This window comes from Carassius gibelio, chromosome B18, assembly GCF_023724105.1.
Source record: "Carassius gibelio isolate Cgi1373 ecotype wild population from Czech Republic chromosome B18, carGib1.2-hapl.c, whole genome shotgun sequence".
NCBI lineage: Eukaryota > Metazoa > Chordata > Actinopteri > Cypriniformes > Cyprinidae > Carassius > Carassius gibelio.
Window position 1 is genome coordinate 20,891,188 of NC_068413.1, and position 144,179 is coordinate 21,035,366.

Here is a 144,179-nt window from a genome sequence, read left to right on the forward strand (position 1 = left end):
TTCTCATGTAAACAACATACCTGCAATAAACCATCAATATCCTCCAAATTAACTGTTGGCTTGAAAGCCATATTTATTACAGAAATAAAAACACAGGCATGTAAGTACCATTTGAATTTCAAAACAATCAATGCCAATAAAAAACAAAAATGATTTCCATGTTGAATTCTAAGTGGACTGCAAAAAATTCCAAAGTATAGTCATTGCCAGTGCTTTAAGTGGGCCGGTATGCACCAGTACTCAGTACCGCCACTTCCAAATATAGCTCTTGAGCGTACCGCCACCTCTCAGTGCGCCCAGAACGTGCTTGTAGCGTACCGGTACGCTCATTTGGACATCTGTTTTAATAGAGGTTTTAATCTTTTACCTGCACTGCCGATTTTCAGAGCGCCCTTCACAATGCAAGCTTCCTAATTAATCCCACCCAGAGCAGAAACTACATTACCCATTCACCCTTAAGTTATACAAGTGAATAGCGCATGTGTCGCTTTTCCCACTGCTAAGTGTCAACAACTCAACGTGGCCGGAGAAGGTGTGTGAAACTCGTTGTGAGTTATACTAAAGCAAAATCTTGAGTATTTATTGTCTGATAAACATTAAAAACTGTCTGCGGAGGTTGAGTCGATCCCCCGCTGGCTGTTCATTGGCTGCAGCATCTTTTTTCTAAGTTCTAAAAAAATACCGTAGACGGCAAGGCACAAATTTAGATATTCATTTATCTAATTAATCTATAGCCTATGCACAAAGACAATATGATCTTTTTGTCCCCTTTTTGTTTTAAAGCTTGATGAAGAGAGAGAGCGCAAGTTGCTGCAGCTGAGGAGGACAGTGATGCACGCGTACAGGAGTGATTGACAGTTCGCGGCACTGTGTACAAAAAATACTCCGCTACACAATTATTTCATTATTTTCGTTTAAGCTTATTAACGTTAGCGTTACAGAAAGGTCTGATTTACGCACTGTTACAGTCATTGTTTTTTTTTTTTTTTTTTTTTTTTTTAAACAATGACATTTGAGTTCATGATTTTAATGTTGCTGTTTCTTGTGGCAGACTAAATGAAGAGTAATGTTTCTTGTGGCAGACTGAAGAGTAATCCGGCAGAGTTTTATACTGAAACTTTCCGTCTAAAAGTCCTTCCTTGGTCTTATCCATATTTCTTTGCACGTTGAACACACATAGGCCACAACTGGAAATAAAAAAAACTGCAACCGCGTTAATTGCGTTATTTTTTTTTAACGCGTTAAATATTTCAAATTAATCGAATGCGTTAACGCGCTAATTTTGACAGCACTAATATATATATATACACACACACACACACACACACACACACACACATACATACATATATATATATATATATATATATATATATATATATATACATACATACACAGGTGCAGTTCAATAGATTAGAATGCCGGAGAAAGGTTAATTTATTACAGTAATTCAACTCAAATTGTGAAACTCATATATTAAATAAATTCAATGCGCACAGACTGCAGTAGTTTAAATCTTTGGTTCTTTTAATTGTGATGATTTTGGCTCACATTTAACAAAAACCCACCATTCACGATCTCAACAAATTAGAATACTTCATAAAACCAATACTTCTGGCAAGTATATTCATTTACTGTACATGTACTCAATACTGGGTAGGGGCTCATTTTGCTTTAATTACTGCCTCAATTTGGCGTGGCATGGAGGTGATCAGTTTGTGGCACTGCTGAGGTGGTGTGGAAGCCCAGGTTTCTTTGGCAGTGGCCTTCAGCTCATCTGCATTGTTTGGTCTCTTATTTCTCATTGTCTTCTTGACAATAGCCCATAGATTCTCTCTGGGGTTCAGGTCTGGTGAGTTTGCTGGTCAATCAAGCATACCAACAACGTGGTAATTTAAAAAACTTTCGGTGCTTTTGGCAATGTGGGCAGGTGCCAAAGCCTGCTGGAAAATGAAATCAGCATCTTCAAAAAGCTGGTCAGCAGAAGGAAGCATAAAGTGCTCCAACATTTCTTGGTAAACGAGTGCTGTGACTCTAGTTTTCAAAAAACACAATGGACCAACACCAGCAGATGACATTGCACCCCAAGTCACCACAGACTGTGGAAATGTAAAACTGGAATTCAAGCAACTTGGGCTATGAGCTTCTCCACCTTTCCTCCAGACTCTACGACCTTGGTTTCCAAATGAAATACAAAACTTGCTCTCATCTGAAAAGAGGAATTCGGACCACTGGACAACAGTCCAGTTCTTCTTCTCCTTAGCCCAGGTAAGACGCCTCGGAGGTTGTCTGTGGTTCAGCAAATTCCTTGACACGTCTGTGTTTGATGGGTCTTGATGCCTTGACCCCAGCCTCAGTCCATTCCTTGTGAAGTTCATCCAATTCTTGAATAATTTTGCTTGACAATCCTCATAAGGCTGCAGTTCTTTCGGTTGATTGTGCATCATTTTCTTCCAATTTTTGTTTCTTCCACTCAACTTTCTGTTAACATGCTTGGATACAGCACTCTGTGAACAGCCAGCTTATTTGGCAACGAATGTTTGTGGCTTACCCTCCTTGTGAAAGTTGTCTTTCTGTACAACTGTCAGGTCAGCAGTCTTCCCCATGATTGTGTAGCCATGTGAACCAAACTGATAGATCATTTTGAAAGTTCAGGAAACCTTTGCAGGTGTTTTAAGTTAATTAGCTGATTGGCATGTCACCATATTCCAATTTGTTGAGTTGGCGGGTTTTTGTTAAATGTGAGCCAAAATCATCATAATTAAAAGAACCAAAGACGGAAACTACTACAGTCTGTGTGCAATGAATTTATTTAATACACAAGTTTCACAGTTTGAGTTGAATTACTGAAATAAATAACCTTTTCCATGACATTCTAATTTATTGAGATACACCTGTGTGTACGTATGTATGTATGTGTGTGTGTGTGTGTGTGTGTGTATATATATATATATATATATATATATATATATATATATATATAATGTTGTTCTGTATTCATTTTTGATTTTGTTTGCATGTGCAATCATATATATATATATATATATATATATATATATATATATATATCTCAGTAAAACCCTTTGTAAACTATCATTTTTATAATAATTTATAAAAATCTATGATATTGTGGATACTATTTTTTATTTTAATATGAAAATGTGTGCTTATTAGACGATGGTGTATGATTATGATCTAATATGAGAGGAGCTCACTGAAACAGCAGGAAACAGTCCTGATATAGCTCTGGGTGAGAGAGCGTGCGTGCGTGCGTGTCACTCATATGTGTGTACAGTGAGTTGAGTAATGAGCGCGAGAGCTGCTGTCTGTCTGAGCGCCTTCTGCTACCTCTACACTACGGGCTGGAATATGCAGACAGCGTCTCCAACAGCGGAGTCATGATCTGCCGTCTTCCCCGGAACTCGTCTTCCGCTCGGAGCCGAAGCCAAGCAACATTTTGAAGCATCTGATATTTAACCAGCGGCTTTCCTTCGGGACATCGCGTTGGTCGCTCAACACAGCCGAGGAGGATCTTGCGCAGTGGCGGCGGACACTTCGGGTGATGTCGGCTGGCCGTCACTCTTGACATCGGCCTCCGCTCGCAGACGCACGCTGGAATGGGGTAGGCAAGCTCCGCGCTCACGCATCCACACAAGCTCGGCGCGTACTAAACGCCGAAGCATCAGACCATCAGTTGGCTGCGTGTATCGCGGCGCGTCTGTAGCGTGGCGCTCCGGCGCTGAACTCGCAGTCACAGCAGCAGCTGTAGGGGATCCTGGAGTTAGCCTCGCCTGCTAACTGCCTCTCTTCAATGCAATGGATGCTAATGAGCTGACGATAGGCTCGGAGTAACGTCGGGCCCGTCTCCATGTGACCGTAAAAAGACACGAAAAGCCAGTAAAGACTTGTAGCTGCTGTTTAAGAGTGAGTTAGGGCGTTTAGATGGTCGTTTAAAGCTCTAGATTGAGGAAAACGAGCTAGGCAGTAACAATGTCGCGACTGATTGGCAGAAAGAGGCAGGCACTTGAAGAATGTGACGGTGAATGTGGTCACTGCTCACCCTCACGTTCATGAAGTCAGTGGAAAGAAGCGGTTGTCTCTAGTAATCCCGTCAGCATTAAAGATGGGCTTTTTACAAAAGTGTGCTGCAGCTGACAGGGCATGCGTAGGCCTACAGGACATTAGTTTCTCTTTGAAATTTGAATATTGTGCACACATTCAACAGACTTGAATGTTTGAATGTCCTTGCATCACACACTAAAAAAACCCCATCTCAATCCAAGAGGCATTTACTGTAAACAAAGATGGCACACAAGCAGAGTTTGTAAGCAAAACATTACAGGAAGTGTGTTTGGCATGTTTTAAATGATAAAATGCACTTCAGAATGAATACTTAAGATTATTTACACATGTTCTCTTGTCAAACTTGAATAGAACATGTTCTTAGTTAAATTGGAAGTTCTTTACTTAACATCATGCCGTTAGAAACCTGTGTGCTTGCTTTCTTTCGTGGAACACGGAAGGAGAATTTTTGAGGAATTTACAGGTTGCTCCTTTTTCGTGACGTGACTATGAATGGGGATTAGCTTTCAAGCTTAAAAAATGAGGCCAAAGTATCATAGAAGTGTTTGATATGATATTCCAAAGGCATATTACAGCTCTTTCTGAGGAGCAGACTGAAATTGAACTCCAATGAGCTGTTAACTGCTGTGATTGAATCATTAAGTCAGTGAACTGAAATCAAGAACCGCGTTAGTCAAATTATTGAATGAATCATTCAAACTGGTTTTCTGAAATGGATCAACAGATTGATTGAAAAGATAATTTCATTCATAAACCAGACATTTTCTCTAGTGAACTTTTGTGAACATGCAAAGAAGAGTCAAGACAGAAGTCAATGACTATATATTTGTTCTGTTAGCTGTCATGTATGGTTTCAGAAGGCCTAGTTGTACAGGACACTTTCATAGATGTTATAAAAAAAAAAAAAAAAAGTAATTTATGCTCTTGACCGCCCCAGTTCTATTAATCCTACTGAAAAAAGTGGCCAGGACATGTTTCATGGAAAAAATTCAGTCATTTGGGTTTCTTAACATTATTCTGCTAGGACACCTGTGTGATCTTGAGGGGAACTGACTTTAATTTTCAGTACTTGCAAACTGATTTAGTGAATTTTAGTTCTAGTTTAAGAGAAAACAATGTATTTTGTGTCTAATGGAGTAAATGTAAAATGTTTTTAAAGGGGCCAAGTGTTTTTTGGCATCACTGTAGCTAGCATAATTCACCTCAGTATATTATCGGATATTGTTGTGGAAAATCACATGATTGATTTATTGGCGAATCTAAAACAATCTGATGACCTTTTAAAGATTATATATTCAGATTTACCCTGAACGCAAGCTTTTTTGATGCTGGCATGACAACTAATGGTTTTGGAGGAATAATTCAACCATGGTCAACTTCGGAGCACAGTTATTCTGCAGAATTGGACGGGCCTGTTGAGCTCCAAATATAACACTAAAACTAAGACCGGTGCACTACATTCCCATTTGCTTTCCAACTACATCCATTTACTTTCATTGTGTGGAAATGAGTGCTTGGGACGTCTGTAAAATACCTTCTGTTATATGTAGGGAACATTCCTGAAAAATAAAGCTTTTGAAAGCCCTCCCCCCCCATGTTAAAAGAACATTTTTATAATTTGAAAGAACCTTGTTCCACTGTAAAGAACCTTTTCTCCAATGAAAAGATGCCATGGGTGTTAAAAGTATGAGATGTGAAGATGGTCATGCAGGATTGGATGAGCAAGCGATCACAAAATATTCATTTTTGGGTTGAAATGTTCCTGAGTAAAATGGGTTATTTGGTGAGAAAAGTGCACTTTGGGTATTGATTTAATCAAAGATTGTAAATTGATTGGATTGTGAAAGTTGGGGCTTGATGACGTCACACAAAAAGGTTAGTAGCTTCAGAGGCCGAGCACAATCATTTCTTTGATTATTTTTCAATTTGAAATAATGTGCTCCTCTGAATCAGGAGTGTGTATTAAGAAATAAAATCGCCTTCATTCTTTATATTTGAGTAACCGTTTGCGTCCCATTCAAACCCCTCACTAAAGGGTGCTACCCATGTTCCCTAATTCTCTTTTTCCTGTCAGATCTCCAGGGCCTCAGTGACGCAAGCTGATTAAGTTAGTGGTGTGTGTGATAGAGGCAGAGATAGTGATACTATGAGCTGACCCCAGATCAGACAGAGCTGATAATCTTGCGGTTTCTCCTGATAGTTTTGGCACAGAGGTCCGTTTCAATGAAACATATCTTTTCCCCATTTTTTCTCCATCATAAGAACCCGACAGACCGTCAGAAGTAGTCAGCAGTGTGAGCGGAGAGAGAGAGAATGTGTGAAGTGTATTTCTGGCAGTGTTTGGCTGCTCTTTAGCCCACTGGCCACACAGGCCATTAGCTAGTGCTGTGAGCGTGATATCCTACCACGCTATTTTTAGGAGCTCACAGAGTTTGCAACTTGATCCGAATTGTCTTTGAGGCTCAAGGCTCACAGCGTGCTCTGGCCCACATTGGCTCAACACCTCGCAGACATCAGCGAGTGTTTCAGAGCGAACCGCTCGAGGGATCTGAATCTATAGTGTTAAAGCTCCAGTTGTAATGTCACAGAGATGAGGGAGATGTGACGTCAGTCTCAAATTGAGGTGTTGGCGCATCCTCTGTGAATGGCGAGTGTGCTGGTTTTGTTTAAAAAATTCACCTGCACATGTCTGACCCTTTACCCTTTAGCCTTGGCATAGTCGCACTGGAGGGACAGTACCACACAGACATTATAGTGCATTGGTAGATGTTTACCCAACATCTTTTTGCTTTGAGACAAGACTTCAGTCCTCATTTACAGATAATTGTACTATTACATCATCACACGACAGCAATTCCATCTAGTTTACTCTGAAAAAAATATAGTTCATACATACCGTGACTTGAATACTCTTCTTCTCTGATGCACATTCTTAATTTCTAAATTTAAATACATTTTTGAGAGCATTAAGTCAAAACTGTCAGGGTGGTACAACGCTCCTGATATCATAATGAGAAATGTATTTTTATATATATATATATATATATATATATTTTTTTTTTTTTTTACAAATTTTCCTTATATAATTAAATTATATTTACAGACTTGAGGATTAAGATGTGCACATGCATACATTTATGGTATATGGAAAAATGTATTTCTTTATTACTTTGTGTTAACTGCACATAACATTTTTTAGGATTAAAATATTATTATTATTTTGAAATGGTAAACAAATAAAAGTATAGTAAAAAACATGTGATACGAATGCAACAGTGTTTTTAGAGCTTGGCACATGATTTTTTTTTAAAGTTATTTTTATTTTTTTTATTTTGGACTTTATCTTATACAGTTATACAGTGTGTCACTGAATTTATGTGAGATGTCAAGTTTTTCATGCAAACTTTGTTGAATTCTACGGTGGCCGAGAGAGCTCAGCGCACTGCAAATTTGTTGGTGAACTGAAAGGTGATGTTTTTTTTTTTTTTCAACACCCTGATTGCAGGATTCCTTTATCTTTTGGATATTATTAGCCTAAATAAGCTGAATAATTACATGATTAAATGTAAAACGTTACTTAAGATGGTTAACTTTAATATCCTAAGCTAAATATAATTTCAAGGTTAATGAAAATAAATTTGTAATGCTTCATTAATTGTTTCTTAATTTGCATGTGCTGTGAGGATTTTCAGCGCGTTTCGTTATATGCATGTGTTGTGAGGATTTTCAGCGCGTTTCGTTATATGCATGTGTTGTGAGGATTTTCAGCGCGTTTCGTTATATGCATGTGTTGTGATGATTTGCAGCGCGTTTTGTTATATGCATGTGTTGTGAGGATTTGCAACACTTGTGTTGTCAAACTGATGAAGATGTTTTCTTCATTTGCTGGTGTTTTTTCAATTTGCATGTATTTTTTTTAAGTTGAGCTCTCTCGCCCACCGTAGAATTCACCACAAGTGTGTATGCAAGCAAATGTGTTCCTACTCTCATTATAAACTGTCAAATCTAGATTGTACTTAATGAGGTGTTGTGTGTATACAGTTATTTAATTGGCATAATACACACCCAAACCGTTTCCATATAAGGGCTTTCTGCGTGACCTCTCCCGTACAGCCATTGAAAAAACCCTGCAAACTGGTTTCGGAACACTCCCTCTATCTGTCATTGGTTAAACAAGCAGATAGTCTCAACCCCACACCATTGATGCAGTCAGTATTAATGTGCCAGGCTAGTTGGTGTTCTTAAACATACATAGTCACATTGTTTACACATTTTTTCCAAAGGGAATCGACCTAGAAATTCAGTATTTATCGTTGTTTAAGTATTTAACTGGATAAGAGTAATTATTTCAGTATTTAAAAAATAAGCTCCATATAAATTGTGTTTGAATTTAGAAGCCTTTATGCACTGGTTTATGTGTTACAGAAAAATGTTCTTCCTGGACACTTTTGCTGAGGAACTGAGTGTGGTTAGAGTGCACTGAGTTGACCTCAAGTTCAAACCTACAATTCACTTCTGCTTCTGTGAAAACAGTAGAGGATACTGCTCTAAGGAACTAGACTAGACTGCATTGTGATGTCACATTTTAGCCAGAAGGAACATTTATCAGATAATGCGCTTGAATTCTTGAGATTCTTTTTGACTATGTTGTGTATAAGATACAGTGGGGAAATGATGGGGGGGAGCAGGAAGTGAGATCACTGACTGACACAAGCTAGATACTAACGGAGTACCACAAACGCTAGACAGGGGCATCAGAACAACCCGAAAAGTAGGTGGGGAAACGTTATAAATCTGACTTCACTTGTATGACACAGAAATGGAAATGTCTGCTTGTTTTGGACACATATGGGATACCATTTCAGAAAGTTCAGTCACTCAACATTTTTGTAAAACATTGAATAATTTAATTGTATTTCTAATTATAGTTAATTCTATACATTTAATTCCATTATAATTTACATTTAATGCAATTGTATATATAATGTATAATTTAAATATAAATAACTTTTTTACTTTTTTTAATATGTAGAGCTTTGGAAATATAAATTAATTGTGACATTCGTTTGTTTGAGGAGTGTTACAAGCTTTTCTTGACTGGATAAGATTCCTAAAGTTGCAAAGACTAAAGTCTCAAACCCAAAGAAATATTCTTTATGAAAGTTAAGACTCGTTCACGCCCTCCTAAAATGTCTTTTTTTTTTAAACACGCCCCCACATGTCTACATCACTGTGTGGGGAGATTTGCATAACACCGCACAAATGTTTACACAAAGAAATAGTTGTTTTTTTTTTGTCGCTGCCGTGACGTGGAGATGCTGTGTTTCGTTGTGAAAGCGAAACTACTTTGGTTGATCTTCCAAAAGAGGACACAACTAGAAATCAGTGGTTAAGTTGTATTTATAACACTGTTCGAGAATAGTTCAACCTAAATATTCAGATGTGTGCTCTGCGCATTTTAAGGAGGACTGTTTCCTACTTGAGAGTAGCCTACAATAAAGCCTGTGCACAAAGGCTGTTTCTATAAAGTGGGGCAGTTCCAACTTTGCAAGGACAGTCTGGTGCCTCTGACTCACAGCCAGTAAGTATGTTTTCATATTTAAAGAATTTGCCACATGACGATTCAAACGTGAGTTTTGAGCAGTGTAGAGTAGCGCTTGTTGTTTATCGTTTCTCTGATCACAAATGCAGACATGGTTTTATGATTACGCGGTGCGATACACAAGGCAATGTGTAAAAAGACAGTACAAATCATTATAATCAGTAATTATGTCTCCACTGGATGCAACAAATGCCTCATTTTTTAATGGGTTTATTGTTTTTGTCTTCGTTTTGAATAACGTTTCCGTCTCACGCTTGAGGTATTCGGCCAATCACAACGTGCTGGATAGCAGGCCAATCAGTGCACAACTCGCTTTTCAGAACATCGAGCTTTGTAAAACCGCATAAACGCATTACATTACACCAAATACACAAAATAATGCTCTTTTTAGCATCCGACCCAATCACTGCAGAGGCTTCATTTGTGAACAAGTGATGTAATGCTACATTTCTCAAAATCTTTTATGCTGAACAAACAAAGTCATCTACATCTTGGATGGAGAATAAAAATTCTGGTGAACTATCTGTTAAAGCATTGAAGGTATGCTTAATAAACCATTTTGACCTTATATAAATAATACATTTTAGTAAAAATGTCTCGTAATGCTAGTATCCATGAATGGGCTAAAGTCCAGCTCCGTTGATTATAATGGGGACAGTCATGTCTGCATGTGTCAGATTTAGACGCGGTGTAAGGTTGCTGACCCATGCCCTATTCTAAAGCCACTTAGTTTCCTCTGCCGCAGAACCAGAACGGACCTCTTCATGCTGGCCTGTGCAAACCTTTTACAGCCTAACATATGGCCTTTCACCTGAGACTGCATGATGCCACACTTCAGATCACCTCTGTGTTTGTCCCTGTGCCACCATCTGCTTTCATGTTCTTGGAAGAGGAGGCACAGGCATCCAGAGAAGGCATATTTACATCAGGAATATTAAAAACAAGAACCACTGCCGCTCTGTGTAATGTCATATAAGCATTAACACACCTCCACAGTATCACCTGGTCATAAAAACTACGATGGTTTTACGAGGCGACGGCGTAATCCGTCTTATCACAGGTCAAGCAGGAGGAAAGTGAAATGTTTGGTCAATTGTAGATCTGTGTTTTGGGTCTATTAAAGGCCGTTTGTAGTGCGTTGGAAGGACAGTAAGATCCGATGTTTGGAACAAAGTGTTTCTTATCTGCTCAGGTGATCTGAGCTTCCAGATGAGTTACAAGTCGCAGCACTAAGGTGAGCTATGAAAGAATAATGTGATATCGAGAAGCTGAAAACAACAGCACCCAGCTGTGAGGCTCAGAACACTCCACAGTCAACACAGCAAGCCTTTTTTTCCTTTAGTACAAACTCTTTGGCTGGATTGAGCTAGAACTTTGCCCTACATTTAAGGTGGGATGGAAATGACTCTGAGTGTGTACAAGATTCCTGTTGAGTTTGTTCCGCCAGCGCTGCGGAGACTGAGAGTGTGTATACTGGCTTAATTAAAAACTTAAATATTTAGCTTTATGCGCCAGTGATGAAGTGCAGTTCCTCTCATAAGTGAAGGTTTACTGTATTCTTTCCCCTGTAATGATGATTGTTGGCGTTAATTTTGATTTTCAAAACAACTGGAATTAAAAGGTGCAATGGTTAAAAGTCTTGTGCACCACAAAAATGAGGTAGTACTTGAATGAAAACATGGTAAAACATTCATTTCCAATCGACCATTCAGTCCTTCCAAATACCAAATTGTTCGAATCATGTAAAAACAGCTTGAGATCTGCAAAATATCAATAATAATAATAAAGTGGATGGATGATGTCCAATGGAAGAGATTTGTTGATATTGGCTCAATGACGATTTTTTTCCCTTTTGGATCTATTCATTTGTATTTAGCTACACTCAGTGACTTAAATAAACCTCTTTAATGATGAACATAATTTTAATGGCTAAAAAAAAAATATATATATATATATATATATATATATATATATATATATATATATATATATATATATATATATTAAACAGAAAGTCATGTCAAAGAGAGTATCACTGCTGTCTCCTAAAATATCAGATAATTATCAGATAATTTGGCTTTTTTTGTTGTTGTTGTGAAATGTTATGTAGTCTGACCACAAATTTGTAAAAATGTAAATTTTAGCTTCCCCATTAGCTAGAAATCTTTTAAAAGTATTTTCTTTCTTTCTTTCTTTCTTTCTTTCTTTGACACTCTTATGTGTTAATGACCCAAGTACCATTTTTTGTGTGATTGAAACAAACTTCCAAACTTCAAAGTATATTCAGCATATCTAGATTCGAGAATATCATATACACTTTGCAGTTGGTTATTTTGACCGTCTGAAACATCCTGGCACTCTGGCAGCGACTCTTACACAGGCAAACATTTTCTTCAGAAGATGTACAAATCTAGTTTTCACTTGCATGTCTCATTTTCCTACATCTCTCTCTCTTTTTTTCCTGATGAACACTTGATCTACAGAACAGAGGCTGTACCTCCATGTCTCTCTCACCATCTCCTGTCTGTTTGTGCTGCCACTGCAATTTGCTCTTTTTTTTTTCCCCCTTGCTCTAGTTGGCTGATGGCCCAGAGTGTGTTGGAAAAGATACAACTCTTGACCCCCGTGCAAAGTGAGCCGAGCTCTTCCCTGTCTTTACAGACAGAGAATGAAATGGAGAAAGAGACTGCAGAGCTCACCGAGGGCCTTGGCCTGTCGCTGCACACACTGCTGTTCTGTGGCCATGACAGTCTGTTTATGCTTCATGTACTGCCCGCCCTCTCTCTCCTCTCTGTCTCTCTCTCTCTCTCTGTCTCTGTTTTTCAGTTCTCTTGGGGGTCACATGGTATGTGTTCCAAGAAACTCTGTTCTACGATGTGATCATTCTGTATACACCCAAACCAATGCGTACATGTTTACCTAACAGACTTTGTAGTCATTTTCGCATATGGGTAAGAAAAAGAATATCCTTACCAGGCCAATGCAGCAACACTGGCTCAACCAGTGGATCTGTTCGTCTGTCTGAGTGTTTGGTACACTTAAAAACATTTTATGGCCAATTTTGGCAATTCCATTTGGTGGCATTATGGAAAAGGAATCCCTTTGATTACTTTTAAACAGCTATAAAAATAATCAATGGATATTTTCCACACTGTTTTTCACAGAATGAACAAAATAACTAGTTATAGAAATTTTTAATTTACATGCACTAATATACATAAAATTTGATTATTACTTATGCACATTTTTTAAAAAAAAAATATGATGCAAATTATGTGCAAAGTGTAATGCGCATTGATGATGCAAAGAAATAGTTGAATCAGATCTTAAAGCAGACTTAAAAATACGCACATTATGTAATTACACAGTATTTATGAAATTTAGTTACCAAATAAAAAGTATATTAAATTCATTGTGATATTAACATTCTTGCATAATTTTATATTTTTGGTAAATTTTATCTTGCTGATTGTAATTACTTTGGAAATATCATGTAAATACTTATCTTGCCATATTTGCAAAAAAAAAAAAAAAAAAGTCATTTAGACCTCCTTTTTCTTTTTTGATTTGTAAATGCCTATCATGTTTATTATAACATGATTATGATTAGTTTTCATTTGCAAATATCCTGGCTTGAGGGCACGTATCCAACTGATTCTCGGATACTGGAAGAGAAGCTTTCGGTAATTATACATAATTACCAAATTGGCTTTTGAGAAAAGTAATCACCTGACGCTGAATAAGAAGTTTGAAAGTAATTATAATTTGTCGTGAGTTGTCGTTGATCATGTTATTTATCAAAGCTGTTCAGCAGGGTGTCTCGGATGTTCAGTACACACTTTGAGTCTCCTCGAAGGCCAGAAGCTTTCTTTATACAAGTACACGAATGCGGATGTGACTCAAGTGTTTGGTCTATGTATTGCAAGTACTGTTTTCTCATACCTCATAATAGTTTAAATGGATAGCTCATCTGAAAATTTATATTTGCAAAAAGTTTACCCACTCTCAGGTCATCCGAGATTTTAGGAGTTTGTTTCTTGATTTGGAGAAAGTCCATCACTTGCTCACAAACAGATCCTCTGCAGTGAATGGGTGCCGTCAGAATGGGAGTTAATCACATGACTCCATCAATTCACTTTTTAACTACATGTTTGTAATAAACAAATCCATCAAGAAATTAATTTAACTTCAGACTTTTCCTTCTAGCTTATGAGTTATAAGTCCTCTATACATAATATGGCTTTCACCAGTGACAACGGTGGAGAATCAGGAGAGAACTATGTACATATCAGGCAAAAACAGGTCTAAACAAATATTTTGGTGGATTTTGATGTGAGAGGACCACAGAGGATGGACTTTTTCACTGAATGAAGCATTATTATGGATTATGGACTGGTATTTTTGCCAGAAGCGACATTCATGATGGATTTGTTTCTTACAAGCACACAGCTTTTCACTTCACAAGACATTTGTTGATGGATTGTAGTGGTGTGGATTATTTTGATGTGTTTTTTATTAGATGTTTGGTCTCTCACTCTGACGGCACCCATTCACTGCAGAGAATCCAATGGTGAGCAAGTGATGTAGTGCTTAATTTATCAAAATCTGTCCCAATGAAGAAACAAACTCATCTTGGATGACCTGAGGATGAGCCAATTTTTAGCAGATTTTCACTTTTAGATTAACTATTTCATTAATGTGACTGAGTGAGCCATGTTGTATACATATTTCAATGTGAGACATCATATTTGTTCATGAGGTGATGATCATATTATGGCAAAACAAATCTTCTTGTCACCCTTTTTATTTATTCATGTGCCAAGCACATTACAAATGTTTAATGTAACAAATAAATCTTATTACCCAACAGTTTTTTCTCTTCTTCTTTTTCTTTATTTTACTTTGACATGAAAATTTAGCTTGTGGCCAAAGAGCATGTGTGGAGCTGGCCTGTAGGGCTGGGCGATATATCGCATGCGATTGTCACGCGCATTTCATCAGTAAAGCCGCTTCCCTGATTAGCGGTAAATCACCATCACCTGCTTTCAAATGGAGCAGCATTTAATAGACAGAGCTGTAGATCACTGACAAGCTACACAATATCGCGTTCATTATCGAAGTCGTTTCATCTGCGATAATGAACGCGATATTTCGTAGCTTTTTATAAATAATATTTTATTTTATTTTATTTTAAAGGGATGGTTTACCACCCAAAGTGGTGTCATTAATTACCCTCATGTCATTCCAAACCCAAAAGACCTTTGTTAATCTTCGGAACACAAATGAAAATATTTTGATGAAATCCAAGAGCTCTCTGAACCTGCATAGACAGCAATAGAACTGTACCACGTTCAAGGCCCAAAAACATAGTAAAGGACATCAATATTTAATCCATGTGACATCAGTGGTTTAACCATGATTTGTTAAAGCTATGAGAAAACTTTTTTTTTTTTTGTGTGCAAAGAAAACGAACACAATGACTTTATTTAACAATTTCTTCTCTTCCGTGTCAGTCTTTGACACGCATTCACGAGAGTACCATGATGCATGCATGTGTTTATTCCTCTACTTGAAACAAGGCATGTTGTGTGGTACTGTCATGAACGAAGATGAAAAAAAGTCTTACAGGTTTGGAACGACATGAAGGATGAGTAATTAATGACAGAATTAACATTATTGGGTGTACTATCCCTTTAAATCCTTGACCAAATGATTGGAAAAGTCATTGGAATTCATCGGTCGAAAAACTGTATCTGTATCATCAAGACCATTTTAACAAGAAATCATGCAGATTAGATTTTTGGATGGCTTTCTGTGACGCATCAGCTTCGGACAGTGAATTATTCCGGAGAAAATTAGATCCGTGTGAATGAGCGGCCTGTTGACTCATACAGCCTGCAGTTGGCGTCCTAAAGTCTCAGCGCTCCCAAAATGCACCAAGCCAGTCTGAGTAATTTCTGATTTCTGATAAAGTCACACACACTCTAACCTGCAGTCCCTGGCGAGTCCCTGTAGCTGCTGTCTTGCACTTATGACAGTTGTACTCGGAACCTTTTGTTCTACACAAAACTGCACTGCACTCACTCCCACGACAACAGGCGACGGGAAAACAAATGGAGGAACAATGGACTGACTGAAGACGGCAGGCACACAGCTGGACAGAGAGAGAGAAAGTTACTAGACAGACACTCTGACAGTGGGAAGTTTCTAGGTAAACCGTCTATTGTGATGAAAACAGCATTTTACAATCTTACCCATTTTTTACTAAGTGCCAGACTGGGAGAGTTCAGTGCCATTATTATCCATATTTACTCATCTGAATTTTTAAGGCCTACATGCACAAAAGCATTTATTAAATACGTTATGTTCAAACATGATTCAGCAGGAAAGAGATTTCTGTGACCTACTGACCTCTAAGCAGCCAAATTTCCCATCACCCCTTGCTAAAAGTACTAGACTTCTCATGGAAAACTCTCCACCTCTGTGCTAAGGTTTTGCTGTGGGATTGCTATGGTGTTTCAGGTGGTTTCTAAGATTTTCCGCTAGGTGGTTGCTTATAAAGTGGCAATGGTTCATGTGCAAATGTTGTCATAAACTGCAACAAAACCGCCAATGGAAAGTAAAGTAACTAAGTATGTGACTCTGAAAACTGAAACGAATTAAACTCCAAATTTTCTATTTATTTTGAGAATTTTCTTGTCTGATCGGTGTCAGAATGGCATAACACATCCCACCTGCAGATGACGATAGACCGTTTAATCCAGTGATTCTGTTGAAAAGCACTCTATCCAGTAAGCTGCCCCCGTTTTGTGGCTGACAGGCTGCAAATCAAGCATCCAAGCAAGGCTTTGTCCCGCCTCCAATAACAATCTTTCCTAGAATGGGCGAATAACGTCATGCAAAATTCGACCCCGCTGTCAAATCACAGAAATGTGTCAAATCTTATCCCCGTTGGGCCCTAAAACATTTCCATTGGCTGTTTTGTTGGAGAATATGGTTTTACAGTACAATGAATGGAAGCAGAGTGGATTTAAAACTTCCTTTGGCATGTTTAGCCAATCCTAAATGCAAATATCACTTTATTTTAGATAATTATATTCTGTTGTTGATTTTTCATCTAATTTCTAATATAATATCTTAACTGCAAACACTAAAACAAAATTTTGGGATTGGTCACAATGGTAATTTAGACAACTACATGTCTACCCATCCAATATTTGATTAATAAAGTCGACTAGTTTAGCTGTTCGCACAATATTAATTAGACAAAATTGCACAATTTAAGAAAAAAACATTGTGTGATATTTATTTATTTATTTATTTGCCTTTTTAGAGGAAAATTATAGTGTGTTTTTTTGCATATACCTACTAAATGGTCATCATTTACTCTACCACATGTTTTTCCAATAGTTTCCATTTATTTCTTCTAGTAGAATGCAAAGGAGAAATAAAAAAGGGCTTGTTGCTTCTTTTTCATTCAATTATGATCAATATGAAATGGTTTACAGAGCTTGTTTAAATAATTCATTTTATTTTATGAAATTGTTCACAGATCTTCATGTTTCATTCACGTTTTTATTTTATTTTGTCTTAGTGGGAACAGAGAAAAAAATCTTAAAATGAAAATATAAGGAAACATTAGAGGAAAAATATGTAGTCGATTTTAAAAACGTTTTTTGCTGATACCTATGCAAAATATAAAACATTTTTAAATCATTGCGTCCATGAAATGAAAAATATATCTCAAACTGACATTGCATTGTTGAATCTAACAGAAACTAGACTGGTTTTACAGTAAAATTACTATTCAAATACAAAACAAATTTGAAAAAGCAAAATTAACCTTAGGCCTATCCTCAAGTCTCTATGGTATTTTGGTTCCTAGGTATGCTACTCCAGTTTCTTTGTCCCTTAAAAAAAGTGCAAGTCGTCGTACTCTTCTCAAAAGGCCATATGATTGGGAAGTTTAATACTTAGAGTTCAGCATTTGATGAACCCCAAACCCTAAGCATGAGCAATAGTAATTGTAACGCTCGCCTCAGCAAGCCCCGCCAACAAGTCCTTTGTGTATCATTTATAGAGCTGTCAAACATAATTGATGCTCAGTCAAATGTCAAATGCGATCCTACAGGCAGAATGAATAATGAGTTTGAACATGGTTTAAAACGCATTTAATGGCTCCCTCTTCATACACTTTATAGGGAATGAGCGGAACACATACCGAGACAGAAATAGAGAGCGACGGGGAGGGGGAAGTGTTTAGACGGTGTGAAGTAGTCCCTGCTGCAGAGGAAGAGAAGAAATTAAGGAAAGCGAGAAAGTGTGTTAGTCACCGTTTGTGTGTGTGAGAGAGTGGCCATATTAGTCAGACATGGAATGAAAGCATGTTTGACTCGGGTGGTTTCAGCTGACGTGTGGGAAATTGGGTTTCGGCTCGGCAGGTTTCATGTTCAAACAAGACACAATCCCAACTTCTAACAATTATACCTCCCAGTCTTTCCCTCGTTGTGATGAGTAGCTGTTATGGCGAATGCTGAGTCATCATTTGTAATCTGGGTGTGGGGCCATATTTTATACGGTAGTGCCATTAGCATGTTCAATCCTGAGAAATTCCGTTCAGGTAGTTTTTTTTATTTTTTTAAGGGTCAAAAGTGAAAATCATTTACTCTCACTCATTTTGTTCTAATTCAGTTGTTTAAATTTTCAACAAGTTTCCACTTATATTAAAATTATATTATATTAATATTATATTAATTTTATCTGTAGAATACAAAAGGGGCCATTTTGAAAAATGTGCTGGTCACGTTTTAATTTAATTATAACTGCTTTTTTTTTTTCAATGTCTTCAGGATGCACCATAAATATCACACAAGTCTCTTTGCGTGTGATATTTATATATCTTTCATTCATATATTATTTCACAGTTTCATCAGTAGAGGAAAAAAAAAGAGCTATTTTGAAAAATGTGCCGATCGCTTTTTAATTTAGTTATTTTATTTTATTTTATTTTTTTAATGGCTTCAGGATACGAAAGCACCATGAATATTCCTCAAGTTTTTTCGCGTATAATATTTATATTATATATTTCTTCTGAAGCCGTAAGATAACTTTTTTATAAAAAGTTTTATATCCTATTTTTGAATTATTCTTTTGAGTCAAATCAGTATTCTCACTGATAGTTTTATTATTTTATTTTAAATTTGACCTTGCTTTTGATTAGAGGTTACAATTGCAGGAAAAATATATAGAGGAATTTAAATATATGTTTCTTTGCACATCCCTAGCTAAAATATCTAAAAAAGATTAATGAGTTCATGAAATAAATACTAATCTCTAAAATTCTTGTTCTCGACATGAACCAGCAAACTCAGCGATGAGTGGCTATCAGTAAACATTCATTTTGGTGTTTAAGTGAAGAAAGATTTTTGGGGTGCTTTAAACAACAAATTTCCAAATCCAAATTTTTGACTCCGAATCATAGATTGAAATAATTTGATGTGACCTGTGAGGAAAAAAAAAAACCTTTAATAATAATCCTATTTGTTGTTCTAATTGAAGATCAGATCAGCATTTCTGGGCTTGGTCGAGTGTAAAAGTCCTGAAGTGGAAAGACCTGATTGGCAGCAGTGAATGCTCACTAGTGACCTGGACACAGTTATGGGCTTTTAAATGCCGGTAGCAGGTGAATGATTATGGCTTTCAGCGTGGCTGTCGGCTTGAGTGTGTTTAACTTTCCTTTAGTAGCATGAGCAAAGGTCTTGCCATCAAGTGATGGAGTGAGATTAAAAGTACAGTGTCGCTGACCCTTTGAACTCTGTGCCAAATAGGAGACCGTTGACAACGTATGCGTACATACTTTCGTCACACTGACTAGCCTTTGTCTGTGATTTGCATTGATTATATGAAGTGTGTAAGTCCTGACACACAACTTACGGTTTATTTGTGGGAAACAAAACGGTTTACTCAAAAAGGAAAAGGAAATTTACCAGGAAATCATTTTGTTTGTTTTTCAACAGCCTTGTTAATGCCTGAAATCATTTTATGTTTACATTTTTATTGTATGTACAGTATGCATAATTTTCAATTATTTGCAGTGTTGTTTTTTCATTGTTGTTGTTTTTTCTACATTTTTATTTTGTGCATCTCATTTTCTATTATTAAAGTTGAGATGAAATCAGCTATGACCATAAACTCTAAGAATTTGTAAAGTAGTAAACAGAACAAAGATATTTGGAGTACGTTTTATAAGAAAATACCGTTTCATTGTTTCAACAAAAAATTTACATTTCTATTTCTTTCTTTCTGTTTCTTTGTAATTAGTTGTGAAACGTATTAGCAATTTCTGAAAATAGTTTTTATACAGCACCTGAAAATAGTAGCTATTGCTGCAACTACACAAACTAGCTGGGAACTATTTTCAGGCGATGGGAGGATAGTTCCTAGTCATATCAGCCTAGAAATCCCAACTTTTAATTTTTTCGCAATGTCACTACAGAAGAGTTTAAAAATAGGTTTAAATAGGAAAAATATTGAAACGCTTGCTAATGGATGCTAATGGTCTAATCAGATTTGATGATCTATGCTAAGCTAAGCTAAAAGTACTACAGGCAGATTCAACTATTTAACTATTTAAGGGGAGTTGGAAAATTAGTCTATTTTCAAAAAGTATGGCGTGTTCCATTTTCCAAAAGTAACAGTATTACTCGTGGATCTGCTCTCTAGATGTTGGTATAAGCCTCAGCAAAAACACATATCAGTGCACAACATGCTTCTGAAAAGAAATAAAAGTTTGCAATTTGACTGGAGAACAACTCTCATCTTACGCCATTTTCTCAACTGAATTAAATCCGGCAGCAGTGTTGACAAGGTTAAGCTGCAAAAGTCAAAAAGCTTGTTGTTTTGGAAACAAACAAGTCTTAAGTGGACAGCCTGGGACAGAGATGGCCGTCAGACCCTTTCATTCTTCTCTCTCTCTCTCTTCTTTCACCCCCCCAACATTTCCACTGGCGCCGCGCTCAAATGTAGTTTGTTAAGGCAGGGCCAATGTCATAAAGCCTTCACTGTGTGTGTGTTGTTAACGTTTAACTCCTCTGTCAGACACACTTTGGTCACAGTATTGACCCTGTATTGCCTACAGTACAGCTCTGTGTGCATGTGTGTGAGAGATTTATGTGTTTACGCAAGTATAAGAGGGCGAGAGGTGTGTGTTTCTTAGGATAGGGCCTAGAATTTTCCTATTACTTTTCTCCTGCTCTCCTTTGGGCATTTGGAGCTATAAATATAACTCAGCATGCTAAAAATGTGCAACAGTGTACGTTGTGTGTGTGTGTGTGTGTGTGTGTCTTCTAGATTTCAAAACTACATGTGTAAGAGTGTGGGCATTAGCATTAGGGGTTTATTCAGAATCCAGTGAGTATGTTTCTGTTTATATTCTGTCTATATTCTTTCACTTATGTGGAGGTAACAGTGTATTAAAAGGCTGTACATTTTGTTTTATTTTGTTAAGGGGATTTTTTTTTTTTTTTTACAAATGTGGACATCACCAAAATAACTTGGAGTATTTGTCAAATTTTTCTCAAATTCTGTGTACAAGTTTGACTACAAAAATGATTCGTTAATTTATTCACCCTCAGGCCATTTCTTGACTTAAGCAGAAAGGTAAAGATTTTTAACTGAAATGGTGGTTCTTTTTGAGAGTAATCAAAATAAACATGTTAAGTTTTTACCAAGTTAACACTTGTGTCTCCTGATGATATATTGAGGTCTTATGAAGTAAAACGATTGGTCTGTGCTAGAAACTGAATATAATTTACAACATTTTTACTTGTAATCCCTAGACTTAGGCAATGGGAAAGACTGATCAATGGGAACGACTTTTTACCCACCTGGTATTTTGGCTCATTTTGAGTCTAAGTGACTGTCGGACGTCCAAAATTGAGGTTTATTTGAGTAACTTGTAGATCTGTGCTGCTCCAGCCGCGAACTGTTTTAGATGGTTCAGTCCAGTTTGGTGAACTGCTTCAACTCGTTCACCAAAAATAACCAGTTGATAAGAATTAAATTATGTTGAAAATAATGTTACGTTTCTTGCGTACACGTTATTGCATTGCAAATTATGAATCACCAAGGACCAGAGAGCTGCACGGGTCCGATTTTGTAAATCCGCACCCGCCCGTACCCGCAGTGTTTAAAACCGCATCCGACCCGTTTTCCGACAGCAACACTAATTAAAATCCGCACCCAACCCGACCCGCTTAAAATAGAACCGACACCCGACCCGCACCCGAAATCAAATCAGTTAAGCAAATCACATTAGACACACTTTTTTCGAATTTTATTGCCAGGTCATACAGAAGTTATTTATGGAAAACTCTTTTTAAAAGATATTCGTTTTTTATATATTGTATCTTAATTTTGATCAATGTTTTATCTATCAATTGCCCATATTTTAATAAATAAGAAGCAAATATATAGCAGACAATGAAATAACCTTAGTGTAATAGACAGAATTACTAAAAAATATTTTGCCTCCTAAAATTTAAATTTTTTTGTATCACGCATGCATGCATGTCTATTTCCCTCATATTAAATATAAAACACATGTGGACTAATATTTTTCCAAAGTCTGGACTCCTTTATTAATGGAGTAGGCTATATAAACAGACGTTTCAATATACTGGTATTAAATGCATTTTCTGAGAATTTATATTTCGCTTTTTTTACTGCAAATGTCGAAATACGTGCTCTTTGGTCCATCAGTCACTGATCACATTAGAATAAAATATCTCATAATAAAATACAAAATTGACTAATTTATGAATGTATATGCATAGTTCTCATCAGTCGGAAATACAGATAAACGCTTTCATTTGTTGTATTTTTGATCCTGAAAGAAAACAGAACAACAAAAGAGCAAATCGTACCATTTATTAATCCTTCACAGCTGAGCATCGTCCGGGGGCGGATCTGCACCAGAGCGCGCATGTAAATGAGCTGCACAAAGTCAAAAAAACAACAACCCTGGATAGCCTAGATTAGGCCAATATTCACAAATGTGTTAGCTATGGAATTAAATATCTGATATTCCGATTGTCAAATACATGCAAGTGGAAGTGTATTGTTGTTTAAACACCTTTATAACGATCGCGTTATGCGCAATATAATTTTATGACACAAATTTTTAAATAGGCTTAAATCAAACACATTTTAATTCAGATTCTGTATATATATACAGCTGGCTGATCTTAACTGATCTTAACGTCTGCTAACTATGACTCATGCAGCTGTTCGCGCCGTGGTGATTTTGTTTTTTGTTTTTAAGTTGAATGTAGGCCTATTTTTACGTTTGCACGTGACTGTTTTGAACCCGTGTTTAGACCCGTGTTTCCCTGTGTCCGATCCGACCCACACCCGTATCCGATAGGGATGCACGATATTGGATTTTGGCCGATATTCGATATGCCGATATTTTCTAGATAATTTTGGCCGATGCCGATACCGATATCGATATATATACAAATATATATACTGATATATTTACAAATATATACTGATATATTTAAACTTTAATTTTACTGAAGAGAAATCCATGTATCTCTTCTGTACTGATTCTACCATAAATTTATTATTTTACAAATGTAGACAGACATTCACATCTGAAAAACAGGTCAATTATTTCACTTGGAGAATATCGGTTTGGCTCATCGGCAGAAATATTCATATCGGCCGATACCGATAATGGTCATTTTAAGCTTTTATCGGCCGATACCGATGTTGTGCCGATATTATCGTGCATCCCTAGTATCCGACACAGTTGGATATTTTTCACCAGTTTCAGCCAAATTTGGGGGTCAGCCATCGGGTACCCCCGTGGAGGACTCTACCATGATTTCAGCTAAAATTCTTCTGTAATGGTCCATTGAAGAATAAAGTCACCTACTGTACATCGTGGATGGCCTGAGGGTGAGTAAATTAACAGCAAATTTTCATTTTTACGTGAACTATCCCATTAAGTAGGTACATGTTTGTTGTCATTGAACATTCAGTTTCACTCTAAAATAGGTCATATTGTGTTAATATTTCATTAAAAAAAATATTTAAATTCATATTATGTATGGCTTTGCTTTTTAGATATTGATGTCAGCCTCAGCCATCTTTATAAACAAGGACATCCCCCAAATGATTTTTTGAGCAGTCAAACATAGCTCACTTTTGTCCTTATGAAAACTAACCATGGTATTTGTAGCAAAACTGTGGTTATACCGATGATAATAATTAGCCAAAGGAAAAAAAAAAAAAAAAAACCTGGTCACTACATTATTACTAAAATAAAACCATGGTTAATTTTCATAAGGGTGGGTACAGATTTGTCCCATGTCCATTCTGGCTTTATATGTTGGTGGTCTTCTAATGACATCAGCATCCTTCTCTTTTGTGAGCATCAAACATGTGCTTCAAATTCCCCCGAAAAAATCAATCATCTCAGACATTCATTTTGCTTCTTTCAAACATAAACTTGAGTCTCTGGAAAGTTTCTCTAGCTGACGTCATTTTCATGTTCTCATTTGAGCTCCCATTTTGAGCTCTTGTTTTCTCAGATTAGACTCTTTCCGATTTGTTCTGGACTGTGTAAATGGGATCAAAGTGCCAAGCGGTAATAGCTGAGTTTTGAGAAGAAAGGTTGAAAAAAAGATGTTATCTGTTTCTCTCTGTCTGATTTCTCCCACATCTCCTTCTCTCTCTCATCTCTTTCTCTTTCACAAGCACAGTTCATTGGTCTAAAAGGTGTGTGATTGTGTTCTCTAAGTTATTCAGAAGCTCTGATGTGATTGCTGCTTTAGAGACTCCATGGTTTAATACACACCAAATTTGACAAATGTAACAAACATTTTTAACAAGAACTTTAGGCTGTTCATATCAAATGGCCCATTTATTTTCATTTTAAACACTCTTGGACAGTTGAGTACTAGATGTTTTACAAATAAAACCTTGGTTACGAGGGTTTGAAATTAACACCTGCCAAATTTGGGTAAAAGTCAGCTGTGGTGGGTTATGCTGTCAAATCACTAGACAATTTGGTGGGTTAATTTTCGTAAGTTATGTTCACTTATTAATTTCTTAGGGATGTTGCAAGCCAAATCTGTGCAGATTTAACGCAAATACGAGATATCATTATATATGAAATACAGCCTAGTTTCGCAGCATTTGTGCATATCTAGCTTACTTTAACATACCCGTGACCTGTCACCAATGGTGCGTTGGTTTCCTTTGCATTGAAGTAACAGCGAAGAGTCGAAAAACGCCTTAAGACTGTGATGTGACACATTATAGTCGGTGATGCAGTCTCCACTGGATGCGGCATGACAAATAGCTGGTGTTTTTCGTTTTTTTTTTTTGGCTAGTAGAAGTCATGGTAACTTAAAACTTAAAACTTAAAAATTTAGTAGCCAAATTGGCTGTGAGTGGACGTTGATTTCAACACAGATTTTTACTATGGTAACCAATGATTAACTATGGTTTTTCTACACTAATTGTAGTTTAACCATGGTATTTGTAGACAACTCTGGTTATACAAATGGTAATCAAAGATAAAAATAATGGTTACCTCACTTTTACTAGTAAAACAATGAAAATTAATTAATAAACATTCTCTTTTGATGGGATCTTTAATGTTAAGAAGAAGAAACAAAAACCCCACAATTGACGTTTTTCAGCCTTTAGTCTGTACGGTGACTAAATTGTTTTTTAAATATTGTATATTTTTTTAAGTAAATCATTTCTATAATAGCTTCTCATTTAATTGTATGCTAAATTCTACTTGTTTTTAACAAGGGACAAGATGTATAATCATCACCTTCGCTGGCACCAGCCATTAAAAAAATCATATTGGTCAACCTCTGATGCTAACGATTGTAGTTAGCTCAGTCGACTTGACCTGTCCACGCTAGATGATGTGCACAAAGGCTGCTGCGATACATTATCATGAGAGAATTTCCTCCGGGGGTTAATGAGTGATGAGCACTGTGTGTCTTTTAGTTAATGACTAATTGGTGTCCAGCAGGTTTTGTGTGAGATAACTCCTCTGAAATGTCAATTCAAAGATAAATTGTATACCCCCCCCCCCCCCCCCCCATTTTAGGATGCTCATGATCTATTTTACAGTTTTTAGGTGCAAAGGTGACTATCAGTACGCCATTTACAGGTCTATTCTTCTAATAAATATAAACACTGACTGAATTTGGGGCAGGGCATAAATGTAGTTCTTTAAAGAAAAGAACAACAAACGAACACATTTCATTTATTTATTTTAGGACAGTGCACATTAATCAACATTACTGTAAATGTGCCAGTGTTAGCCAGCAGGCTAATTTTCAACTGTAGTCCATTGGCAAGATGTTATACTAGGCACAAGATAACTGAAAAATAACATATTAAGGCACACAACAATTGATATACAACAATAAAACATAATGCCATAGCACTGGCTACATTAAAACATAAAATCATAAAACATAAAACATATAACCATACAGCCATACAGCTGTTTGGAATTTATAACTTATTTTATAAGTTATATAACATAATTTATGCTACAAACATATATACAGGGATTTACAACTGTACAGAACACCTTAGCAACCACGCAACAATGCATCAATAAACACTCAAAATACCTTAGCAACAATACAATGAGTAATAAACAAACACTTAAAACACCTTAGCAACATCACAACAACATAAATATCTCAGAACACTTTGGCAACCACGTAGCATTGCATAAATTGTCCCATATAAGTTTATTAATTATTTTCGTTCTATGAAAATAGGGAAATCAATGCCACAGCTAGACGACAACCATAACACAGCAGAGGAACAAAGTAATTGGAATCACTTTCAGAAGGGTTTTTTTTTTTTTTGCCATCTGATGAATGATAAAAACATTGACAGCCAATCAGAATCAACAGCTTTAAAGAACTTGAGCATTTAAAGGGACAGAAGACAGAGCTGCAGTATGTGTTTGTAATGAACAGAATGTTGTGTGAACACTAAATTGTAGGACTGAAGTAGCTTTAAAGGGATATTTTGACCAAAAATCACCCTCAGGCTATCCAAGATGTAGTGGACTCTTTTCTTTTTTCCACTTGAGTAGAAGAGTAAAGAAGACTTTTAGCTGAAGCTATGGTCCTGGTGATTCAAGTCAATGGCTACCACCAGTGTGACAGTCAAAGTAGCATATACAGGCAACACAAAATGAATACACATAGCTTCTGATGATATATTGACGTCTTCGGTCTTTACTTGGATGGCCTGAGGATGAGTAAATCAATAGCAAAATGTATTTTTGGGTGAACTATCACTTTAACAGCCACAACACCATGGCGCTGCTGAGTTTTGCACAGGTAAACACCACCCACAAGGTTTTCAGAAAATGTAGAAATCAAACTATTTTTGCATATCCGTTTGGTGCCGCTGTGGCACAGAAATGACACACCTCGAGAAAAAGAGAAGGGGAAAGAGTCTGTTATTTGAGACTGAGAGAAAGAAAGGGCGCAAATAACTTTATAGAGGAAGCAGAGGGTGTTTGTGAACGGCAGCAAGTGGAAACCAAAGTTTCCTGTTGAAGAGACGGAGAGTGTGATGGAGGGACAGAGGTGTGCTGCTGAGGGGGTGGGAGAGGGACTGATAATGTCTCTTTTGTTTTTGAGGTCAATAGCTTGAATGTCTCTGGCATGGAAATATGTGTGGGACCCTGGAACCCGTTACCGACACGCTTTATGACTGACTGGAAGTGTTTTTGTGCACGTGAATGTGTACCCACTGTTTATGACTGAAAAATTTGGATTTATACAAATTTATACTACAAGCTCTGAGGCCTGCAAGATTAATCAAAATCGAACCGAAATTGCTGTATGAGTTGAAGTCGCAAGAGCTGGGATTTAATTCAATAAATATATGCACTGTGTGTGAGTGAAGCGTAACACTGTGTTCTGATTGTAATGCAAAATAAAATAATTAGGTTGTTATTTTACTAATAGGACAACTTTTTTGTAATTTTATTGTATTTTATTTAATGTGATTTTTGGCCAAATTGTCCAGCACTTAACACAACAAACCTACTTTTATATACAGTATGTATTATACAGAATATACTGTAAAAAATTAAGTTACCATGTATAGATTATTATTATTACTATGTACTGTTGTCACAGTATTTTGGCAAAATTCTTCAGCCCTAAACAAAATAAATCTAGATTGGTTTTCATTCACAATTTTTATCAGAAAAATCACAATTTGATTTATTTTCCCAATTTGTGCAGCCCTGCTAGCTTATAGAAAATGGAAAGTACTGCCTTTTTTATAATTTTCATGAACGCCACTGTCATTGGGTGTGTGTGTGTGTGTGTGTGTGTGTGTGTGTGTTAATGTCTTTTGTGCAACAGGTGTCCTGTTCGGACCTGTATGCATGACATGTACCACACAGTCTACATGACAAACCTGCAATGACAGCATGGGAACTCACTCAACATGCACGCACACACACACACACACACACACACACACACACACATGCAGGAGAGCTCTGCAGGTTATGGACAGAGGCATGTGGCTTCTGGGATAGTGTGTAGTTCCTCTTTCATTCACATGAGAGAAATCCAATCCATTGCACATTTCAGTCTTGGCAGCTGTGCTGAGGTTTGTGTGTGTGTGTGTGTGTGTGTTAATTCTGGATCTACGGTAACACTTGGAATGTGATCAGTTGCTGTCCATTGTCTTCAAGAGCCCCTGAAGTGGTTTGATGAATGCATTTTTTCTGCCTTGTCTTGATTTTTGGGCTGCATGATTCATCAAAATCCCGAAAAAATCGCATAATGGCTTAGTGTGCTTATCAGATTGCAAAGGCTGCAATTCAATTAAATATGTGCTGCATGTTTCACAGTGAAGCGTAGTACAATGTTTATTTACACGTGAGCAAGTTATGCTCCACTGTAGCGTCTCAGAGTGTTTCAGTACTCCTCTGCATCTGCTCAAAGTTTGGGTTACTAACATGCATTTAGGAATGCAACATGCACCCATATTTGTAGTGAGAAACTCTTGTCAACAAAAGGGAAGCTGGAAGGGCTTCCTGCAGTTATCTGTCAAAATAAAGTTTGAAGTAAATGTAAAATATATTATTATTATTATTAATATTATTAATGTTATTATTATTATATTTAATAATAAAAAATAATATTACTAAATGAAAACTAACAAATTGTTAGTAATAGTAGTAGTAATTATAATATTAAATGCTTAAAATTAATAATATTAATAATTATTATAATTATAAAGTAATATTAAAATAAAATACTAATTTATTTATTTATATATATATATATATATATATATATATATATATATATATATAATATATATTATTATTGTTATTATTATTATTATTATTATTTATTTTTTTATTATTTTTTTTTTTTAAGTCATATTGATGGATAATCACAAATTTAATTGTGTATCCCTACAAAAAAGCACATCAAACCTTCTATTCTTTTAATAAAAATCATAATTTTATATCAAAAAATAAATAAATAAATATCACAATCAAAAGTTGGTGGCATATCAAAGGTCTTGTCTCTCTTTTTTATAGGGTGGGATTTTCTCTTTGTAGACTAGAAAGCATTTGTTTGGACAAAAATGGACACGCCTCTGAGTGCAAGATGAGTCATCAGTCCACTGTCAGAAGTGAAAGACTAAATGTTAAATGGGTCAGTGCTAAAGGTTAATTTAGTCAGATGAGACCAGAGCCCTTTAGGATCTTTAGGAAATATTTAAATGTGTATATATTAATAGTAGATTTAAAAAATATGTAAATAGCTCTTATTCATTTCCAAACATTGATTTGTTTATTGCTATATGAACAAGACGAGGAATTAAAAATAAGAACAGTTTGATGACAAATAAGAGCGTTTGGATATTATTACTTAAGGTGGGGAGTTTTTGTGGTTTCTGATCGCTGTGGGTGGAGCAAATTAAACAGGAAACTCACTTCTGGGCATCAGAGTGTCCAAACATTATTTGCAGCCTCCTTCTTAAAGGGACAGTTACACTTATCCAAAAGTCTCTCTCTCTCTCTTTCAAAGGCTGTCATTTCTCTCTTGTAATTATGCTAAAATGTCTCATTATTTGAATGTTTTTGTGTGATAATGGGTCGTAATGGAATTAAATGAAAGCATAATTAAATCTCTGTGGTGTGTGTTACAGATCAGTGCGCATGCAGTGAGGAGACGTCGGAATGCACTTGCTTGTTGGACCTTCATCCCAGTGAGGTGCGTAAAAATCCACAGCAAACCAGCAGCATCCCCTGCGAACCAGCCTTCAGTGTCCTGAGACGGTGTTTGTTCTAAACACGTACAAGACCATTAACATTTATAACAAGAATTTTGATGCAGTCTCTCTACTATAGTAAGACTTTAGTGCTGGAAGTTCCTCAGAGTCCGTGACAGTGTTAATATCTAGCTCTTCTACACAATTCAACAGGGCTAGTGAAATTATCAACAGTGATTTAATTGAGAGTATTAATATGAAAAATAATTATAATAATTAATATAGTAGAATATTTGCATTGATGCAAAAAAAATCTGCAAGAAAATCTGTCTATTAACACGTTTTAAAATAAAGACCATTTATATTCATATTTGCAGTTCTATATTCAGGGTTTATGATATTTATATAAATTATATAATTTATACATTTACAGAATATATTGAGAATTATAACTTTATTTCCATTCTTGCATTAAGATTTAGCGATATAGTCAGACTTAATATTATATATTCATGTATAACTTGAAAACCAGTTTGTGATTTTATGGCTATAATAAATGATCATTTTGAGTTGTATCATCTCTCTTATGAGGTAAGAGAGGTATTGTTGGCAATGACCTTTGAATCCTGTTTAAGCATTAAGTGTGAACAGACCTGTTGAGATGATCTTTAGTGAAACATACACTTTCCTTGGATGTGATTGGTGGAGGGTCAGAACAAAATCATATACATTACTGTAAGTAATTTTATATGATGGTATTTGTGTATATCACAATATAGTGATATGGGATGACATTCAACAACAATTTTTATTTTATTTTAATATATATTTATTATTAGTAGTATTTTTAAATATTAAACAGCCATGTGGGAATACATATTTTTGTATAACACAGCAAACTTTAAGTTTTGAAAGTTAATCATTTTCACCAAGAAATGAGATTGGAAATTTTTTGAGTTAAAACCAAAATACTAGTATGACTAATATTATAAAATACTTGATAAGTTTAACGGTACAATCATAATACATCCATTGTAAAATAGCCAGTACATACACAACTGCACATTAGTTTAACAGTGTTTTTTAATATTAACTGTTATACCTCCCAGTCCTACTGTGTGCGTCTGATATGAAGTGAGTAAAACTGAATCTATATCATTACTAGAAATGTGCAAGACCAACTCTCACAGTCTTTCGTGTCTCTTTCTTTCTCTTTTCAGCTGTCTACTGACAGACAGACACAACATATTGCTGCAACCCAACCCCCTCAGTTTCCTCTCCATCACCAGCCAATCAAATGCACTCTGAAAATAAACTATCCAATCATGGCAAGCAAGTGACAAGCGGGGCCCAATCACAGCTCTCCAATGTAAACCAAGCGCAGCAGCAAGGACCTGCTGGCAACCAAGGGTCAAAGGGCAGTGGGTCTGGGAACCATGGAGTCAAATCCAACCAGATTTCTCCTGGCAACCCTGGACTGAAGAGCCACAACCAATCAGGTGGTGGAGTTGGCGGGATAATGAAGACCAAGGCAAAGAGGGAAAGGAGCGTCTCCACGGACACGGGAGACCAAAGGGAGTCACTCACCCCTGTTTTGGAGCCAGATGCCAAAGGTAGGCGTAATGACCATGGTCCGTAAAGTCCGTAGACGGACTGTCTGATGATTTAAACACAAAATAGCATGTGCTTTCTCAAAACATCAGATCCAATCTGCCTGACTAGCTTTACAGATGTCTCATATTAGCAATGCATTCGGACTTCTTGATTACGCACTACTTTTAGATTACTTTCGACCTAACTTGTGAGAAAATATTTCCATTCATTGTTCTCAACATTTCCCAAACTGGGAAAGACCTGCGGGGGTTCGTGAGGTGATGAAAACTAATAATTAATTCAATCATAAAAATATCTGATTAAACTAATTGTGTGGCCTCACCATTTTCTGAGTAATTACAGGTGACTAGTGGCTGGTGTGTGCAGTTCCATAAAACTACAAGACTTTCTGAATGTAAATAAGCAGTAGTAGTTTTTTAGGAAGGAAGATTTAAGAGAAAAAATAGAAGTATTAGAGCAAATCAATAATTTATCGATAATTTACTGCCATTGTGTAAATAATATGAGAGCATGTAGTGTATAAAAAGTAAGTTTGGTCCAAAGCTGCATTTACTTGATAAAAAAATCAAAATTAGTGAAAAATTTGATATTGTGAAATATTATCAGAGTGTAAAATAACTTTTCTATTTTAATACATTTTAAAATGTAAAGTAATCCTGTGATGACACAGCTGAATTTTCATCATCATTTCTCCAATCTTCAGTGTCACATGATCTGAAATTGTTGTAATATACTATTTGCTGCTCAATTACTCATGCACAATGATTTATAATGGTTCTTTTTATTATCGATGGTGAAAACCTTTGTAACTATACATTTTTATTTTTTTTAAAATATATTTTATATTATTGTGACCCATTTAATGTGTCCTAAAATAAATAAAATAATTTATTGAATAAAAGAAGAAGAAGAAAAATCTGACCTCACATTTTTAATCCTAGTGTGTCATGATTTCCACAGACATATTAGGCAGCACAACACAGATAATAATACTAAGGGCCAGTTTTACGCGAAAATGCAATTCCAGAACAGCACCAGAGGGTGTGGAAATTTCTGCGGCTGATTTACTGACAATGCACAAATTAAAGAACACAGACACAACATCTCATTTCCAGAATGACCAAAGAAAGACCAAGATTAAAAAAATGTGTTATTTTGGCATTCCAAATAAATTAATATGCATGGAAAAAAAAATCCTCTTCCTTCTAGCACGCTCTCTGTTCTTTGTGAGGCCTCCTCCTAGCAACAATAAAAATCCAGCCATTTCAATCTCAAAACAGTTTTTGGAAAATTGGCAAATTGGAAAGATTTCTGAAGGATCATGTGACAATGAAGAGTAAAAAAATTCAGCTTTGAATCACAGGATGAAATAGATTTTTAAAATCTATTCAAATCGAAAACAGCTAATTAAATTGTACTAGTATTTCACATTATTACTGTTTTTACGGTACCTTTTAATAAATAAATGCAGCCTTGGTGAGCAGAAGAGACTTGTTTTAAAAACACAAAAAAATTGTTTAGGTAGTGTATATTGAAGGTAGTGTAGGCAATTACGGAGAGGCTAGCAATAGCATGCTAGCTTTGAAAGCAAGATCCTGCCCTCCTTGCAAATCACTTTGCGAGGCCACGCCTCCTCCAAAACACACAAACACACCTAGGCAGACCAGAGACTTACCTGTGACATCTTGAGAGATGGCGTTGGGTTGAATGCAGCACTGTCAGATTACCTCATGTAAAACATTACAGTACACAGCACATAATATAGCAATAATAACGCTTTTCGTTTTCCCTCGGTCTGCAGTGGAACGCACTGATGACAAATAATGTCTGCGCAAGCAGGGTGCGCGGAGGTATGCAAATACATATGTTGACTGGCAGGTAGAAAAGCCAATCATAGTCCTTGGACCAAAGAATTTGATTGGACAACCGTTTTCTGGTCCTATGCCATCCAAGGAATATATAAATACATGTTATAGGGCTGCACGATAAATTGCATGCAATATTCAATGTGCATCTTGTCAGTAAAAAGCCGGTTCTGTAATCAGCGTGTAGTAAATGCTTTTCCATGTGAATTCTGTGCAGGTGATGGAGATTTAGCAGTGATTACGGAACCGGCTTTACTGACAAGATGCACATTAAATATCGAATGAGGTTTATTGTGAATCTATAACATATAAGCACATTTAGACCACTGAATTGATTCCTGTTAGGATGCAAAGAGACTATCATCCAGCATAAGAAAAAATGTCACCCAAATGAATGGCATTTTTAGTTACTTTTCCCACTTTAGCTTGCTCGCAAATTTCAATTTCTTGATATTGATATTGACATCAGATATTAGTTTGTGACTCTCTGATTTTGATTCTGATATCATCCGTTTTATGCTTATTATTTTAACCGACTTCCTTTTTTTATTTTTTATTTTTTGCTCATGCTTGGGATGAAAAATAGCTTGCCTTTTCCTGTCTGAGTGGACAGAATATGCAGTAATGTGGACCAGACTTTATGGCAATAATTAAAACTCAGCCTATGAGAGACTTGCATAACGCACACACACACACATGATACTCAATATGTAGTGCACAACCAAACTCGCTTCACTCATCTATCACTGTATCTCTCGATCAACAATCTAAAAAAGGCAAAAAATCTGGAATTCCCCTTTCAACTGGAAACAGAGTAAAGATGAAACTGGCTGTTTTCAGCAAACCCAAAATGCCCTGACCTTTCTGAGCATTTTCTGTGTGTGTGTATGCATGCTAATATGTGTGTATCAGATGTTATGCTCCTAGAACAGCACCAAATGCGCAAAATGCTTGTGTTTTCCTGTTGGTTGTCCTGTTGTGTGTGTCACTCACTAATTGAGCGGGGGTTGAGAGAGACTCTGCGCTCAGACAGGAAGTAGAATAGAGCGGGGTGGAGAGACTGAGGGGGAGGGAGACTCTATTAGCAACAAGTTCCTGAATGTCAACAGGTCCCTTACTGTGCACACACACACACACACACACACACACACACACACACACACAAGTTCCCTTATGTGGTTTTGTGATTCTGACAAAAACATGTCCGTGTAATGTTTCACACCAACGCCAAAGGAAAAAACAACTATAAAATTATTATATTTTGCAGGAAGAGATTTTTTTTTCCCCTAAGACAGTTAAGTAGAGTTTTCACTCAAATTACCTTATTGTAATTTTTTTTCCCCCCATCATTAATATTGATCATTGCGTTTTCATTAATTAATAATAATTATTAATCATTTAATTAATTTCTTATTTTTCCATGTGTCCTATTAAAAGTAAAAACAAATCTTTTTAATTTATCTAATTTATTAAATTTCATTATTTTGGAATGTCGTATTGCACATTTTTATTAAATAATATATATTTTTTTAATTTTTACTTTTCTTTTAAAATTTGTATTATTAACAAAAAAAAAGTGAATAATACAAATTTGAAAAGAATGTAAGTGAACAAACTTTTTATCAGTAGGTCTATGCTATTATATTTAATTGTTGCAAAAATTTAATTATTTAATGGTTAAAAAATTAAAATGTATAATACGACGGTCCGAAATAATGAAATGAAATGTAATAAATTAGATAAATGAAAAAGATTTGCCAGGATCATCATGGAAGGAGGCCTTCACCAAAATGAAAATGCGGTCATCATTGAAGAGCTGTTCACACCTTAACTTTTTTTATTTTTTTTTTGGTGCATGTCAGCGGTTGCTATACAGATCGGATGCTAGTCTGCGTTTCTAGTCCTGGTTGCCTTAGTAACAGTTATGAATGCCACTACAGATAAGATGCTGTTCAGTGTCAGTCCATGTTAACCAGGTTTTATGCCACTGAAAATGAACATTCTGTAAGGAGAGTTAGATATAAAATGCAGCAATGCAAAATGTATCATATCAAAGATGTAAGAATGAACTTGTGATGTCACTGACAGCGCGGTAGTATTTGAATGTGTGCAAGTGAATTACTAAATTACAATAATGGCAACTGTACATGGTGAGAACATGCTTAATTGTCATAATAATGCATATTATCTATGCAAAATATACCACCTTATACTTTCTTTTGATTTGGGTTGAAATCTGAACAAAGCATGTTGCTGACAAGACTCGAGATTCAGCCAAACTGCTGCTGTCCAATATAAAAAGCAATAACAGGTCTTCTCTTCCTGGATTGCGGAGGCGTGTTTTTCTTTTCACAGTGTGTGTGCCATTTCTTTTTGTTTGGTTCATTGTGCAGTTCTTATTTTATTTCCATTTGCCCGGTGCTTTGTGCATGTGATGTGTGTATTAGAGCGAGAGATCAGGGGAAATAACGGGGCAATAGAGTGATTTAGAGAAACTGAGTCATCTGGGCTTCCTGTAATAGCACTGAAACTCTTTTGTGTGTGCATACACACTCTCACTCTTTCACACCTGGCTGAAAGTTAGAAGGTGGGATAATTATAGTTCAAAATAGAATAGAATCTTTTTTTTAGGAACTATTTGAAAAAAATATATTAAAAATCTTTTTATATGCATGCATGTGCTTGCATTTATATATATGTAATAAATATACATCATATACACATATATAATGTAAACAAAAACTTTTATTTTGGATGCGATTAATCGCGATTAATCGTTTGACAGCACTAGTTGAAATTTTAAGTATTACAATTCATTGTAGTACACACAAATATTTTATCATGTTAATTCAAAGGAAAATACTTCTAAAAATAAATATTTTTTTCACAATTGTAATGATCAACTTTGTTAGTTACATTTTTTTTTTTACACATATTTTTTAACTGTAAAAGTTATTAAATATAAAATTATCAGAACAAATTTTCCTAATAATATGGAGGAACGATTAATTCTACTTTTAGTTTTGGTTAAAAATAATGGTGGAGAGGATCAGAAACAGGGAAGTGAGAACTTTATTTACTTAAGCTCTTCTTCAGGGAACAGTTTCTTTTGTTTTGTCTTTCTCTCTCTCTCTCTTTCTCTGCATATATTGTTCCCTCGATAGAAAAGCAAACAGAAAGGCATTCAAATGAAATGCAAGTCACCCATCCACTTCAGACCACTCGACTGCCACACCTGGAAAGAGCCAATGATTAAAGAGAAAGTAGACCAGAGAGAGAGCTGACTCACTCATTTACGTAAACTGATGTCTGCTGGGAACAAAAGAGGATGCAGAAAAGGTCAGCTCTTTATCTCTGCCCGCCGCCAACACGGCGTGCGCAGGCCGAGGACACAACAACCGAACGCTGTGCTCTCTCTCCCTCTCTTGTTTTCTACCTCACTGTGTCTGGTATTCAAGGTTAGGGGATGTTTCAAGGCTTTGGAGGCCTTGTGTGTCCTCTCATTCCGTTTAAATGCCAAAACATTTCTGGAGTTTGTGAGATTGCAATGCGTTTTAAATTAGCTTTTTGAGACCAGTTGTGTGCGTTGGCTTATATCAGTGTGGATAGAAACCATACTGTCTTATATAAATGTGTGTAATTGATTCTAAATATGTTTACATTGCTGCATCTTTGTGTTTTTTATAATGGTGTCCAGTAGAGGGAGTGATGCGCAGCAAGCGCCGGTGTGTGCTGGAGAGAAAGCAGCCGTACAGTGGTGATGAATGGTGCTCAGGGGCCGAAACTGAGGAAGAGGATGAGAAACCCCTTTCTGCCTCTCACCGTGAGTTCACATACAAACACACACACACACACACACACACACACACACACACACACACACACACACACACACACACATAAGGTACAACTTGCCAGTATGAACCTTTACATAAATACTGTCTTGTAAACCTTAATGAATGTTTCTTCCTGTAGACTGTTTACACAAACGTCTGGTAGACGCCGCTGTTGTAAAAACACACACGGCTGTTGATTCGGTGTAAAAATGAAAAAAATATATACATGCATGCATGCATACATACATAATTTTACCCACCTGATTTAAAAAATATAATATTAACACTATACTTTGTGTTATATTATACTGGCATTACATTAAAAAATTTTTTATAATAAAATAAAATAAAAAAACTGGCTCATGGCTGTTTTTTATACAGCAGCTGATGGAGTGATGACAAATTGGACATCTTTTTCTCTTTTGACCGACATAATCTATTTTTTTTGGTAACACTTTATTTTAAGGACCAATTCTCACTATTAACATGTATGCATATTATTAGGGTATTGGCGTTTTATAAAGTAAGCAAATATTAATATATTGCCATACACTGCCTTATTCTGCATGACCATTTTTTAGATCCCTTAATCCAACCTTAACACATACCTAAATAACTATTAATTAGCAGCAAATTAATAAAGAGGAATCAAATGGAAAAAAAAATTAATTTAGTTGTAATGGCACAAAAAAAAAAATATTATGAAAGGGGACCATCTTGCACACCCATTGGGGCAAAATCACCCCCTAAACCAGAGACATCTTACCCCAATTTATAAAAACACACAAACAAATAATTAAATACATGACTAGACAAAAAGTTCATCAAGGAAAACTTTGTCGTCAAAGGAAAGCGTGAACAGAAAATGAGTTTTATTAGCTTAAAGTTTGAATGTTGACGGATAGACAAGCCAACACAACTACTTTTCTAAATGCACACCATTTAGACCTTGGCCAACCATCAGATATTAAAGCAGTCATTCGTCTTCCGCTGCAACACTTCACACCTATACACTCCTAGATTGCTTTAGTGTCACCTTCAAAGCTTCACATTCTCTGTGTTTTTGTGTCTGAGTCTGGTTGTGCATCTGTCGGTTGCTGACCACAATCCCGGAGTGTATGCATGCACACGCTGCACTACCTGCTATTCTGTGCTCGACAGAATCTGTGAAAGAAACATGTGAAAACTAGGTTGCATAGCAAACAAAAAACAGATATAAACACAAACAGCCCTACTAATGGTTATGAACTGAAATGCTGCTTCCATGTCAATCCATATAAAAGAAATAAAGGTATACGTATAAAATGTAGCAGTGCATAATGCATCTGGGATTCAACGCTTGCTGAGTTTATCTATGCTGACAGCACTTCAATTTCATTGAATATCGTATGTATCAAGTGTATGAAACTACCACCGCATTACAATAAAGAGAATTAAGGTGGTGTGAACATGATCAGTTGTCATAAAAATGTATATCATTTGAAACTAGTTATAATTCTGGGTTTCTTTCTTTTGATTTTGGGGTGAAATATGACTAGGACACGTTCCTGACAGGTCACAGGTCACATTCCCCCAAACATACTGAGGCATACTGTATGAAGACTTGTTTGCATAGGCCAAAAAGAGAAAGAAAAATAGAAATGTGTCTTAAAGGGATAGTCCAACCAAAAAGAAGGTTTTGTCTTCATTTAAAGACACTCATGTCTACCCAAACCCTGTATTGACTTTATTTTGTGGAACACGAGAAGTTTCTCTGATTGTCAGCCTTTGGCACAATTAACCTTCGCTGTTTAATATAAAAAGGGATGCAATGGAAATGAATGGTAACTAGCTGGAAATAATGCCTAAACCTCCTTGTGCGGGGTGGTTTGGAGAACTATCAGGAGAAAATGATGAAACTTCAGCTCATGTCTGACAATTGACATACAGTTATTGATAAAACAGTAGAAAACTTGGGGCAACAGTCAGCTGTATTGCACTTCTGTTTATGATATTTTTCTATCCCAGCGAGTTCACTATTACTCAACTAGTATGGGTTTAGTATGGTTCCTAAGGCATTAACTACAACTTAGTGACATTTGTATATGAAAAAGCAGTTGAAATATTATACTTTTAAAACTGTATTGTAGGCAATTGAATGTGAACTTGCCACTTAATAGTAATAGAGGTATGACATTGAGCTTTTAAAGCTATTGTCCTCTTGTGAAGTAAGTTCAGCCTTCCTTATCTGTGTATAGACACGTGACTGAAGGTGTGTCATGAAACATTACCTGCATAAGCACAACACAACACCCCTTAAAAACTCTGTATTGTCCTTTAAGGAAAATGTCCCGTTCTGTAACCTTGACTTTGCCTGAGTCATATCAAAATTTTAAAGACATTAAGATTAATCAAAGTTTTAAAAAAAAATCATTTTGTGTGACATTCATGAGACCGAAACATGGCCTGTTTGTTTCTCATTTTGTACAGATCTTCAGTGTGTCATATCTGCCCACATAAATTTATGACGTAAATGCTCAGCCATCAGACATTCATAATAGAACCAAAGGTCTGGGAAGTTTTCTGTGGGATTTAGCTCCTCCTTGTGGTTTTCTGGAAATGTTTATTGTGGTAAACAAACATTTAGGTCATTGGATTGATATTTCATTATAATTATAATATTCTGACAGTTTTTAATATTTATGATTAATAGTAAATAATTATAATAAATAATATTTCAGATGTATTTGATAAATGAAAAGAAAAATAGTACTTTACCTTCTCTTAAAATAATGGTTGGGCATTCATGTTCACAAGTGAATCACTGTTTCCAGTGTTTGTAATGTAAAATGTTATTTTGTCCCCCCCCCCCAAAAAATTGACATATGATAACAAGTGACCCATCTAAAATGTATAAAAACTGTGATAACTTTTCCGCCATTACAAATATTTTTTTAGCACTCGTTCACATTTTTATTTCTTCTCACAGGTGAGCATGTGATCTGTCCTAGTCAGGGCCACTCTGGTTCATCTGCCACAGGCCATGTTAGTGATCCAGGAGGTCCAGCACTAAGTGGACCTGGTATTCGCACAGATCTACATCCTCGTCCCCCTCAGCAAGTAGTGTATGTCTTCACCACCAGCCTAGCCAACAGGTCAGTATGATTGCTTTGCTCCGTGTTAATAGTCTCTGCAGCTTGACAATCTGTTTTGAACAAATGGGATATTTACCATACGTTGCCATGTCTAAGCCGGAAATTTCTGTGAAAGCCACAACAAAGGAGATCATTTATATGCACGTATCATCTAAGCAGCCAGTTTTCCACCACAATCTTTTAACCGGTGTAGGAGTGTGCTTTTACAAGCCATTGTCATGTGACTGAATAGAAAACTATTAAAATCATAGGAAACTGTTTTTCCCCCTAATTTCTTTGTTGTTAAGTAGATTTAACAACCCTTTTTTTTTTGTTCTGCAGTGCTGCAGAAGCAGTGATGCATGGCCACACAGACTCCATCCTCTTGTATCACCAGCAGAATGTCCCTCGTACCAAGCTGGATCAGGTCTGTCTATATGTATAGAGACACGGTGTGCCTACATGTCTTCATATATAGTTGCTAAATTACATGGGTTTGTTTATGTTTGTAAGTAGAGTGGAAAAATGGTCTCACAGCATCCACATTTGCAGGTGCATGGTGGCAAGGCACTGTATTTGTTTAAATGGCTATTTAAATCACAATGCTTATCTTTGTTCCTGTTTCTGTTTTGATGAGGAACAGTACAGTTTTACAGTCTTTTGTGATGTATTGACCTGAGAATAATAATGCCATTAACAGCACCCATTTCTTTCTCTCTTTCCTTTTTTTTTTTTTTTGTATTTGTCTAAGCAGTCTTCTGGCATTGGAAAACTCTCCAACCTGACAGAGCAGATCAGCTCTAGTCACAGTCCTCCCATTGGCACACCCAAATCCCAAAGTGGTACACCTCGGCCAGGTTCTGTTGGTGGAGTTGTTGGTGGACACCTCCAAGGCACCAGCACTCCTTCTTCTACAGGGCATCCAGATGGTGAGCCAGCCCAAACCCTCCGAGGAGGAGGAACATCAAACAGCATCAACCGCTCTGCAGTTCATTCACTGGGCCAAGGAAGTTCCGGCCCACAGTCTGTGGGAGTTTCAGGACCAGACAGAGTGGACAGGCCAGGTACTATTGCCCACCATGGTGCAGGTGTGTCTCCTTCGTCAAGTCCCTCTCTATTATCTGTATGCCATCAGAGCGAACTGGGCCAACGTGGAGGGCCAGGAAACACAGATGGCCTCTCTAAGGAGCAGTTGGAACATCGTGAACGCTCTTTACAGACTCTTCGAGACATTGAGAGGTTACTTCTCCGTAGTGGAGCCAGTGCAGGCCATGAGGAACCTAATGGTAATCCTAATGGCACTAATGTTAATAACAATAATAGTAATGATGGAGGTAGAGGTTTGCAAGATGGTGAGAATGGTGTGGGGGATAGCAACAATGCTGGTATAACTGGTATGCCCCCTGTTGGTGGAATAAAAAAGTATGAGGAGCCGTTACAGTCCATCATCTCACAGACACAGAATCTTGGTGGGCCTGGATTGGATGACTCACTGATGGGCTCACACCATGTTATGCCACCTCATTCCCACCACCTATCCTCACCCTCAGGGTTAGACATGGGGCCCCTTATGGGACCTGAAGGTGTAACACCAGAGCAGCTAGCTTGGAGGAAGCTTCAAGAAGAATACTACCAGGAGAAAAGGCGGCAACACGACATGAACCCCCACCAACATCCCCAGCATTTCCGCATGATGCCAGAGATGGGCATGCCTGGGGGGCCTCAAATGCTGATGAGGGGACCCCCACCACCATATCATAGTAAACCCGGTGACCAACAGTGGGGGCCAGGGCCAATGGTAGGGGGAGGAATGGGAGGGAATTCACGACTAAAAGACATGCATCAGGAAGGTCCTCGAGGGCCAAGGTTTCTTGGACAGATGCGAGGTCCTTCAGGGGGTGGGGGTTACCCAGAAGGTCCTGGAGGAATTATAGGTATGGAGGGGTTGGGTCCTCAAAGACCTCCAAGGCCAGGCATGGGTTGGCTAGAAGAGATGCCTCCAAACATGAGTGGTGGAGGCCCATTTCATGGGTGCTATCCACCAGGGGGGCCTGGGGGACCTCCCCAGCCCTTTCAGGGTGATTTGGATCGCCCCATAACACGGGAAGAGATGTTCCGCAGACTCCATAGATTGGACTTGCAGCAGTTATCCAGACAGCAACAGCAGGCAGGGCTTGGAGGTCCTAGGATGATGGATAATACTGGGGGACCAGGCTTCCCCAATCCTGGAATGGGAGGAGGCCCGCCCTCCCGTAGTGATCCAATGGACTTTCCTGGTTCTCGGACTATAATGGGCTCTCCTATTGGTGGAGTAGGCAGTGATGGTGGCCCCACAATGAGAGACATAGTTGACTCTCCTTTAGGGGGTAGCCTAAATATGAATATGGGCATGAATATGAATCCACAGGGGCAGCAGTTCTTGGTTCAGAAGCTGAGGGGGGGTCCTGGAATTGGCGGACCACTTGGGGAGATGTTGAACCCTGATGACATCTCCCGCATTAGGGCTTCACAGAATGGCCGGGGTGGTGCTAACAAAGGAATGATCCCTGGCCCAGATGGACCTCTTCAGTTTTCTAACCAGAGCTCATTTCCTGGTAGCCAGGGTGATGGCTCATATATGCAGCAGCCAGGGCCTGATATGTTTGGACCAGACCAGCCAGGTCCTCCCCACATGAGCAACACCTCAAGACTTAGTCACATTCCCATGAACCCTGGCTCAAGAGGTACAGACCTTGGTGCCCGACACCCTCCTGATCTGCCCATTAGTGTTAACCAGATGGGATCCCCAGCTATACCTCAATCTCACCAGCTCAAATCACCCTCTCTTAGTCAGGAGCCGTCACCCCTCATGCCTTCACCCTCTGCAGCAGGCCTGAAATCACCCAGCCAACTACCACAGGGTGGTCCGACTCACCCTCCTGCACCTGCAGCCTCTGGGGCTGGAACACCCTCTTCGACCTCTATCAAGTCCCCCCAGGTAATGGTCCCTTCTCTTGGTCTTCGCTCACCGTCTGGCTCCCCTGGACACCTTAAATCTCCAACCATGCCTGTTGCTTCACCTGGCTGGATTGCCTCACCCAAGAATACTATGCCTAGCCCTGGGGGGCCTTCTAGTGTCAAGGTCGCAGGCAATGGAGGTAGCACCTCCACTGATACAGGTAAAGTTAGAGGTACTGATACTACTAGAATTGTTTATTGAAATATGAAAAACTTTTTGGATTTTTAGGGTTTTGTGTATATTTATGCTTTAGCTTTAATTACATGTTTTTTGTTTGTCATTTTTTGTTGTTGTTTATATTAGGTATGTCCCTGCCACCTAGGAGTTCTAACTCAACACCCATCAGTCAGCCTTCCAACTCTATCAATCCTAGTATGCCTTTCACATCCTCACAAGATGCCCCTCCCTCCCAGAATCCTTTATCCCTAATAATGTCTCAGATGTCAAAGTATGCCATGCCTAGCTCCACTCCGCTGTACCATGATGCCATCAAGACAATCGCCACATCAGATGATGAGATGCTAACTGATAGACCCCTCCTACCTGGAATCAACATGTCAGGTACAGATTTTTACAGTGAATCCAGAACTAAAACTGCATTCTTTTTTTCCTTCAGATCATTGTTTGATTCCCTGTTATATTACTTTATCTTATTTTCTTTGTCTAAAAGAGAAGTTTAATTAAAATTATTACATGTAACCTTTTTTCCAGTAGGCAACATGGGAAATCACCAGTCTACGCAAATGCTCCTCAACTCGCAGGGTTCAATGGGACCTCACAGCGGTCCGCAAAGTCCAATGGGAATGGTTCTCCAAGGAGTCCCACAGCTATCCCACGATCCTTCTGGACCTATGCTCCCATCCCCTAACCCTATGGGAATGCCAGGAATGACCTCAGCAATAATAGGAGGTGGAGGGGGACCTCCAGATGGGATAGGGCCTTGTAATCTTTCCCCAATGCATCCCCAAAACCAGATGGGAGGATTCCCTCGCATGCAGGGACCACTTCACTCCCCTATTAGTGGAATGGGGCAGCAGTACCCCCAGCGCCCCGAAGAGGTCTTACAACCCCAACACATGCACCTTCTAAGCAAAGGCATGTCTCACCAGCGGCCTCCTCTCCAACCAGACTCTTTTCCATCCATGCCCATGGGTGATGGTCCAGACCTGAGCGAGGTCATTAGGCCTACACATACAGGCATTCCTGAGTTCGATCTTTCACGTATCATTCCTGCAGACAAGCCCAGCAGCACCCTGCAGTACTTCCCCAAAAGTGAAGCCATGTCCCAGCCACAGCAAAATCCACACCAGGGCCAGCTGCCTCCACAGGCTTCATCTGCTCAACTTCTTAAACAACTATCCTCATCTGGACCTCCCCATAGCAACGTCCCCTCCTCCAACCCCCATATTGCTAACTTGCAGAACATGATGGCTGAGCAACAGCTGCCTCTACACCCCTCACATTCACATTGTGGAATGCGTCCAGGTATGGGCATGCCTCAGATTGGCTCCAGGGGCATGGGATCAGGAGGTGGTATGGGACCCATATGCCACCCAGGGCACATGATGGGCAGGACAGTCATGTCTCCACAACAACAACAACAGCTCCAACAACAACATCACCATCAGCAGCAGCAGGCCATGATGGCCAACAACCTTTTACAACACCCATCCCACCCTCCCCGTGGTATGCTGTCTCCCCATCAGCACCCTCATAATCTTATGGCCCAGCAGAATCTAATGATGATGCAGGCTAAGCAGCGGGGCATGACTCTCCCTGGGGAACACTTTGGCCAGCAGGGTGCCCTCATGTCCCCTCAGGGGCCTATGATGGGACCTCCACATTCACAGTCAGTCATGATGGGCCCCCAGAGTCTTAGACAACGGAGCATGTCCCTGGACAGCCCACTGGGCTATGGGCCTGGAAGTATGGCCAACATGCCCTTTTAATCTGGCTTCTCTGTAAAACTGTAGAAACCTTGTTTCTAAACGGCTATTTCTAACTTGTACATGTTTTTATTGCCACTGACTTAACTGTGCAATCAGATGCTAAAAATGTTGGTTTAAGTTGATTCTGAAGTTATTTTTTGGTGGAAAGAAAACTGTTGAGGGATATCATTACAGTTAAGTAATACAATCTGAAGCCATTTTTTAATATAATTGTAAAATATGTATATTTCAGATCAATGTGTTTGATTGCAAAGGCAAAAGGCAAAAGCCTCTGGGTCTCTATGTTCTAATTACATTCTGGCTACCAAACTGTTGTGGAAGGTTATATATATATATATATATATATATGTAGTTGCTGTAAATAGGATGCAATTTGTGCTTGTTTGCAACTGTTCTGTATACTGTGTTTTATTAGAAATCTAATAACAAATATGAAAAAACATCAGTTCACTTTCTGTTGACCTTGTTTGATGTGTGTGAGGGTACATTTTTGACTGATGAAAAAATCAGGAAATAGGATTATCACTTTTTATTTCCGATTATTTATTACAAAACCATTTTTTATCTTGTATTGAATATAATACATTCAAAACACAATGCAAAGCACAATAACATTTCATTTACTATGCTTCGCTTATTAATGAAATTCAACCTCTGACTAACGGATTTTCCAAATTGATATGATTTCAAGCGCTCACATTATATGCATTTCGTCTTGTGCAGTGATAGACTCATGATGCAGGACAAGCTGTAAATCACAGATAGCTGCCAATTAAAGATAAAACAAAATCAGGAAATAGGATTATCACTTTTTATTTCCAATTATTTGTTGCAAAACGATTTGTTATCTTGTATTTAATTTCATATAATACATTCAAAACAATGCAAATCACTAAAACATTTCATTTACTATGCTTAGCTTTGCTTATTAACAAAATTCAACCTCTGACTAACAGATTTTCCAAATTTATATGATTTCAAGCACTCTATGTGCATTTCATCATGTGCAGTAATAGGCTCAGAATGCAGGACAAGCTGTAAGTCACAGATAGCTGGCAATTTAAAGATATATATGCATATATATATATATATATATATATATATATATATATATATTTTTTTTTTTTTTTTTTTTTTCCAGCTGCTATTAGATGTATTGGCTACTTGTAGTAGCCTCTGAGACAGATAATCTGTTCAAATTTTTTGTGCGCTGACCTGACAAACATACACGCAGACACTTTATCTTTGCAAGCAACTGCAGGAGGTCTCTTCGGAAACGGACCCCAATGAAGGCATACAGGATTGGATTCAGACAACAGTGGGAGAAGCCAATGCTCTCAGTGACTGTTATCGCCTGTTGCAATGTGTTGCGAGTATGACAGGTCTCCGGCATGGCACCCAACACCACCAAGGTATTCATGAAAATGGTGATGTTATATGGTAACCAGCACAAGCAGAAAACCAGTGTAACCAGTAGGGCCAGTCGAATAGCTCCTCGTTTCTCCAGACTTCTCTGGCTTTGGCAAAGAGTGATGATTACAGTTGTGTAGCAGTACCCCATGATCACCAGAGGCAGAAAGAAGCACAGCAGGTGTGTGATGAAGCGGCTGGTCAGCATCCAGTTGCTTGCATGGATGGCATGGCTGTTGTAAGAACAAAATAATCTGGAAGGGTTGTTCTTATCTTTCTCCACAGACAGGAACACCATATTGGGAAAGGTCACAAATAGACACAGGAGCCAGAGCAGTGCACAGGTGAGGTGAACGGTCTTAGGTCGACGGGTCTGGAGACTGGGGATGGCGTGCACAATGGCGAGGTAGCGATCGAAGCCAATGCATGCCAAAAGCAGACTCCCACACACCAGATTTAGGCGATTAACCAGGCCCAATAGCTTGCATAGGAAATTTCCGAAAAGCCATCCGGCCACCCCTTCAGTGACCGCAAACGGTAGAGTGAAGAGGAGGAGCAGGTCAGCCAGTGCCAGATGTAGCAGATAGATCTCTGTGATGCGCAGGTTCCTCCGCCGTTTAAGCAGAACGGTCAAGAGGAGGCCATTTCCTGTGAGGCCCAGGAGAAAAACCACACCATATACAAGAGGTTGAAACACGGTGTGAAAAAGATGCAGTGGGTTACTTTCATTGTCGCAGGTGTACATTACTGGATCAGGAGGTCCATCTGTCACACTGTCATTGTAATCTATTTCAAAACCCTGAAATAAACATTTCAGTTAGATCAACAGTATTTGATTTCTCTTCTAGACACCACAAAATTTACAATGGAGAACCTCCACGATCAATCCAACGTGGGGTCTTAAAAAGTATTAAAAGTTGATAAATCAATTTAGAGAAAATGAAGGCCCTTAAAAAGTATTAAAAAACAAAGAGGATGGGCGCTTGTTAATACAAATTATCCAGTTGTTACAAATATACAATTAAAAGAGAAAACTCTGTAATAATTGACTTTACTGTAGATGTTTTGATAAGAGCGGGCTCTCCTTCACTCTCTGAGCTTGCTTCTGCCTCATCTTCAATTGAAGTTGAGGGAGAGTGGGGTAAGTTGAGACAGTGGGTAAGTTGACCCAGCCCCTACATCTTGGCAACTGTACACTTTTACTGTCATGCGACAAAGTATTTTGGAACCACTAATCATTTCTGCCAGACTGTAAAAATCAGTTGTTTATCAGTTGTGTTATTAATTCAGCAACACATAGGCCTATTACTGTTATACTTTTCATTAATAACCATTGCTATATCGATGATAACTTTGTCTAGTGCCTTTATGAATGTTTTTGGCAAGACTTTGTGAAAATATAACTACAATATGAAATAGCATAGACATAATATACTTGTTCTACAGATCTCTGCACTAGTTATGCTACTCTTTTGATAGCGTTGACAACATTTTGACAGATAATATCCTGATGTGTGTGGGTTTTTTCTTCTTTTTTTTCCCCATCTGGAATCACTAATGGCCAACAAACACTCTGCTTAGTCTGTTTAGTTATTTCACATGGGTTTGAATAAGTTTCAGTCAGATGGTCTTTTTACACACAGGTCTTTTCTTACTGATTTGACTTGTGTCAACTTATCCCAAACCATATTTTGTGCATAATTTGCATCCTTAAATCTTACTGCTTAATCTTTGTCATTTATTTAACTAGAAACTGTTGCATTTGCAGGAAGTTATTTAAAGGAAATCTCACTTCCTGATTTTTTTTCAGTATTTAAAATTAATTATATTATTAATTAATTATAATTTATTAATAATACAATTAATAATTATTATTAATAACAACAACAATAATAACAATATAGACAACTGTGATTTAGATAAAATTATTCACACGAAGCAATCTATAGATATTTAATGTGGACTGTATTTTTTGCCGTTGTTCTTAACATTTACAATTAATTAAATATAGTAAATTTCTCTTAATTTATTTATTCATTACAGAATGAAAATTAAATCAATGATGACTAGCGGTCCACAGGAAAACATCTAACCATAAATTACCATGAATAAACAATGCAGCAAAAAAAAAAAAAAGAAAAAAAAGTTGAGAGTTCAAAAATACTCACTTCAAGAATGATTTTCTCTGTTATTTGATCCATGTATGTGTTGGTGACTGTGACCATGCTATTGTCTCAGAAGTGTGCGTCCTTCACTCCGGGCTTAAAGAATGCAGTGTATTGTGATAAAAACCCCTCTGAACAACCAACCCATGATTTACGCTCAAGACTCAAGTCTCAAGACACGCCTATTTTAAATATTCCTCCGAAAAGGACACGCATTCACCTTATTTGAATTTTTTTCAAAAACAATATGAGAAACCCACACATTTCCTTTACAGAACAAAAGCACCCCCACTATCCTGCACTAATGGACATAGTTTGAACATTTGCACTAAACTCTCACACTCTGATCTTTATTGAGCTGCTCATTATTGCTGGAAGCTGCAGTGGTTTAGCACTGACAAATCTTAGCATGTAACACAACTAAAATTACAATGGCTTTATATTTTGAATTAAAAATCAAAAGCGGATAATGAAGCGAAAATTATTGAACTTTGGCCACTACATAATTCCCATATTTATTTAATTATTTTAGCATTATCCAAATCTTTTAATAATAAATCAATAATAATAATACATTTTTGAGTGGTATAGTGCTATATATATGGTATAGTGATATATATATATATATATATATATATATATATATATATATATATATAGATAGATAGATAGATAGATAGATAGATAGATAGATAGATAGATATAGATATAGATATATAGATATGTTAAACATAGCAATAACATCTGAAAGTTAAAGTTTTTGGAATGTGTGCGTTTTATGGATTCTAGGTCAAATTATGATTAATTATAATATTATAAATCTGGACACTACATAACATCTAATAAGTAGGCTATAAGTATAATGTCTTGCTAAGGCACGCATCACTTTCACTATTACTCTTTTTTGGTGTTAGATGTACTTCAGATGTTGCACTTTAACATATAAACCTCAGTAACCACCTACAACACCCTTGCTTCTTAGCAGCAAGTTTCGCATGGACAAGCACTGAAAGAAAAAAAAATAATTATATATATATATATATATACTCTCTCTTAGTAAATGTAAAACCTGGCTGTTAAAATGATTGCTACAACCATGAACACATTATGAGTGTGTGAAGCTTTCTGGAGTGGCTCCAGTTTACTATCTAGAAAAAAAAAAAAAAAAAAAAATCACTCAGAAATGCTTGATTTTACTCTCTTGTTGCCACTTTAATGTAGCGTTTAGCTATGGAACTATAAAATCCATCGACCCATTTTCCAAAAGCTTGTCCTATGAAGCTGAAGCCCAAATTCAGTTCATTTTGTGGATATACATCAGTCTAATTGTCAAAGGAAGAGTCATTCGGCTACTTAAGGCAATTAATTAACAATCTCTCAACCCCACAGGTGTCTCTATCAACAAATTCATACTTTTTGCACCCCAAACCTCTTCACCTCAAGAAAAAAGAAATAATAATAAAGTATGTTTTTAGGCATCCAAATTAATGTCAGCGCTTTAAATCACATAAATAGCCTACATACATTACCACCAATTAGTCAAGCACAAACATGTTAACTAATTAGGCTAAATGACTCACATGTCAGGTTTCTGCCAAGAGCAAAAATAAAAACAAGCTCAGGTAAGAATTGAACTCTGTTGCCATATAATTATGATCCTTTTAAAGAAGTAGAATTGTGATCATCTCATACGCCTACAAAGGACGCAAAAATACAATTCAGTGCATATAGGATATGCAATATGTATTGTTTTAAAAACCAGACATCAAAAATATTTAACATGTATTATACATGAAAGAAAAATATATATATTTTCCTAAATAATTTTAATTCGCGTGGTGTTTTTGTGGATTAAATGGGGCTCTCATGTGACTGATTATGGGAGGGTTTAAAGATGACTGGAAGCCATCTTACACACTCGCTTTACACCCCGAAATATATGTCACAACTCTACACCTATAATTCACAAACACCGACACACAGAAAGATTTTCTCAGCCACATCTGGTAAGTTTACAGAAAGTTAAATGTATGTTGTACGTAACGTTGGTAACATTTTAAATCGATTTCGTGGCTAATTTTTTGTTCGTTAGCCGAGTGTTTACATGTACGTTAGCTGGTGTCTTATATTTTCGGGTCAGTTATTCAGCATTCTGGTAATCGTTTTATTAAGAAGTACATTGTTTCTATCAAATATGTTGTCGTTTATAATAGTCAGTGTTTAGTCGCTCAGACCGTTAATGGTGAATGTCTGAGGGTTAATTCGCGTGAGGCCTGTGTGTGGACGCAAACGCCAACAATCTCGCGCACACAGCTAACGCTAATATGGATTTTTTTCTTATACAGTTCAGATATTACATTTTACCGACAACAAAAGCAACATCAATATGGTATTATTATTATTATTATTATATCTGTATTTCATCATTTGTTAAACATCCTACTTTTAAAATGCCCTGATAAGAAGCTGTCAGTGGTAGCTGCGTAGCTTAGCATTAACATTAGCTGCGTGACGGCGAGTTTCACGTTGTGTGGAGTCAAGACGGTTGAAATTTAAGTGTTAACCAAATAAATACGGAGTTGTATTGATTCCATTGAGATACGTTGGTTTACCGTGTTCGGTAAGTGAGTTTCGTGAACGGTGGCGTGCATCTAACGTTAACTAAAGCGGGTTTAAATTGTCTGTAATTTTAACCGGATTTCACACAGCTGTTTAGCCGAAGTGTTACAAACACAACGTTAGCGAAGTCAAACTATGAATGTATATGAAATCTGTGAATGGTTTCGTTTAAGCGAGGCTGTTTTAAACTGAGGCCTATCGTGTTGACTTCGTGCCAGGTGCTGCTGCCATCATTATTGAGGGTAACTTGGATTTGACATTTATAAGGTTGGTGGTTTAGTTTTTATGTAACGTACGGACCTGGACTTTTTCCTCAAGACCGTTCACAATTTGATTACAAAAGATATTTGATTTGACAGACTTTTACGATTTAATTTCTGCCAAAGCTTTTCTTTTAGTATAACGTTAATTCTTTCTATAGTGTTGATTCTTTTACAATTTAGTGAAAATGTGCCGTTTTAATGCCACGGATGATAAATAACTACACACATTGGTCTGTATTAGTGATGGTTGATAATCAGGACACATTTGGCCACTTTGAGATTGTGCAATAGTTAAACCAAATTTAAAACAAAACCTTGCAAATACTGGCCCACAGGCTTTGTCTATGAAATCACAAAAAATATTGTAGGCTATATAACGAGTATCTTTATAATCTGCAATTCTGTGTTTCTTGTTTGCTACACACTATTTATAGGCATTATATTGGCCAGCTATGTGGGAAACATTTTCTCTATTAAGATCTAGAAAATTTGTAATTTTAAGTGTGCTACAAGAATGATCTGTTAAGTTAACATTTTTGAAAAGTTGGGAAATTGTACAAATTTGTAAAGTGCTTACTGCTTTTTTTTATTATTAGTTACTTCATTAACAATCATCAATACACTTGACTTGTAACAGTTTTTTTTTTTGCCCTTTTATTACCTAAAAAAATTAAGATTGTTAGCTCGGTTACATTAAAGGTCCAGTTTTTTGCACTTTTTTTGAAGCTTTGTGTTTACAGTGTGCAATATAACATGTGTTCATGTTTCGTGTGTAAAAAAAACAACGTATTTTTCACACAGTTCACCTATCTGTATACCGCTGTTTTCACTGTCATAAAAATGGGCTGATGACTTCCTTGTTCTATGAAGTCCCTCCTTCAAAAATACGTAACAAGTTCTGATTGTGCCAGCGGTTCCTGTGTTGTGATTCGCCAGCAGCTGCGCGCACGCGGCCCTCCTGGAAACACGATTGGGCTAGTTTTGAGAAGCAAGTGTGCAGGAGCATGTGCTGGAGATGTACTTATAATCACAGGAGCATTTTTACTAACGTGATGCGCATTAAATCGCATTTATTTTTATTTTTTTTAGCCTCTAGTTAAAAAAGCTAAACAGCGTTGCCCCTTTGTGTAATAAGTTACAGAAACTGTTAAACGCACCAACTTAAATAATAAAATACACTTACCGGTTGTGGTCCATAAACAACGCCTTCTCCAGACAAAGAGGGAACTGCTCCATCTTTCAAGAATAATCTTTGTGCTAATCCTGCATTAAACTGATTGAGGAAGCTGTCCTCAGCAAAATGTGCTGCACATAGTTTTACATGTGGATTATAATTTTCAGGAACTGAGTTAAACATAAATTGTAACCATTAATCTCCAAGTACAGCGTCCCTGGGAAGGCCAAACAAAGATGATTGGACTCCGAGATGAAAATAACAGCGTTTCGACGACATGGCGACAAACACAGCTCTTCTCCGTCAGATGAAACAAGACCACGCCCCCTTCTTGTGTATTCATGTGGGCGAAGCTTAGTCAAACTGTTTTAGTGATGTCATTACTGCAGGAACTAGAGGGATGTAGTCCAAACAGGTCATTTTTTAAATTTTTATTTTTTTTGTAGGCGAATTGTGTTAAATAATATCTTGCTTGGCATTGAACTTTGAGCTTTAGAATTTTATGGATAATATTTATACTCTAACAGCAACATTACACACTAACTAAAGTTTAAAACATGGGATCACGAAGAACGGGACCTTTAATAATAACAGATACAGCTTTTTATTTTTATGTAAATGCTGGAATTCACAAATGTTTTAAAAGGTTTTTTCCCCCCCGTTGTTATTTGACTCATATTATGAAATGGAACCCATTAACGACTTTTTCGTATTCTGTATCCTTGGGGTTGTCTGAGAGTTTGGATGCGGGGTCTCTTGGTTTGTAAAGGTTGGGAAACCCCCGTCACATTTAATGGGTATATCAACGTTGACTAAAATTGACTCATGGTTGTGTTTGACATTTCATGTTATGTGCTTTATGATGTTCTTTCTCACGCAGGTTGAAAACCTTTGAAATCATTGATGTTGAATAATTGGAGAGAAAGGAATGAACAAAATTGAAAAGCCTAACGCTGGCTCCCTGGCCCCTGGTCTGTGAAACTTTCCTTTTCCAGAGGAAGGATTTACTCATTCACGAAAAGGATAATTGAAGCTAATCTCCCTGCTTCGATATCTGTGACCTGTTGCTTGAGAGACACTGACATTGAGATGTTTCCCAAGAGACTTGCAATTTGAGGAACAAGGAACTGGTGAAAAATACCGCTTTAAATTTGTGCGCTCTGGACACTGAGAAAGCTGTGGGAAGGACAACTTGCAATTTTTTTTATTTTTATTTTTTTGCTGGCCCATTAATATAAAGTATTATCTCCACTGTTGTTTGTCTCTCACTGTTTGAAAGAAAAAAAAAAAAACTATTTAAGTCATGAGTACAGCCAGAATGGAGAATCCAGTGATTCTAGGACTATCGAATCAAAATGGCCAAATGCGAGGCCCTGTGAAGCCAGCAGGTGGTCCAGGAGGAGGTGGAGGGGTGTCCCAAACAACACAGCCAGCCCAGGTCAAACCCTCCAGCACAGTCAACAACGGCAACTCCCAGCCTGCACCTACAGCCAACACTATCATCAAGTAAGTCCTTGAAGGAAGTGCAAATAATGCTGCGAGTGCTAATTTAGAATGGTGATGACTGGGATTTGATGCCCCCCTCCTTCTCTTATCAGGCCTGGGGATGACTGGAAGAAGAATCTAAAACTTCCTCCGAAGGATTTGCGCATGAGGACTTCAGTAAGTCCATCTCTAAAACATTATTTGTATCTATAATAAAGTATCGTCTGATACAGAATTTTTCTCTAACGTGCTGCTTGTGGTCGTGAAATTTACAGGATGTGACGGCGACCAAGGGAAATGAGTTTGAGGATTACTGCCTGAAACGGGAACTGCTTATGGGCATCTTTGAAATGGGCTGGGAGAAACCGTCACCTATACAGGTAAAAGGCAGGGGGAAAAAAATGGAAGTTTGATGGAAGATATTTTAAATTTGATTCACTCCTAGCTGAAGAGATATGATATCTGGAGAATTAGTATTTTAATTAAACCAATCGCAAGCACAAATACCATGTGTTAGGGCCGTATGAAGTTACTTGCTGTTTTCCTAAGTTCTAGGGGTGTAAAGATTCAAGCTGCAGTCACACTACACTTTGAGCATGCAAAATTCATTCGGACTGCTTCAGTGATTGTGAAATGACATCATGCTCTACAGCGTCTTTTTTTAAAAACGCAAAAACTCAACAAAAACAATAATAATAATGCACCTTCAATGTAAAAATATACAATCTACTCCACTTTCATGCAGCCCTTTTCACACGGGCTTGCATTTCCAGTCTTACACATTTGCATGTGTATGAATGGAAGTCACAGTAACTGCAGTTTCGGACACGCGCATAACAGCAAATAATACTTCTGCACAATGTTTCTCTTTTTACAACAGAAATGTGAATTTGCCAGTATTCAGACAGTCTCATGCATACAGATACAGAGTCGGGCTAGAATCGCTTAGGGCTGTCAAAATAGCTGAAAAACTAAATTCAAATTTTTTTTTATACTTTATGATTGTATTCAAATTTAAAATGCATAATTTCAGTTAGGGTGAGGAAAAGCTTTTTGCTTCTATTCTGAGGCCTCAAGATAGCACATGGAGCAAAATATTACTGCACGTCTATTCAAAGCATTAGAATACATGACTGTGAAAAAAAACAACATTTAAAATAATTTTTATGAACCAATTATTAAGTTGCTTAAAGAACTAAAAACAAAGCAGCGTCATGTATGTGTGCATTGTTAAATAAATAAAAAGGGTGGAAAACCAGACACACAGGATAATTTTTTTTTTTTTTTTCATTTAAAAACATGAGATGCAGTGGGATGGGGAACAAAAACCCAACAAAGTCTCGAGATATTTTTAGAAAATTAAATTAAATGCATTCATTTTACATGTCTTTCTAAACGTGCGGCTCTCTTGTGCGAGACGCAAGTCCAACGGTGTCCCTCTAGAAAATGCAAGAAATATGCGTTCTGTGTTAACGGTTTGATTTTCAATTTTGATGTAAACCAGATATTATCCACATTGATGTTCTCTCTCTCTTTTTTTATTTTTTTTATTTTTTATTTATTTTTGAATTGGCTTCAACTGGATAGGCTAACATAACCTTTTAATGCAATGCCATATACTTCGTCATCGCATCTCGTGCACCACTGATAAAGATCAAATATACTTCGGCCGTCTGCACACTCTCCATTATGTCCTTTTCTTCATCCGCGTGCGGGCATTTTTTGAGACCGTGCGGACTGTGAGCGTACACGAGGTGAAAGATGAGACGGCAGATACTGCGTGTCGAGCTCGTCCGCCTTTGAAAGTTGTGTAGACACGGCTGTGCGTGCGGCGAGATGGAATGGAACATACACAGTGAAGAACCGGGGCTCATAAGGCAGCTTCCTCAATGCACACCTAGGATTCGAATGCAACGTTTTTGCATTCGAATGTGGAATTATTATTATTATTATTTTTTTTTTTTTTTTTGACATTTCTAATCCTAAACACAGCCATGTTGAAGCCTGCGGTAGACTGTCTCATGAAAGAGCCTTATTTTTCATGATATCTTATTCAGATTTGAAATAGAAACTCATGAGACATGTTGACTTTCAACCCATTACTTTTCTAGATTGCTCCAGGACTCATTTAATGTAATTTTTATATCAAATAAAAAAAAAATTAAGTGTGGCAAAAAAAAAATTAAAGGCACTTCAGTGTCTATAACTTTTAATATTTGAGCATTATCAAATCTGGTTAATAAAAAGTAAAGCCCAAAGGATCTTCTTTCCAAAGACACCAAAATTATGTTTGTAACACACTGAAGTAGGAAACTGTTACAATAAGTTAGGTAGAGCACTTTCAGCTGTGAGTCCCATAATGGGGGGTGCTGGCTAACAGGTTAAAGGGATACTCCACCGTGTTTCATATTAAACTGTTTTTCCCTTAACTAAGACGAGTTGATACATACCTCTCTCGTCTCAGTGCGTGCACTCAATCGCTTTGGCGCGCGGTGACACTTTGAAAGCACTTAGCTTAGCCCATTCATTCAATACGGGCCAAGCAGAGAAGCTACCAAACACCTCCACGGTTTCCCTAATTAAATACAGTTACTCACGTAGTGTAACTCGACCTAGGACGGTAACACAAAACAAAACGTTGCGCTTTTCTAAGCATGTAAAATGGATAACTATATTGTGTGGCGGAATACCACGGCAAGTGCTTGTAAGCACTTCGTCTTGGCGCAGTAATATCTTCACTAGAGGGAGCTGGGGCCGGTGAGAGGAAATTAAATTTGTTAATTGATTATTATTAGGGATGCAGAGGTTGATCGGCCATAAATCGGAACCGGCCGCGGGAGTGCGGCCGCGTGCACAGACTACATTGTAATCGTTCGCTATGTCATTTGTGTGGAAGTATTTCGAAATCTGTGCGGAGGACACGGGCAGCCGATCAGTACTGGAAGTGCAGAGCTTCATGTCTGAGGCACAGATAGCGATCAGCCGTTGGCTTACTGGTGCACAAATAAGAGTCCCTTTTCTGTGCGCACTAAAGCTGCGCGAGCTTACTGTTACCGGTCCGACCGAGCCCTGGCCTGAACACGAGTAGACCATGAAGAGATGTTCAGATCAACTTCTCACGTGTTGGATGAGAAATGAAACGGACTAAACTGTGACGGAATTTTTTTTTTTTGTAAAATGGAACTTGCATACACGTTTGAAAAGCCAGAAGTAAACGACAGTTCTGTATAAGATTATTATTTTTTATTTTACCTTAAAATTACATCGACTTCATTTTATTTAAAAATCACCTGCTGTAGCACACTGAGAAAGTTTCATTCGTCAAAATTTTAGGGTAATGATTCACATCTATATTTTTTCACTTGAGAGAATAGTTATTTTTCATTGGCTCAAGTTAAAAAAATATAGATATAAATCATTAACCAATTTTTTTGTATTATTGGATGAATGAAAACACTTTGCATCTGTTTTATTTGCACCAACATTATTTGATGTTTACATTTTGGAATCTATTTATATAGCATACTTTTTAGTCTGTAAATAAAGACACTGGTAAATAACTTTTTTTTTTAAATTTAAAACCAAATTTAAAAACTAAAATACTGAATGCTGATCAAGAATATGTGTTGATTGTGTTGTTTGGACTCTAGAACTATGCAATTGTTGCCTCTAATTTCACATGGTTACGGTTAATCTTTAAATTTAAGGCCAGTTCTCTGTAGTTTCAACCCAATTCAAAAACAAAAGCTAAATGCTGACGTCTGTAACCACTACGTTTGTATTGAAAGTAGGCTACTTATTGTGCATATAATGCCGTTCATTTCAGATGGTTGCAGTTATTGTTGTCAATAGCCAAAAGCCAGTTTGGCCTATTAAATACCAAATAAACATCTTGTTTATGCATACTTTCCTTCCTTCTTGTTTGTTGCTTAAATATGGATATATAATTATTATTTTTTTTTTTATTTATATTTTTTTTTTTATTGGTATCGGAATCGGCCAGTTGGTTTTTAAAAAATCGGTATCGGAATCGGCCATGAAAAATCATGATCGGTGCATCCCTAATTATTATAAATGACAACTTAGGAAAATCCCAAATTCAGTATCTCAGAAAATTTGTATATAACTTAAGACCAATACAAAGAAAGGATTTTTAGAAATCTTGGCTAACTGAAAAGTATGAACATGAAAAGTATGGGCATGTACAGTACTCAATACTTCGCATTACTTTGCATTAATTCGACTTGACTTGGACTCGATCCAGGTCTTAAAGCTAATTTCTGAGGGAAAAATTAATGTGGTTGTGTGGTAATATGCTTGTACTGCGGCTTGACACCTCTGGCAAGCACTGCTGTTAACCTCTCACACTCACACATGCGTTTCTCTAGGTTAACGTTTGAGTGGCCATGTAAACTTTTTGCTACTTCCAATCAAGCTCCCTGCGACTGGTCAATTCTATTGAATTTTAAGTCAAATGAAAGTGTCACTACTTTTTTTTTTTTTTTGTGCAAGGTGGTGCAGTTTGGAAGAAACCTGATTTCTTTTTTCTTTTTTTTTTGGACTGGTTGTGTAGTTTCTGTGTGTCTTACCGTAGTTCTTGTCAAGTGAAATGGTTGTAAAGTGAATTCTCAGAGGCTCTGGAGAGGAAGTTCATAAATATCCTCATAGTGAGACAAAAGGTGCTGAAAAAAACCGTAATCGTCACACATGCTTGAGCATGTGTATTAGACAAAACCATGACACTCATTCACACAGATGCACTTCATATTTAAAGGGCAGTCTCCTAAATCAGTTAAAGTCTATGAATTCTGATTATTATTTAAACTGTCACTTTAACTGAATTGCAATGTACAGATTGCATTTAATCGGACCCATCTGCTCATTACTGTGTTCTCACTCATTCCTGCAGGAGGAGAGCATTCCCATTGCGTTGTCTGGGAGGGACATTCTGGCCAGAGCCAAGAATGGCACAGGAAAAAGTGGCGCCTACCTCATTCCCTTACTTGAACGCATTGACCTGAAGAAAGACAGCATACAAGGTCTGTAACTGTCTTAGTTTTGGCATTTTTACAAGATGTTAGGTTTCATGATTATAGGCTTTATACGGGGCACCAGACTGTGACCAAATGGTCGCATTTTGCAACCATTTTTTTAGTTCGCAACTAAATTTTGTGAGCATAATGAAAATGTGCTACTCATTTCAACTACGTAGTGCTTTGAGCATAGAGCATTGTTTATATACTAGGTACGTGCAACAAAAATTAGGTTCTCTTGGACTGTGCTGGATCTCCGGGGGGCTGCGTTTGCCTGTGGAAAAATTAATCTAATAATCCATACAAAAAAAGTTCAGGCTCAGGATTTTTTGTGAGGGATTTAACCTGAAAATGAGGAAACGATGGATGGTTTTCATGCTAAAGTAAGACCGCTTCTTAAACCAAAGGTGAATATGTTGGTGTTCTTGTGGGGGGAAAAAACTTTCAAGTACTGTCCCTGACAGCAAGTTTAGTTTTACTTTTTCATTTGCGTTATCTCTTTTATAAAAAAAAGTATTTGATTTTCCCCTTGTTTGCTTAACATTCTGTAATGTATTTTTAGTCCATATATAATACAGCATGTGGTGTATGCCATGCCTCATCTTTAAAATATTTGTTAAAGGCACAATATGTAAGATTTTATTAAAATATCCAAAACCACTAGAACAGTGTTTTACATTTTGCTGACTTGTACTTGCGATGTCATAAACCCCTTGATTTCTGGTTTGGTTTTGTAGAAGACACATGGAGACACCAAAGACGCCTTATGCATTTTAATAGACTGGTGACGACCGCACGCAGAGTAGCATTATAACAGAACTCTCAGAAGTATCTAGTATAATAAAACGGCTCTGCTTGTTTGTCATTTTATCATTTTTATTGTTGTGCTTTTTAATTAATAACAATCTATTTTTTGTTTTCGTCTTAAAGTGAAAGTTATAGATGTAAGCAAAGCAGACAGTTATCTTTTCTTGTAAAACTTGACCAGATCGGAAATTCAAAAGTGAAGGCATCCGAAGCCTGTTGCTTACAAACATGGCAAAGGAGGAACTCCCATTTGTGAAAGTGACATGACATTCAGCCATGTATGGTGAACCATACTCAGAATTCGTGCTCTGCATTTAACCCATCCGAAGTGCACACACACAGAGCAGTGAACACACACACACACTGTGAACTCACACCCAGAGCAGTGGGCAGCCATTTATGCTGCGGCGCCCGGGGAGCAGTTGGGGGTTCGATGCCTTGCTCAAGGGCACCTAAGTCGTGGTATTGAAGGTGGAGAGGAACTGTACATGCACTCCCCCATCCACAATTCCTGCCGGCCCGAGACTCGAACTCACAACCCTTCGATTGGGAGTCCGACTCTCTAACCATTACGCCACGACTTCCTTTGCAAAATTCAAATCACAGCATTCATTGGCCAATCCCATGTTGTTGCAAAAAAAAAAAATTTCAAAAAGCGAGTCTGGAGCCCTGTTTATACATGATTTATCGAATTGCTTGGAAGTAACACCATGCTTCAAATGTTTTCTGCAGCGTTGGTTATTGTGCCCACTAGAGAACTGGCTCTACAAGTGAGCCAAATATGCATTCAGGTCAGCAAACACATGGGTGGGGTCAAGGTCATGGCAACTACAGGTGGAACCAACCTCCGTGATGACATCATGAGACTTGACGAAACAGGCAAGAGTTCCTAATCTGGTGGATTTTTTTTTTATGGATTTGAACTGCTTTGCATATACACTTTTGTAAACATTGGATTGAACTTTGCCCTTTGTAGTGCATGTTGTCATTGCCACTCCAGGAAGAATTTTAGACCTCATCAAAAAGGGAGTGGCCAAAGTCAATCAAGTACAGATGATCGTGTTGGATGAGGTATGTGAATAAGAGCTTTTAACTAACTGACCTAATTGTCGTACCGTAATTCTCATGTCTTTTGTGTTTTGTCCATGTTACCGAGTAGGCAGATAAGCTCCTGTCACAGGACTTTGTACAGATGATGGAGGAGATTCTGAGCTATATGGCCAAACAAAGGCAAATTTTGCTGTACTCTGCCACCTTCCCACTGAGTGTGCAGAAGTTTATGGTAAGACCACTGATTTCTAAATAAAAGATTGTAGACACAGTATGCTGCTTAAATGATACATGTGTCTTTGTGTGTGTGTTTTTTTTTTTTTGGGGGGGGGGGGGGGTATGCATTGTTTTTATTTTAATTTAACTGGGCATGGAATTGTTATTTGTTAATTGTTATTTCATAACAAAAAGAAACCAAAGCATCATTGCAATTTTTTTTTCTTTATAGTAGTTACAAAGCCAAAATAAATTATTTCCATTGTTCTTGTATCTGAAAGAGTTAATTTACACAATTTTTGTGAACAGAACTCCCATCTGCAGAAGCCCTATGAGATAAACCTGATGGAGGAGCTGACCCTGAAGGGGGTTACCCAGTATTACGCCTATGTAACTGAAAGGCAGAAAGTTCATTGCCTTAATACTCTGTTCTCCAGGGTAAAAAGCCTTATGATCCTTGTGCATCCCACACTCTAAGATCTTAAAATTAGCATCACTGTCCTCCTGACTGTTGGAGAACATGCAGACATCCCTTTTAATGTTTGTTTTTGTTTTTCAGCTCCAGATCAATCAGTCTATAATCTTCTGCAATTCATCACAGCGAGTGGAACTCCTGGCAAAGAAGATCTCACAGCTTGGATACTCCTGTTTCTACATTCACGCCAAGATGAGACAGGTGGGAATATAGAGGGTGTGTGGTGTTTCCGCACTGCTGTTGGCAGACTTTTGAAATTGTGCAAGTGTTTATGTAATGAATTCTGAAGGATGTGCAAGATTTATATTTGGATTACTGTATTTTTCGGACTATAAGTCGCACCTGAGTACAAGTTGCATCAGTTCAAAAATACGTCATGATGAGGAAAAAAACATAAGTCGCACTGGACAATAAGTCACATTTATTTAGAACCAAGCACCAAGAGAAACCATTACCGTCTACAGCCGCGAGAGGGCGCTCTATGCTGCTCAGTGTAGACTACAGGAGCACCGAGCAGGCGTCAAGGAAGTCGACCGGAAGTTGAAGTCGGCTGGGTGCTGCCATCTTGTAGCAGAACTTCACTTGCGTTAGCATCCCATTGACCTCCCATTCATTTTGGCATCATTTTGACAGTGAATAACTTTACATCTGAGACGTTTAAAGACTCCATTTGTCCATTATTTATTTCTAAAGATACACGACAATGTATAAAGGGCTCCACTACCTTCTATGTTACATTATGGCCCCCGTATAAACATGTTTTTGTAAAAAGAATAGGCTAACGATTGTGTCATAACCTCTCGACTCTGTCGCACAGTAGAGAAATTACCGTACAGACAGGAGGAGAAGCTCGCAGGCAATTAACTTAATATGGCGTACTGGCGTTACATTTTAAAATACTATACAAAATAATTAATCAGAATACTTACTCCTGCTCACTCACGCCAAAGAACTCCCCTCTCAAACTTGCCGTCTCTGCAAGTTCAACAATGGCAGTTTGCACGCACCGCTACTAGAAGATTTACATCTGTCAGATAGATTGCTGATGTCATCAAGCTTAGTAAACGGAAGTGCTAAAAAAACACTAAAAATGGGCTTCACTTGTCTCAATTGAGTTCCAATGGGGTCGCTGTGTCCATTTCTTTTACGGTCTATGGCACTGAGCAGCATAGGGCGCCCTCTCGCGGCTGGAGAAGGTACGGTTTTCTCTCTGTTCATGTCAAATTAATTTTTATAAATAAGTCGCACCTAAGTCGCAGGACCAGCCAAACTATGAAAAAAAAGTGTGATTTTATAGTCCGGAAAATACGGTAGTTTTGCTTGATAAACCATCCATACTGTTGACGTTGTGAATTGTCTTTGTTAATGTCATGCTAATACAAGTTTTAATTTTCCTTAAGGAACACCGAAACCGTGTGTTCCATGATTTCAGAAATGGCTTATGTCGAAATCTCGTCTGCACTGGTAAGTACAGTTGAAAATCTGGATGTTTAATGTATGATAAACGCATTAAAGTTATTAAACCCAGAAGTTGCTTTGGCTTTAACAACTGTTTTGACCCCCTTTTAGATCTCTTCACAAGAGGAATTGATATACAAGCTGTGAATGTGGTGATCAACTTTGATTTCCCCAAACTGGGGGAGACATACCTCCATCGCATTGGCAGATCTGGTGAGTAGGGTTTCGTTCGGTTTCCACTCCAAGATCATGAAATGTATTCATTATGTCACTGTTTGGCAAGTGAAATAGTAGTTGTGTTCAGTGACATTGGTCTTTCCCCACAGGCCGGTTTGGACACTTGGGTCTCGCCATTAACTTGATCACTTATGATGACCGCTTTAACCTGAAAGGTATTGAAGAACAGCTGGGTACTGAAATAAAGCCCATTCCCAGCAGTATTGATAAGAGTCTATATGTGGCGGAGTACCACAGTGAGAGTGGAGAGGAGGTTAAACTGTGAGCAGGAGAGGTGAGTTCAATGTTCAGTCATTCTAGAGTCTAGAGCTTACAATGTACACGTATGTTTGATTTTTAACATGGACTTTCTTTTCTACTTCCTCCAGATCTCCAATCCTTCATCCCCTTTCCCCACCTTTTTTCCTTCCTTATTGTGTCTAGGGAATAGGAGGATTTTTTTTTGTTTAAACTATATCTTCCGTCTGTCTTCCTCTTCCCCCCACTTTATTTTCTTGCTTGTTTGGTGCCACCACAAGGAATGTGATGTTGTGACGACCCAATAATCGGGACGGACTTATGGCCTAATAAAGGACTGCTGCACCGATATTTTCATCCTGAAGACTTCAAATCATTTGAGGAGGGAAAGAGGGGACATGAGGATTTATCACCCAAGAAAAAGACTACTCATCGCCTGGAAGCACATTCTCACCCCACTCTCTCTCTCTGTTCCTCTGCTCATCTTCATGTTTCTAGTCATTTGAAACAAGTGCCTTAACAAGCAGTCTAACTTGTTCAAAAAGTAATAACCTGATTTTTTTTTTTTTTTTTTTTCGCTCCTAACTCATTTGAAGATGTGGTCTTGATCTTTCTCTGGCCCTCCCGTTTGACAGAAGAATTATTTTGCATTTGCCACCTGTAGATTTGAGGCGATGAAGAACAGGATTTCACAGCGGGAGAGTGGATAGGCTGGCATGTGCGATTTGTGCAGTCTCTGGCATACTTGACTGTCGTGTGAAGAGAGAGCCCCCTGGAGAACTGAGATGATATCAGTGGGCGTAAAGACAATGATGGGGCTAATGTTCCTATGGCAAGCTTTCAAAAGTCAAACAAGGCTCCCAGTGGTGCTTTCCTTCATCTGCTCATGGAACATACCATTCCTCTAGAGACCCATAACTCTTTCCCTCTCTGTCTTCAGTGGGCCAACACTAAGAGACTAGACTCAGACCAGCCTTTTCCTTGGCCATGAGGACTCCTGCTTTGAGACGAATGTGGACTTGTTTGTCGTTTTTTTTTTTTTTTTTTTTTTTTCTTCCCTTCCCCATTCCACCTGATTTATGTGCAGTTTTACATTGTTATTGGGTAGGCACTCTGTCCTAAATGTGCCATTTATACAGATCTGGCACGTTGTAAACATTTTTGTAAATACTTTTTTTTTCTTTCTTATGGATTGTTTTAAAACAAGCATAAAAGGCTGGATGACCATTTGAAGAGAATGTCAAAAAATATTTTGAAAATCAGGATTTTGTCAGCACTGGGCAGCACTTATCTAGTTTATGCCCTTTTTTGCCCAATGGCAAGTAAGTTTAGCAGTGTTTAAATCTTTTCAGGCAGTGCAGCACCCTTGTTTTGTTATATAAAAATTTGACTCTTTTTTTTTTTTTTTTTAATCCAAAAAAATACTTTCAAAGTTTTGAGTAAGTTTCTAAGCGTTTCAGCAGGTGGTAGTTATTTAGGCTTGCACTTCACTCTAAATGATTAACTCCCATCCGTTACCCGGTGTTGACAAGTTCCTGACATGGGTTGCTCAAATAAATGGCCTCACTTAAAGGTTGTGAAAACATGAGGCTTATTTCCTTTCCAGCCTTTTGCTTGTTAGACTGACTTATGAAGCACTCAGCAGAGTCCCTTAGCCTGGGTGACTCTAAACATAGAGATAATTTAATATTATCATCATGTAATAGTGCAACTCGCTGCAGTGCAGCTCAAATTTGCAATGTGCAAAATGTTGAATTGATGAGCGAGATGTGTAGCTGTTACATGGGTCTGTGTGTTTTTGCCACTGGCACAAGGACATGACTTTAAACAGACCGGTGGGGTGGGGGGTGGGGGGGGTCAAAAAGGCTTGGATGTTCACATTGGAAAAAGGAAAAATGGACAAAAAAACAACTGGATGCCAAGACTTCTAAATGATGGACTGACATAATGTAGCAGCAGAGACATGCAGTGCATTGTGCGTCAGCGGGCTTTTTTTTTTTTTTTTGTAACAAGACCATGTTCTTGAGATGCTGCACAGATTTAACAGAAGAATCTAAACCTTTGCATTGTGGGCTGCACTTAAGTTTGAACTTTTTAGTTCAAGGGTTGGGCAATAAAACGGGCTGCACATGATTTGGGAGCACTTCCTCGGTTAGGGAAGAGGTATACAGACTGAAAGGGAGATTTTAGTTTCTTATTTTGAGGAAGCATTGTGGTAGGGACAGGGGTATTTAACATGGGGTCTGGGGATTTAATGGGTGCTGATAACCAAATTATAATTTTTTTCTTTTGCAGCAGAACATTTAACCCCCTCCCCCCAAACACTAATAGGCTTTTTTTTTTTTGGTGGGGATTAATAGGGGCTTGCTTGAGACACTTTAGCCCTTCTGCTGCTTTTTGAAAAAGTTACGCATTTTATGCAACGTTATGGGGTGGGCGGATGGGAGGGATACTTTTTTTTTTTTTTTTTTTGATTTATATAATTTACTTAATTTTACGTTGGAAATTTAACATCACCAACGTCCCCATTTAAACAAATAATAATAATAAAATACAGGTGAGGGTTTTTTTTTTTGTTTTTTTTTATGGATTGGCTTTGTCTACTGCGGCGTGTTGCTGTTAGATTTCCCCTAATACAATTAAGGTTTATTGTTACCAAATTCTGAGCAAAAGTTATTTATCCCATATTCTAGAAAATGCAACCGTTTCCCAGTGACACTGCTTGAATCCAAGCTTGTATTCTCTTCTCTATAGCACATACCCCTTGGTGTGTACATCAGCAGTCTAATCCCATTTGGTTTCTTTTGGGCGAATTTAAACATCTGCCTATAGAGAGGAGTATATGAGTTACTGGGCTCTTTGGCAGCAGCCCAATGTTTTTCAGTGACCACTTGCAGTGAAAATCACCATTCGTTCCTGAGATGCTGTGAAGCGGCATGTAATTGGATGTGTGGTGGTCCTTGACGTGGGTGGTTGGGGTTTTGATTTAATTTTAGGTTTTATTTTCATTTTATTTGTAAGAATGAGGTGGAGAAGATCTCGCCTGTTTAAGAATAGTTTTCATACTAAATTGTCACCTATTAAGTCCACTCATTCTTCAAGGTTTTTTTTTTTTTTTTTTTTTTTTTTTTTTTTTTTTATCTGGGTGGGTGGGAAGTTTTTTTATTTTTGGCTGCCCTGATGTATCTTTATGACTCTTAACACTATCCACCTGTTCAGTGTTGGGAGCACATGAGTACATCAGTCTGGGTTGGTGGGAGGGAGGGAGGGAAATGGAAAGAATTGGTTTCAAAGATTCTAATAAACAATTTGGGAGTTCAGGGTAAGGAAAATATGATCTGTAAACTTTGCCCTTAAATTTGTGACTTTTTATTTTCCAACTTTTGGCTACTGCAGATTAAAATGACCAACCAAATTTAAGAAATCCAAAAAATGTTTTTGTTCTTTTTCAATTGGCATTTGTCTCAGTGATGCTACAATTTTAAATATTTGAGATGTGTGAAAAATGCAATGGTTAACATCTGATGGTTTTTGTTTGAAAATAAAGCTCACTGAAGTTCCATATGTGTGTAAGGAGTCTTTTTACTGCGGTGCTCATGTAAACAAAACCCACATCGTGTTGCACTGTGTGTACGGTCTACTGTCCATGTCCAGAGAGGTAAGAAAAACATCAAAGTAGTTAACAGCTTAAGTCATTTGTGTATTAATGCGTATTGGAGATGCAAACAGTTTTAAACTATTCAGTTCGATTTGGTGAACTGGTTCAAAAAGATCCGGTTACATCAAATGATTAGTTCACGAACCGGATATCACAAACTGCTTTGTTTTGAACTCTCTCATAGCAGACACTATTCAGCATTGTCTTCTCTTCAAAGTTGTAGTTTCTGCTATTTTTGGACCAAAATGTATTTTCGATGCTTCAAAAAATTCTAACTGACCCTCTGATGTCATATGGACTACTCTGATGTTATTTTTCTTACCTTTCTGGACATGGACAGTATACCGTACACACAGCTTCAATGGAGGGACTGAGAGCTCTCGGACTAAATCTAAAATATCTTAAACTGTGTTCCAAAGATAAACCCGAGGTCTCACTGGTTTGGAACGACATGAGGGTAAGTTATTAATGACATATTAAATGTTACACTGTCAGACATGCAAAAGAAATCTAATGTATCTCTTGCTAATGTATCAGGGCCGTATAAAGAATTTGCAGATTTCCTCTCAGACCTTCTGGTTACAGTTAAGGCGCTAATCATGGGAGATTTTAATATTCACGTTGATAATGCAAATGATGCATTAGGACTTGTGTTTACTGACCTAATAAACTTCTGGAGTCAAGCGAAATGTCACCGGGCCCGCTCATCGTTTGAATCATACACTAAATTTATTCATATCGCATTGAATCGATCTTACTGCTATATATAAATCTATATCGTACCTCATTGTGATGATGTTACAGACCATTTCCTTGTATCGTGCATGCTGCGTATCACTTATATTAACTATGTCTCAGCGTTACCGTCTGGGCAGAACTATTGTTCCAGTCACCAAAGACCGAATGCAAATAACCTGCCTGTTCTATCTCAACTGCTATTTGTACCCAAAAATACACAGGAATTAGACGAAATGACTGACAATATGGGCACTATTTTCTCTAATACATTAGAAGCTGTTGCCCCCATCAAATTGAAAATTTTCCATGGTATAACAGTAATACTCACTCCCTCAAGAAAGTAACTCGTAGTCTTGAACACAAATGGAGAAAAACTACTTGGATGTTTTTAGAATTGCATGGAAAAACAGTATGTCCAGCTGTAGACAGGCTCTAAAAACTGCCAGGGCAGAGCATATACACAAACTTGTAGAAAATAACCAAAACAATCCAAGGTTTTTATTTAGCAGTGGCTAAATTAACAAATTACCAGACGCCACCTGATTCAAATATTCCACCAACGTTTAATAGTAATGACTTTATTTATTTCTTCACTTTGTAAAATAAATAACCTTAGAAATATAATAGTGAATGTAGATTCTACAGCGTCTAACACTTCAGTTTTTCATCCATCACACCCAAAGATAAACTGCAGTGCTTTACAAATACAGGACAGGAAGAGCTAAGTAAACGTATGGCTGTATCTAAACCAACAACATGTTTATTAGATCCGGTACCCACTAAATTACTGAAAGAGAGGTTACCTGTAGCCGAAGAACTGCTTCTCAATATTATTAACTCGTCGTTATCTTTGTCACGTCCCAAAACCATTCAAGCTGGTGGTTATTAAGCCTCTTATTAAGAAACCAAAACTAGGTCCTAGTGAACTGGCAAATTATAGGCCTTTTTTCAAATATTCCATTTAGGTCTAAAAATTTAAGAAAAAGTTGTTTGCTCAATTGAGCACCTTCCTGCACAAAAATGATCTGTATGAAGAATTTCAGTCAGGTTCAGGCCCCACCATAGCACAGAAACTGCACTTGTTAAAATGACAAACGACCTGCTTCTTGCGTCAGATCAAGGCTGCATCTAATTTCTAGATTTACTTTATCTTAGTGCTGCGTTCGACACCATAGATCATGACATACTCATAGATCGATTACAAAACTATTCAGGTATTCAAGGGCAGGCTCTAAGATGGTTTAGATCCTACCTGTCCGATCGCTACCATTTTGTTTACTTAAATGGGGAGTCATCTCATTTATCATTAGTAAAATATGGAGTGCCACAAGGATCCGTCCTAGGTCACCTTCTATTTTCAATATACATGTTGCCCCTTGGTAATATTAGGAAATATGGAATTAGCTTCCACTGTTATGCTGATGATACTCAACTATATATCTCAACGAGACCAAATGAAACTTCTAAATTATCTAAGCTAACAGAGTGTGTTAAAAATTTTAAAGATTGGATGACCAGTAATTTTCTCCAATTAAATTCGGATAAGACAGAGATATTAATTATTGGACCAAAAAACACTACACGGAATCTTGTGATTACAATCTGCAACTAGACGGATGTACTGTTACTTCCTCTACAGTCAAAAATCTGAGTGTTATATTAGACAACAACTTGTCTTTTGAAAATTACAAGTTACAAAAACTGCATTCTTCCATCTTAGAAACATTGCCAAGCTACGAAACATGTTTGTTCATGCATTCATGACCTCTAGACTGGACTATTGTAATGCACTTCTAGGTGGTTGTCCTGCTTCTTCAATAAACAAGCTACAGGAAGTCCAAAATGAAGCAGCTAGAGTCCTTACCAGGTCAAGAAAATATGATCATATTACAATTTTACAGTCTCTGCACTGGGTACCTATTAAGTTCCTTATCAGTTACAAATGATCATTACTTGCCTATAAGGCCCTAAATGGTTTAGCTTCTGCGTACCTAACTAGCCTTCTACCATGTTACAATCCATCACACTCCCTAAGGTCACAAAACGCTGGACTTTTGGTCGTTCCTAGGATGGCAAAGTCCACTAAAGGAGGTAGAGCTTTTTCACATTTGGCTCCCAAACTCTTGAATAGCCTTCCTGATAATGCTCGGGGTTCAGACACACTCTCTCTGTTTAAATCTAGATTAAAAACGCATCTCTTTCGCCTTTGAATAATGTATATTAAACTGTGAGTGTAGTTGCATCTGATCCAATGCGCATTTTACTTCTTAATTAATTTAACTTTGTTGGATCAGCAACTATGCTAATGATGTCTCTAATTGTTTCTACGTTTTGCCACGGGATTTACATCCCACAAGCTCCAGTCTGGATCCAGAACACCTGAGAAGAGATGATGATGACCCTCAGAGGACCTCAGATGATGCTAACCCTGAATCAACAAACAGAACTAATAAATATTGCTACAAGTGTGACTGCATCATTTAATTATTATAAATTATTAATGATATTAATAATGTTCATTGTCTGGCTGACTACGTCTTGTATTAATTTTTCTAAAAATCCTGTCATATGTGCACAAATTGACAGTAATCACTTATAAGCTATTACTAAATATTGTAGAAACATAATTTTCTGTAAAGTTGCTTTGTAACGATTCGTATTGTAAAAAGCACTATACAAATAAACTTGAATTAAATTCAATAATATTTATTTTTGGGTGAACTATCCCTTTAACAACTCTGCGCGTGCGTGCAGCATTCAGCACTCCACCAGTTGTTGCTTTATTTATTTATTTTATTATTTTAATTCAAATATAGTCTAAATGTGTCGTAAACTTTTTCCAAATAAACTTTCTTGTACTGCCATCTTGTATCATAATTCTATCGCAGACGAAAAATATTGTCTTACAAAGTAATGGAATAGTTTTGTTAAATTTGTCTATTTTAAATGTGAACTCGAAATCAACCTCAACTTTGCTTTAAATCATTGCAAGATTTCCTAACTGCAGATCACATGATCACAAACGGATTTCACTTCCGTGAAGTGACCATCGCTCGTTCCCTTCGCTAAAGGACTTCTGGAAGGGCCATTCGTGAAGGGATTCAGTTGTTCACTTTCGTTTGGAACGTCCCTATAAATGGAGTCTCCTTCCCGAAGTGCCCTTCAAGGGCGCAAAAAAGCATTTTGGAAACCGCGTCATAGCTCATTACCATAAAGTTGCCGTGATTTCAACTCTCCTCGACGCTCTCAACGTTCAAGTCGCGCCGCGCCGCTGCTCGCCGCTGGTTCACTTTGAAAATGAATGCCTTCCGGCAACTTTGACGCTTGTCTCTACGCAGCGGTGTGAACACGCGGTTAGTCTCTAAGGCTGTGTTCGAAATGGCACACTTGCTTACTGCCCAATACACAGTTTATACAGCCTGCTATTGGTTGTTACCTCACAAATAAATGTACTAACCATTCTTTTTACAAAGGCTTGCTAATTAAGGATTCTTACTAGTTAAGGATGCTATATTGCCCAGTTGAACTCATTTAATGGACTTTACATATACTGAGCAGAACTAATAATTGTGTAAATAGTAGTTAGGTGGTAGATATTTATATTTCAGTACCGTAGTACATTATAAAACAGTATGCAATAACATAGTGTGTTTTATGTATGTATGTTTTATCTTACTTAAAATTATTATAAAATTCAACTTTATTGGGACAAAAACCTCCCTACACCTGCTAAACACCTAATAAAACTGTATTATTGAGATGTATTATTGAATGTATTTATTATTATCGGTTATTTAATGCATACAGAAAATTTGCACACTACGCACAAATACTGGATAATGGAGAAATGGTAAGAGTAGTAGTATTTTAGTGCAGTTGTCTCACAGCTACTGCAGACAAGTATCATCTGTTTATATTAAATATATAAACATATCAAATTGGTATCTTCTCCGATACCCATTTTGTGACCATTATTCAGCCTGATTATTTTGAATCAGCTGGAATGATTCGGGACATTCTACGCTTTAACGTGGCGTAATACATTAAAACGGTGTTTTTAAAAGACCAAACTCAGTAACACATCAATAATGAAGCATTCCATTCACAGATAAGCAGATGAGTCCAGAATAAGAACGCATTGCGTTTAATTACGTGTAATTAAACGCGTTGTGTTCTGGGCTCATATCCACCATTATTATTATTATTATTATTATTATTATTTATTTTTAATTTTTTTTACTGAGTTTAGTCGTCATAAACCACCGTTTTAATGCACAAGACACGTACTTTCACGTTAAGCGCTTTAGAATGTCCCAGTGATTCATTGTGAATTTGATTGGTCCAGAAGCTTAAACTTGTCGCAGCTAACATCTCGTGGTACAATAAATCAGACATAGTGAGTCAAGTTAACAATAAACAACTGTGCATTATAATGAAAGCTTTGCAAAACTGTACAGCGTTTTTTAGCTTTTTAAACAACATATTCCACCAATTACGCACACATGTCCTATCATGACATGCGTCTATGAAAGATGATGGAACCAATCAGAGCAGGTGTGCAGCCCCGCTCGATCTACAGGCTCTAGCCGGGTGTCCTTGCCAAATCTCAGTATCCAATCCCACATTGCTTCGCTAGATGTCAGTATTTTTAATTGGCATTTTCCAGTAACTGCTACTTATGTAACAACTTCATGCCGTGACTAATAATAGTCCATGTGCTGATATCTGACAGCTAAGCCAGCCTAGTCTTATCCTATGTTGAAACCGATTAAGTTAATGGCAATAGTATGATTTTTAAACTCACCCTTTGCCTTATCGTTGATAAACAGGGTTCAGAGTTTCAAAACCCAGGAAGCAGTGCACTGTCTGGTCATTTCTACTGACTACCAATAATTTAGCTCACCAAGATGTGTTGGCGAATTTTGGTGATCTTTTCGTTCATTCATTTCTTCTCATCTGGGGACACGCTCCTGGCACCTTGTGACAGGTTAGTTCCCACAGGCACGAGGCTTCTTTACTGAAATCTGAGCAGCTTTTCTGAATTATCCTTTGAGGTGGCCATATTTGATATTGAGATTATTACTTTGAGATAAGCATGTGCATGTGCAAATCTGCCTTTTTGTCACTTGGGTTATGTAAAATGATTTGTGAATTTCTTTATAAATAATCAGCTTTGAACATGGTCCTCACTGGTTTACTTCAACAGCCACCATATAGTATTCTTAATATGACTGAACTCCGAGTCAGTGACAAAGCAGGTGGAGGTGTGAATGCAGGGAAGCTGAACTTTGAACCTTAATCAAAGAAGAGCAGTAGAAAGAAAGTTATTGATCTTGGTTTTACGAGCTGTACCTGTGAGTGCCAGACGAGAAGCGGGCAGACTCACAGACTGCCTGTTATTCTGAGCATCAGATGCCTGACATGTGTTGTTGCCATCAGTCAGATCTACTGCACTGGAGAAGTCCTGCGACAGGTCCAGATGGCCAAACTGTTTGATGATGACAAGTACTTTGTAGATATGAAGTTGACTAGAGCTCCAGGTGAGTCAAGCATGTTTGATTTGTTCTGATGCGCATCTGAAAAGCTCTAGGCCTGTGATTTTTTTTCAGTACTCTCTGCTATTTTCCTGTTTACCCGTAGAAGTCGTTGTGGAGGCTTTTGCCAAACTGAGCACAGAGTTCCCAAATAAGGATGTCCCGTCCTCAGAGCTACAGAAGTTTCTGCAGACATACTTTGAAGAGCCGGGTAAGGAGTTCGAGCAGTGGACTCCTCCAGACTGGCATTCAAAGTAAGAACATTTTGAGTTGAAATGGTTCGCCCCAAATGTGAAACAACATCATGTTGTTCTAAACCGGAATTCGTTTACTTTGATAGTGGAACACAAGTGTTCCAGAAAAGCATACTGGAACTGTATGACCTGAGTGTGTGTTAATTTTAATTTCTGGATTAACTATTCTTTTAAATTTTAATGTTAATAAAACACAACCATCTTTGTTCCCTCTTCGATAGACCGAAATTCTTGTCCAGGGTTTCTGACTCAAAATATCGCAGTTGGGCTGAAGAACTGCACAGTTTGTGGAAGTCCCTTGGTCGAAAGGTAAATGTTGGTTTCCACTAATGTATGGGACTGTGTACCACTAACTAATATTTATCTTCTTGCTATATACATGGCTGTGCAGATCCGTGATGATGTCAGAGACCACCCAGAGCTGTACTCACAGGTTTACACCCCACACCCAGTTGTCGTGCCTGGTGGCCGCTTTAGGGAACTCTATTACTGGTTAGTCTCTCCCTTTATCACACACATGGAGAAAAACCTAACCGTAGACCTTTAAAGACAGACTTGTTGCGAGTCAATGGTAAATCCTTTGGTTGAAGTCATCTGTTTGCATCATTGCAGCTAAGAGAGAAATAAAGAGAGAACTCTAGTGTGCAATCAGAACATTGAGTCTGTGTCCCATAGACATCACCAGACTCTTTGTCTCATCCTTTGAAATGCTTTTTCAAGCCTGTAATACAAAGACATGTTTTAAAATCACTATTGTAAAAATGAACCAGCATTACTGAAAAAGCGGACGAGTGCTAATACACTCTCAGTTGTTCAATTTTTCTTGGTGACCACACTGTTATTGGACACTTTCACTCATGAAATGTATATTAATCATGGCTGTTAGTGGCATACAGTGAGTTTCTACATTGGCATTGGTAGTTTATAAATGTGTGTAATTCTGCATCCGCACCACTAGGTGTCAGTGTATGTCCACAGCCAGCCCTCTTGCTGGGGCACACATGCACGGATAAATATGTTCAATATTGTCAAATCTGATTGCATGGTGACTTTAATAAACACATATTAGCAATAGCATCATAATGATTAGTTCTGCACCGTCAAAACCCACTCATATTTTCTTTAGAAACTGTAATAATCAAGGTGTTTTTGTTCTTTAGGGACTCATATTGGATATTAAATGGTCTCCTTTTGTCAGAGATGACTGAGACGGCTCGAGGAATGATCCTAAACTTTGTGTACCTGGTGGAAAGGTGCACTTATTTCTCTTGCTTTTCACATGATCGGTTTCATTGGTTTAAAACATTACCGCTAAATAACAGATATTTGACTCATAAATGATTATTAAATGTTTTTCATTATTTATTCTCCTTCACATAAACTCTGTTTTTCTAATAATGATGAACTAAGTATGATTGCTTCACTTCATAATAATTAACTTAGAAATGCACAATATTATTTTATATTAATAATACAAAAGGACTTAAGCTGTAAAACACTCACTTCCTGTTTTCCTTTACTTCCATTCAGATACGGCCTTGTCCCAAACGGTGGTCGGGTTTATTACGAGCGACGCAGTCAGCCTCCCTTCCTTCCGCTAATGGTGGAAAGTTTCTATGAGGTCACCGGAGACAAAGACTTCCTCAGGTAACCTTCCCTCCTGCAGGTTTGTTGAATATTGAGGTGTTGCACTGAGCCGCTCTGAACAACACCTCTGCACCGCATGAGCTCTGTGTGTGTGTTTAGGCAGGTTTTGCCAGCACTGGAAACAGAGTACAGCTTTTGGATGCAGAATCGCTCTCTTGCTGTGGCGATGAGTGGACTGACTCACATCCTGAATCGATATAATGTACCGGTGGACAGGCCCAGGTGAGACAACTCATTAACACTGTGCAGTTTAAGAACATGTATGGGTCACCAGTCACCACCAAACACAAAATGAATTTTGAAAAATTTGCATTCCAATATTTCAATCTTTGACTATTTGCAGACCTGAGTCGTACAGTGATGATGTAGAGCTGGCTGAGGGCCTGTCCGCAGGTAGGAATCTAGGGGCTCTATCAAGGCCAAAATGAAAATATTTTGACTACTTTTACCTATTAAAGGTATAGTTCACCCAAATATGAACATTTTTCTGAAAATTTGTTCACCTCAGATCGTTCAAGATTAGATGAGTTTGTTTCTTCATCTGACCAGATTTGGGAAAATCTAGCATTACATCACTTGCTCGCTAATGGATCCTCAGCAGTGAATGGGTGCCGTCAGAATGAGAGTCAAACAGCTGATGAAAACATCACAATAATCTAGAAGTAATCCACATGTCCATCAATTAATGTCATGTGAAGCGAAAATTCATACCATGGGCTCAAGTCCTCTATCCATTATTTTTGTTTTCTCCAGTGAAAAAGTTGTCTTGTCTGAATCAGGAGAGGAATACATTGGGTTCAAGCACCATTTACAAGTCAAAACAGATCTAAAAAAATATTTATATGGGTAGATTTTGATGTGGGAGGTTCACAGGGGATGGCTTTTTTTTCACTGGACGAAGAACTGGTATTATGGTAAAAAGTGGTGTTTGAATTCAGGTGTTTACGCTTTCAATCTGATGGCACCCATTCACTGCAAATAAGTAATGTAATGCCAAATTTCTCCAAGTCTGTTCCAATGAAGTAACAAACTCATCTATATCATGGGTGGCCTGAAGGTGGATACATTGTGAAGCTGAACAATTTTTCATTTTGGCTGAACGGTTCCTTTAACAATCTTCTTGTGGTACATGTAAGCATCAGAAAATTAAAGGAATTATATTAAAAGTTATTTATTTTGTGCCTTTGTGCTTGAATATGACTATGTATTAGAGGCTCAGAAGAAACTTTGGACAGAACTGGCATCTGGTGCAGAGTCAGGCTGGGATTTCTCTTCTCGCTGGTATATAGACAGCACAGGCAGAAACAGCGGCACCCTGAGAGACACAAAGACAAGCTCCATCCTGCCCGCTGACCTCAATGCCATCATGTGCCGCAATGAGCGTCTGCTGGCCTCCTTCCACAGGATTCTGGGTAAAAGAGTAAAAACACACTTCTTTGGATCTAAACACAATACTGAAAAAAAAAGTTTAGTAAATGACTAGAAATTGGTATACATTTACAGTTGACAATGCTAGTTCGCGATTCAAACTAATTACCTTATTTCACATGCTCTCCCCATCATTTCTTGTCCCAACTTTACTTATATATTTACTGTATTATTACTGTATCATAAAGGATGGGTTTAAACTTTGTCAACAATTTTAATCTGGAACTAGAACTAGCAAACTTATCAAACTTTGTCATAAAATCATTAAAAAAAAAAAAATATATATATATATATATATATATCCATTATGGTGCACTATATCGGTCATCAGCCTTGTTTTGAGTTTGAATTCTGAGTAACCAATTGAATTTCCAGAAGGGTGCACTCTTTTAAACCCGTAATGCACTGTCAAGGTTTACATTTCCCTTTTTTCCCCTGCAATCTTTGTCGCTCTGATTTTATTTTATTTTATTTATTTTTTTCATTTTTTTGTGAAACATCCTTTGTAGTTTGTCATCATGTATGACAAATGTTTTGGTAATAATTTATTTTTGTCATTATTAATTTTCAGGTCAGCAGTAATGTCACTTGAGTAAATTAGAGATATTTCAGTATTTCAAAGCAGAAGATTTCACACAGAGGAAATTATACTTTGTTTGATCTTCCAAATAGTTGGCTATTACTTTAAGTTAATGTATCCACCTAATCAGCTGATGTCATTAAATTTAATAACTTCATTAGGCTACTGCTTAAATGAGGACTGATCTCTGGGTGCTGAAATTAGATTTATTTATTAGAGATATTTTTAACAATTCTCTCTCTCTCTCTCTTTCTCTCTCTCTCTCTCTCTCTCTCTCTCTCTCTCTCTCTCTCTATATATATATATATATATATATTAATAATGTACATGTTCAAAATGTCTTAATCCAGTTTATTTTTTTTATTTTATTTGATGAATAGAACATTCAAAAAACAGCATTTATTTGAAATGTAAATATTGTGTAACAATGTTCAGTAAAAGTGTTTAAAAGTGTTAGATAAGAGTATAAAAATGTACTGAACCCTTAAACATTTGAACAGTAATAATGTATATGTGGTAGAAATTATTTAGTTCCCTTAGCTATGAGAATTAGGCAGCAGAGAATGAACGGCATGCTTTGTGTGTTTTATTAAAAGCACTCTGACTATCTTTTCCTATAGGTAATGAAGAGAAGGCAGTGGAATACGAGAAGGCACTTTCTGCTAGAATTAAAGGGGTTGAAAGTCTACTGTGGGATGCAGAAAGAGGAGCCTGGTTTGATTTCAGCCTGGTGAAAGAGACCCGGCACCTGTCTTTCTACCCATCTAACCTGGCACCTCTCTGGGCACAATGTTATTCTAACCCGGAAATGGCCAACCAGGCTGTGCAGTACCTGACGGTGAGCCTGCCACTGTACAAACCCTTGTGTTAATTACTGACCTTTTATAGTGGGTCATATAAGCAGGCGACATATACAACATGTGCAGTGCTTCCTTCCTGCAGACATGCTCCAGATGCCTCACCTTTGACATAATGCTGCTTTAATAAGACTTTCCATCCACACTCACAGTAAATTGTTTCTTTGTATCACATATATTCCCTCTTGAGTAACACTACAGTTCGCTTCCAGTTTTTTTTCTCCTTATTAATTTGTCTTAAATACCAGAGAAAGGTATTTTTAGGTTTCACAGGGAAAAAAGAGATCTCAAACAGTGGGAGACTGCATTTCCCTGAAGCAGGCTCCATGCTCAACAGCAGATGGCACTCTTTGCACAATATTTCTGCTTTTCACAAACCCTTTCTCTTTCTGGTCATGTATTCTCTCTCTCTCTCTCTCTCTTTCTCTGTGTAGGGTAGTGGAGGTCTGGACTATCCTAACGGGGTTCCCACCTCTCTTAGTAAAAGTGAGCAGCAGTGGGACATGCCCAACGCCTGGCCTCCGCTTCAACACATGATTATAGAGGGTATGCAGTCATTTAATCTTCCGGCAGTCATCTTTGAAATCATAGATCTGTATAGTGCTATTCACAATGAGCAGCAGAAGGTCGCGATGTTAATGTTTGTTAAATATGAGTATAGGTGCATGAAGCAATTTAGAGCTGATAATATAGTTGTATTATACATTATTTACTTATTGTGCATATTCTATATTCTAATTTGACACCTTTCTGGTGAAAATGACATCAACTAGGCTTAAGGTGACCAAATGTCTTGATAAAATCAGGACAGTCACTATTTTTCAAGCCGTGGTCTTTCGTTGATTGCTACAAATTAGCATTTTAAGCTAGCTTCACTGAAATTCAGACTTTTACTCTCATGTAAAAGCCAGCAGCAGTGTGATGTGTAGCCTTATGAAATGAGAGTGGCTGGGCTGTGTAGTTCTTAGACCTATAAAGCAGAAAGTATTTAATAAAGAGCTACATCTGTTGGGCCGAACACGTTGCAACATCCAGGCTAATTGTAAGAAAGCACGGTCATCTGGTCACCCTACTGAGAATGTGCAGGATTTTGGTTGATGTTAAGTGGTAGCCAAATCGCTCTCTAGGCCAGTAGTGATCATGTTTTACTTAAGACACTAATTGTTGATTCAACACTGTGTCATTACAATTGTACAGTTTTCTTAATATTTTACGTTTTGTTTATAATTTTTGAGAATGAGGGCATGTCATGCAACTTTATTGACATTTTTTTTGCCAAATTTGCTGTTTGTTTCACTGGGAACCAAACAATTAGGAGAGAACATACCTGAAAAAATAGAAACCTTTTAGACAATAACAGTTTGGTTCTCGTCCAGCTGCTGACAGCAGTTTACTGCTCACCGAAGGCTCAGGCTGGCCATAATACATGAGCATCAAACACACATTCTGCAGATCAGCCACTTCAGTTGACTTGAAGCAGTGTGCTTGAAGAATCTTCGGTCTGTTCAATGTGTGAACTAAATCACTTTATTCCCTTCAAAATTCAATTTACCTGCTGTCACATTTTGTCTGTGAGTTTGGGAAGTGACTATTAAGATGTGATTAATGATGCTCAGTAGTTGGTGAATTTTCCATTTAAATCACCCACCCACTTCTCACCCAATCCATCACGTCTCTGCAGGTCTCTCCAGGCTCGATTCAGCCCACGCTAAAGAGCTCGCCTTCAGAGTGGCCCAACAGTGGATTCAGACCAACTGGAGGGCGTACATCAAATATGAGGCCATGTTTGAGAAGGTAAAGTCCACTAAAATCCACTCTGGACTGTGTCACTATATCAGTGAAGTAATGTAAGGAATAGTGTGCGATTTTGGATACCCCTGTCGGATACAGCACCTGGGGAAGTTGTGGCCTAGTGGTTAGAGAGTTTGACCACCATCTGCTCCCCGGGCACCGAACATTAAATGGCTGCCCACTGCTCCGTGTTTCTATGTTCAGGTTCAGTAATTTCACTTTAATGGCAAATAAAATGTTATTTGTCAGTTATTTAAATGCATTATTAAAAAAAATGTCGCATTGCATTATCTCTTTTAATGTAATGTAAGTTTTAAAATAAAATAATGCTTATGAATAAGTTATGAAGTGTTCACTTACTGTAACTTCCTCACTGTCTCTCTCTCTCTCTCTCTCTCTCTCTCTCTTTCTCTCTCTTTTTTCACCTTGTGTCCTTGTTATAGTACGATGTCAACGGTGATGGAAAGCCCGGAGGAGGTGGCGAGTATGAAGTTCAGGTATTAATGGTCTGTTCATATTTACATATTCAAATTCATAAATCTGCTTCGGAGCTGGGCACAGCGCTTCGGAGACATTTTAATCTCTGGAGGAATTAGGGGTAAATTAGCGTTCTTCAGTCCAGCAGAACCGTTCTTGAAATGTAGAATCTCATTTTCTCCTGGACCCTGAGGACCAATAGAGTGTCTAGAGTATGAACGGCAAATTAATAGAAGCTCAGATCATCAATTTCCAAGTTCATAGAGAAAATGTAAGAAGATGTATCATGAAAAGTCTTTATATCAGACATTGACATTAGTATTGCAAGCTTTAGTACTGCTATTGCCGAACCCAAACCAAATTAAATGATGTCGAATGGCTCATCTTGTGGGGTTTATGCAACCGTGAATGATAACCCAAACCCTCCATCTTGTTTCTTTGTCATAGTTGGGATTCGGGTGGACCAATGGGGTTGCTCTGCAGCTGCTTAATCAGTATGGTGATAGGCTGAGCTCTGGAGGGAGTGTCCTGAGTGGCAGCATTCTGATCGCACTCATCTATCCCATCTTAAAATCTCTGTTCTGTTCCTGATCCGTGAAGTCTGGAGGCTGAAGCAGCGGAAACATTAGAGAACTCCACATCTGCATTCAACAGCCGAAGCTGAAACGATTCAGTCGATGACTTTCTGTCTGACCCGCTTGCTTTTTTTTTCTTGGAACTAAGAGGGAACCCAAAAAAGTTTAGCAGAGAATAGCATTCTAACACTTTACAATAAGGTTAAATTTGTTGACATGAACTAATGCTATAAAAATATTCAAAAGCATTTATTGATCTTCGTAAATTTTTATTTCATTATTTAGTAACACAATGTTAAACTCATCTGTTAAGTATAATTAAATGGACCTGAGCTGACAATGAAGAGTTAAAAAAAGTGGAAAATAAAAACACTGTTATAGATGAATTTGTCTTTGTTAATTTTAGTTAATGCATTAACTAATATTAACTAATGGGACCTTATAGTACGTTTATACCAATGGTAATTTTTATAATTTGTTTTATACTCACCTGAAGACTGCATATATTAATAAAATCTACCCAGAAGTAACTGTGGTAAAATAATAACCCAGTCTGCAAGGCTGTGATATGAACATGTAGCTGATATAATCCAATGGAAAATTATAGACATCGTGTTATATTTTTTCAGGTTCATTGTCTTAGGTAGTAATTAATGTCTCTGCAGTGGCAGGATCAAAAGATTATCATCATGACTAAAACGGAGCTGACACTGCAAATGGTAATTTGCTCTAATCTAATTAGAAGGCTTATTGCTGATCGGAAATTTGCACATACTGTTTATGTGGAGTATGATTATTATGTGGAAAAGTGTTTCTGTTTGACTCAAAGCCTGTGTGTGAACAAGTGTATTTTTAGAGAAAGAGTGTGTGTGTGGGGGTTGGTTGACATTTTCTTTCATTTTTAGTCACTGGGTTTTATAGTTAACTTTTTGTTCTGGGTAGTGTGTGTGAAGGTCACAAGCCACATCTGAAGAATTGCTGACCTCTCAAACTTTTTTTTTTTTTAAACAAGAAAAGCATTTGTGAGAATAAGTGAAGAAAGAAAGTGCGAAGATGAAGTGATTGTGATTCTGCAGGGATTGCTCATCGTCATACCAGCGGGAACACAATGATGGCTGAAGTGTTTTCATTTATCTCATTACCTATTTATTCTCACTGAATTGAAACTGCACAGATCGTTCGGTAAGCCATGAAACATCTTCTCCACAGCTGCTAGCTAGGTCAACATACATACAACATTGTGTATTTTAAATCGTGAGAGGCATAAAATCTCCTTCATATTTTTATGTTATATATTGGATAAAATATTAAACTGTTTTCATGACCGAAACATGAAATGAAAACAAAATATTCTCTTGCAAGCGATATGTAAAATTATATACGTATATTAGGCCAATTTATATTATATACTTCCTATCCTGTTAGTCATTTATAAAATAATTTCCTTGATAACATCATCCAGCAGGAAGTGACAACATTTTGGAGGGAAAACATCAGCGTGTAAAAACCAGTAAGTATTGGCAATGAAAATTCAAGAATTCTGTGACGCATTGTGATGCTGGTTGATTTGTCTCATTTGGTTTGATAAAATTACAGAACTCCTTATATTTTCACATTTTGAAAGATAAGAAGTAAAGAAGCTGTCAAATGTGATGATCATAATCGTAATCCCTTTATCTTTACTTGGCATTGGCAAGTTTAGTTCTTTGTTGATATTGTGTAAATATCCCAGCTACTTAATATTTATAGTTGAAGTTATAATTGTAGCAAATTTGTTTTTCAATCTTACAGAGCTCAAAAGGAACTGCAAAGATTCAGAACAATGCTCAAGGGCAAAATGCTGCTAATTCATTGTTCCATAAAACCCTGTGAGCTTTCAGTTTCCAACTTGTAACAAAGTTAAACTATTCACCTTTTTAATCTATCCAATACCTTAGCAACAGATATTGAACATCTTAGCATTAGCACCCTACCAAAACACAGTAACATCCTGGCAGCCATATTTGCACTGACAAGCACACCACGTGTTTCTTCTGAAATTGGATTATATTCACAATTCCGTTTGAAATTCCTTTAACTACACCCCTACACTAATAATAACCAGTTGAAAATAAATCTTATGCCACCACAGAGGTATTGTTGAACCAGTGCTGTTTCTAGGCATCGGTTAGCTAGGCGGTCACCTAGGGGTGCCAATGACTGCTCATACTGGCACTCCATTGCTACATTTTTGCAGGGTTGTTATGAGTGACATGGTCACCCTGGAATATGACTGACATCATTGGGATAGAGTACTGCCAAACCGATGCCTGAATGCATTTGGATCGGAGTGCTGTCGATTGCTGCCTGGTTGTTGCGTGCAAAGTTTGCATTTGGAGCTCTCATCAACACTATTAGATCAATGGGCTCTGTCAGTGCTTTGCCATCAAGTTCAAAGGCCAATTTAAAATATTGGTACAGTAAATAAAGTTGTGGCAGTTTATAAATCATGTTGCAAGATTTATCCAAAAGGTGTGTGTTTTTATATTAGATTAGATTCAACTTTATTGTCATTGCACATGTAAGTTACAAGGCAATGAAATGCAGTTAGCATCTAAACAGAAGTGCTGTAAGCAGTAAGTACAGAATATACAAGGTCTACAATATGCTACAAATGTACAATAAATATACATGGACATAATTTACAGATTTTAAATATTATCAGCATGATATACAGATAGGTGTACTATGAACATACTATACAGCTGGATTATGTAAAAGTTTATGGACACTATAGGAAGAAACTATGAACATCTAGTGCAATGGACAGTAAGGTGCATAGAAAATATTACAGTGTGCAAATGGATTACTCAGTATTCTGGATGAACAGACAGTAGTGCAAGTAAAAACAAGTTTACAGTTTTTTGCTTGTTTGTAATTAAATAAATCAGTCAGATGTAGTGATGAGGAGGGTGAGGAGTCTGTGTGTGTGGTGTGGGGTGTCTGTGTGTGTGTGTGTGTGTGGGGGGGGTGTTGGGGGGGTCAGAGGACAGAGTTCAGTAAGGAGAGAATTTCACCAGGATGGCTGAAGACAGCTGGTTCTTCTTCAGTGTCCTGAGGAAGAAGAGGCGCTGGTGAGCCTTCTTGACCAGGCTGGAGGTGTTTGTAGTCCAGGACGGGTCCTCCGAGATGGTGATTACCAGGAACTTGAAGCTGGAGACACGTTCAACAGCCATCCTGTTTATGTGGATGGGGTCATGCGTGCTTCCTTTCTTCTTCCTGAAGTTAACAATGCGCCAATGCGCTTCTAACAACACTTAATCTGAACAGCGTCATTCACATAGAGGGCAGGGTGGAAGTTCACACTTTAATGAGCAGCAAAGGATTAAGTAACTGCATTGATTACTTTTATGCCACCCACCAGGCTTTTATATGTAGTTTGGGGTAACAAAGGGCAATAACTGACACTTGAAACCAACATTTCAAGCAACAACAACAAAACAATTGAACAAAAAACAGATTAATACAAAAAGTAGCCATTGATAATATCTCAACATCCAAATCCAAATGTATTCAGATTTGTGGAACTCACAATGCACTGAATCTCCACAAATTAATGTTGTTACTATGACAACCAATTTGAACGTGACAAGAAAATGGTGTCTGAAAAGAATATATATACTGTTTTGAACCAAACTATATTAAAGTACTTGAATTAATTTGTGGTAATATTAGAGTTGCTGTGGTAATATAACAACAGATTATTTTGCCCAATACTGTTCTGTTTTCTACAACCATATAACATATTTTAATACAATAAACTACAGTTTACTGTAGTAAAAACTAAAGTATACTACAGTACTTATTACAGTTTATCAGTTCACTATAGCTAATACTACAGTATGCTGTAGCATTCATTAACATAGTGTTGTAAATACTATATACACTTTAATACACTTTACTATAGTATGGATCAGAAACACTGTAGTATTTACTATAAATGACTATAGTATTTGAGATTATAAGAGTGTATCCATATCTATGTTATTAAATGTGGATCCTGAAGCCTGACGGCTGGTGTTTTCACGCACCAGTTGTCTGCGGCAGCTCGTTTAGAGTCAACTCATTGTGATAAGTCACATTATGAGCGTCTTCAGCATAAGGAAAACCTAATCAGAGCGCTGAGAGGAGGCAGATCCATTTGTAAGGGAGGAAAGGGAGCTGAAGAGGGGGACAGTTTTTCTTTGTGGGAACATTATTAGAGTAACAGATCCCTGGTATGTGGGATGAATAAGAATGGAGCTGCCTGTGAGGCACCATAACGCTTTAATGTGGTGAGTTCAAACCATGTCTGAACATATTGGGGTGTATTTGATTGTCAAATGGATCCTTTTATCAAAGATGGCCGCATGCTGTTCTTATACAACAAAGCCCTTGATGTCAGCCATTTTAGGCTGTTCAGTGTAGAAAATTATAGATTACAGACACATGATGTCCAAACTAGACTAACATTTCTCCACCATGTCTAGCATTTGTTACAGAACAAGGTGCTGTATGGATTGATGAATACAAGCTCCTGTCACATAACAGTTGTTCCAGATGCACAGATAGCAAAAGCATGATATACTCCTATTCACCCACTGTGAAAAGAAAATGTGTTTAATTGTACTGAATGTGCACTTATAGTGTACTTTAAATCTTAAAAGTATAATTTCTAACTCTTTAGAAAAAGGAACACATATTACTTAAAGGGTTACTTCACCCAAATATGTCATTAATCACTTATCCCCATGTCGTTCCAAAAACCGTAAAAGCTTTGTTTGTCTTTGGAACACAGTTTAAGATATTTTGGATGAAAACCAGTAGACTGGTAAATAAATAACAGTGTCAAGGTCCAGGAAAGTATGAAAAGCATCGTCAGAATAGTCCATCTGCCATCAGTGGTTCAACGGTAACGTTATGAAGCGACAGGAATACTTTTTGTACACGAAGAAAACAAAAAATAACGACTTTCTTCAACAGTTCCTTATTTTTGCTTTAAACTTCTAATTTGCTGCTTAAATAATTAGTAAGGTAGTTATGAAAGGTATCTAAAAAATGGTTCATGTAGTCCACTGTAACCATTCATTAATATTTGTAAGTACTAATTAACACTATTAATATGCATGCTAATAAGCAGCTAGTTAACAGCGAGTATTGGTCCTTAATATATCTGTTACTGTATATTTAGTTTACTGTAATGTTGTTAAATATATTTTAAATGCAATTAGCCACTTACATTTTTTTATTATAAATATGTTTGAATACATAACCTACAATTCTCAGTAGAAATTACATTTAAAGCATTTTTTAGTTGTGAAAGTCTGCAGCACACTTTAAGACACCAAAAGTAATTATGAAATTAAAGATGCGCTTAAAGGGATAGTTGACCAAAAATGTAAAGTTTGTGAGTTAAAGGTATGTGAGTTTCTTTCTTTTCTACATAAATGTAGATATTTTGAAAAATACTGGTAACCAAACAGTTGCCGATCACCACGTGGAAGCCTATGGGGACCAGTAATTGTTTGATAACCCACATTCTTCCAAATATTTTCTCCTGGTTTCAACGAAGGAATTAAAATCATACAGGTTTGAAACAACATGAGGTCGAATAAATGATAACAGAATTTTCATTTTGGGTGAACTATCCCTTTAAGTCCTACTTAAGCAAATTCAGCAATAAAAAAAAAAAAAAGTTGAATTTAGTACAAATTTAAACTAGAATACATTTGATTTCAAATGAAAATAAAAGCACAATAAAGTGTACTTCTATTTTCTTATCAATTGCTCTCTCTTTAAGCTGCGGTCCATATTCAGCTTACTACAGTGCCATGTAAACACACTTGTGCACGGCCATTCAGTTGATCACTGACTTTCCCTAAAGTGCATTGACCTCCAATGCGTTTGAATAAACCTCGCTGGCACAGAGAGATCAGGCAGAGCTGCATCGATTGGCCCTGGCCTCTGGACCATTTGATATTCATTACAATGGAAGAATTAGAGGCAAGATAATGGCTGAAAAAGTAGATTCTAAAAACCAATTTTAATCTAAATACACACACTAAATAAAGCCAAATCGATCTGAAAAATAATTTGACTCTTTCAGATCGCTTCTCATCTGCTCCTCTCCACCCGAGGACCGGTGTTCTAAGATTGCTTTCACATTCATCATGTATTAGTTCAATTTTAGAATATCAATATGTTTGTGTTGTGGGCATTGACATGCATGGTGGCTGTTTTCAAACAGCTTGTCTCTTTTTGAGCATTTTAAGTTGACTCTGATTTGTAAGCATTGATATTCCAAAGACCACTTCGCCTCAGCTATTGCTTCATGTTGGATGAGCAAAATGACAGAGTTGTGCACCAATAATTGAGTTGAATTGGGAATTTGATTCTTGAACTTAAAATTAATGTTAATTCAAGGTAGAAAACAGGATGTATAAATATAATTTCTTGTATTGCAATATAAAATACACATAAACGTGGAGTTTTTTCCAGGAACTTTAGATGTTCTTAATGATTATCGTTTAGTGTTGGTTTAGGTATGTTAGACATTTCAAATTGTTTCTGTTGTATATGTTGTTTTATTCAGTTAACAATGTGTGTGCTTATTTCAGAGCAGTGACATCATTAAACTTACAATATGTGTTGTATTTGCATGTACATTAACATATTTTAAGTAGTATATAACTGAACTTTAAACATTATCAGCAACAAAGTTCCACCTAACGTGTATGTCTAAAATAAAATACGTTCAGTTTATATTTCTTTACATTAAACTCAGTTAAATTTTTTTATTTAAAATATTAATGAATTTTATAAAATAATAAAATCATTTAATTGACTATGATTGTAAAACCACTCACATTTATGTCAACATTTGCAGTTATTAAAGCAATATCTCATGAATTGATACGCATATAACATTAACAGTTTAACTCGTAAGCTTGTAAACGTTCCTCTTGAGTGTCTTGATTTTCTTTGCATGGCCTGTTTAATTCAAATTCACACTCATGAATTCAAATGAGGTAAATTATGCGGTTTGCACAACCATTCAAAACAACTTTGGACTTAAAATGGTTATTCAGCCACTTCTTTTGCAGCACCAAAGTTTTTCTAAAAACGTTTGTGCTTATGATTTGGTACACTTCCATTGCCAATCACAGAAGTGATTTGTCATTGTTTAGCTCGAGTTTTTCATTCTGCTGGGATGATGGTTTTCTCTATCATCAGTATAAACATCACTTTCAAGGCAAAATAGTCATCTGTTTATTTTTGCATCTCGCTGTTTTTTGCAGGTAGAACATCACGATGCTGAAGTGCCACGTTTAACAACGGCCTTTGACAAGTTAAAGGATAAATTCTGACCACTATGTGAAAATTTCTGTTTTCTTGGAAAAACACTCACCTCTTTCGCCTTAATGCCTTTAATGACCCATGTTATGACCACTCAGCATGACGAACAGTGCTGGCAGTCAGCTTTTGCCCTTTGGCATCTTCAAAACTTTCTCAACAATTCAAGCTCTCTAGGTCCTAACAAACCTGTATACCTCAATTATTATTCTTTTTTTACCTGTCTTTGGGTTCAGTATTGACACTCTGTGATTAGAACGTCTTTATTTGTTATTACAGCACTCATGTATTGCTGTGTCATGAAAGGATTTATGTTGTTTCTTGTTGTTTTTATGGGGCACACTTCTCCAGCCGATAAAATGGGTTTATTGATGAGTTGGATTGAGCCACATAATTTTGTGTGATTCCCATTCAGTGGAAGGCGACTGTGATTTATAGCTGTCTTTACCCGTTTATATAGGTTTGTGAAAGAGGGTGAGTGTGCATTGTGTGCTGAAGAAGCTTCACTGTAGCGTGACAGACTGCGTCATTTTCAACTTAACATGGTCTCCCTAGTGAAAAATAAATATACTCAAAATGTATTTGAAATATATTTATTTCATTCCAAGTATACTACAAATTCATTTTCATATTTATGCACTTAATAAAATGCCCTGCTGTTGTACTTTTAATATACTAAACTGGTATACTTAAAGGTCTGCTAATTTGGAATAACTAATTTTGTACTAAAATTTAAAGTAGTGCTAAAGTACAATTTAACATATGCAATTAAGCAGGAGAGCGGACAAACCAAAAAAAATAAAAAATCCATGGTGGTAGGAGTCAAGGGGAAGCCAGGATCATGAGGAAGCTGACACCCTGGGGACGACTGATGGAGATGCAGCCACCACAGATGAAGACCCTGATGCTGCCGATGAGCTGATGTGCCCACGTGCAGCCGATGGTCCTGGAGACAGAGGAGGAACCGGCGCACAATCAAATGAAACTTTAATAATCACAAAATAAACAAAACAGCGCATCAGCCCTTCACGGACGAATGATGCGCGCCAATAAAAAGCAAAACATAAACTAAAAGCCCAGGCCAGGTCCTCTCTCGTCCTTCACTGTCGTCGCTCCAGTTTTATATCCTTCCATCTCCTACGTGGGACTCGAGACCGGCGGTGGGTCGCAGGTGTCGCTGATTTCCCAATCATTCCGCCGGCCTCACTCCTTGTTCCCACGTCCCTCGGCCCCGCCACACTCACCACACACATATAAAAATATCATGAAAAAGTTTTTCTTCTTTTGGTAATTTATTTCAAAAGTTAAACTTTGTAAATAAACGTAAAGTAAAAAAAAAAAACAATTTGTTTATTTTTTATTTGGTTGATTAGAGCTTACGGCTCATGAAAGTCAAAAATCCTGTATCTAAAGCAGTATCCAGTAGTAACATGAATACATATATATGATATATCCAAGTGATTCTGTATTTGGCACATGTAAATATTGTCACATTCTTTACTTGCATAATAATATTAATAATAATAATAATAATAATAATAATAATACAGTATCTCAAAATATTTACATTTGAGTTCCATCCATCCCTACAGTATAAATTCTGAGTATCTCTTGTTCTTTGAAACTACAATAATGGGGACTTGGCAATGGTTCAGGAGACAATAACTGACACTCTTTACAAAGAGGGTTAATTAGAAAAGGTAATTACTGAAAGGGATGGCTGTTCACAGAGTGCTGTATCAAAGCATATTAAATGCAAAGTTGACTGGAAGGAAGAAATTGGGTAGGAAAAGGTGCACAAGCAACATGACTTGCAAATTTGAGAATTCTGTCAAGCAAAGCTGATTCACACACTTGGGGGAGATTCACATGGAGGGGACTGAAGCTGGAGTCAGTACATTGATAGTCACAGCGCTCAGACGTCTTCAGGAAAAGGGCTACCAAGCCACTTCTGAAACAGAAACAACATGGGCTATGGAGAAAAATAGCCCAGGTAATAGCCCCTGACTGTTACTCAGTGATCCAGTGCCAAAACCACTTCCAAGTGGTTTGCAGACCAAGATATTAATGTGCTTGATAGGCTAAGTCACACACTAAGATGCCTGACCTGAACCCCATATGGATTCTATGGGATATTTTCAAGAGAAAGATGAGAAACAGTCGATCCAACAATACAGATGAGCTGAAGGCTCAATAGTGCCTCAGCAGAGCCACAGGCCGATCGCTTCTATGCCATTCCTCACTGATGCTGTCATTTGTGCTAAAGGTGCCCTGACCAAGTATTGAGTCTTGATCATGTAAGGCAGGGGTCACCAACCTTTTTAAGCCCAATATCCCTCACCTTAGCTTTTATAAATGACAAGACCTACCTATTGAAGAATTTATAGAAAAGGACATCCCATATTGTACTTCCAATTTCAGGCCTTTTATTTAGTATTTTAGTTAGTGATGCACTGATCATAGCCGATTCAGAATCAGATTTATTTATTTATTTTATTTATTGGCTCTTTGCTTTATAAAAACAAACTGGCCTTAAACAAAAATATATGTGACCATTAGACCATTTTAATCACAACCAAACAAAGATGCTACACACATGTTGCACGGACAGTTGCTTTTGATTTCAGGATTTAAAACAAAAACAGAATGGTATGAGTTTAGGTTTTATTTTTTTTATTTTTTTTGCTACATAAAACCATAGACTGTATAAAATAAAACTGCATGAAACAAAATGTCAGGTCTGAATGAGCAAATTCACTCTCTGACAACAGGTGAACCACCCATGATATATAGTTTCCTTGGTTACCGCTGTAAACAAAGCAGATTTGTGCTTTATGTGGAGGTAAGAGGAGAAGAAAATTGCCATTGAAACTTTTCGAGACAGTGTGATGTATTTTTCTTTATCATTGCCCCAGTAGATCCCAAAAATAACAGAAAATACAGTACAAAGAATGGGAAAACGTAATAATTTTTTTGTACTTTACAGTTATTTTCGGGATCTACTAGGGCAGTGATAGATATCTACCAGTCGATCGCAATCGACAGGTTGGCGACCTCTGGTGTAAAGACACTTGCTGTCTGTGGGAGGGTCAGAGAGTTTTTGGTGAACTATCCCTTTAAACATATTTCAAAACACAAGAAGTAATAAGACAGTTGTGAAATTATATATGAAGGTGTATTTGTGTCTTTTTTTTGGTGGATGAAAAGCATTCATTTCAAATAATTGCATTTAATAATACATTGAACTATAATAGACTACATTTAATATGAATGTTTTTTTTACATAAATAAAATAAATAGCCACTTTCATACAGTATTTATATTAAGATAAACATACACTGAAGAAAACTGATTCAGATTCTATTAAATTTCTTCACCGAGATGTTTGAAAATGTTCCAAATTCAAACTGCTGGGGCCACTTTGGCATCACAAAATGTCTTATTTGATATTCCATCACTGCTGCATAGTGCTTTGTCATTGTGTTGAAGATACCATGTTAGAACCAATGCTTTTGTATTGTAGCAACTTGGACTGCGGATGTATTGCAGGGTCTAATAACAGTGTGTCCATCTCTGACAACAGCACTCTCCTCCCACTGCAGGAGACAAGTGTTGTCGAATCATACAGTAGTGGAAGAAGCGTCAGTCGAACAGGAAAGCAACGGGGAAAGGGTCTGGGCAGAAAGACAGGGAGGAAACCGAAAGCACTGCACTTATCACAGCAGTACAGATGGTGCGGCAGATGAGATGGGAGTGGAAGATGGACAGATAAGGAGAGATAGCAAGAGAGGAGAGAGATACGGCAAGAGAACGTGTGTGACAGCGTACTTAAAGATTGGTGGTTTAAAGCTCCATGGGAACTGTTTTAATCAACATAGGCTCATTGGAAAAAAGTGCCTCTAACTACATTTTTGTGAAAATGCAAAAGCATGCTTATACCATACAGTTGCCCTTATGAAACAAAAATATATTGCAGTATATTGGAAAATATCATGTAATATATTAGGCATATATTCTTATATATATTTATTTTTTTTCAATATATTGCAATATATTGAAAGCGGCAATCATTTGTATATTTTGCAATATATTATATAATATATGTATCATCAATATATTATTAAATGTATTCAAAAATAGAAAATATTAGAAAATAAAAAGGGAAAATAATATATTACAATATATCACAATATATTTTAAGAAATATATTGGTAAATATATTTTCCTTTCGTAAGGGTGACTGCAGTTCCCAGCTGGAAGGTCCACTAGGAGCAAAGAAACACAAACTTTTATTGCAAATTATGATTGCAGTGGCAGATTATCGATTAATTAAGATTAATTTTTGTGCAGTTACTGCACAAAACTATGTTACCATTCTTGGCAAATGTCATGACTTTTTTTCTAAATAGTGCATAATTTGTCATCTATACATTTGCACATTTTCATAATATAACCAGCTACATATATTTGGCTTTTCTGAAATGTAAACTTGCTTAGTAGCTCACCTGGTACAGCCACACAACACTAAGGTGGGGTCGAAACAGAGGACAAAAATATAAAAAAGTGAAATGTATAATTTCTGCATTGCTAGTACCAAACAAAATACAAAGTGTTGTAGGAATGACACATTTTTGTAAGACAAACCCTAGATATTAGTGAATGGGTTTCTGTAAACGTCTGAAATAAGGTCTGTGGATAACACAAGCTCAGGATATTTTCATGTTTATTCTAAAATGCTTTTACTTATCTTGGAAATGGTGTTTGTGTGGCTAAATTGGAATAAAGAGGTTGTCGGGGGTTTTATTTAGAGTCATCACACCGAATAAGAAAACTCATCTACTAACTAGTCTGCTTTCACAACCTTGTTGTGTTTCCACACTTGCAATCTATTGTAACTCAAACTGTCAGAGATGTAATAAATAAATAAAATAAAATAATATTAATCAATATAGACTAAAAGAGTTGTTGAAGAGCTTAAAATGGAGGTGGATTTAATGGAGTTTGTTTAGAGCCTACATTTAGCTTTCTACTTCTGGCAATTCATAAAGGTTCTGTTCCTAAAACACACCATATTGTTCCATCGAACAGAGAAATGTTTTGAAAGCACAGTGATCACACTGTTTTAGAAAATCAGGCTTACTCATCAGCTGTCTCTTCAAATTCAACTTAAGAAAAAAATAAAAACACCTTTCTACTGATTAGAATGATTTAGTGGAACTCAAGCCAAGATTCCATCACATTAAAGGTGGGGTTAAGTGATTTCTGGTAGCCAATGATGATATTTCAAATCACCAAAGCAAACACACCCCTACCACAAAAGGATATTGCCCCATTTTTGATAGCTCCGCCTCAGATAATGAGTACACATGAGTAGGTACTACATTTCAATTTGAACTTACATTGCAAGTACTGTATGTTCTATATAGTATGAATTAAATTCATATGTACTAGATCTGCCATGTTGTTACTATGACATGACCTAACAGCGTCAGTTGTGTCACTACACTGCTGTTTATAAATTCTTTCCCATGGCCTCACTGGATAGTAAAAGTGTCCATTGAATGAACTGTTCAGAGTCTTGGTGAAAGTTTTGATTACAGTGAATATGGAAATACTTTTTGGCATAATGTTTTTCGTATAGCAGGGGCATATTCAGTTTTGGACACAGTGTGTGTCTGAATGAGATCTGTCTGGGTGTCTGCCCAATCTAACATAGGCTACACTGAGCAGGGATGAGTGTTTTAAGGTGTTTTAAATGGTTATTTGTGCACTGCTTTGTCGTTGCTTATTGGCCTAAATCCAAATTCAAATCTCTCTCAAATAAATTGGTGTCTAAATATGGCTCAGAATAAATGCATATAAGTATTTCATTGCACATTCAGCTGATTGCATATAAAAAGTAGATGATCAATATGTTAAGCTTAATCATTAGGCTATGTACTTTATTGAAATCTCGAACCTTAAAGGATTCATTCAAGCTTGTCTTCTGTTAAAAATGCATCCACAGATTCATCACCCAGGTTTGGCGTCATTTTTTAGTGCCGCGTTAGTTCGGACATACTAAGAAATCTTTTGTGTTTCACGGCAGAAAGTGAAAGCAGAAAGGGTGAGAAAATAATGAAACCGTTTTCATTTCTGGGCAAACTGTTTCAAGAACAGTATTGGTCATACTAAAGCACTAGCAACCACTGCTAATTAAGCCCTAAATAATTATTGGAAGATTGCATATAATAATTTAGAATAATTTAGATGACAGAATAATTTCCAGCCCCCTCTTTTTCCCTTAATGGCTCTAATTTCAAATGCAGAGTACCTCAGCAGTGAGCTAAAAGTGGTGAGTGGAGCAGCCTCCAACTGTCAGAGACCTGCCGTGTTCTCATGGGTTTGATTAACACGATGGCAAAGTTGTCTTTTCAGTGCTACACAGCATATGAATCCCCAAGTGTCTTCTCAGCATCGTCCAAATGATGAGCACCAGAGAGATGAAAGTGACAGGAAGACGAAGGGCTCACCCACCTGGCTCTTTGATTATGTTTTAATCAGTGCTGTCCAAGTGATAATCTCCTCGTCTTTCTACAAGTAGCCCTCCGCCTTCCCAAATCTCTTGAGCTTCATTAATTGGAGGTCTTAGCCTTGATGGATGAACGGCGAAGAAGAAACTGCATGTATTAGTCCCTCTGATTGAAATCATTCCTTTGGCCTTTATTGTATAAGCCGAAATACTCCAAGGCCTTGTTTCCTCAAAATTCTTGCCTCCAGCTTACATCTCTGAGTAACTGTCGGAGTCGGAGAGTTTGAGATTGCTTTGTTCAGAATGTTTACACTCGGTCCGGCTTGCTTTAATTGGCCGTATCTGATGTAATTTTCTGTTTCCTGAAGATAATCGGGAGCCAACCAAGACTTTACTAATTAAATTGTGATTTTGCCGCTAAATGTAGTATTGTTTCAGGGGATACTGCCAAAATTCAACTTGTCTCAGCGCCAAGGGATATGTCTGTAGTCTGCCAGCATATAGAACCGCTTGAATCATCCTTGTCGGAGCTGAAACTAGTGGATTTTCTATCTGCCTCTAATTTAATGGCAGAGAGAGTGCCTGCCTGAGGACTAGAGAAACTGCTTGTTCCTCTGCTGCTTATGAGGTCTTTTCTCAGGGTGTCTCTTCGGATGGTGTTCCACCAGTGTAATGGATTGGGATAGAAATGGTAATGTTTTCCCCGGCATCGACTCTGACTTAAAAGTGGGAGGATATCCCTCCCTCAACTAGGTTATTGAGAGACAGCTTTGGGCAGGACGGATTTTCTGGCATTCTGGCAGGGGTCCTTGCCTCAGGGGTTGACTGACTTGAGACTACTAATGTTTGGAACCACTGCATCATACTTCATAGGATCCATGGGAAACTCAGACAACTGTGGCTGGTACGAAGAGGTGCTGGAAGTCCCCTCAGGGTAGATAAAGGTTGACTAATACCAGAATAGCATGGCGTGACAGTAGCTGGCAGTGCCGCAGTGATGTTCCAGCAAGCAGAAAGTGTTTTACAGCATTTCATTTTGGTGGCAGTTTGATTACACAGTATGAGAAACTACAGAAGCCACGAGAGGCCATGCATTAATGTACTTTTTTTTCCGGTCAAATTTTTGCATCATCAAAACTTTAAAATCCAGTTTACTTCAGAATTTTCACAGACAGGCCCCTCCCACAATTGTTTGATTGACAATAACGTTTCAGCACAGACTGGACTGATGTCAGTACAGCTCATTAACATTTAGATCCTTGCTTGGGACATCCTTACTCTATTTTACTGTGAAAAAAAATAATAATAAATTAAAACAGATTTTAAATAACCTTATATATACATAATAGTAGTAGTGAAAACATCAGCACATATCTCGACCACAGTATAAAGTTTGCACATTGTCCACTACTACTTCTATTTCTGCTACAGGCATACAGGCAAAAAGTAAACAGAGGTTATGTGAAATTATTTTGAGAAAAAGCTTTTTGAATGGGCACATGAAAACGTTAAACTGACTGTAGGAGTGGATTCTCACTTAGTTTCATTATATCTTATCTTCTCACAAATGGCAAATTAAGGGTGAAATGATGGTCGGAAATATTTCACTTGAAACATCGCATGCATTGGCAGTTGGTGGAACATGTGTCAGTGGAAAATGGTGAGAGGAGGACTGATGGGTAAAGCTCATACCTCACTTGAGCACAGTTTCTAGAACATCAAGCTCCAGAAGAGCAGTGAGCTGGGGTGGGCTCACATTCACACATAGGTAGGAATGACAGGGTGGGAAAAAACTAAACAAAAATACAGCTTAAGTAGGTTATGAGTGGTACTAAAAAAAAAGGCGAGAGAGAGCGACTGAAGAAGTTGTGCAAAAACTTTTGAGTAGGCTGTCAAAAGTAAGTGAATATCCAACCGCAGGTGAAGCGCATTTTGCTCGGAGCTCACCTCTCAGGGGAATCTGTGATGTGCTGTGCCAGGTGACAGCTCTACATTTACCGTCTGTCTTATTTCATTCAGGTAAATGAAGGTGAGCTCGAGGGCAAACATGTCTGTCTGTGTGGGTGATGTGGTTCCTGCTTTGGTGTTGTGTAGTGATAACAAGGATGAGCAGCTGTTGTCTGAGTCAAAGCTAAGGAGATCTATATTACCTGGAGAAATGTGTGTGTATATAATCTGTCACTGATAAAACATCTACTCCAGTTTAACGATATACCCACAATGTCAGAATGCACAGCTGTTTTTTAATGGCTGTCAATGGAGAATGATGCTTTTTGCCTACAAAATGGTGTAGGTATGAGCAGCAGGGCCCATGTTAACCAGAACAACCTTGACCGCAGGTCCAGACTCCTATCTAGATTAACTATGTGAAACGGAATGAAGAGGTCTATGGGGAGCTGGGTGGAAGCTCGGGGTCACTCTGGACTATAATAGTCATGAGGCTGAATTAATCACTCCTAATGAGGTTACACTCCACAGAAAAGATGAATCTCACCGCCCTCCATGTCTGAATGAACCTGGAGTTTTTACACAAACACAAATGATTCGATTTTACACACTACATACTACGTTTTTAATCTTCTGGTTGCTGACCTTCTTCAGATGTCCATGGGAGGCAGCAGATATAAGCTTTACCACCTGCGTATAAGGTCACAAGCCAGGATTTTACTGGTCTAGGTCGAGTTTCTAAGCCACTGCACATCATAATCCAGCCAGAACAGCCGCTTCTAAAAGGCCCTTGAATATGTTCAAACATTTTCAGTTTATACATGCAATTAAAAAAGATTTTCACACTGTTAATGTGAGAATTTTTTTTTTTTATATCCTTGTTTAGCTTATTTGCTAACCTTGAACTACATTGCCGGAGGCATAATTGTTGTTAAGTGTTAAACAGCCAATAATAAACTGTCCCAGATCTCGGCCTATCAAATATTCATGTGTTTGTTCTACAGTAGTAACTTTCAGAAACTGTGCTTTGATGAAAGTTAAAAAGTCAAACTGTGAAAAGAAAGAAATATTCAAAATTTCCAGGAAGATTAAAGTTAAACTCTGTAGGACGCTGGTCCTTCAGGAGCAAGATTGGCTAGCCCTGCCATAGAAAGAGGCGCAGCAATGGGACAGGCAAATGCCTGGGGCCCTGCACTTTAAGGGGGCCCCCAATGGCCAACCATTTAAACCAACAGGAATGTTAATATGCACGTGCTGGACGTCCTCGCCATGCTACAAAATGCATGAACTGGAGTAGAATGCCAGACCAGAGCGATTTTAATCCATTTCATATGGAAATAGAGTGTGCGCAATTTAGGAATGAACTGAAAAAAGTTTGCATGCACACATAAGCATGCACGTTAAACATAAAGAAGAGGATAGATCTGTCAGGCAGCCTGAAGCAAAAAAAAAAAAAAAAAAAAAAAAAGAGGAGGAAAAGAGGAAACAGGACAACGGTAAGCACTCCAAACCAAATATAAAACATTTTATTCATCATTGTTTCCATGAGAAAATGATACTTACTCATACAACTGTAACTTAAATATTTTAACAATTCCATTTTTTTACAGCCTAATTCATTAAAAACAAGAAATACTTTTATCCGTTCGATATTGTGCTCGAATTCATTAGGCTACACAAAATATATTATTTATGTCTCGCGAAGAGACTGCAAATACTCTTAACAAAACATTCTTTACAAGAGCTTCTTCGCAACTCGTTCACTTGCTGATATACATAAAATAATAAATACCTATTTAGTATAGGGACTTAATTCAAATAACTATTAGGCTAAACAATAAAATAAACTCACTGACTAAAATAAGCTTGAAAATGCTAACAAAGATGGATCCATATTTTTTTTTTTTTTTTTTTTTTTTTAAATTGAAAGGTACTCTGTTATTTCATCAGTAAGTCATGTAAGTCTGGTGGTTGATGGGCTTCTGGCAACATTAATTCCAGGAGAAAAGACAATTTGATAGCTTTGAGTGCACAGGTTTGAGCATGCACATCCGAGTGAGAGAGAGCACGCATCCTGTTTTGTGCATAATATACATATATTATGTGTTTTGTCCACATACATATGTTTGTATAATTATATCACTAGGTAACTACAAATAAAGCTGATTTTTTTTTTTTTTTAAATCAGAAAGCCTCAAACAACATTTCAGTAAATATGATTTAAACTGTAATTAGTATGAAATATATCTGTTTTAAATGTAATAATTTTTTACTAGTGTAAGCACAGTGTAAAATCTTGAAACCTAACTTAGAGTTGTGGTACTTGATGCTAGACTCTGAATCAAGTGCAGCCTCAAATGCAATTATTAAAGATCTTGTAATGCATATATATATTGTTTGATTCAGCATTTATATTGGCAATATATATATTATTATTATTATTATTTTGCCAATATAAATGCTGAATCAAACAATTCTTAAGGGAAAATGTATAAATAATAAATCAACTCAATATTTTATTCCAAGTGATCAAGGGCATTCCAGTTCATCCCATTGCAAGTACTCCGCCAGTAGTGGGTGCTCATGCAGTGTAATCAATGGCGCCTACATGTGAGTTAACAAGACAGGGAAATTAGTAAGGGAAAGGTATAAAACTGAACCGGAATCCAGCCCCGACCACCTACACTTAGTGCTCGAGTATACTTAAAATTCCACTCCGTGCTCTGTTTTAGTATGAACAGTGTAAAACAGGCCTAAAGAACAAGATCACAGCTAGCACTACATTAAACCAGTAAATGACCCTGTATAAACCATTTCATGCATGAACAGTAATCAGATTGAAGCAAAATTAAAAACAGCACTGCCATCTTAAAATCCCTATAGTTGATGTGTTTACCCACTCGTCAGCACACAACCTGCACAGGTACCAGAAAAAGTAAGTACACACAGTAATGCACATGCTCAAGCAGGCTTGTGAAAGCAAACACACACAGGTGCTCCATCCTCGCATGTGCTTACATACGGAAACAGTCTCTCTCTCTCTCCACTGTATCAGTGGCTCATGTCCTCATATTTGTACCAATGCCTTAGCTGTGTTAATTTCTCATTAAACTATCTACTCCAGTGGAGTGTGTCTCTACAGCGGGTGGAGCACAGGGTTTGTAAGGGAAGCATACATTACACAAGTAGAGCATCTCTTTTTGGTGCTCTCATGACGAGAGCCCTGTAACGTATCAAGCCTTCTGATCTCCGCCAGATGGTTTTTAACATGCTGAGAGGGAAAGCGCCATTTAACTCTTGTATTCCCACCTCACTGGTGTGGCTCATTGACAACATTGTCTTGGATAATAAATGTCAAAGGCTCAAGGATTATGATGTGGTACATGCCGATCTGTATCTTTATGGCGTGTTCAGGAGACTGTGGACATGCTGCTGGATGTTATGAGGCCTCCATAAAGGACTTATTGTTCTGTCATCATTTACTCAATCATATCAGTCCAAATCTGGATTGTGTATCTGGAACATGAAGATTGTGGATGCAATGTTTTATACAATGAAAGTGAAGGGGTTTGGACCACTATCAAGCTTGAAATATGATGTAGTACTTACACATTACACAGAAGAACAGACCCACATTTGTTACAAGACATGGGACAACTAATGTTGTTGGGTGTTATTATTAAATCTGCATATAAACCTTTGCTCAACATCTCCATTTGAAAGGACACTCATAAACACACAGTGTTCTTTTCGTCAGAATGTTCCTAATGCATGCAGAACCTGCCTCTTTCACCATCTGTATTATTGTGCTCATGTAAACTCTTGCTCAACTGTGTTTCTGCCATGTGCCTTCCTCAGGATCACAGAACAGCCGATCACACACACCTTACCATCTGCACACAGCAGGAGAGACATACCGCCAACCCCCCCGTCCACCCCCCATCAGAGTGCTGACAGCTCCTTAAGAGAGCGGCGGGGATGAGGCGAAATAGGTTGGTGGATAACGGCGGAGAAAGTGAATTGCGTTATTGATTTAAATGTGGTCACATGGTCTCGTTCACAGCTGGAGAAGGTATGATAAAGAGCACAGGGGCTGCACATTAATGTCGGTCTGCTGGTTTCAGATTCTTTGCTCGTATAATGTGCTGCAGAACATTTTGGCTGGATGCCGATGTGGGAAATGAGCCACAAATTACACCTAGACTTTGGTTTGATGAAGTGCCTCTGAAGTGCTGCCTTAAATGTTTTGCTAAAGTTTGGAGTCCCGTGTCCTGGATAGAATATTCTATAAGAAACTCGTGCAACGATGTGACAACTGGGTTCTTTCAGTGCAGCATAAAGTTAGCAGTTTGTTCTCTGTACTGTAGAAGCTGATTGTGAAAGGTGTTTCATTATTGAACCTGACCTTTTCTCTAGCACAAGGTCGGAGTTATTGTAGACTCATTATGTTACATTGTCTTTTTATTATTTCAAGCTGCAAAAGAGGATACAAGGCAACAGGGACTCAGTGTTTCATTAGAAAACTAAACTGAGACTGAGGTTCACATTGAGGGCTTCCACATTAAAGCTTTTGTCTCCGGAGCTTGGTTTGAATTGTTCATGTGAAAGTGTTATTGGAAACTGTTGAAAAAGGTAATGCAGTTCATGTTTATAAAGTTCTTTAGTGAATGTGATCCATCTGAAATTATTAATCATGTAATCTTTGCATTTATTTCTCATAGGCGGCTCCAAAATATGCCTTTGCGGAGCAGTTTGCTTTTATATGTATAAATCTTGTGCAGTACATTAGTAGCAGAGAAAAGCAAGTGTAATTTTCTTTCACTCTCTTTGGGTATTTGTGCATGTAAATTTATGGCGGTCAATCTGAAATGACAAAACATGAATAAAACAATGACGCTGGCCTTGTAGTCCTAAATCATTACTTAGTTACAGCGGTAACACTTACCGTACTCAAGGTGGTGCTCCTGTTGATTAAACAATCATACTCTTATTCAAACTCAAAGTATCAAACAATATTTGTGACAATATTAGTACAAAATGATATAACGTTTATTCTTGCATATTTCATGATATTTTAGAATATCCAGTAAGTGACGCTAAAATCACGTTCAGCTTTCTCAGAAACAGAAGAACATGACTATTTTATAACATTGGTTGTTGTAAATACTGAGGCAGTTCAAAATTAAATGTCTGGCATGTGGCAATAAAATATTAATGTATGATTGAAAATTATGTACCACCTACCTAGACCTTACCTTAAACCTCATCGATAGTTGTAATGAAAGCAAATGTGAGAAAAACGGATTTGCTGACTTCTACCTTGAATGTGCAATTATGTATCAGGTGGGCTGCAGAGCAAGTTTACAAAGTTAGAAAAACCATATGGAAATGGTTGTGTGACGCAATCGTTAAAATGTTTTTTTGTTTTTAGTTTATAAGTCATGCACTATGGTAAAAGCTCTTTAAGGTCATCATGCAACAAGGTTATGGGGTTTGCAAAAATTTTGGTAAAGGCACATTTTTCCAATGAGCCGATGTATAGTGTGAACGGAGAACAGCAGTGGAAGGGAATCAAACTTGAATTTTGACCAAGTAATCAAACTCATCTGAAAATGTGTAAGCACCCTCAAGGGGACACTTTGTGCCACTATGAGAGACAGCAGAGGAGCAAGCCATAGACCTGCCAGCAGTTTGTCTCCTCGCCTGTCTCTGTCCTGGAGCAATGGCATTGTGAGCCTGGCACTTGTGCAAGAGATGCAGGATCAGCATGAGCCCTTCTGCTGGTCTGTCAGCAGTCTTCAGTCAAATTGTCTCACCAGCTGGCCCCACAGGTGTCCAGGAAATTAATCAGGAGAAAGGAGACATACTACAACAGTTCCCTTTCCTGTTTATTCCACAGTGGTGTCACTTCCTCATAAAAAAAGCATTGTCATGGTTGCCACCAACCATCTTTTTCTTTGGATCCTGTAAGGACAGTTGGAAATGCTAAAAAAGAATATCCTTTTCAAAATTTTCTACAGATATGTCATTTTGACTCAGAGAAACTCCATTTTTGTTTAACCTAATGTTATGAAGCCACAACAACACTTTCTTTGCACAAAGAAAACAAAAATAACGACTTCATAAAATTGTAAAATTCATAAAAAAGTGGTAGTTGCATTACTGTCAATGCAGGGTCAGAAATCTCTCAGATTTCATCAAAAATATCTTACTTTAGGACATGAGGGTGAGTAATTAATGACTAAATGTTTTCATTTTTGGGTGAACTAACTTTTAACACCATAAAATACCCACCTTACAATCATATTTGTTAATTTTGTGGTTGATATCCTCTTTTTTCAGTCAGTTTCACACTAGATCACATTTGAAACCCCCCACATCGAGGTTCCCTGAATGAAAATGTCAATTTCTTCTGAAAGTGGGCCTATGTATACTTACTTAAAAACCCTTGTCAAGATTGACCATACACACATACATGCACTACATTTGCAATTAAGTTAATGCAAAGCCTGAGGTATAAGATCTCTGTGGGAGTTAATGGAGGACTGTGAAAAGTGCCTGTGCTTGCGTCTCTGTATAATAGCAGCACTTGACACAATGCCCATCTCGCAGTGTGGGGCTAAAAGTGTTTCACAAGAAAAATAGTTGCATTTAAAGATCTTTAATTTGCCATATTATGGTCAAGTGTGTATTAAATTGTTTGTGATGGATTGGCTAATGCACTGCGAACAAAGGCCTGGTGTCTCTGTAGAGAGAGCAGACTGATCACTGATTAATTCACTGATGGTCATGATGACTCAGCACTGCTGCTGACACACAGTTCTTCACAGAGGAATATTTTCTATTCTTTTCTTTTAGCTGAATTGAAGTTTCTTACCAGTATAATGCCTAGACTGGGATGAAGAGAAAGTGAAAGCAAAAAAATAAAATAAAACAAAAGGTGAAGTTGATAAGTAGCCTAGGAAGTGTGCGCATATGTTTGATCTCTGGCCAGTGAAGAGAAAGAAGAGTGGGAGTTTAATAAATGCTGAATGTATCCATGGGGGAATAACCTACTTGATACTCTTCTCACCTCTTTACTTCTTTCTCATCAAGCCCCTTTCCTCTTTCCAACTTTCGTCTCATCCTCCAGCCCTCAAATGGAGTTAAGATTGATCTTTATTTTCGTTGTTTGATCTCAGTTTATTCATCTTCTTACTTTCCTTCATATAGGGCATCTGACATTAGAGTGAACTCATTGATCTCTCTAGTGCAGTGCTTATGATGCCAAACCAGCTGAGTAACCTTCAACTTTTCTTGAGAGTTGAGAATTGTTCCCGTCAAGAATGCTAACTATAACAATAATTATATATTGGTGTCTTGTACAGGCCACCATAGGTAACACTCGGCCTTATCAGCCAAATTACAAAAGTAAAATGGGGTCAGATTTAACTGCGAGAAATGACTAGTGTTTAAAAGGATGAAACATACATGGTGATTGATTTAAATTACAATGGTGTCTTTAATTGGTATATTTACAATGTTCTTGTAAAGACTTTAAAACCACACGATAAAAACAGGTTAACTCAGTCTGTTAAAATAAAACGGTTTGTTTGTCCCATACCCTAAAACATACCCTAAAACAGTCCAAGGATCCCAGTGTGTCCAACGTAAGTCCGCCACTGTATATACAATCCACAGAAAGTGTAATCCAAAGTTCGTAGATGGTGTTTAGAAAGGTGAGCTCTGAAGGTGTAACTCCTCAAAACAGGTAAGTTTGGTAACTGTTTTCCCTTTTGTTTTGCCTTGTCCAAATACCCACAATTGCAGTCTTGGCCCCTTGAGAGTGCGTGCACGAGACAGGAATTAGGTGCGCAAGACTGTCCAAGTTCTTAAAAACACCATAGCACAGTGTCCGTAACGCACACTAAATCCAGACTATCTTGATAACCGCTCCAGGGCAGTATTCAAGGCTTAGTATACCCCATCATACATCATGATCTGGAAATAAATCTCAAGACTTTTTGCCAAGATCGCGAGAGGTCACAGGAACTTTTCCAATGTAAGTTAAATATTAATAATAATTGGATATTACATATAATTTGGTAGTAAAACAAAGTGCTACATGTTTTATTGGTTCAAAGGTAGCCTATATTTATTATGTACATCATTTGCAACTGCTTTTATCACTTGTTATAGGGACTACTGAACAGATATTTAAAAGTTTATTTTGAAATGCAAAGTATTAAAAAAAAAAAAAAATTACAACTCTGTAAGTGTGTTCCATCAGGTAATGACAAGTTGTACACACACTTGTGGTCTTTATACTCAACTGAACACTTGGGCAAATACAGGAAATATGTCATAGAAGTAGTCAAGTGATCAAGTGCAAAGACCACAAGTTTGGGTATTTGGACAATGCATTTGTCATGCTGCTCTCTTATTCAGTTGTACTTCCTGCTCCCTAGTCACATGACAGGCCAGCCATACATTTCTTAAAGACATACACACACTTAAAATGTTAAGAGGAATAAAACTGTATAATACATGAAATCATTGTAATAAATAGAGTGGTAAAACATCTTTTGTGTGACAGTGTCACATTACTCAACTATATTTCCTGCTTTATCTCAAATATTATTTAATAGCTGAATGTGCTTTTGTTCGTAATGAGAGCTGACAACCCAAAGTCACTCATCCACTTCGCACATCTAAAAATCACCAAACCCTACATAAACATCTCAGCACCACAATTCAAGAATAAAATCTGCTGTTTACCATCTAAAATAGTACCAATGTGCCAGCGAACAAGCTCAACATGACATCTCAATTATTATTTTGCATAAACAGCAGCCTGTGCCAACGATTTGTGCAAGCATGCCCAAATGAGACCAAATGAGATCGCTGTTCTGTGTGTTTGGTAAAGCTGTGCACGTATCTAACAAGCTGGAAACCCACTTAATCACACCCGGCCAATGCTCCACATCGTCTACAAAATCGAGTCAGCCTTGAAATTAAATTGGTTTGTTCAAAATAAAACATTGAATCAAATGTGAAGTAGAGACCACATCATTCACAAAGGGCTTAGATACTTTTGATTTACTCTTATTGTTTGTCTTAAAGGAATAAAATCCAAAAATGAAATTTAGGTAACTTGATAGTCCACTTTAGATGTTCTACTAAATATAAGTAACTTTGCAACATGTCGACTAGCAGTCATCGGAGTATTAGTAGACTGTCTGTTTAATATCTGATAACATTTTATTTTGATGCCCCCCCCCCAACAGACATTCTACTGACAACAAGTAACTTTAAAAGTATGCCAACTTATTCTATTAACCCTAAACTATAGTTACAGTTGATATATAGCTGCAAAGCTACTTATTTTTAGTAGAATATCTAAAGGTGTGTTCATGTAGCTCAAACAGCAAAGCATGGCCCTTGCAATGATAAGTCCAAGGGAATGTGTTAACTGATTAAAAAAAAAAAAAAAAAAATTACTTGCCATCAAAGATATAGAATAGTTTGTTTCTTCTTTGGATCAGATTTGGAGAAAGTTAGCATTACATCACTTCCTCACCAACGGACCCTCTGCAGTGACTGGATGCCGTCAGAATGAGAAACCAAACAGCTGATAAAAACATCACAGTAATCCACACGACTTCAGACTGTCTATTAAAGAGAATTGAGAAGCTGAATGTGTCTGTAGGAAACAAATTCTTCATTTTGGCATTTTAACTTTTCTGTGGCTTCTAAAAATTTTCTAAAATTTCAGTCCATAATCTATAATAATGCTTACTACAGTAAAACAAGTCCATTCCCTATTGTCCTTCCACATCAAAATTAAATAACATATTTGTTTAGAACTGTTATACTGCAAATATTAACTGAGAATAGTACTAGTCAGCTTTTCACTACAGAAAGCAATATTAAAGTTAAACATGTCTAAATGATGGATTTGTTTCTTATAGAAACACTGCTTTTAACTTCACAAAATGCTAATTGATGGTCTGCAGTCATGTGGATATCTTGTGGATTATTTTAATGTTTTTATCAGCTGTTTAAACTCTTGACAGCCTTCAACTGCAGAGGATCCATTGGTGAGCAAGTGACATAATGCTACATTTCTCCAAATCATTAATTTGTGAATGCATTGTAAAAATAATACAAATAATACATTATTTTGTGTAAATAGACCAGGTATGGGTTTGACAAAAAGTAAAAAGTCTAAGGCGCAAAATTTCAGCGTATATGGTTTATGTTTTTAAATTACCTGCATACATGAATATATTGGTCTTTTGATAAAGAATATTTTCATGCATAACCTTTCCAAAGGAAAGCCAATCTCATCCGGGCTTGGTTGAGTGCTGTTTATTTGTTCTGTTAGCAGCAAAATGTCAGCATATAGCCATCTCTCAGCAGCCACTGTAGTTACTGACCCCAATTTATGAGAGACGCAGAAGAGGTGCATGATGTTGGGATCTGTTATTGCGACATATTCAACGTTTTGTAAATCTTATGTTAGCTGATGATGTATTTAAAATGATAATTTTGGCATTCATTATGCAGATCTAAGCCTTAGGGACACTTTTATTACCAAGTCCTCTGATAGTTTTTCTCTTCCATTACATAAAATAAGAGAGAGCATATTGGGGTAAATTCATTAACAGTTGAGCTACTTTTAAATGCAGTATTGCATGGTCTCCAACTCTGTATTATCATTATTAAAAAATGTCTTGTAAGATGCATTATATTGACAGATAAGGCACTCTTTCTTCACAGTTTCTCATGGTCACGTTGTTGGCTGAATGGTGACTTGAATGAATGAATTTCCCTAAAGCCAGTTTTTTTTTCAATTGTGGAAATTTTAATTTACATGAATATACATACTGTAAAGGAAATTGTGCAAGCAGGGAAATATCCTGCTCTATACAATTTCTAACTTGTTCTACTTTTAACCACACATAAATTATATCTCTAAGCAACATTTTTTTTTTCAGTTCACCAGTCCATCACGTGTTGATAACAGAGCAATGATTTGACTTCCAATGCTCTACTTCATCTTTAGAGTTCCCTGCTCCCTGAGACATGGAGAGAGAGAGAGAGAGAGAGAGAGAGAGAGAGAGAGAGCAGAAAAGTCTAATGAGACACATGCTGAGACATTTACATCTATCATCATGTTTATGAGACTAATTAAGCATCCAGATTCCTTTAAAAATGTCTCTATTCAATCTGCATTGGTAATGATTATGCATTATGGAAACACTAAGCAAAAAAAGCTAAAGCCAGGGGAAACATTACCCATTTATTGGCACAGAGTTGAAGTTGAAATGATGAACTTTTTGAATTGAATGAATCATTTTCTGCTCAAAGGCTTTAGATTTTTAAATGCATCGAAGGGTTGGCAGAAATCCATGAAAAGTCACATGAATATGTGGTCCTCTCACATGAATTACAACAAGGTTTAATGAGGTGTCGGATGTGTCACCATTTTAGAAAGAAAGCCACATGAACGGTTCACATTCTGCAGTTATTTTCTACCGACGACACGGCCCTCCCATGCAGAATATCTCAGAGGAGTAAGCCTTCTCCCTCTATCTGTGATTTCAAATGAAGTCTATCTTTCTCTCCAGGCCCCGCTGCACCATTACTTCGCTGATATTGTTAAGACACATCTCAGTATCTCTCTCTGCTAAGCAAGGCAAATAGCAGAGCGGGTCTGTGGCGCGTCACTCTAATGGTGCTTTCTGTCACTCTGACACCACTTCATGTCTAATCTTTATTGAGTTTTATTTTCAACTGCCATTAAAGTGGGGACATGTCAGCGGCAGCCAAAAAAAAAAAAAAAAAAAAAAACACCAGCTGGATTGGATCGCCTTTTTTACATGGGAAAAAAAAAAATGACTAGAAGTAGCGAAAACAGCTAAATGTGTTGTATACGGATGGCAGTCATTTGACCCTTGATAGTCACCGTACTTTTGCCTATGAATATCGAATGTGAACACTTCAGCGGCACTGCTCACATCTTCAGCCATTACTTCAGAATAATACAGACGTTAGCTTTCCCCCTTACTGGCCCTAGTGCTGAAGATAAATCTTTCCCGATCGTATAAAATAATTTACCAACATAATATGAACCCATGAATTATTCAGTAGCCATTCACGGGAATTGCCTCACCATTCAGAGATTCAGGAGTCAACCCAAGTAATGACCTCAGTGTGGATGGTGTGGGAAAGTGTGACTCTTCACGGCAAGTGTAGTGTCAGGTGTATACGTTATAGGTCGATAACACTCATTATTTCCTTGGTTAAATGCCATGAATAATGCAGTTTCCCCATGTTATATTTAAATCTTTCCAGACAGCTGTTAGCGAGAATCCATGCGGAAATGAGGTGCTGCTATTTCCATTCCCGTAGTTATCAGAGATGTTATTTCCCAAAACATCTTTCGTGGAAACATCTTGCACTTCTTTGATAAGACAGGAAAACCCAGTCTACATGTCATTCAAACTGCCTATTTGGAAACACTGCATATAAAAAAAACAAAAATTATTACATAATATGGCATCAAAACATATTTGCTGATGCTGATACGCATTTTTGGTGTGCTGTACCTCTATCCCATAACACACCCTCAAATGTAACCGTTATAGGGTGTGTTTACATGACAACAATGTAATAAAAAAAGAAAGGTTTTCCTTTGCATTTTTGAAAAGTTTTGTGTACAGACGACAACATTGTCAAAACAGTCCCTGTTCCCACGGATCAATGAAAACAATTAAAAGCGTTGCATTGTGAATGCCAGGCCAGTAGTTTCCAGGTGATTTCATGTGTGAAGAAATACTACGTGTGCATATAACTATAGACTGAACTATTTTTTCAGTACTACCTCAGACTGATTGTGTTTGAAGGTTCTGACCTGGTTTAGGATGTTTCGGCCATCAGGATTTAAAGGGGAACCGGTGTTTTGATCATGTAGAGGTGACTTGGGTGCCCACAGGTGTAACCTTAAGTACTTCAATCTGTTAAAATGCACCTCACAACTTTCACCCCTCTCTCTCTCTCCATCTCATTCTTTTCATCCCCTTCCAATTCCCCTTTTTTGGCTTTCCTCAGGCGTCCTATTACCTCAGAATAAAACCATGAGGTGTCAACACAGGGGAAAGCTCAAATCTGTTTTAAAGCACTAACCTGTGCAAGTAGAGAACTGTGAGAATAATATTAGCTTGAGGCTTGCACGCTTTCTCTCTCTCCGTCAATGTATCGCTCCCTGGCAGCACCTCCCATTTTCAGCACTTATCTTTATTTAATGGAATCCTCGGCTAGGAACAAAAATCTGACGGAGTTATACTTTTATTTAAAAAGGGAAAATTCTGTCATCCATATTGTTCACTCATTGTGTACTCTCTTCCATGCAATTACATTCATTGCTGATTGGAGCTTCCACACATTAAAAAGACCACAAGTTTGGGTATTTGGACAAGGCAAGGTGTGTGGTGATATATTGTTCAATAGATAATGTTCTCCTCCAGTGAGCTCTTGCCTGTGACTGGATCATTGAATCAAGAACACATTGTTATGATTCCTGTTTTTGATAACTGAATCAAATTATCCATTTCATTAGAATGATTCATTCATGAATCGGATTCCCCAAAGAGAACCTGGACAGAAGTCAAGATTGTGGTGTACTTCAAATCAAAGCCATCATAGTCCTACTATCAGTGAGATTATTGGACAATAAGAAATGACAGCTGTGTAGGATATTGTATAATTATATAGTGTAAAGCAGTACATTTTTTAATTGGAAAAGAGTGACTTCAGAATTTCTACTTTTGTGTTCCTGAAAGAAATCTAGGTAAACAACAGTTTCTTTTCATTTTGAGTAAAATATACCTATATAGATTTCAGCACATACTTAACTTTCATAGACGGCTCATATATACGACTTAGAAATTCAAACATTCTTTTAAAAACTTAGAATGAAGATTTGCTTTGGCATTTGTCTTGCTTCAGATTGCAAATGTGTATAGAAGACACTTATCACATCCACTGCTGACATGATGAAACAGACTAAGAGCGGACTATCAGTGTGAAATTATAGTGAAAGGACCTAAAATGACTTTCATCGTTCATTAGGCAAGAGCCTATAGAGCAAGATGTTTTTTTTAAACTGCATCAAGAAAAGAGCTTGATTTTTTTTTCTTTTTGTGAGATCATAGATGCTTTGCAAACAAATACTTTTTTGCTGTCATTTTGCAAATGATACATTTGCTCAGACAATGTAGTGAATCTACATTAGTTGCTTTAGAAATAATGTGCATCAGCATGATGCCAAACTGCTTTCTCCTACAACCAAGAGTAACTGTTGTTGTGGAAATCTGCTCATGTAAATTCATGACATCTCATCTTTATATATGTGAGAACATAATCAACCAGTGTTGGGGGTAACACATTACAGGTAATGTGAGTTATTTAATGAGATTACTTCCCCCCCACAAGTAACTAGTAAAGCAATGCATTACTTCTTCAATTTACAAGAAAATACCAAAAAAATAAATAAAAATAAAGTAATGCCACTGTAAGGTAAACCAAGTCAGTTTAGCTCAAAGGGAATCATTTAAGATTTTAAAGGGAATTTGAACAGAATCACTGTTTCACGGCTGATCACTGAGACGCCCTGCGATTCACTGAACGAGCCGTTTAACATCAAATCTGTGCTGGATATTAAGATCCAAAGTATAGTGAAAACACTATCAGTTAGCACATTAACAAGATTGGCAGTTTAAGACATTGACTTGTAAGCACAAAACACAAGATACTTCTCTAATAAGGCTTTATTAGATAAATCTAAGACATATAAACGGTAACACTTTAGAATAAGGTTCCATTAGTTAATGTTAGTTAACTACTTTCGTTAACATGAACTAAGCAAGAACAATCCTTCTACAGCATTTATAAGTCTTAAGCACTATTCGGACGGGACTAGTTTTCTAAACTACGTTTGAGTTTCGATTCTTACCACCTGACGTCTGTGATTTTCATGTACCAATTCGGACGGGACTAGTATCTCCGTGTTTATTACAGAGGTGGGAGGGTCTGATTTGTGCATCTGGGCGTCACAGAGATCACGCGCTCTGTATGCGTGCATTGCATTTATTCAGAATGATTGCCTTAGTATTACACAATAAATACTGAATGGCTAGTATAGCAAAACCATGTTAATGTGTGGTTCCTTTAGTTTAACTTGTTTTCCTTTTTTTTATTTTTATTAAATTAATTAAAACATTATGTAACTGAGTACATAAATGAACGTTAGTTATCTTACCTGATGCTGATATTACAATAGCCGGTATTAACAGTTTACGCGATCTTGGTCTTGATTTTATTATTTGTATTAATTTTTTATTATTATTTATTTGCCGCTAAGCAAATATATCAAACATGCGCGCGGTAAGAGCATCTACGGTAATTCACGTTGGCCAAAACACACAAGGAGACACGTTGTGAAATAAAATATCACCGGCAATCACAGACATTCGCATTCGGACTGGATTAGTTTTCTCAGAGGATCACTGAGTTTGCTGAAAGATGGTAGGTAATTTGCTCTGGAATTATCACAGAGGTTGTGTGAGAAAAACACAGACGTGGCAGATTCGGACGGGATTAAAATCACCAAGTACGTCTGTGAAACGCAGATTTCTCTAACGACCCCATGTAAAACTAGCCCCTTCCGAATAGGGCTTAAGTTCATGTTAATTTCAACATTTACTAATGCATTATTTAAATCAAAAGTTGTGCTTGTTAACATTAGTTAATGCACTGTGAATTACCATGAACTAACAATGAATAACTGTATTTTCATTAACTAACATTAACGAAGATGAATAAATACAGTAATAAATGTATTATTCATTGTTTGTTCATGTTAATTAATACATTAACTAACATTAACTAATGGAACCTCATTCTAAAGTGTTACCATATAAACTAATCTAACACATAGGCACACACACTCACACATTCACGCAAGTTACAGGAAGATAGAAAGTTAGGGAAGAATGAAAATGTCGAATCCCAAGTTTACAGCAATACGTGAAGTTCCATAGACATGAACAATCATCATACACTTAATTAACTCTCGCATTTAGTTCCTCAATGAGGTTAAAGTTATATTAGATACACCAGTACAGATCAGAGTCTGGAGGTACGTTACTTGTGTTGCCGGTGTAAAGGTGGTTCCCTTTGTCGTAGTTGAAAAGGGGGTTTCCCGAGGTTGCTGATTGGCTGGAAGTTCAGAAGTCGCTGAAGTGACATCTTGGGAAGCCTGTGGTGGGGCGTTGGCTGATGATCAGGGCCGTGCAGAGACCTTTGGAGGGGCAGGTGCTCAAAGTATAAAAGGGGCACATGGAACAAGGCTTTAAATAGCGCGGTTCAAAATAGTAATACAGCAATATATTGTGAAGCATTCCTTGCCGATTTGTGTATCCATATGGATGATTATGTATTGATATGGCAGCAAATGCTGTGATGCAGTTTTTAAAAAGAAAAAGATCAGAAGAGACAATTTTAAGTTTAAAAGTAAAAAAAAAATATAAATTATTTCCACCTAATAATAGCTCTGGGATTAGAAACTGAAATGTCTTAAATTGTCCCAACCTGAAGGCTTTTTCTTCTCTGTTCTACAGAATAATTAAGAACAGCTGTTATAGTAAAAACTACAGAAAACACTCTACATTTTCCTCTTTCTCACCAGCCTCTGTCTCCTGGCTTGCTTACCTGCTCTTTCTGTCACTTGTGCGTCTACATTTGCCTCTTTTTCTTCCTCTATCTCCATCTCCTCATCTGATCTATTACTTTCCAGTCTCTGTCCATCTAAGAACAAGGCACAATCTACTATTTCATTATCAATCTATTATTTTAACCATCACTACTATTCTTGCACCTAATCAATAAGTCCACCTTAAATATTGATATAAAACAATAAACAACCGAGTCATGCTATGAAAGCACTGTATAACTTATATAGGCTTATGTTTTATTTATTTTTCCTTTTTCCTCGATCCTCAAACGTATAAGTAAACGCGTTTTGCACCTTTATAGATTGTTATGTGATCAATAAATGGAAAGGTGTAATCTATTAACTACACATAAAACCCCGACTTTTTACTAAAGTGCCATATCATGCCATAAAATATTTTTAATACGACTGAATTTGCATTTAATGTAAATTTTAATAACAATATTGTAAGTTACTTATTTTAACACTTTCATTTTTCAGAGAGTAAAGAACATTTACATTATCAAATAACATTTTCATTCAGTTTAGCCAGAGTTCAGGCACTCTCAAAAACTACCATTAAAATCACTGAAGCACTTTACATTACATTATGCACATCAGGATTTTTTTTTAGTTTTTTCTCTCTCTCTCTCTGAAGAAAGAATTAGCTGAATAATTCAGTCACCGAGCAAGTGAACAAAAACACAGCGTTTCATGACTCTTCTGCACGTCTCCGATTGGCCATTGCATTCGCGCAACAGAACCCTTGATAGGTTATCATGAAGCGTTGTACGAACGTCTCTGGCTCAGCGCCAGCCAGCGAACACAGATTTGAATTTAGCAGCTGATGCTGAATGATCTAATCACAATACTGTGATTATATCAAATATATAAAAAATAATATTCTGCTGTTTTTTTTTTTTTGGTCGTTTGGAAGCTGCATTTAAAATCAACTTGGCTCAGAAATCTTTGAATGGGCATGACGCCTCTGCCCTCGATGCCTGTGAAACGTTTCTCCCTCAAACAGCACGCTAACGTTACTCTACACTACAGGCTACACACCGCAATGTAAACAACATATCTGCATGTTCTCACATCACGTCGTTCTTGTAAAATAATAATAAGTAAATAAATATCAAAATCACTTTGCTGAGAATGAAACACCACTTACCAGCTTCCGCGGTGTTGAAAATAATATCCTCTGACAATTAAAAAATGCGCATGCAGCGTGACGAATCGTCCCGGTCGGATGAGGAGGTCGTCATCGTCAGGTCAAAGGTCATGTTGGTCATCTTATTGACGGCTAAATTATTATTCAAAATTTAACTAATATTTAGCTTGGGCATGAGCAGGCATTCACAAAAGGAAACGTTATGACAAAAAAAAAAAAAAAAAAAATTATTAGAGGGCCCAAGCTCAAGCACCCAACGCCCCCCCCCCCCCCCCCCCCCCCCTCCTCTGCACGTGCCTGCTGATGATGCAGAGTTATGGGCTGGTTAGTTTTAAGCAGGCGCTCGAGGTCAGACTTGGAGACAAAGCGTTACAAAACTTAACTCAGAACACGAAACTCTCAACGGAAAAGAAAAGAAACTGAAGTAAAAGGATAGAAGTAAAGTTTGATGAAACTAGGTGATTTTGGCTACGTAGCAGCAGGCATGAAGGACGAAGCACGCTGGAATCACACTCAAAGAACGCTAAATGTAATGACAAAAGGCATAGTTAAGGGCAAAATTTAGGAGCAAAAGCTAAAAGCTAAATTTTATGGTGTCCTGAGTATTTAAACTGGCCTTTCAGCCACACCTCAAATGTTGTCTTGACCAATTAGATATTGTCTTTGCTTGGGGTGTTGCAACATTTATTTAACCCATAGATAAATCATATGTTATCTTATCAATCACGTGGTCCATATTTTCCCACTCTTGAAGGGTATAATTTTTGACATGATTCCTGTAACAAAAATATGATACATTTGACAAACAACTGATGGTCAGAAATGTTTCAAGCAAACAGATTCAGACACATACATACTAAACATGAATATGAATCCTTAAGCTATTAAATGGTTATTAAAAAGACATACACAATAAGTGATTAGAAACATGATGTTCAATTTGTCAAATGTGTGTGTTACATATAAATTAATTTGGAGTTAAGCAATGGACTGATATTCATGTCAAGTCTTTTTCAGTTCATTTTTGGTGCATCTACATCTATAAAAGACAGTTTCTGTGCCATTCTCTGACATAAAGATGTTCTGTGGAGACCAGAGGTTAAAAGGTCCCCTTAGGAATTTCAGTCTGGTTTGGCTAGGTGGGGGGAAGTCAGTCCAATGATCTTGTGATCATGATTACTATCATGGGTTTACATGTGATGGTCAGGCTGTGCATCTCTTGGACCATCAATCTTGATTACTTGCCCCTAATTTGACAATCTCTTTTCCGAATTGAAATTGTCAATAATTGTTCTATTGGTGTTAATGTTGAAAGCTGTTCTGTGAAAGAGTTGGTTGGTTAGTGGACTTGCTTCTGACTTGCAGCACTAGGAATTGATTTACAACATCCTGTTGCCTTTCTGAGGAATTCGGCTCCTCATGTTTCTAACAAGAGAGACGCTGTGTACACTGTGTAAACACTGTGTAATCTAGACTAAATGTGAACACACATTTATTCATCTTTGCACTAAAACATATTGAGTATTCCTTACAATGAATAAAAACAGTGAAATGCAAACTCAGAATTATGAGGCAAACCTGCAATAATTATGAGAAAAGGTTAAGCAAAAGTAACACAACATGCTATGTTCCATAAAAAGTAAATATGTAATTACTGTACTGCAATATTGTAATACATTGCTTTTGAAAATAACTTTCCCCAACACTATAAGTTACTTTTTTCAAATACATATGGCGTCCAAAACGTGTTCACTCATCATAATCCACAAATATTGGTTTTATTTTTGCTGTTTGCAAATAGCTGACATTTGAAATATGACAAAAACAAAACAAAACAAATCTCCTCACAATATTTCCGTGTGATGTTTACAGACTCCAAACCATCACCTTCCCTTCAGCTGTCTGTTGTGCTCATCAGTGTTTACAGTACAGTCTATCCCTAAAGCATTTCATCTTGAGTGATGGAGTGATAATGTTCCCACACTGGGAAACGGTAAGTCATGTTCAGACTTATAATGGGGCTCTTCTATGCATCAGAGCTGTTAATCATTAGCACTTTGTGCATTCAGAGTATTCATCAAATGTGATATTTTAATGAGGTCATATAGTAAAAGACACTCCAATATCCTTGTCTTTTTAAGGCGCTTTTACAAGAGATTGCTGATTGCCATGGTAATTACCGCCACACAGATTCACAGTTCATGATAATTTCTTCTTGGCACCAGCCATGCACGACTTGGGCTCTTGACAACATTTTAATACAAAGCCCAATCAAGGCGTAAACAGAAGCTCAGAACTATCAAATCAAAAAAGCTTTCATAAACCTATATGTGGCTCTTGGTGCCACCATCCGCAGTCCAATAGTGTCCTCAAAACAAAGAAGAAAGGAAAATCTAATTATAAACAAGGCTTTCAGATACAGCAATAAAATATAAAATGATTTGTACTGACATCTCAAAAAGTCTCTGGCATGAAAAACCCAGCATCCAGCTCGATTAAGTCTGCACTTTAAATGCTAAAACATCTGATTTAATAGCCAGGCCTGACATAGTGTGGCCATGGCACTAAAACAAGCTAAAAGGTAGTATTCTGCTTTCTATATACACTACTGATTTTACAATTATTTTTTCTATGTATTTTGAGGCTGCATTTATTTGATCAAAAATAGAGTAAAAACAATACTATTGTGAAATATTATTACAATTTAAAAGAAAGTTTCTATTAAATAAATAATCAATAAATATGTATATATATTCTGTTTATAATAAGATTATATAATACTTATTTTCTATGAATTATAATAATATAAATAATAATTATTATTATAATTATTACTATTATAATTATTATTATTCAAATCAGCATATTTCTGAATTTCTGAATGATCATGGGACTCTGAAAATTGGAGTACTGATTCTGAAAATTCTACTTTTCATCACAGGGCTAAATTAATATATCAAATAAAGTGAATAATTAAATTTAAATCTAATAGAATTTACATAGCTGAGCATCAAGACATAATCTAAAGAGACCAGCTGCCGTGCCCACATAGTTGGTTTGTTACTGTAGTTTGGTTACTGAGTTGTTGAGTGGTCTCTCCTGAAGTGATCTCTCTCTGATCGAGTACACAGACTGTAGGAGGCAATGTCTACTGCTGTCCTGCAGTGCACTTCAGAGAGTGGTTACAACAGCAAGGTCTACAGGGGAATAATTATCATAGTCAGAGCAGCGTCTCGAGTTTCTTTATCTGCCCATCTCTTGCTCTTTCTTCTCCATGGCCGCCCACTCTCAGTCCTTCTTTTCACACTTTTCTCCCATTCTTTTGTTTTTTCTTAACTCTTTCTCCTTCAAATGGAATACTTTGCTTAAGATGCTTATTTAATTAAGCATGGTGTAGCATGTCCTTAACTTGATGGGGGAGATCTACTACATGTTCAGCTGCCTCGTACTAGAAGCTTTTCTAGCTGCTACTTTGCTTAGACTGCAGAAAACAACAACAACAACTGACAGACATGGGAACTCTAGTGGCTTAGTCGTTAGAGAGTTTGACTCCTAACCCTAAGGTTGTGGGTTTGAGTCTCGGGCTGGCAATACCATGACCGAGGGAGGTGCCCTTGAGCAAGGCACCGAACCCTCAACTGCTCCCCGGGCGCCACAGCATAAATGGCTGCCCACTGCTACAGGTGTGTTCACGGTGTCAAAAACAAAGCCTAGTTTAAAATTCTTTTTTTTTTTTTTCATTTGTGTTGGTTTATTATCATTTTAAATGTAATGACTTTAGTAATGTCATGTGGTGTAACCAAGTAAAAAACAAAAACATATTTTCCCTACATATGGGAAAGTTTAGGTGTGGGGTAGGATTAGGGAGGTGGAATAAGGTCATTCATAATATGTGCTTTAAAAGTACATACTGTACATTCTGGTAAAATAACGTTTAGCGTGAATGCCCTGTAAGTCGCTTTGGATAAAAGCGTCTGCTAAATGCATAAATGTAAATGTAAAAGTACTAATAAACAGCCAATGTGTTAATTAGGCATGCTATTAAGCAGATAGATAAACTGGTCCCTATACTAAAGTGCTATCTTTATTAGCCATGCGTATGATGAGGGGCATTTAACAGTACATTCAGATGAATATACAAGTGGCTGTTTGAAGTTCATAATACACCCTTCCACAAATTAGGGCCTTAAAATTATCTTATTCTTCAGTATTTCCTCTTGTTTTACAAATACAATTATCATTAAATCATTATACATTTATTTAATATGAATGAAGATGCCGTCTTGATTTCTGATAAATTGAACAACATTTTGTGAATTTAGGCATGGAAAAAGAACAAACATCTGTCAAGTGACAACATATTTCATATTTATATTCGATTTGGTGCAGAGCTTTCCAAACCTTAAGCCTTTTTTAATTAATTCAACAATAATGGAGATTCATTGGAAGTTTTATTTTCAAAATTTGTTTATGCAACTCTTTGTTTTTCTTAAACAGTTTAAAATTTACCTTTAAAATTGACCAGAAACACTGTGCAGGCCTATGACTTAAATTACAGAAATCTCAACTGTACATAGTGATGATAGTCTGCAGGGGTCCTAATTATATTTTCTTATACTTTCTTATATTTCCTAATTATGTTTTACATTTGAAGATTTTTTTCAAATATGAATAAGTACTCAAGAATGTTTAAGTAAATTTTTGGTATTAAAATATAGCTTATAGGACCAGTTTGACTATTAAGTTGCTTATTAGCATGCAAACTGTATTAATAGCTTATTGGAGGTTTATTAGTACTTATAAAGCTCATATTAATGCCTTATTCTGCATGTCCATTTTTTTTAGATCCTTTAATCCTACCCTTATCATAACTTACTAACCTTACTACTTTACTAACTATAAATAAACAGCAATTTAGGAGTTTGAGGCAAAAGTTGTTATTAGTTAGTTAAAGGTATAGCAAGGCAAGACAAGATAACTGATGTCCATTACACAGTCTTTACACAGTCCTAGAATTAAGAAAGAAAGAGTGTTTACACAGTGGTTTAAACAGTGATCACTAAAAATCACTTTAACTTTGTACTCGAAGTGGAAGTTAATTGCGGGCGATGGAGGCGGTTGTAGTTTGTGATGGGCAGCCGGTCTCAGTGGGCCTGTCGGTGCAGACAGAGGTGCCTCAGGCAAACTGAACTGGACTTTGGGAAGTCGATAGCGGTTGAGAGTGTACCAGCGGGAGGCTACTTCCGTATCAGCGTCACACATGGATAAATGGGTAAAGCAGCTTTTTAATCCAATGCCCTTGGTTAAAGTAGCCCTATCAAAGGCTCCCGATGCTGTTTGCCACAGCAGGCTGTTTACTCCACACTATATTTGTCGCACCTTTCAGCCAGTCTCATTATTAGGTTGTCGCCCACCAGTGCCGGGACTCCCAGACAAAGTGCTCCACATTAACACAGTAATACCCTCACCCCCGGTCCCTCATGGTCCCAGCCAATTAATCCTAATATAATTAGAAAGTGGTGAGAAGCAAAGGGTCAGGTATTTATATCAAAATCTCAGGCTCCAGTCTAGTTTATCCCCGCAGCAGCCTGAGAGCTCTTCTCCAGGCTCCTTTAAATCTAAAACATACACTACTGTTTGGGTCCTGTTCAAGGATACGTCCTCAGTCCCTGCAGGGGTCCAACAAGATTGGACAGAAATTAGTTGGTTGTGGGAAGAGCTGTGCATGACGGTCCTCTTGCTCAGTGGAGAAAAAAAAAAAAAAGTTTATTTACGGACACACATTTAGCAAAGCACTCGAGTGGCATGTTGTACAAGTCAATGTTAAATGATGATATGAAATATTTACAGTGTTCGAGCCCATATGCGCGGATGTGTGCATAGAAAAATAAATTAATAGCCAAACAGCATGTGGCATGCATTTATATGCCAATCGAGTTGCACAGGTGGAACTACTTGTACAGTCAGCTCATAATTTATATTCCAGAATCCCATCTGCCGCTTGGAAATTACACTGCTTCATTTAAAATGTACCTTTTATTCGTTTTGGAAGCGGGCTGATTTATATGCTACAGATATTTGAGAGCTGTGCTGACTCTGTGTGGATTCAATTTATATTGACAGCGAGGAGAGAATATACTCAGGTGTGACTGACCTGGGCAGATGGGGCCATTTTGATACCTCTTGTCCATCATAATAGTGCTAGTGATGCTCAGCCAGTTGAACTGTTATAATACTGTATAAAGCCCAAAATGAGCATGCTGCCTCCCACTCGTTGTTTACAAGTGTTATGAGTTTTGAGAACATCGTTTAACATGCAAAGTAATCTGATGAATCATTTTGGTCTTTTTTTCTTTTCTTTTTCTTTTAGTCAATATCTGAACATTGGATAAAGCTAGCTTCAAAATGATTTCTTCCTTTTGTTGACATATAGAGTTTTTAGAGTAGTTTTTTACAAATCCGTTTATCACTCCATGAATTATAAAATATACTCTCAACAATCCAGAAGAAAATATATTTTCACCATGCATTTAGAAATAAAATGTTAAATAAATCAGGGATAGTTCACCCCCAAATGAAAATTCTTTCAGTAAGTACTCACTCTCAAGTCATTCCAAACCTGTAAGACCTCTCTTCATCTTCAGAACACAAATGAAGATATTTTTTGATGCATTCCGAGAGCTCTCTTACTCTCCCATAGACAGCAAGGATCCGTGCAAATCAAGGCTCAGGAAAACATAGCAAGGTGATCGTTAAAATAATCCATGTGACATCAGTGGTTCAACCGTAACTTTAAAAAGCTAAGAGAATATATTTTGTGTGTAAATAAAACAAATTTAATGACTTTATTTAACAATTAATCACCTCTGCATCACTCTATAACACTATTTTGGAGAGTATCACATACAAAAATAGTGTATGCTATTCTTTGCTAGCAGCACCGTGCGCGGCTGTTTACGTTTTTTTTGCTTTGATCTGAATGTAAACAATGTATCCGTGTACATGCATTGCATACATTTTTTTCAAATGTGATACTCTCCAAAACTGTGCAAGGGTGACGCGCAGACGAAATTGTTGAATAAAGTCATTCTTTTTGTTTTCTTTGCACACAAAAAGTATTCTTGTAGCCTTATATAGTTTTTATTTTTTTTTAACGATCTCCTTGTTATGTTTGTGAGCCTTGATCTTGTAAGGATCTGTATCTGTGGAGGGTCAGAGAGCTCTCGGAATTCGTTAAAAATATCTTAATTTGTGTTCTGAAGATGAATGAAGTTCTTACAGGTTTGGAATGACCCGAGGGTGAGTAATTAATGACAGAATATTCATTTTTGGGTAAACTGTCCCTTTAAGAATATAGGTAGAAATAAAACTGCTTTAGTTTGTGCAAGCTCTATACTGACATTGAGAATTCAATTTGAGTGGAGAATACAAAAAAAGATATACAGACATCTAACCTTTAAAGGTTAGATATACAATAAGATATTCTTAAAAAGATAATATATACACAAATAAATAGTGTAATAAACTTAACAACCACTTTATTACTATATTAGATGTTTTCTTTCCAAAGCAAAACAGTCGAAAGCACAACACACACACACACACACACACACACACACGCATAGTATCTTATTTCTCATCATTTTTGCAAACAGTCTTTTCTTTTCTTGTTATATATTATTCATAATTTATTTTGTAATACATTTACAGAGATTAATACTGACCACCATGCTCCTGAATTAGGCTCCTAAAATTATTGGATGCAAAACTGTGGAAACATGTTGAATGGTTTCAGATTTGGCACCAGCTCTAGCATCATTCTGGCGTAAAATGGACATACAGTAGGAGCTCAGTCAGGATTGCGGTACCATGTCTCTGCAAGCGCACCCTGACGACGTACCATGTTGAAGCAAGCTGTGTGAACTGGCCTTCTCATTTACCCTCTATCAGTTCCACTGTTTGTCCATCTGTTGTGGGTTGCACATGTGAGGGAGGTGATTCCTGCATGGTGCTGGGTGTGTTAAAGACTGCAGGGTAAGGCTCTTTCACAAAAGGGCCATGGTGACATCTGTTGCTCCATGTTCCAGACCAGCTACCCTCACTGGTACATGCTGCCACTCTTGTCCAACAGATAAGTGTAATGCAGCAAACCTTATTCCTCCACTCTTCCTGTCCTGATTGGTTAGTCACCTGAACCTCAGGCCCTCCCCAAGTCTCTCATTAGCTCAAAGTCTCATGTCCCAAAAGTCATTAATCATGCTGTTTGGACACCTTCCTCCTCCCTCCTCTCCCCTGGCAAAAGCATGATTTCCAATTAAATCTCCTAACTGCAAGGTTAAAAGCCAATTTCATGCACCTTACTCTTGATAAATGGGTGATGGACTTAGTCTTTCATTCGCTCTTCTTCCGTGGCTTACCTCTTGACATTGCAGAGTAGAAAGACAATGACCAGATGTGATGTATTGTTTAGTCTCAGATTTTGGTGATCTGAAAGCTCCATCTTTCACTATTTTCCTTGACTATTATTGCCTTCATTTTTCACTCTTCCAATAAAAAATGGCTTAGAGCATCAGTAATTGGGCTCATGCCATTATTTGCTGTTCATAATTCGAAGCATGCTATCTGGCTTTCTAATTATGATTCTCTAAGATGTATATTTAAATAACCACACAATTCAGGATGCAAGGTAATTGTTATGAAAATTATTAAAATAATATTTATTATTGTTTTGCAGATTTTTATTTTTTATTTTTAACAAATATCTCCCTAGCTGGGCACACCAAAATATGCCCAATTAAAATGATTAGTAATCCACTGAATGTAATCATACTCTCTGCAGGCAGCACAGTATACTTTTAAAATATAATAAGTCCACTAACAACCATGAACACAAAATTGTTTCCTTTGTAGCTTTTAGTTCGTGTTTATGTGGATTTGAGACGGTCTATTTGCTAATTTGATTTTAAATGACAACATTTACTTTTAAAAGATATACACATTTAAAATGTACAGTTAGTACAGTTAATGTTACAGTTTATCATCATAAAAACAGATGAAAAATAGTATGACTCATATTTGCTGAGGAGCATCCATACTAATTTCCAGTAATAAAAATGTCCTTTCTTTAGTCATATGGAACACGTTTATGTTGCTTTTTGCCATTTTATTATTATTGTAATTTGTAGTTTAAATGTGTTCACTATTAACTGTAATTGCATGTGATAAGATGAAAGTATTTAAAAAAATTAAATAAAATTTTGTACCACGATAATTAAAAAAAAAAAAAAAAAAAGTTTTGGGAGCAGTTCTCACTATCAACTATAAACTGCAATGTTTGCCTCAATAAACTCTTATTTTGCTGATTATTACTAGGTAGTAAAATAGATGTTAGTGGGGAAGTATTAAGATCTAAGTTATGGCCATGCAGAACAAAGATTTAATCTGTGCTTTATAAGTATTAATAAACAGTAAATTGTAATGCTAAGAAGCAACTCATAAATAGTGAAAACTTGTCCCTAAACTGAAGTGTTACCAAAAAAGTAAGCATTAAGTTCCATTCCTAAACATAACCGTTACTGTGGTGTAAGAATATTGTAAAAACAAACAAAAACACCTTATGCATGAAATACAAATTAGCCATAATTTCACCAAAACTTAAAAAAATGGCCACAAATGGCCCTGAGATTGTGCTGTTAGATAATTATTGGGTGATCTATCCCTTTAAGTCATTTCACAGGGTGTTAAAACCAGGCTCAGTAAACCTGTCTATGTGAGCCAGTAATTAAATTCCACAAGTTTTATATTAAAACAGGAAACGAGTGAGCAATGTAGTGCGGTCCTTGTATCCCGAGAGAAAAGGCAGTGCCTCAGAGCTTTCTGAAAGGAATGATTCATTACTTTCCTTCACCTGGAAAACGAAACATTGATCTTAGCATGTGACAAAGCGGAGAAGATTAACAGCGTCAGCGTCCATTGATTTATGAACACTGTCCCCTCTGAGAAAAAAAAAAAAGCGAAAAAAACAAAAGTTTGTTTCTCTCTGACACTTTGCCAGTCATTCTGCTCTAGGGATGGTGCTGGTATTTATGGTTCACTAGGCTCTCTATCGGCCCAGCCAGTGTTCAAGCATGCAAAAGGGCACAAGATCCACAAGGAATTATTCTGCCAATGGAAAATTATGGGTGCCAAGAAATCACTGTGGTGGAACAAGGCCTCGACTAACCCAGTGTCCCCTCCATTTTAACAAGCAGCAAATAGCAAAGAAAGAACGTGATCGTCTTTAAAAGCACATTGAAAAGATCACATATGGAACAAACTTATTTCCAGACCACCCTGTAGACTTCTCAGGCTTAATGATGTAAGTCTTTACTGTTGAACTCAACTCAGACATTGTTCTAATTGGAAGCGAGCAGCTTTTCTGTCCTTAATGAAAGCGAAATGCTCCACAAATCAAGCCAGTTATTTAATATGTAGTGCGCAGCTACAGTGCGTGCTGTATCAAATCTGTTGATTTGTGATTGTCTAGTGACAAAAACGTGTTACAAAAACTTGCTAAATTTGCCGAAATAGCACTGAATTTTAATTTACTGTAGTGTAGTGTAGTGTTATTTGCAGTGCCACACTCACCTTCATTTTATGTAAATTATGATTGAAAATAAAGTCTCCAAAAGGGTTTTCGCAGCAATGCCATAGACGACTTTAAAGAACAGTTCTTAAAAGAACCATTGTTTTCTTGGTGCACAGAACATTTACAGAACCTGTTCCAGTATAAAGAAACTTTTGAGCAGTGGAAAGATTCCATGGATGTTCTTCATGGAACCACAGATGTGGAAAAAAAATAAAAAATAATTTTAAGATTGTAGGCTCATTATCGCACCTCAGTCACAAAACCTAGCACTATTTGCTTGCCGTAATTAATGCCGTGCTATTAAAAGGGATGAAGCTTGTCTACATTCTGTATTGATCACTGCGAAAGTTATTCATCAAATGAAGTAGAAGAGCATTTTGAATTGGCACATATCCAGACGAACCGTGTGGTTGCTGTCAGCATTTTAAAGAGCCAAATCACGTGCCTAGGTTGCAGTGGCGGGACCATGTTGTGAATTTATTTCACCCTTCAGACTAACAAAGAAAATCTGCAGTTTTTCTGCGGTTATGACAATGTGTTTAACTAGAAATATAGACTCAAAAAGCGAAAGCTTTTGTCGCTCCTAATTTTCTTCCAGAGTTGTCACATTATGGCCTTTTTCATCCACATTCAAATGAAAGATTCAGAATATTCTGTGAAGAGACAGATGGTAATGTGGGGCGTGAAAGGCATAAATAGTTTTCTGAGCCAATTAACCAGCGCCAGCATAAAAGTCTATGTGATGAGACTAACTCAGTAGAGCAACACATTCGCAGCTAACTCGAGAAAAAATAAAATAAAAAACACTAATTTGTGCCAGTGTTTGCTGCTGGTGAATTCTCGCCAATTCTGCAGGCTTTTGTGCCCTGAGATAATGTGTATTAATTTACTTGGTATTTAAAAGTGCCCTTCTGTTGATATTAATAAATTTCTACCTCAATTATTGTTTGGTTTTAAGACATCACATCACAAAATTAAATTAAACCAGTACTTAAATATGATGTTGAATGTTTTAAACAAAATATCTCACTGAAAAATGGAAAAGGATTCAAAGGAATTCAAGTACATTAAGCGCTGGGAGCGAAACAAGTGTTTCTAGAGATAGGGATTTGTGAGGTAAAAGTCAGGCAGACGGTTTCAAATTTGCTTTTGAGTTATCCATGTGGCTGACACTCGCCGTTTTCACGTCCAAGTGAATTTTATCTGTGTGCCCAGCTATTTGCTGATCATTAACCATGGAGCTCAAGCCCCTGGATTGCCACGAGACCCGCTTCGGCCTTCACTCTGGTTTGTTTACTCATTCATTTATTTATGCAATTCATATCTTTGCCCTGTCACTGTTCATTTGGGATGCTAACAAACTGGTTCAAGGTTGCTGAACCGGGACGTCAAAAGCTAGTGCAACACACTGTGCCAACTTGCCTAATTTCCAGGATTTTGGCATTCCCATTCTCCCCTAGTATCCTCAATCTACTTGTGCGTAAAATGTTCATAACATTGTGGAAATTGGATTTGCTTGCCTGAGAAAAGAAGGCCAAAAAAGGCAACTTGGGAAGTGGGCTGCACTGATGAACCGGAGAGAGCCGTTGCAGCTGGATCCTTGTGCCAATGCCAGGGAGTGTGTGCCAAGATCAGCCCTCCACTTAGCACGACTTCTGTCGACACTCGCAGATCTAACAATGGCAAAAGCCCTTCTAATTTGTTTTTTGGACTGCAGAGCTCCACTTCTCTGCATAATGAGCCATTATAACCAGTGCTTTATAATGAAGATGTCTTTGCTAAGTGGGTATACAGTGAGTAATTGAAAACGGAGATCATAGTTTAGTACTCCACACTAAAAAAAAAGGGGAAAAAAAGTGATTTAGTTGCTGTTAATATTTTTCAAGTGAATGCTTGAAATACATTCCTTAGGTAGCACTTGACAATAATAACTGACTTTATTACATTAACTAACATTAAATAATCAAACCTTATTGTAAAGTGTTACAATTACTTGTTAATAAAGTATATATATGTTCACAAAAACACTTAAATTAAACATAAAATCAAGCAGGTGAACATGATTTGGCACTGCAGCCAATCCAAACCATTTCCTTACCTAAATCCTATGTTTGGACCAGATCGGTTGCAGAATCACATGCTTCTGAAATTATTATCTTTGTCTATATAGTGTAGTAGTTGGCTTTCTCTGTGTCATATGTGGCTGCTTCTAAATTCTGAATAAAACATTGTAGGCTATACAGCATGCAAAGACTGCTCACTTTAAATTTATTAAAAACTGTCACTCATCCATCACGATCTAACAGAGTTCAAAAATAAATAAATAAAAATACAATGAACATGACTACATGATGGAACTTTTAAATGTCTTTGTTAGTAAAAAGTTACGAGTATGATAGGACCCGGCATTGGAGAAAAAACGGTGACTGGAGAAGTGATTGAGTGGATTCCAACCTAAACACCTCTGATTGGCTGTTGCGTTTTAGAAGTCAACAAACATGTCTGTGATTGGCTACATTCCTCACCTCTGCAAAAATGCATTGTAAAATGATTTGACGCTTTCCAAAGAAGACACACTGGATTGTTTGCCAAATCTTTTTCGTTATGCTATTATTACGAAGAAAACAGAGGTTGTGAGCAGCTTTTCCATCAAAAATCAAGCAGATTCAAAAGCAGGCAGTTGTATGATTAAGACTATAATACACGCTAAACTCAAGTCCGACTGTCCCCTCGGTCTGAAGTGGGGGGGTTTGGGGGCACAGGGATGTCCAGGCCTCTGGCGCCAGGCCTGTAATAACCCATGATAAACACTCAGTATTCCAGGATATTTATATTGTTTTTTAATTATGTGATGTGTCAAAAACAACCAGTAATTACAGAAGAAATATATTTATACCAACAGAAGGGCTCTTTAAATGCCAAGTAAATTAATATACATTACTTCTGCACACAAAAACCTACAGAACTGGCAAGCTTTCATGAGCAGAACATTTTTCTTTCTTTCCTTTTTTTGAGTTTTGAGTTAGCTGTCAAGCCATGTTGTCTATGATAACTATCTTTTAGTTTTTATACACATTTCTGTGGATTTACATATGGTCAACTGTGTTAAGTAGAGCTGAATTACTACACTCTTATGAAAGAACAGTTTTATTAATTTTTCCCTTTATAGTATCAAAATTGACATATATTAATTATGACACACACACAGGCACACACATATCGTCAACATCTACAAAAATAAAATATTGTAAAAACACTCAGGCAATATCAAAATCAGTCTTCATTCTGAAGGTCCTCTTTTGTATTTCCGTTGGTATGAGTTCACAAGATCACACAGTCGCTGGCTATTTTATTTTTATGCTGATATGTTATTTCAACTCTTTCACACAAACTGTAATTATATCAATATAATTAAAATACAGTTATATGTATATTAATTATATACGTATATGCATGTATATATATGTACAGGCACCAGAGAAACATTGATCCTGCATTAATTGCATGTGTGAAAAAAAGAAAAGAAAAAGAGTTGAATACAGTTTTTGACATTACTGTTTTTGTGTTGATACTGAGGGATATGGGTAACACGTTTTGTCAGAAAATGGAGCAAATTAGTTTGTACCCATGAATAGATGAATTATACATCTGAAATTCGAAAATAATGTATCTATACTGTACATTCACTTTGTGTGTGTGTGTGTGCGTGTGGTGTGTGTGTGTGTGTGTGCGCTTTGTCCCAGTACTCAAAAATCAGTGACTGAGCCCAATTGCAATTGGAGATTCACTGAAATTGTGCCATTTTGTTCAGAAAGTCCTATTAATGATTTAGATTCTTCTCATAATATGGCTGATCGATTGCTCCTTTGTCAGCTTTAAAGGTGTGCCAGATCAAGCCTGGGGTGAGAGACTCGGATGCACAGCTCCCGCTGCCCACAGGAAGGAGCTAGTGTGCCACTCTAATTTCTCCTGCCAGTCAACACAGTTCAAGTACAGTAGTTAAAGGAATGTTGCCACAGCGCTTGTGGCATAATGATGATCATCACTGAAAATAATCTTGTCTTGTCCCTCAGATTTTAACAGTTACAGTGAGACTATTACAACAAAAGTATACCTATTAAAATGAATTAAAATACACACTATTTTGAAAGTAAACCCATAAGAGAAAGCATAATACAAATTGGCAACAATCTTTATCTAAGTAAAGTATATGCAGGTTGCAGCTTTGTTGTCATGACAATATGACTGAATACAAGAGAACACCAGAAAGGGACCTACTATACTGATCTATAAACCCCTGCGGAAAAGAAGCATTTAACTATTATTAAATGTGCACTTCAAATCTTTTTTTTTTTTTAAACTGTACTTGAAAAATATATTAATAGTCTTCTGAACTAAAAGGCAACTTAAAAATGAAAATTAGCCAAAGATTAACATTCCTCTTTCAGATGAACACATTCTGAGTTTTATTCAACATTTTCCCGTCTGTTCCAATCAGTTTAAATGCAGTGAATGTTGCCCGTGTTTCTGAATCCAAAATAAACTGTATCCATTAATCACAAAACTGCTCCACACGGCTCCAGGGCATTTTTTTTAATTATTAAAAGTCTTAAGTCAAAAGACACTCTTAAGTGCAACTAATTGCACTGAATATAAATTTAAACTATAATAGATTTTATTATTTAAATACAGTGCCTGCAAAGTTCAGTTCACACTTAAGCGTATTCTTTTAAAGTGTATTATTTATGTAATAAGGATTCTTTTTAATATTATGCTAAATTAAGGGAAGTACTGTTACATAAAGAACCTCTAGACCAACAAGCCATTATTATGTAACAAAATGCACCATTTAAATTTTTAATGAATTGCTTTGCATCTTGGCAGTAGTGTTTTGTACATTTAAAATAGCAGTTTTTCATTGCAAAACAATATTTTGAAAGAGAAAGAGTGGGTGGTAAAAAGCCTCTGTCTCCTCGGACTTCTCCTCCTCACCCATCTCCCATGACAAGGTAGCTGAGTCTAATTGCCCTGACGGATTCTCCTCCTCACTGGACCTCTTGACCTTGCCAGTGTGTGATAAGAGTCGGTCATTGTGGATTACGAACAAGTGCTGAAGTCCCATTCAAGTCCCTCCATAGAAAACCATGCCTCTCTTTGCTAGATGTTAAATGGTTCAGCCATAAATGAAATTTCTGTCATCATTTAATCACCCTCATGTCGTTCCAAACCTGTTCGACTTTCTTTCTTCTGCGGAACGCATTGTGCAATTCCCATGCAATTACACAATGAACGAGAGCAGTTCTTCAAAATGTTTTCTTTTGTGTTCCACAGAAGAAAGACATTCATACTGGTCTGAACTGATATGAGGGTGAATGAATGATGGCAGGATTTTTATTTTTGGGTGAATTATCTCTTTAACCAGAACAACAACAACAAAAAAAGCTTCCAAAATGCAAATACGCTTCCTTCTGTGTGGATTTCCTCGCCTTTCCTCTGCTGCCATGTTTCATTTGCATTTCTTGCTTCAGCGTCCAAGTATATGCTACGGAGCCCCTTAAGGGACATTGTCATAGAAAAAAAGTATTTTGACGCTTTCACGTTCAGGCGGCAAAGTATTGCATTCCCACAAGAAAATTTGTGTTCTCTCAAAAACATTTGCGTTCTTTTGCAAAACATTAACTTTTTTTAAACAAAACTATTGTGTTGCATCACACAGCATTTGTGTTCCCCTGAGACACTGTGTTCCCTCACCAAAGCACTAACTTTTATGTTTGAAAACATTTATATTCTTGCAAAAACTATATTTTATATTAAATATAATATGAAATATATTTTACATAAAAAATAACACTTTATTTTGATAGTCCACTTTGACAGTAAATAACTTTGTAACTACATGTCAACTAGCAGTCATTAAAGTATTAGTAGATTGTCTGCTTAATATCTTCCAACACTTTACTTTGATGGGCCCACAACATACACCATACTGACTACAAGAATCTTTGCAAGTATATATCAACTTTTTGACTAAACCCAACCCTAACCCTAACCCTAACCCTAAACCCTAACAGCCCACTCTGAGAGTAATTGCAAATTAATAAGAATTAGGTGACATGTAGTTTCTAAATTACTTATAGTTAGTTGAAGTGTAATCAAATAAAATAAAAAAATCACTTGTAAAATGTTTGCGTGCCCTAAGGAAAATTTGCATTCACTTGTAAAACGTGTATTTTCTCGGGAGAACGCAACACTTCTATGAGATGTAATGTAATTTTTCCTCTCACCTCATTTTTTTTTTTTTGCCATCACCACGTCCCTTTTGGGGCTTCGCAATGTACAGTTTTGATTGCAAAAATAGAACATGGTTAATCATGTAAAAAAAAATGGATCTCCCTCATGTAATTTTACAAGCATGGAAGCTGCATTCTGGGAAGGCAGGGATGGTGGGAGGCTCACTCCTGATTTATTTATGTGCAGAGAGCACACTTAGATACTACAGATGAGTTACTAGCTTCCTTTTTGATGTCTTCATTACATGACCGCAACCTTGCGGGGTTCACCTGACTGACACAGACAGAAATAACAAACAAAGGGCCTTGTTTCCGAAGGTATTTATTACCCGAATGGCTCGGTTTTGACGTTTCTGAGGAAGCCGCTGGTCTCCTGCTGCTCGCATGAGTGTTACCGTGGCACATGCTGGGATTGTTCTGGGAAAAATTGCTACAAGAGCTGTTCAAAATCAATGGGTGTCTGTATGTGGGATGTGCTGCTTCAACACAAAAGCGGCCACATCAGACATCTCCATCAGAAACACGGCTCGCTGACCTTTCACCTCACTGAGAGCTTTCACGGAGGGAGTCTATTAAAAAGCCCATGTGACTGACGTGCGTCCAGCTGCGTTTGTTGCTCGCTGTGAATGTCCAAGGGTCAAGGGATTTTCTGAAAGAGAATGAGATCTCTTGGTGCAATATTTAACATTTTTCAAGACATACATTATTTGTATTTATTTTTTTCTTATTTCAAGAATAAAGTTTTACCTGTATAGTTATGTTTAAAACAAGAAGAACTCTTTAAAGCTGCGGTAGGGAACTTTTGACGCTCTAGAGGTTAATAAACAGAACTGCTTGCGTCTTGCGGAAGAACATCGTAGCCGGAACTACTTCTCTCTGTTTATGTCTATGAAGAATCACAAAGGTACTGGGTTACTCCGCCGCGGTATCCCCGAAGCAATCTAAAATAGTCCGAATATAAACACTTATTACAGGTGCACCCTAGTGATTCAGGACAAGCCAAAAACACGGTTTGGAAAATGGATTCATGCTGTACTCGCTTATTATATAAATTTTTCTAAATTTTTAACACAAACAAAGTTACCCACCGCAGCTCTGATTGGTTGTTTTTTACCGGGAGTGCATGACTTTCTGCAAATGGCAATAGGACCACTGAGAGGAGCCAGAGGAGCTTGATATTTTCACAGATTATCTGTCTCATATTCTACTGTCAGGACATAATGACAGGTTTAATAAATATGTAAAAAATATCTTTTTTACAAAAGTTCCCTACAGCACCTTTAATTAAATGTAATTCATTCTTACCATGAAATAATGCTGATGAGCATACGTATGAATCTTAAAAAAATAAAAAAAATATTAAAATCAGGTTAGTCTAGCTAATGTTCATAAGTAGTTTGATCAATGGCTGTGCATGAGTTTCATTACAGCAAACATTTTTTTATTGTTTTTTAGAACTTCTAGCCTAACTTTACCATTGGCTCTTTTATTTTGAAGGCGGGACTTCCTTTACTAAAGCGGCCATATTAGATGTTTACATTTTCTCCAGTTTAATAATGCAAGTGGCCAATTTCTGCTATATACACTCTTAACAATAAAGGTTCTTTATTGCCATCAATGATTCTATAAAGAACTTTGAACATCCATGGAACCTTTCAAATGCAAAAAAGGTGCTTTAGACATTTTAAATGTTCTTCAAAATGGTTGTTTTAGGAAATGTTCACTGAAAGATGGCTCTTCTATCACATCACTGCAAAAACACCTTTTTGGAATTTATTTTGAACCGTTTTGTCTCTAATAATACTTCAGTTACTAAATAGGCCAGGCATCACTGATGTGTAAATGTGTGTCTATAGATTGACAAAGTTGCAAAATATATCTAATTTATTTTAACAATTTGGACAAAAGTGTAGTTAAACACGCACCGCATACACACCCACACATCAGTGGATAATTATGTCTGTTTCTGGCAGGTCAACAAGCGCTAACATTCATGAGGAGAGCCAATCTATCTCACGCCATAATCAGGCAGCACTTGTCCCAGGTCTGGCAGGCGCCAAATACAAGGGCCACAGAATATTATCAACAACAAATTAATCCATAAACAAAATAAAAAATTTAAATTCACCCTCTAAACCCACAAACTGCACTGCTGCATAAAGAAATGAATAGAGAATAAGTTCAAAATATGTTACACAGCTATTACTGCTAATTGCTTTTAAAATTTTGCCTGTAAAATTACTGTAGTTGATGCAAATTAAATGCAACTGTAATATACAATATATAAATATAACTGATTTGTGTTTTAATATATTTTAAAATAAAATGTATTCCTGTGATGCAATGCTGAATTTCCAGCATCAGTTTTCAGTGTCACATGATCAATCAGAAATTTTTATAGCATGCTGATTTGCTGCTCAATAAATTTTTCTCTTATTATTATTATTATCAGTGTTGAAAACAGCATTTGCTGCTTAATATTTTGTTGGAGACCAAATACCATTGCCACTGCCATTTAAAACTTTGGGTAAGTAGGAAATTAATACTTTTATTCAGCAAGGACACATTAAACTGATCAAAAGGGACTGTACATATGTTTAAAATCTTTCAATAGATGCTTTTCTTATGAGCTTTCTATTCATCAAAGAATCCTGAAAATTTTTAAAATGTGGATGCAAAAGCCATTTTCAAACGATAATAATAAGAACCATTTTATAATAACTGAGCATCATAATAATTGATAACAAATAGTAATTATTGAGCAGCAAATCAGCATATAAGAATGATTTCCGAAAGATCATGTCACACTGAAGACTGTGGTAAAGATGTTGAAAATTCAGCTTTGAATCACAAAAATAAATTGCATTTCTTTTAATATTTTAAGATGCAAAACAGTTCTTTTAAATTAAAGTAATATTTCAGAAGAACAGACAGCTACAGTATTAAGAAAGTTAAATTACACATGCAATGCAACTAACATGCTGTAATTAATCAGTAACCTATTTAAATAGATATTTAAAGTAGATGCTGGAATTCATTGCGATGTGTGGAGTCTTCTATCCAAACACGCTGTGTGAATGACACACTGCTTTCATTACCACTTGATTAGCAGGCTAAGGATTGGGAGGGAGGCATGCTAATTATTCTGCTCAGTATAGCTCAACATCATACACACAAAACAGGCACCTCAAAAACTGTTAAATGAGCATCATTTTAGTTTGTTATCATGGGAACCAAGGAGAGACCTGAGGATTTAAGCGTGTGAGAGTGCAACTGTTTGTAAATTATGAAATTGCATCCGAAGTGTTCTTCATGTCTCACTGAGAGAAATCAGTAACTGGCATACATGCTGAGACTGGGGTCGTGTTTGAGGATGTGTGAGCTTTTAATTGTTTCATGAGCCTCACTATGGTGGTGATGGTGGAGGCGTGACAACTTACACAGTGGAGTGGGGGTTTTGGTGCAGTGGGGGCTGATGTTATGGCATTTGAGGGAGCAATTCAAGTGCTGAAATGAACTTCAATGTGTGTGTGTGTGTGTGTGTGTATAAATAAATAAATAAATAAATATATATATATAGGCTGGTAATTTTACGTGTTAATTCGATTCATTAATTAAGGAGAAAAATAACGCGTTCAAATTATTAAGGCATTTAACGCACATGCCCCGCCCCAGACCTATGTGGAACATTTGCCATTTCATACAGTCGATTGATGACTAATATGAGGCAGGTCAACAACTTACTGAGTGATGGAGTCCCTAAAAAAATGTCCCTAAAATTCAGGATATGGGGCAAAACGCCAGTTTAAGATTGTGTCTCATATTTACATCACATAGTTACGAAATATCACACGAGCAGTAGGCTAAGTGCAATATCACACTAGTTCAAATGTGATACTCATCTTATACAACAGTTCATTAAGAAGTTAATATTGTGTTATTTGAGACACAATGTTGTCTGTTTTGCTCAATTTTGCCAACAAAAATATAAAGACAAATCAGAACAGTTCATCTGCATGTCATTTCTTAATCCACGTTTTGAACGAATTGGGTGAACCATTTGGCGCACTGAACCATTGGACATAGTCGCGTTGGCTTTGAAGTGGCGCTGCACAGACCGATCGATGTATGACATCAAAGTACCGCGAGAACGATTCAAAAGCAAAAGGAGTCATCGCTCTCTAAAGCTCTTGCGGTTCTTTGATGTCACACATCAACAAAGTGAATCATTTGGTAATATTTCAATCAACTGGTACAAGTTAACTCAAAACAATATTTAACATAACTGGATCAACCCGACTGCATTAGGTTTCACCAGTTACAGACATTTTTAAGGGTTTGATCAGATAGAAACAGTTTCCTAAGGTAATAACATAACTGCAAATTTTTACAGTCTGTGGTAGAACATAACAATGCGCAGGTGGAAGAAATGTTCAAAGCAGTCTAAATTTGTGCTCTCCATCATATTTCCAGGGTGAGAGGAATGAAGCTGAACTGAGAGGTAATACAGGTCTGTTCCTCTGAGTCACAGGATCTCCAGTGAAAGTGTCTGCGATGAGCCTCAGCTAACGAGAGCTCTGGTGATGCTGACAGCTTGCAGCAGGTGTGGGAGAGATGATTTGGAAACAACCTTTACTGTTACCCATCAGTGTGATTGGAAAAACTTACACCTTCGTGTTCATGGTCCAACAGGAGGATGAATGTTTCACTTACGTGATTTTCTCATCTGAGCCTAGTGAGAGAAAGAGCAATAAAGTTTGTGTCAGTGTGTGTGCCACATATACAGAGTGAAGCACATGTATGTGTTTGAGTGTGGTACTTTCATCAATCCACAGACGTTCATCAACTGCACATACCGCACACAAGAGCTTTCTCAAAACTTGTAATTTCAATCTTCCATACAGTTTTATTAATCTGCCATGTCCACGATCCACTGTTTTAGCTGAAAAACAGCAGATAAATCATGTCCCAATTTTTACACAGACACTTGTCTGTACATTGAACTGCCACTACCAGATGACTGTTTACAAAAAAAGAAAAGAAGAAAAAAAATGTGCTTGCTTTTTTTGTTTCTGAACTCCTTTATCATTAATCAAAGTGCTGTACCGGGTGAGCTACCAAGCAACATTACTGTGTCAGAAAAACCATACATATGGTGCTGGTTATAAGATGAAAATACTGAAATCTATTCAACAATCTAATCATGAACTAAGTGTTTTGAGGCTTAAACATATCCAAATATTGTACAAGGAACTGCAAAACAATAAGTCTTACTGACATTTAATTGTTTTACTGCCACATTTCAGCTGGAAACTGCAGTGAATTGTATGTATAGTTATAATTTTGCTCAAATGTAGAGGCACCCCCCATTCAACAACAATCAAAACGTATATATTTTATAACCATGCTTCTTTTAAATAATGCAGTTACCAGTTAATTAAATGATAATTAAATGTTTTCTAATGATAGTCACTCAGCTGATGATTGTCCCTTTTTAAATTGATGGACTCAACTTGCAAATTGCAACTACTTGCACCCAATCACAACACAAGCTACAAACGATAACAGTTCAGTACCAATAGCACCAAGTCAATTTCAGTGCAGAAAAAGACCTTGGATACCAAATAATAAATACGCAGTCTTTAACCTTACCGTACATGTATGACAAAAACGGCGTTACTCGTATGTTATTGTTAGGTCCATCAAATTTATGCATGTTTTGTAATTATATTGTAAATAAAAATATGTGATTACAAATGAATTTATGTGCTCTGTAGGACAGTGATAGGTTTATGTTCAGTGATTCGTAAAACTAACATTATATTGACTTCTAAAGTCACTCTTTATCTATTTAATGCTTTGTCTGTCTGCCGCAGAAATGTATTATCTTTGCTTTGTCTTCATTTAGGAGCTTTTCACAACTAATTTTGATTAATGTGATTAGTTCCAATGGATTATTCAGCGTATCATGTCATTAATATGAATACAATCTTGAATTGATTGACAGCCCCAGTTATCATTTACTCAATTTATTGCCTAAAAAGATGTTAACTCAGCTTAACCTCATGTTTTGAATATGGCATTGTATAAAAACACATTAGCGTTACACATTACTGATGGAAAAAATAATAATTCCTCAAAATTACCCCCACAAATCTTACTGACAGAAACACAGCCTACTTTCCATTCCCTTTTTGAAATGTATGTTTGCTATCATTTCTGATGAGAAAAGATACATCCTGACATGGTATATCATCAGTATCTAGAACATAAACATTTTTAATGGTAATTAAATGTAATTATAGTTTAGTCAATCTTTATCAGCTTGAACTATCTTTTACTGTCATGTGGTGTCTTTATGATCTAATGCAAATCAACTGACTGAGCTGAATCTCATTTGAAAATACAGCACATAAAAATAAAATAAAAATAAACATCTATAGACAGAAGCAGTAGTGCATGATCTCATTATATCAGCTGTGCATGGCCATGTCTAACCCAATCTGATCTCTCATGTACACAGAATAGAGGCTGCAAAACAAATATCAAACACGACGAACCAAAGAGCTCATTTGCTTTCATTTCAATAGGGAAAGCTTATACCAGGCAAGTATGACCTTAACTGATGTGGATACAAATATACCAAAAAGCCCCTAAATATCCCAAATGTGTGAAAATCATGGAGATCTGTCATTTGCTTCTGCGTGTATTGTACCACTGCCAGAAAGCCGTTTCTGTGTCTCAGCAACACGTTTGGTGGATAAGTTGTCAAAAAACTGTAGCTCATAACTATGGCACTTGTCGCTTGTCAGGGCAACCAACAAAAATGAAATGTGGACTTGAAACGATGGGATTCATTTCTCATTTGTCATTAATTTTCTCTAACAAATTCAATTAAGTCCGCCCTTCATTTTCCGCTGATGGACCTGTCTTTAGTTTTAACGAATGAGACCTGATAGCTGCCAGCTTCGAGCAATGTTATGTCGAGCCCCAGCAGAGACATGGCTTTGAATACTCAACTAATTTAAGGCAAGGGTTCAAACACTTCTGAAATGTAATGACTCTTACCAGTATTTTACATGTAGAGTCATTAAAAGTTCAGAGCTCAGTAGAGCTTTTAACATGTCTGATACACTGATTCATCTTTCCTCTTAAAGTGAAGAGTTCCTGGCTACACGCGGGACATCAAACAAACATCCAACATATAATAAATTAACATCTATGAAATTGAATCCCTTGAACATAAAATGAATAAAGAAGAGAGCCAGAGAACAAACAGAACAGACTCTTAATGGATCGAGACCCAGGGAGGACATTACATTCTTAAAAATAAAAGTTCTTTAGCATATTGGGTTCCATGAAGAACATTTAACATTTCAGCTCCACAAAAGGTTCTTCATACATGTTCCCAAAAACATGTTTTCATGATGCCATAGTAAAACCATTTTTGCTTTCCCAAAGAATGTTTCGGGGAACAGTTCTTCAAAGAACCATTTTTAGAATATTTCAATAATTTTAAGAAACTTTCCCACCATAAAGAACCAATTGCAAATGAAGGGTTCCATGAATGTTTAAGATTCTTCAATGAACCACAGACACCAGTAAGGAACCTTTATTTTTACACTCTTAAAAATAAAAGCTCTTGATTGGAATTAATGGATCCATGAAGAACCTTTAACACCCATGAAACCTTTCTATTGCACAAAAGGTTTTTTATATTTCTTTATCTGTTCATAGAAAAGTTCTCTGGGGAACCAAAAATGGTTCTTCTTTGGTATTGCAACAAATCCAGCCTCCAATCAACCTTTTTTTTTCATGAGATGCTTCCACAGAGCTGCTCTTCTGTCCAGACAAAAGCAATTTCCAGCCACGCCATACTAAACAGAAAGGTACTTCAAACAAGCAGAAGATGGGTAGGTCTCCACCACGGCACAGATACTGTGAGACAGACACACTGACCCCCGGTGCAGAAACCTAAATCGCTCTCCAGGGATAAAACTTGAGATAATATTTGTTAAAAACTAGACTCCCATCAGAAGTTGATTTTCTACTGGGAATCTTGCATTGATGGATCTGAGAGATGATGTATTTAGAAGGGCGAATAATAAACTGAAAGGGTAAAAGTGCTATTTTGATGTGCCTCGCCATCTCTGAGATATTCATAGCGGATCGCCTGTCCAGACCAAGGGAATGTTGGGAAACATCTCAAACAATAACTGTCACATTAAGAAACACCCGAGGGACTGGCAAATAATAAAATAAGGTGCAGCGGATAGACACACTGTTTATGGACTGCCTAAGAATAATGAGGCAGTAAGAGGAAGCGGTATGAATGTGTCAACCCAGCTTCACTTTATTGCTGGTCTACACTTTGAGAAGCTGTTAGGATTGTCAAAATAAAGAAACATATCAAAATACCTACGCCTTGAAAGGTTGGAAAGTTGAATGGGATTCTGCAGCACTAAAACACTCCCCTAAAACAGCCCCACTTTTTTTGGATTACGTAACATTTGCTGAGTCTTGGAACCTTGGAAACGCAAAGATCCAGTGGAATCCAGACAGTCAGTGATTCTTTAATTAGCAGTAATTCTAGCCTTTTTCCTTGCTGCCTTAAAGTGCTCTCTAAATTAGTGTCAAAAAGAGAAAGTCCAGAAACTTTTTTTCTTTACAGCAGAGGTATCATGATTCAATCATAATATCATGGACAAAAAATAACATTTAAACATATGGCTTAAATTACATTTAAATATGATTAACTTTGCTGAATATAACATTTTTTTTTTTTTATTAATGCCAAAGACAACACTTTGCCATTTACCAAACTGATGTGTTAATTTAGTTTTTTACTGTAAGTTTGAAAAATTCGCATTCAATCAATTAAAATAAAAAACTTAAATGTGCTAACTATTTGATTTGTGCAATTAATTTGATCAGTAAATGACTGAATGTGTAAATTATATATATATATATATATATATATATATATATATATATATATATATATATATATATATATATATATATATATATATATATATATATATATATATATATACATAAGGACAGAAATCTATGTAGATTTGTACAATATGAGCAGCTTTTTAAATGTAAATGCTATAACGTATGCACATTTTTAGAGAAACAAATACGCTCCGTTGTTATTTAACAAGGTTTATGCTAGTAAGTTTTTAGAATTTATAGTCATTTTAATTTAATTTTCATAAAAAATGTTTGTCTTTAATAATAGTAGTCATTCAGAGATGCAAGATGGTGAAAGTTAATCATTTTGTTGTATTCATGAAAAATATGTGACAGAAATGAACATATCAAGCAATTTAGCAGTCACCTGACCACTTTAAACTTTTTTATGTGTCTGTTAGACTCAAGTTTGATTTATCAGTGTTCTTTGCAAACATTTTTTTAAACAACAACAAGAAAAAAAAAACATCTAGGTATATTAATGAGATCAGCAGAATATATTTCATATTCTTTGTTCTGTTTTTTATTGATTTATTTATTACAATACTTGCATCATTATTAAAATTGAAAAAAAAAAAAAAAAAAAACCTTACCATATGGTTTAGTGATTCATGTCAGTAGGCACAAATAATCTCCAGAATGAAGGTGATGCACCATGTTTTCAAGTGACACTTAATGAAAAAAACAAAATGCATTTACTTAGAGGAAGCAGATGTTGGAAGCAGAATGAAAATATGCGTTGTGTTACTCTTCCCTATACTTATGTGAAACAGTAGCATTTTCTGGATGTAAGGATATGGCATGATTTGTAAACATTATTATTATTTTTTTTTTTCTTTTTTCTAATATGCATGATTTATAAGAACATGCTTCAAAATAAAACCAATACTTTGGTATAATGGGAAAGCTAATTTAGTATGCCATGGCAGAAACTGGTTAGATGAGATCTATGCAATCAATGAGCCACTAACAAGGTTAAAATGCAGTAACAACAATTTGATAAATATTCAGTGATAGCTAACTGTGAAATAATCAGTTTGTTTTACAAACACATGCACAACATAAAATGAGATGGATATATCCACATATTATATGGATAAAAGGGAATGATGTGTTGATGGAATGAATCAGCAGCGTTGATATGAAGGGTGTGCAGTACGTTGCTAACCATTAAAGGAATAAATCACCCAAAATGAAAATTTGCTGAACATTTACTCACCCTTAGGTGTTTGTTTCTTTAATAGAACAGAGACATTTAGCTGCAAGCATATGCACTTAGTCTAAAATATAGTTTAGATTATCATTCTGATGGCACCCATTCACATTCAGCAAATTAGGTAATGCTAAATTTCTCCAAATCTCCATATCTTCTTATGTTTGTGTATTATAACATACTGGAAAATGATCATCTCATCTCTTCAAACCCCACAAAAGGAAGACTGTTATAGCTGTGGTAATGCTAATCAGCATACTGTCACAGCAAACCTTGATGTGCGTTTCATAAAACTACACGATTTTCTTTTTTCATGCGTCTATTGACCATAAAAAAAAAGGCTTGTATCTCCAAAGCGAAACTTCTTGGGAAGAAGAAAAACAATCCTGTGAACAAGGTAGCGGTCACAAACAAATAAATGAGAATGGAATGAAAGAGTAGCACTCAGCGGAAGGCTAACTGCTCTGACCTGCTTTCTCTTTAATGTGTGTGAGATATGAAAGGACCAATCACTGTTTAATTTCACAGTTTAATTACAGCACACAAAACGCTGGCTGCAGAGCACTTTAGAGGACGAGATGCGTATTGTTTCCAGTGTTGTGTCATTCCATCAAAGTACTTTAAAATGTAGGTCTGGCTCTATTCTGAAATCCAGACAGCAAGATTATCAGCTGTTGTAATCTAATGGAAGTCAGTGGTGAGATAGGTTTGTATGGCGAGAGGAGGAATTTAATAAAAGCTTGTCTTCATTTCCATTTTTATAACAAGTTGTCAGCTTTGCCTCGTATAATGAGGGTTTTACTTTACACAAAATTAGAGCCAGATTAAAGCATCACAGGATGGCCACATAAACCTGAGATCACAAAGACATTCAATCACTTCTCACATCTCTGCTCTCATCCCAAGACTTTCATCTGAGCACCGTCTGTTTACACTACAGTTTTATAGCTCCTCTTTTTTAATCTTTCTTTATATCTCTCTCTCTCGCCATTTTCTCTCCATGACATATGTCTAAAAATAGGACATGGGACCTGTCGCTCTGCAAAGATCATTCAGATTTAATACACTGTGCCAATAAGTCATTAACCTCACATATTACCTCTCAGTCCTGGGAAAAACATCATAATTTATTACTTTTTAGATTCCCCACTATCATTTTCTAGCATGCTTTTTAATTCGAATGGAAACAGTGTTGTAGCACTTGTTAAGAAAAATGCTAAAAGAGATTCTGTAGCCCAAGGTCTGGATTCAATCTAGATCACTGTGGACTACATTAGTACACAGAAAATAAAGAAGTTTGTCAAATTTGAAAATTCTGTATTTATTATCATAAGGAATTTCTGTGATCATTACCCCACCCTCATCCAAACAATGACTTTGTTTCTGTTGTGGAGCACTAAAAGTACAATTCAAAGTTAATAGTTCACGTTCAAGTGCTTTTCTCTCGAATAAGAGAAATAAGAGTCATAGGGGTTCATTCTTGCCTATTTCTGGGAGAAATCTTACTAAAGCCAGAACGCATAGAAAATATTTAGTCAATATCCAAAGATTTTTGAGTAAAATCTCATTCGTTCTATCCCATTCGTTGGCTACCACATAAACATTAAGCATGCTCTCTAGATAGTCAGCTTGCTAACAATTCAGAAATTTAAATTAAATAAATGCTCTTTATTTATTTATTGTGTAAAATGTGTATAATATGCATCTAATGGTTATATAAAATGCAAAAATGTTTTTTAAAATACATTTATTTCATGCAAGTATACTACA

At 37.0% G+C, this 144,179-nt stretch overlaps 4 protein-coding genes across 8 annotated transcripts; 3 read left to right on the top strand and 1 right to left on the bottom strand.

Annotated features, from left to right (window-relative positions):
* Positions 1-3,227: 3,227 nt before the first annotated feature.
* bcl9l (bcl9 like) lies at positions 3,228-45,821 on the top strand. 4 transcript variants are annotated; one of them, XM_052581828.1, is made up of 9 exons: positions 3,228-3,622; positions 29,939-30,003; positions 31,222-31,614; positions 37,178-37,303; positions 40,285-40,450; positions 40,772-40,856; positions 41,184-43,587; positions 43,731-43,988; positions 44,139-45,821. In XM_052581828.1, exons 3-9 carry the CDS (start codon positions 31,299-31,301, stop codon positions 45,374-45,376), a joined length of 4,593 nt encoding a protein of 1,530 aa, XP_052437788.1. In that variant the 5' UTR covers positions 3,228-3,622; positions 29,939-30,003; positions 31,222-31,298; the 3' UTR covers positions 45,377-45,821. The 4 variants fall into 4 exon arrangements, with proteins under 4 accessions (XP_052437788.1, XP_052437791.1, XP_052437789.1 ...); XM_052581831.1 differs by having other exon boundaries at positions 3,267-3,622; positions 37,181-37,303; positions 44,142-45,821; XM_052581829.1 differs by having other exon boundaries at positions 3,268-3,622; positions 44,142-45,821.
* Positions 45,822-46,484: 663 nt separating this feature from the next.
* LOC127977132 (C-X-C chemokine receptor type 5) lies at positions 46,485-49,199 on the bottom strand. The gene is made up of 2 exons (XM_052581832.1): positions 48,955-49,199; positions 46,485-47,585 (listed from the first exon to the last, which is right to left on the bottom strand). Exons 1-2 carry the CDS (start codon positions 49,009-49,011, stop codon positions 46,524-46,526), a joined length of 1,119 nt encoding a protein of 372 aa, XP_052437792.1. The 5' UTR covers positions 49,012-49,199; the 3' UTR covers positions 46,485-46,523.
* Positions 49,200-50,792: 1,593 nt separating this feature from the next.
* Positions 50,793-67,567, top strand: ddx6 (DEAD (Asp-Glu-Ala-Asp) box helicase 6). The gene is made up of 14 exons (XM_052582902.1): positions 50,793-50,957; positions 53,888-54,513; positions 54,606-54,669; positions 54,768-54,872; positions 59,402-59,531; positions 61,065-61,211; positions 61,309-61,403; positions 61,492-61,614; positions 61,908-62,036; positions 62,158-62,274; positions 63,474-63,537; positions 63,643-63,744; positions 63,858-64,042; positions 64,137-67,567. The coding sequence occupies exons 2-13, from the start codon at positions 54,311-54,313 to the stop codon at positions 64,031-64,033; spliced, it is 1,455 nt and encodes a 484-aa protein (XP_052438862.1). The 5' UTR covers positions 50,793-50,957; positions 53,888-54,310; the 3' UTR covers positions 64,034-64,042; positions 64,137-67,567.
* Positions 67,568-71,414: 3,847 nt separating this feature from the next.
* treh (trehalase (brush-border membrane glycoprotein)) lies at positions 71,415-81,930 on the top strand. Of its 2 annotated transcripts, XM_052582997.1 has the most exons (16): positions 71,415-71,754; positions 73,231-73,388; positions 73,841-73,941; positions 74,042-74,189; positions 74,411-74,498; positions 74,581-74,681; positions 75,350-75,442; positions 75,720-75,836; positions 75,936-76,058; positions 76,180-76,229; positions 77,048-77,248; positions 78,465-78,682; positions 79,136-79,247; positions 80,383-80,495; positions 80,936-80,989; positions 81,417-81,930. In XM_052582997.1, the coding sequence occupies exons 2-16, from the start codon at positions 73,309-73,311 to the stop codon at positions 81,558-81,560; spliced, it is 1,743 nt and encodes a 580-aa protein (XP_052438957.1). In that variant the 5' UTR covers positions 71,415-71,754; positions 73,231-73,308; the 3' UTR covers positions 81,561-81,930. The 2 variants fall into 2 exon arrangements, with proteins under 2 accessions (XP_052438957.1, XP_052438958.1); XM_052582998.1 differs by lacking the exon at positions 71,415-71,754 and having other exon boundaries at positions 72,609-73,388.
* The last annotated feature ends 62,249 nt before the right edge of the window (positions 81,931-144,179 follow it).

Coding starts and splice junctions, on each gene's coding strand:
- treh (XM_052582997.1), top strand. CDS start 73,309: ATGTGTTGGCGAATTTTGGTGATCTTTTCGTTCATTCATTTCTTCTCA. Junction 77,249..78,464: donor CTCCTTCCACAGGATTCTGG/GTAAAAGAGTAA, acceptor CTTTTCCTATAG/GTAATGAAGAGAAGGCAGTG. Junction 78,683..79,135: donor AGGCTGTGCAGTACCTGACG/GTGAGCCTGCCA, acceptor TTCTCTGTGTAG/GGTAGTGGAGGTCTGGACTA.
- LOC127977132 (XM_052581832.1), bottom strand. CDS start 49,011: ATGGTCACAGTCACCAACACATACATGGATCAAATAACAGAGAAAATC. Junction 47,586..48,954: donor CAGAGAAAATCATTCTTGAA/GTGAGTATTTTT, acceptor TGTTTATTTCAG/GGTTTTGAAATAGATTACAA.
- bcl9l (XM_052581828.1), top strand. CDS start 31,299: ATGCACTCTGAAAATAAACTATCCAATCATGGCAAGCAAGTGACAAGC. Junction 40,451..40,771: donor ACCACCAGCCTAGCCAACAG/GTCAGTATGATT, acceptor TTTGTTCTGCAG/TGCTGCAGAAGCAGTGATGC. Junction 40,857..41,183: donor CTCGTACCAAGCTGGATCAG/GTCTGTCTATAT, acceptor TTGTCTAAGCAG/TCTTCTGGCATTGGAAAACT.
- ddx6 (XM_052582902.1), top strand. CDS start 54,311: ATGAGTACAGCCAGAATGGAGAATCCAGTGATTCTAGGACTATCGAAT. Junction 59,532..61,064: donor GAAGAAAGACAGCATACAAG/GTCTGTAACTGT, acceptor TGTTTTCTGCAG/CGTTGGTTATTGTGCCCACT. Junction 62,037..62,157: donor TTAATACTCTGTTCTCCAGG/GTAAAAAGCCTT, acceptor TTTGTTTTTCAG/CTCCAGATCAATCAGTCTAT.